This window comes from Pleurodeles waltl, chromosome 2_2 (genome assembly GCF_031143425.1).
Source record: "Pleurodeles waltl isolate 20211129_DDA chromosome 2_2, aPleWal1.hap1.20221129, whole genome shotgun sequence".
Classification (NCBI taxonomy): Eukaryota; Metazoa; Chordata; class Amphibia; order Caudata; family Salamandridae; genus Pleurodeles; species Pleurodeles waltl.
In genome coordinates, this window is record NC_090439.1 from 1,173,651,863 (window position 1) to 1,173,796,041 (window position 144,179).

At 48.1% G+C, this 144,179-nt stretch overlaps 1 protein-coding gene across 1 annotated transcript; it reads right to left on the minus strand.

Moving 5' to 3' along the window:
- Positions 1 to 27,439: 27,439 nt before the first annotated feature.
- Positions 27,440 to 78,979, minus strand: LOC138275054 (C-type lectin domain family 2 member L-like). Its single transcript, XM_069219066.1, has 5 exons — positions 78,397 to 78,979; positions 46,893 to 46,970; positions 36,665 to 36,855; positions 34,757 to 34,860; positions 27,440 to 28,364 (listed from the first exon to the last, which is right to left on the minus strand). The coding sequence occupies exons 1-5, from the start codon at positions 78,917 to 78,919 to the stop codon at positions 28,253 to 28,255; spliced, it is 1,008 nt and encodes a 335-aa protein (XP_069075167.1). The 5' UTR covers positions 78,920 to 78,979; the 3' UTR covers positions 27,440 to 28,252.
- Between the last annotated feature and the right edge of the window lie 65,200 nt (positions 78,980 to 144,179).

Genomic DNA, 144,179 nt, shown 5'->3' on the forward strand with positions numbered 1-144,179 from the left:
GTCTGTACTTTTTCTTTTGATAAAGTAAAAGTACATTTATTACTCACACACACTACTCAATACTATGCAACAATCTACAAATATACACAAAGTGATGGAATCACTCTGGGAAAACATTCTGTAATCTCTCATGTCTCCTCAAGGGAGAATATAATCCAACAACCCACATGGGAAAACAACCCCGCAACATTTGAACATTTGACATTGGACAGTAAGGTGAAATGAATACACCTACATTTGCAATTAAATACCTCTAACTTGCCAAAAGGTTGCTGTCAGTGTCGTAGTTTGGACTCTTGCTCTGAGCAAGACTGCTGGTCTCAGGATGACAATACTTTCGTTTGTAGGTGACTAAGGGGGTCATTCTGACCCTGGCGGTCATGGACCGCCAGGGCCAACGACCGCGGAAGCACCACCAACAGGCTGGCGGTGCTTCCGGGGGCATTACCGCCGTGGTCAGAAAAGGGAAGCCGCTGCCCCAGGGAATCCTCCACGGCGGCGTTGCAAGCAGCGCCGCCATGGGGATTCCGACCCCCTTCCCGCCAGCCTGGTTCTGGCGGTTTTCACCGCCAGAACCTGGCTGGCGGGAACGGGTGTTGTGGGGCCCCTGGGGGCCCCTGCACTGCCCATGCCACTGGCATGGGCAGTGCAGGGGCCCCCTAACAGGGCCCCACATAGATTTTCGCAGACACTGAAAATCGCGACGGGTGCAACTGCACCCGTCGCACCCCTTCCACTCTGCCGGCTCCATTCGGAGCCGGCATCCTCGTGGAAGGGGGTTTCCCGCTGGGCGGGCGGGCGGCCTTCTGGTGGTCGCCCGCCAGCCCAGCGGGACACTCAGAATGACCGCCGTGGTCTTTTGACCGCAGTACGGTCTTCTGGCGGTTCCTGCCAGGCCGGCGGCATCTGCCGCCGGCGGGGGTCAGAATGACCCCCTAAGTCTCTTCCTACAACTAGTTGTAACTGTTGTCCAATCCTTACCAGCTCACTAGCAGTACCTCAACAGAAACACAATAGTAAAAGGTGATTTGTAGCAGTTGCTTGCGCATGGACTCAAAGTAAGATATCTCAGGGTTGTCGTGGTTAAACGGAAATTACCCTTTTCTCACAGATATATTATGTCTCATACAAACAAAGGCAATAACACAGATGCAGTAAAGTTATAATAGTTTTTATTTAACATAACTGCAATTTGCGATAAATTGCATGAACTGCAATGATTAGGATAATGAATACAGTATACCAAGCAACAGTATTGTGAAGAAGACAGTCATGGTTATAAAGACCCCGACCATTTTTGCAATATATGAAAGAAATATTTTATATATATGTATGAGATGGAATATGCCCTAATACCCAAATAAGAATAGGCCTAACCTCCTACCTAAAGGAGAGCTGGGTTTGCTAAACCTAATCTGCCAAAGCCGTGTCCATGAGAGGAGCCCCCAACCCTCGTTACCTTGGAATGAGGTCTCTATCTCAGACTCCGTAGGGACACGAAGACTGGGTCAGCGTCAAGACGACTGCAGCATTGGTATCAGCGATGGTGGCAATGCCCTCTGGTCGGAATCCCTCTGATTATCTGTCTAAAGTGTGATGTATTTATACAGATCTACAAGGTCCCCTGACGTAGGTGTAATTCAAAACAATAGATAACAGGCATGCTTGGGATGGCAATTAATATCAACAATCCCTCGAAAGTATAGAGAGGGAAAATCCCTAAGTGTGAACACCTACTGTTTGTTTGTCTTTCGTGCTTGATCTTGACGCCTTGGCGCAGTGACACTGATAATAAAACTCATAACAAGTGGCCTAACTATTTAAAAAAAGGCCGCCATTTTAAAGGAAATAAATAATTAAATGGACTAAGACAGAGCAAGCTAAGTCGGTTAAAAGTCACTAGGTGACGGGGGCACGAGTTTACAAGCCTACGGCTAACGTTAAAACAAACTGGGATTCACTACATCAGTGTCATTATTCAAATTAACATCATCAGGAAACATATAGAACCATATTCATGCAATTTAACCATTAGGATTACTTTGAAATTACTTTTGGATTACTCCTAACTGACCATTGAATAACAGTATAATAACCTAGATAGTATTAGCCTACCTCTCTGGTAGGCACAGTCCAACAAACTAAAACAAAAGCTCACATATGCTTGGATTCTAACAATATGTAGGGCCCTTGGGGGGGTTGTCATTAATTTTTCCCACCCTACCTAGGGTGGGGACACAAAACGATGTTGGTGGGGAGGCTGTGCTGCTCCTGCAGCTCCCCCTGTCTCTGGGTGTGAATCTGGTGGTGGCCCCATCTACCTGGGACCACCACAAGCCTGATTAGGGGACCATTCCTGGCTCCAGCCCCGCAAAGCATGCTGGGGCGGCTGCATATTAAATGAGCGGCTCTCCCACTGCACCGGGGAGAGTTGCGTTGCTGCCCAAGCTGATGCTGATCCGTGGGTGGTGCCGGTCCCACCCAGGCACCCCTTCACCAGGTAAAGTTTCCCTCGTTGGAGGGTGGCGCAGGGAGCCCACCCCTGGCCGCCCCCGCCGGCTCCCCGCACAGCCAGCTCCTCCATGTGCTGCCGCTGGAGCCGGCCTTCTCTGTGCTGTCTGCCCGCTCCAGCTGGCAGATGCGCGAAGGCTCGCGTCTGGATGGGCCGCTTGGGGGAGTGCAACGGCACGCCCCCCTTCCTCCCGGCAGCTTTGTGGTGCTGTGATGAGGTCCAGGGCCCCTCCTTGTCTCTAAGGGGAGCGCAACAGCGCTCCCTGATGCCACTTTCCTCTTGGGGACCCGGCTTAGGGTCTGGGGCCCCTCTGGGAATCTTCACAGGGGGCACAGCGGTGCCCCCGACTTGACTTCTGCTGGGCCCACCTTCAAGGGGAGCGCAAAGGTGCTCCCCGGCTTCTGCTTCGCGGCAGGCTCCTCCACAGCCGGCGGCCCTCTGGTGGGGGTGCGCAACGGCGCCCCCCTCGCTCCTCAGGCTTCACATGGCCCCGGGATGGGGTCTGGGACCCCTTCTTCGTCCAGAGGGGGAGTGCGACGGCACACCCCTCGTTCCTCTTCCTCCTGGGGCAGCCCCCAGGCCCTGGCCCACCCCGGGGGCACAGTCTCGAGCAGCTGTGGAGTCCCACACTGTTCGTAGCTGTTTTTCAAAAGTTCAAAGGTCACCATCCTTTTTCATCGGATATCTCGGGCCCCCCAGTGCCGATTTTCTTCATTCTTGTGTCGTTTCGCTCCTGGTGACAGGCCCTTGCTCCCAGGAGCACTCTCCTTACGCCTCCTGGCCTCGAAGGGTCCCAGATCATAGGGAGCCAGTCCCACTGACTCCCTGCGCCAACCTTCCTCTGGGTTCCCTCTTTTCCTTCTAGGCAGTGTGCTCTCCTTGCGCTAGCCCAGTCCTTCCCCCAACTAGTCCTCTGGGGGGCTAAGGGGACCAGCTTGCCTGGCCCTGGCCCTGGCATTCGCTTCACTGGCAGGGAATCCTTCAGGAGCAAAGTCCCTGCCCCAAGGGCAGTCAGGAGGTTCTTCCTTCCAGTTATCCATGAGGCCCGTCTGCAGTCCCAGTGTCCAGCAGTGAAGCACAGACAAGAGAGAGAGCTCTCCCCTCTGCAGGACCTTTTAAGTGGGGGCAGAAGTTTCCAGCAGGTCTGCACCTCTGGCCTATCCAGATATGCCACATCACTTCCTTGCCCCGTCCCCTCCTTCTTGCACAGTCTTCTGGGATAGCTCAAAATGGCATCCTCCAGGACCTAGTTGCCACATGTGCTTTGAAAGTCTCAGCCCCTCCTCACTGACATTCCTCGCAGGGCCTCTCCAGCCTGCTCCAGGTGATGATTGATGCAAGGCCCTGCTCACGCAACTGGACAGAGCAGTAATTGGCCCTAATCCTGAGCTGTGTCACAGAAAGATGACATCCATGGATGACCCATAAGTTGTACAACTATGCTCTTGTAACCTACTGCATCATTCTTTTCTTACAGGTTACAGTGTACTTTGGTGTGACTCTGGTCTCAGTGGACCCCAGAGAACTGGAGTGGCACCGTAGGCCCTCCTTTCCCATTGACCTTTAATGGAGTATCCCCACAATGCAAATCCCTTAAGCACACTGACCTTGGCATTGAACTCAGTGTCCCTACAGTGAAAAGACAGTAAGCACAGTGATTCTCCCTCACATGTGTACACCCCTCTCATGAGACCTACTCCAGGTCACCACCCACTCTGCATAGTTCCTACTGCACCAGGATTACCTAAGCGCAGTTCTTGGGCTGCACACACCAGGAATCCTCCTCCCACAGCCCTCACATGGGTGCACATCCAGGCGCACCCATGATCACATGTAACCTGCCCGGGGTCTCCCGCCCTTGCTGCGCCACAGCAGCCTTTCCTTAGCACGGGGGCACCAGCGGTAAACATGCGCAGTCACCTCATAGGAGGCTTCCTCTGAGTAAAAAGCCAAAAAACGGCTGGTCAAAAATCGAAAAATCGAACCGTCCTCTAACAGAAGCCCTAGCAGCTGCTATTCACACAGTACACAGGATTACTGTCTGGCGTGGGGAGGCAAGGACTTACCTCCACCAAATTTGGACAGATGGACCACTGGACTGTCGGGGTCACTTGGATCCAGCTCCTGTGTTCCAGGGATCACACTCAGCAAGATAAGAAGGAACCCAGAGGACCGGTGAAGCAGAAGTTTGGTCTCTGCGTTAGCGGGGGAATATTCCGTCGACCCACGGGAGATTTCTTCTTGGCTTCCAGTGCAGGGTGCCAGACAGCCCCCAGAGCATGCACCACCAGTAAACAATTGAGAAAGCCTGCAGGATTAGCCAACAGGCTGGCGGTACTTACCGCCACATTATGACATTGGAGGGTTGGCTGCAGCCAACCCGCCAATTTACCATTCATACCGCCATGGCAGTAGGGATAAGAATCTCCAGCCCGGCGGCTGCTATCATACCGCTGGCAGCATTTTGAACCTGCCTACCGCCACGGTTTTTGTTACGTTCGCAACGCCACAAAAACCGTGGCGGAAGGCTCTACCAGTGACAGGGAATTCCTTACCTGTCACTGGTAAGAGGCTCACCCACCCCCCCCAAACACTCCCCAGACACCCCTAATCCCCCTCTCCATCCACGCTCCCCCCTTCCGATCCCCAAATCCCCACATTCACGCACACTCGCAGACACGCACCACACATACACACACTCATTCACACAGGCATACACCCATGCATACAACACTACACACACACTCGCATTCATGCACACACTCACACATTCATGCACACAACCCCACACACACACAACACCCCACACCCCTCTCCCCTGTGGGAAGCCCAACTTACCTGCATCCAGGGGGTCTTCAGACAGGGAATGGGAAGGGGCGCTGCTACCGCCAGCAGAGCCCGCCAGCAGAACACCGCTAGGCCATATTATTTGTCATAATACGGCTGGCGGTGGTTTACTGGTGTGGCGCTGCTGGTGGTAGCAGCGCCACCTGAACACCATCCGCCAGTATGGCCACAGCTGGATTTCCACCCTTCTTGGGGCGGAAATTCGGCTGTGGTCATAATTTGGCGGACGGATGTTAGCCGCAGCGATGGTCTTTTGGCGACGTCGCCGCGGCGGTAGGTAGCATTTACCACCAATGTTGTAATAAGGGCCTAAGGCCATATTTATACTTGTTTAGCACCAATGCAAAAGCGGCGCAAACTTACAAAATACAATTGCATTTTGTAAGTTTGCGCTGCTTTTGTGTAAAAAAAAATACGCAAATGTGGCGCTAAAAAAAGTATAAATATGGGCCTAAGTGTCTCATCACTGTGAGGACAGTTCCACAGTCTGCTGAGCGAACAGCCCCTGCTAGTTCAGAAGTGAAGGATTTTGGGACAGTCATAGGGGATATGGGACGTATCACACGTGGGGGCAAGACATCTCCAACAGGAGGAGCCATGCAAGAGGCCAGCAGACATCTTCTTCTGTGGTGTCCAGCACCAGTCCTGTATGGTTGTGAAGATTCACAGTTTCATTCTAGCTTCTCTTTCCCCCTTTGCTACACCCATCACTGCAGACTTCCAGTCCTGTATGGCTTTGAAGATTCACAGTTTCATCCTAACTTCTCAGGCCCCCTTTTCTACTTCCATCACTACAGACTTCCAGTCCTGCATTGTGTGGTCCTTCCATGATCTTTCCTGCCTCTTACTGTGGAGGTGGATAGCAGGGGGTCTGATTCTAAGTGTTGAAACAACATTTAATAGAAGCTGACACCACTCCCTTGAATGAGCCCCAGTTTTTTAGGTAACGCAGAATCGGAGAGTCCATAATGTCCTGGAGCCTCTCCCCCAGGCTATTGTTTAAAGAGTGAAGACATTTCTGACTTCTGTCTTAAACTGAAGCCTAGAAAGACAGGGTTCCAGGATAGTCCCACAGCACATGCTTTCCTTCATAGACTCTTCTATGGAGAAGCATATTCCATTAATATATATGATGTTTTCTACATTTTCCTAAAACACTTCTTTACCAATATAGTAATTATTATGAGAGATGCTGGTGTTGCCTGACCCAGGGGTTCCAACCTTCCCCCTTCCCTGCAGAAGCCTTGACTGTTTGGCCTCTCTACCCACTGAAAGTAAAAACTCAAAGAGGAGGTACTTGGCAATTCAGTGAGCTTGAAGTTGTACTCGGTTCCAGGTCTTATAAGGATAACTGCAATAACTCTCTGAAGTGGACCTGATTGTCTTTGACTCACTGACCCCAGAGAGCTGGTCTGAAAATAGCAACTGTGCACTCATGCATGGTTTGGACCTGGTTTGAAAAGGGCCACATGCCCATTATTAATTTATGGACAAGAACAGTTTCACAAATAATTTAACAATCTGACACAGTGCGGAGGACTAGAGGGATGTCTTGGGCCTAGGAGGGCTCCACTGCCCGATTTAGTCCCCTCAACCACTATTTGGTACAGACATAGCAGACACCTTGTGTCTTCCATGATGGAGGCCACTCTGGACGCTAATCCCATGTTTGTTGTATGCCAAATTAAAAAACAACAAGGTGATGGATTGTTGGGAAGTACCCTCTTTCTTGGTATGGTTACCGCCACTTTCTGCCTGATGTTAGTGTTCTTGACTGTGTCTACTTGGATCCTTCTAATTAGGATCCCAATAGTTATGCTCTCTCCCTCCAAATTGGTCACTGGATACTGTTAACACAGTATTCCACTCACAATTGGCATTCTGGTGCCCCTTTATGAGTCCCTTGTGTATTGTACCCAAGGCATTGGGGGTCCAGGGGATCGCTATGGGCTGCAGCATATATTTTTCCACCCATAGGGAGCCCATGCAAAGGCTTCTGCAGGACTGCCATTGCAGCCGGCGTGGAAACGTGCATGCAACCTTTCACTGCCATCTACACTGCGCCAGGTCGGTCACTTATAAGTCACCCCTATGGCAGGCCCTCCAGTCCTGAGGGCAGCATGCAAAGTACCTGTGTGTGTGGGCACCCCTGCGCTAGCAGAGGTGCCTCCATGACCTCAGGACCCTTTTCCCAGACTTCCTGAGTGCAGGGATGCCATTTTATGCATGTACTGGACATAGGTCTCTACCTATGTCCAGCTACATAATGGTAACTCCGAAAATAGGCATGTTTGGTATCAAACATGTAGGAATCATACCCCCATGCTTTTGCAAGCATTGGTTGTATGATTCCATGCACTCTGGGAGGTCCTTAGAGGACCCCCATTACTGCCATTACAGCTTTCCGAGGTTTTCAAGGTAGCCCCAGGTGCTGCCACCTCACAGCAAAAACAACAAGTGATGGACGGAATGCTGAACATTGTCAAACATTCACCCCCAGTACAGTGATCTGGGCCTAAATCCATCGTTTTTTTGCTGCCCATGCCATTCCAGTTTGGACCCAGCCATATGCAAATCAGTCTTGACCCTGTTCCCCATGGGAACAGTCCAGCCCGAACTGCTAGGTCAGGTCTTCCCTGGACTGAAAACAAGCATCCTGGGACCGGTTTCGGGGTTTCACCCCTCATCAGCCAGGCTAGCTTGAATCCAGTGGCATGGGAAGCACGGACAGGTGTCTGCCCTCCTGTTGCTTGAAAAGCTCAAGCCCAGGAAGGCAGAACAGACTTTATTGTCGTGCTACATGGGCCTCTTTTGCATCTTCTTTGTCCCCATGCTGTGGGACTCCTGTGTGTGCTGCCTGGTCTTCTGTGGGCTCTCTGAGTTGCTGAGAGCCCCCTCTGACTTCCCCTCATGGGTAGAGTCCACTTGGTCCTTCCTGGTCCCGGGCAGAGGCATTTTCCACTCAACCGCGAGCCTTGCGTGTGCCAAGGCTTGTTGGTGGACTCCAGTAACACAAACCTAACTGCAATGTTCCATCCGGCATGGGATATCATTTGCACCAACAAGGAACCCGTCTCCGTCCTCTTGGCTGCATTACTGACTTCTTCTTCACCGGTGGTTCTTCTTTTGCACCTTCATCCGGGTTAGCAGGGGCCCCTGGAGTCTTCTGTACTTCTTGGGCTTGGTCCCCTTCTTCCACAGGTCCAGGAATCCACTGTTGGTGTTTTGCAGTCTCTTCTGGTTCTTGCATAATCCTTCTTTTCATTTCTTTGTGTTTTCTACGAAAGTTACGGTGATTTACTCCTGTTTTCCTGGGCTCTGGGGTGGGTTCTAGTACTTACCTTTGGGGTTTTTTACTACTCCCAGCGACCCTCTACACCAGTGGTCTCCAAACTTTTTAATGCCGCTCACCATAGTAGAAAAATAAAAATCATTGGGCCCCCCATCAGAATTTTTTACAATTATTTTTTAAAGATGGCAATGATTAAATATGTCTAGACCTAGTTAAACATTGCAGTTAAGTACTGTTAGCATTTTAAAAATACAATAACATGCTTCTGCTTAAAAGAAAGGCCTGTAATCTGTGTAATGCTTGTTTTGCCAGAGTCTGGCGCTCCCCCTGGGGTTACTTGAGGCCCCCCAGTAGAGTCTACACACTACACTTGCCTAAGTAAGAAACTGACATTCGCATTACACTTTCTTAGTATATGGTTTCTGATCCCCCAAGGCCCATTTCTACTTATTGTGATTTTCACTAATTGCACTGTTTTCTAACTGTTTTTATGCCTATTTCTGCATACTAGTGTATATAATTTGTGTATTAGTTACCTCCTAAGGGAGTATATGCTCTATGGTATTTTTGATAGTTGTGTCACCAAAATAACACTGAGTATTTCCTTCATGTGTGAGTACTATGTGACTACAGTGGTATTGCATGAGCTTTGCATGTTTCCTAGGTACGCCTTGGCTGCTCATCCACAGCTACCTCTAAAGAGCCTGGCTTCTGCTTACATTTCACTAATAAGTGATAACTGGCCCTGGTATAAGGTGTAAGTACCACAGCTAACCACAACAAACCAGGCCAGCCTCCTAAATGGATGGAATACTTGAATTAATCTCAGCCACTGGCAGTCTCTTGGGGCTGCATACCAATCTATAGTTTCTTTTTTTGTTGCTCACCATGCCACCTCAGTTTGGACCCAGCCTATGTAAATCATTCCTAATGTTGCTCCTTATTAGAACACTTCAGCCTGAACTTGCGGTTCATTTCCTACCTGAACCAGAACACAAGCTACTTAGGACAGGTTTGTCCCTAGCTATAGGTTGGTTGGTTCCCGTAGCACAGTGAGTCAGGGACCCACATATGATTCCACCTGTTCAGCAGGTCAGGTCATTTCCTTCTCACCAAAACCAATAATGAAGAATGAGTAGTCCCAGTCACGCATGACGCAATGCCACAGGGAAATCAAAAGTCATGGTAAATCTTTGTCCAGTGTGACGTCTTCTGACAAACTCTTGTCAAAGTCAGCCAAAGTCTTTTCTGTCAGGGAACCATCCTCACAGAAGCCCAGGAAGATCCATCAGAATTGGTTCTCACAATGGGTTGAGGCACACAAATTCTTTCCCACACCGGGGATACCAGAAGCTGCTGCATGCTCAGGTAAGCAACAAACCACCCCAAATGCCTGCTGAGGTGCACATCTGTGCAGGGGGCTCGGGAAAGCCTCTCAAGGGCTAAGGTGTCATCCATAGAGATCATGGTGCTGACTGTGTTGTGTGTGTGGTGGAAGCAGCTGCGGGGATAGGCTGCCTCCTCAGATTTAAGCAGTTTTAAGTCAGACATCTAAATGGGCCTCCTCCAGGTCCTATGTCACATTCCTTATCCATGAAGCGGAACGAACCCATGAATGTGATAAGATGTTTCTGAGAGCTCTTCCAAGGGATCAGCGAGCTCAAGGACAGATGAATTCACCCTCACATTGATGGTACAGTCCACCGGGTGGTTCAACCTTTCAGCAGCAACCATTCAACACAGAACAAGAGGAAGGATGAATTAAGAATCTATTGCAACAGTGCATCATGGAAGTGGTCAAAGGGCCATATTATGGGTCCATGGGCTCCCTCGCTGTATCATAGTTAAAGGCAGGTGAGAAGTTTCAAGCAATCCGCCTCCCTTTTACCCTAGGTGCAAACCAGCATCAATTTCACAGGGAGCAGTGCTCCATCCCAGGTGATTGCAGCGAGGGAATGCACTCACCTGCAGTAGAATGCATTTGGAGAGGAAGCTTCCTGGTACCCTTCAACCCTTCCCAAAAGGGCATCTGTGGTGGGCAATGAAGGTGGGAATAGGGCAACTGCCTTTGTGCCACCTTATTTGTGTCCCACAATCAGTGCACATCCTGATGGCTTCTTTACTCTTGCCCCTGTTTCTGTAATGTGGAATGGATGCAAAACCCAAATGTTCCATCATGATTGCACCAGTGCAAGATGCTCAACGGTCCTCTGAATATTACAAAAGAGATTGCACCAGAGTCTGAGGCCCCTTCTCAGAAACCAAAGCATTACTATTGCCTTCCAAGGGTACTCTGTATGATATGTCCCCAGATCTTGTCCTAACCTTTGTGGTGGTGAACCCAGGCAGCACCACCTCATGCAACATACAGGACATGGCATGCACTCAGGGTTCACTCACACTGCTGATCAGGATATATATATATCTGTGGTGTGACACAGCGTTCACTAGGGGTTCACTTACCCATGATCAGTATATATATCTGTGGGGTGACACAGGGTGAGCTCAGAGCTTACACACCCTCCTGATGTGGATACAGACCCGTGGCTTTGTCATAAGAAGCTCAGGAGGTCCACTCACCCTTCTGGTTGTGACACATACATGCGTCTGGTCACGACATGCATTCGACACACTCATTCTCCTGACTATGACAGATCCCTCCTGGGGGTTGTAACACAATGAAAGGAGTCCAGGGCAGGGTGGAGGGATACTCTTCACCTCCGTGTCTTTAGTGGGATCTAAACCTCCTGTCACCATGGTCGGGGGCAGTGTACATTCTATTACAAGACCGGAGGGTCGATGATCACACGTTCAAAGCCCAGCAACACTACAGCGAGACACATGTGCAATTGGTTTAAAATAAAATCACAAATGTAGATTTGTGAGGCCAACCCGCTGCTTTCAAAATGTCCTCAAGGCGACCCGAGGACACAAAAGCTTCAGGAAAGATAAAAGTATCTGTCCCAACATCACTCATCATCCATCTCACGCATCCGGACAAGGTGGAAGAAGGAACGGGCGGAAAAGGATTTTAACCCAAAGTAAGAGAGCATGCCGTCCCCCCAGGCCCAGGGTCGACCCACTGAGAAGCGCCCCTTTCACTCAGAGGATAACAGGTCAGGGTCAAACAGCTCTGACCTGCAAATCACGCCTTCTCTTCTGGACAACTCAGCCTCCTGTCCTTCCCTGATTGGTGTGGTGAGTACCATTAAATCAGATAATAGCACTGTTTAACATTTATAGTGCTTACAAACAGCAAGAGATGTGGTGTGAGGCGCTTTATAACAAAGAGCATAGACAAAGCCAACAATTCAGGCTGAGTGTGTGTATGTGATTGGTTGAGAGGATGAGGATGGTTAGATTTTTGTGTGACAACTGATGACAGCAAACATATTATTGGATAAGAGTGAGGATGGATAAACTAGTGATATTGTTAATTGACTGACGTGTGGGAGTGAATATGAATATATCAAGCCTTACGAATCTGAGGATGAATGAGTGAAGGACAGAATAAGGGCACTTGATGGATGGATGGAGGGAGGGATGGATGGACAGATGAATGGAAGGATGGGTGGGAGTACTAGTCTATAAAAAATGAGTGAGGATGTATGTTTACGTTTGATATTTTTTATGAGCGGGGTAAAAGTTAGGATAAGAGAAAGGATGAATGACTAGATATGAATGAGAGGGCAGAGAAATGAATATATGAGGGTGTAAATGAATGAATGAATGGTTAAAAAAGTGATTATATCCGTGTACGAAAGTCTGATGAATAATGGGCGAATGGACTAGCAAATGAGTGAGTATGTGTTGGACTTGTCCCTTTTTGCAGGATCATCCCCAATCTTTTTGCCTCCTTCCTCCTGTTTGTTCTGACCTATTTTTGTTGGCTATAGGACTCAGGGCACTTTACCACTGCTAACCAGCGCTAAAGTGCATATGCTCCCTGTGTAAATTGTATTGTTGATTGGCTTGTCCATGATTGGCCTACTTTGTTTAACAACAGCATTCTCACTGTTTTCTAAGACTCTTATTCTTTTAAAAATGTATATCTTGACTTGTGTATGTTGGATTTTTTTCGTTTTGGTCTTGTTTGATTTAGATAAATATTACCTATGTTTCTAAACTGGTGTAGTGTTTTCAATATATCACTGTGTGTGTTGGTAGAAATACTTTACACATTGCTTCTGAAGTTAAGCCTGCCTGCTCGTGCCAAGCTACCAAGGGGGTGAGGGGGATTAACTAATGGTGATTCTCCATTAACCTGACTAGAGTGAGGGTCCTTGCTTGGACAGGGGGTAACCTGACAGCCAACCAAAGACCCCATTTCTAACATTGGTGTTCAGCGGTGAGGATTGGGCTTGTATTTGTACTTGACACACAGTGATTAAGGGCCAGATGTAGCAAAGGTTTTTACCCATTCTGTTTCTATGGGAAAAAGTGTCTGTACATATGGCCCTAAGTGTACACTACTGTTTTCAGTGCAGACCATATTATATTGATGTCTATAATGACCCATATTATACCAGTACCAGTGCAAACATCACACCAGGGCTAGGTACCATGGTACCAAGAGTGCCTGCAATATGTCAAGAATGTCCACCATTTTAAATGTTTAGATGCAGGACTCTGGGATCCTTTCCGTAGAATCAGATGTGTGCTATCACTCATAAATCTGTATTTCGAGCAACACTCACAGTACCACTAATTAACGACTATCTACACAGGAGGGCAGAGAGTGTTCCTCTTACAGTCACAGAAAATTTATAACCCAAAACCTTCTCAAACTTGACATTATTCCCCTCAGTCTATAACTGTGCAGGACAGAAGCTGATTTCAGGGGAGTGGGTAAAGGTGTCATTGTCCAGCTCATATTCTGTGTTTATTCCACTTTGCATTTCACAATATTCTATCATGACTTATTCATTGACGTCACATGTCTTTTCATTGTATGCAATGCTTAGCGTTTTAAGATACATTATATATTAGCACCATCTGAAGTGTCCATCCCCCATTCGCTCCTGATTATCTGTGCTTTTGAAAGGTCTGTTTCATGATATGACTCATCACCCCAAAAACAGTACACAGTGCATGGTAATTTCTGTTTAGAATATGTTCATTAATATTTGATAAGAAAATGCAGTTAACATACAAAACCTTTACTGAATAGTGAGATGAATGACTGGATAATATAAATAGCACCTAGATGCCTTCGGGCATTTGTTTACGTTCTGTAAATTTCCTTTCAGATATAATGTGAAAAGTCTCCAGTATTTATAAAAATGAAAACAAATTGAAGAAAATAAGATTTGTTTTTTAATTGGGCTACTTAATAAAAATTTAAAGGAGTATATTATATACAAACTATTAATGCTAATACATGAAAATCATACATCATTAGATAAGCAAAATAAACAATAACCTAGTGATCTCCAAAAACTATAATGTTTAAGATAGGAGCTCAGGGGACACAATGCTAGTAGTCTGCCACCTTGTTATGTAAAGGTAATCCAAGCCCGCCATTGATGAAAGGATAATATTTTGGCATCTCTCCAATTAGAGGCTATGGATTGAAATTAGAAAGTCAAATAGACTGTAAACAAAAAGTGTTGTTAGCGAAAAATTGCTTATAGACTTTAGACTTTAGATGCAATATGACCAAAACTAGTAACAAATTTTAAACATAATTCAATTTCAGAGACTACAGTGTTCCGTAAGGCATTAGGAAAATACTTTAATATATAGTTAGATAATAATTCATATCCACCATAATCAGAATCAGATAAGTTATACTTTTTTGAATATCTGTGAAAGATACAAAATTCTAGCACCCATCCAGGATTTTTAATATGTAACATAAAGAAATAATTTGATTAAATGATTTGATCATAAAATAGCTCTCTTAGAATATTTTAATACCTGTATGATATAGAGTGCTATAATGTAAAAGAGCTTTTCATACTTTGTTGGGATGAAGATTTCTGGAATATAGTTTTGTTGTTAGAGATAGTTAGTAATGGAGGAATTGATAATGGATATGCAGCCTTTTGTTCACTAGTGTACCATGTAGGAATAGTGTTTTGTGAGTTAGAATCAAATCAAAGACGATGAAGTCAGCATGATAATCCTAAAGATCTGGAAAATCTCATCAACCACAAATTTTAGAACACTTGAGGTTGGGATCGCTGATTCTGGGAGCTTTGTGATTCCATACAAAAGGGGATATAGAGCGAAAAATCATGGAAAGCAAATTTAAAACCAGAGCTACAATAACCATTTTTATAGACTGAACTCCACCCGGCCAGCCTAAATGAAGAGGAGGAATTTCTCAGATTTGGTTCTAATTGTAGTAAGAACATCGTCACTGCTGAGTTTCTGTGTGAGTTAGGTAGTATTAGCAAAAAATATACATAAATAATTAAGTTTGTTTTAACACCTAATAATGCTGTATGGATGAATCATAGTAAGTGTACAGTAAACATTTAAAGGGGAAAATGATATTTTAGTTAAGTTGAAAGTATATCATGAACTCAATGAATTGTTGTTAATTATAGTCACTATGGGCAGGTGTGTTTTGATGGCAAGAACAAGCATTACTATTATTGAATGACAATATCTGCTGTGTATCAATACCCTGATCTATTGTTATAATAACTCTCTGTGGTTGGCAGGGTTCAAAGACGACACGAAGCTCTAGGTTAGCTTTCAGAAGTGATTTATTGAATACATTTTTGGAGTGAATAATGTGTCTTTTCCATTTTCTTGTACTGTTTTCTTTTATAGCTTCTTTGTCCTTTTCCTGGTTTTTCACCTCTTCTGTGGTCTTTTCTTCTCTTTTAGGGCTCCCAGAAAGCACATGTGTGGGGAAGAACAAGAGAAGTGTCGGTAAGTTTCTTTTCTCTTTTCTACAGCTTCTTTTCCTTCCTTCTCTGTTGTATCGTATGTCTCTCTCTCTCTCTCTCTCTCTGATGCGGTGACAAACGTTTAATCTCTATTTCTCTCTTTCGGTTGTTTCTTTACTTTATAGTGTGCTGTGTCTTTTTTCCACTGCTATGACCTTCTGCTATACTGTCTTTTCCTTAACTCGCCTCATCTCTCTTGTCTCTTTCTTGGACCTCTCTTTTTTTATTTATTCCTTCTACAAACAGCTCATTCTCCCTCCTTTCCTTGCTAAGCTGTGGCCTAGATCATTTCCAATGAGAACCTTCCTCCAAGTGATACAATTACTGGGGTGCTTTGTCCTATAGCCTTATCGTATTCCTGCATGTTCTTTTGTTGCAGGTAAGCCTTTCCAATGGACCTTAGTCCCCTCACCTTTATTTATTACTTTTATTATTAGCACAACCACCCACTCCCCTCCTTGCTCTTTCTTCCCGACCCTCTGGTGCCCATCAGTGGGGTGTTAAAACGCACCTGAGTGTGCCACACTTCTCCAGAAGCGTGGCTGGGGTTACTCCTTTCGCCTCCCGGGTCGCCACAAGGTTCGTTCCACCGCCTGCCTCCTCTTCATCTTCTTGCTTCGTTCGTGGTCGTGACCGCTCTCCGTCAGCGCTGTTCTCCTCCGCCTCCCGGTTGCGCGCCTCTCGTATCCAGGACGCTGGCTTTTCACCTCCTCGGGGTCCCGCGCTTCCTCTTCCTGGTCCCACTGTCACAGTCATCCGGCTCAGCTGATTAGTTCCTGCCCCAGGAAGTTTCAGAGCACCTGGGGCAGTGTCAGCACTAGTTGGTTTTGTGAACGGGCTGCCTCGGGTCGGCCCGTCACATACACTCCACCTAGTGAGCGGCTGATAGAGATGCTCCGAAGTTTGATAGTGTGATAAAAAGTCAGCATTTGCCATGAGGGAACCCGGGGAATGTCGTATCTGAAAGGAATAAGGCTGAAGTGAGAGGAACCATCGGAGAACACTGGGTTGGCATCCTTATGTTGGGCAAGCCAGGTAAGGGGACCATGATCAGTCACTAAGGTGAAAGTTCAGCCCGCTAAAAAATAGCACAGGGATTCCACCGCACATTTGATAGCCAAACATTCCTTCTCTAATGTGGGGTAATGTAGTTCCCGTGGATGTAGTTTCCGACTAATGTATACGACGGGGTGCAGGGTCCCATCGTCTTGTTCTTGTGAAAGCACGGCCCGAGACCTACATCTGAGGCATCGGCTTGCACGATAAAGGATTTCTGGAAATCCAGACAACACAACAGTGGTCCAGAGGTCAAAGCGGTCTTTAGCGTTTCAAAGCTCTGTCGTTCTATATCTGAGAGAGAGGGGTAAAGTGTTTGGACGTGATTTCCGTAAGAGGTCCAGCTATGGTGGAAAATTGGGGTATAAATCGTCTATAGTATCCTACGAGTCCCAGGAAAGCTTGTACATCTTTCTTTGTGCGGGGAAGGGTGATCTTGGTGATGGCCTGTATCTTCTCAACCTGGGGTCTAACCTGCCCTTCTCCAAGTATGTATCCCAAATATTTAATCATAGTGTGTCCCAACCCGCATTTCTCAGGATTAGCTGTGAAGTTGGCTTCTCTTAGGGCCTGTAGGATGGTATTTAAGTGTTTTAAGTGGTCTTCCCAGGTCATGCTGAATACTACGATATCATCGATATATGCTGCTGCATATTGATGGTAAGGTCGCAATATCCTGTCTATAAGTCTCTGAAAGGTGGCTGGGGCCCCATGCAGACCAAACGGAAGGACTGTGAAGTGATAAAGACTGGATGGAGTAGCAAATGCGGTCTTTTCTTCATCTTCCGGTCGTAATGGTATTTGCCAGTACCCTTTCATTAGGTCTAATGTGGACATATAACGAGGCTGACCCAGCCTATCGAGTAGCTCGTCTATGCGGGGCATGGGATATGTGTCAAACAGTGATAGGGCGTTGACGTGTCTGAAGTTAAAACAAAAGCGAGTGCTTCCATCTGGTTTTGGTACTAGTACCACAGGTGAACATCATGGACTAGTGAATGGTTCAATGATGCCTGCTTCTAGCATAGTTTGCACTTCTTGTTCTATAATTTTCTTTTTCGCCTCTGGAATACGATAGGGCCGCTGTCTAGCTATACTGTCGGATTTAATACGAATAGCATGCTGTACTAATGAAGTTCGTCCCGGATACTTTGAGAACACGTCTCAGTTGTTATTGACCAATTTACTGAGTTGCAGAAGATGGGGGTCTGGAAGCGTGGGGTTTATTTGAGGGACAGGGTCATCATGTGGTGGGCCAGCGGGGAGGGACGGAAGGGGAATCTCATTGTTTGTCTCCTGTACGATATACATGAAAGGCTGTTCATTTGTAGGTTCCTGCCATTTTTTTAACAGAATGATGTGATCTTTTTGTTCCCTTCCCGAACCCTGGGGCATGGCTAGTCTATAGGTGGTGGGATTGATCTGTTCTAGGATCTCATAGGGGCCCTGCCACTGGGTTAATAGTTTATTGTCGCAGCTGGATAAGAGTACTAAGGTTTTGTCCCCTACCTTCAGACTTCGATATGCACTTTTAGCATCGTACAACTGTTTTTGTTTGTTTTGTGCCTCTCTTAATGTAGTGTGGGCCTCTTCCCATACCATGTGGAGGTTTTCTCTTAGTTCTCGGGTACATGTTAAGAGGTCTTTAACTTCTTCTTCTGATTCTTCCCATTGTTTGGCCAACATTTCTAAAAGGGTACAGGGCTGTCTCCTGACTAACAGCTCAAAGGGGCTATGTCCTGTGAATGTCTGAACATGGGTGCGTATGGTATAGAGCACTAGGGGTAGTTTATTTTCCCAATCTTTTCCCGCTTCGGAAATACTCTTTCGTAGTAGTGATTTAATGGTCTTATCATATCTTTCCACTAGACCGCCTGTCTTGTAAACTGAAGTCCTTATTTGTTTAACCCCTAGGGAACGACATACTTCTGCCATAAGTCTTGACATAAATGGCGTCCCTTGATCTGTGAGAATTTATTTAGGAAACCCCACTCGGAAAAAAAATTCTATCATTGCCTGGGCAAGGGTTTGTGTGTGCATACTGGGAATTGGGATGGCTTCAAGATAACGAGTCGCGTACTCAACTAACACAAGGATATAATGACGTCCTCTTACTGAAGGAGTCAGGGGCCCTACAATGTCCATCCCTATTCTAGTAAAAGGGGTTTGTATAATGGGAAGAGGTTGGAGGGGAGCTGGACGGTGCGGAGAGGGATTCAGGAGTTGACATTTTGGACATTCAGAACAATGCTTCCGAATATCTCCAAACACGCCAGGCCAATAAAACTGCCGCAATACTGCTTCATCTGTTTTCTCTCTCCCCATATGTCCTTCCCCATTGCCACCATGGGCTAATTGTAGGACCTGCTGTCTATGGATTTGTGGTACCACTAACTGTAATACTCTTTCCTCTAAGGCAGAGGTGTTTCTATACAATAAATTGTTTTTTACCAGGAATTTGGGACTTACCACATGTTCATCCCGGTGTAAGGCTTGGTGCCATGCATGTTTCAGTGTGGGATCTTCGTGTTGACATTGTCCAAAGTCTCCCGTGATGGTGCAGATGATGGTTGGGTTTTTTTTGGGGCATCCATTTCCGGGATCCTGAGATTGATGGTACCTTTGCCGTTGCTCTCGCTTTCTACTGAGTTTGACCCGTGGTGTTTTATTCTCTTCCTCGCTGTCCCCAAAAGGGACCTTCTCCCACCATGCATTATTGACCTGTTCTTGTCCTGCTCTTTCCAGGAGAGAGGTAAGGTCCCCATAATCCGTACAGAGGATGAGATCTTCTCTCAGATTTGGAATCACCCCCACTATTATTGTCTCGTCCTCTCCTTTCCAATTAAGGCGTACCGTAGCCACGGGATAGGGTTGTTGATCTCCATGTACACATGCTATCAACACCTGACTCTGCTGGTTCCCTTTTCCAGGTAGGACCAAATTCTGTCAGATCACGCTTTGACTGCACCCAGAATCTACGAGAGCTGCCCTTTCTATCTGATTGAGTAGGACTGTTAGAGTATAGGTTGGTCTCTTACCTCCGGACCATAGTACTCGTCCTTTCATCAGCCCTATTTCCATCAGCTCTTCCAGAACTTTTTTTAATAGATAGTGACGAGCAAAATGCCCCGATTCTGAACAATGATAACATTGGGGCCCTGTAGTTGGATAACTTGAAACTGCAGACGTCATAGGGAGAGACCGATCAGGTCCATGCATGGTCTTAGGTCGATGGGTTATACTCTTGGCGGGGGATAGTCGGGCAGGAGGGAGATGTCTACCAGGAACATTACGAAAATCAGGTGTCCGGTGGTAGGCACAGGTTAGGTCTACGGCAGTCTGGTTAGTTAACCCTGGGTGTTGTCTAACCCAGTTCCGTGTGCTGGGTGGTAGAGCGTCCAGATATTGTTCAAGGATAATGGTATCGAACATTTCCTCCCTAGTAGTTTCTGTGGGGTGTAACCATTTCCCCTCAGCATGGTGCACCCAGTAATATAAGGTGCGGGGGGTTTCTTGGTGTTGCCACTTTGTCTATCGAAACTTTGTTCTATAGTTCTCGCTATCCAATCTGATGCGTTCCAGGATAGCCTTTTTCACTTCAGTATAAGGAATGGTTCCTCCTGGGTTAATTGCCTGATAGGCGGCTTGTTACTGTCCAGTAAGTAACGGGGCTATATATTGTCCCCACTTCAGGCCAGTTAGCAGTACTGGCTACCCTTTTCGAAATTAGTAAAAAAGGAATCTGCATCCTCCTGTTCTTGATATCTTTGAAGCACACTGCTAGGTACGTTAGGATGGACTTTTGTGTGGGTAATGGTATCAGTAGTTTTCCCAGGGCTGTTTCATGAACCAACTGGTTGTTGGCTATTATGGTTGCTTGGCTTTTTAGTGCCGTTTGTAAGGCCTCTCATTCCTCCTTAGCCTCTTTAAGCTGTTGCTCCCAAACTATTTGTAGGGGGCGTTGCCCTTCGGCTAACTGGGCAATCATGTCCGCCAAGGTGGGTTTCTTCTCCATGTCGTCAGTGGTCCTTCTTAAATCCCACTTATGGTTGGCCGGGTTCAAGGACGACACAAAGCTCTAGGTTGGCTTTCAGAAGTGATTTATTGAATACATTTATGGAGTGAATAATGTGTCTTTTCCGTTTTCTTGTACTGTTTTCTTTTATAGCTTCTTTGTCCTTTTTCCTGGTTTTTCACCTCTTCTGTGGTCTTTTCTTCTCTTTCAGGGCTCCCAGGAAGCAAATGTGTGGGGAAGAACAAGAGAAGTTTCGGTACGTTTCTTTTCTCTTTATGCCCCTTTTCCTTTTCTTCCTTTATGCCTTCTTTTCCTTCCTTCTCTGTTGTATCCTATGTCTGTCTCTCTCTCTCTGATCCGGTGGCAAACGTTTAATCACTGTTTCTCTCTTTCTGTTGTATCTTCGCTTTATAGTGTGCTGTGTCTTTTTTCCACTGCTATGACCTTCTGCTAAACAGTCTTTTCCTTAACTCTCGTAATCTCTCCTGTCTCTTTCTTGGACCTCTCTCTTTTTATTGATTCCTTCTGCATACAGCTCCTTCTCCTTCCTTTCCTTGTTAAGCTGTGGCCTAGATCATTTCCAATGAGAACATTCCTCAAATTGATACAATTATTGGGGTGCTTTGTCCTATAGGCTTATCGTATTCCTGCATGTTCTTTTGTTGCAGGTAAGCCTTTCCAATGGACCTTAGACCCTTCTCCTTTATTTATTACTTTTATTATTAGCAAAACCACCTACTCCCCCACTTGCTCTTTCTTCCCTACTCCTCCCGTCTTCCCGACCCTCTGATGCCCATCAGCGGGGTGTTGAAATGCACCTGAGTGTGCTACGTTTCTCCAGAAGCGTGGCTGGGGTTCCTCCCTTCGCCTCCCGGGTCTCTGTGAGGTTCGTTCCACCGCCTGCCTCCTCTTCGTCTTCCTGCTTCGTTCGTGGTCGTGACTGCTCTTCGTCAGCACCGTTCTCCTTCGCCTCCCGGTTGGGCGCCTCTCGTATCCAGGACGCCGGCTTTTCACCTCCACAGTTTCTCTTACCTGAGAAAAGATTCTTTGACCCTCAGTTTAAATGTGAAGAACATCCCAGTGACCTGAGAGAAAGAGGATGTGGCTTCTTCGCCATTTCTATAGGAGAATAAATACCTAGATAGTAAAATATGAATTCCAGAATATGTATCCTGGAAAACTGCTTAATATCTATTTATAGCTTTCTCTTACAATTCCATCATTCGATTGGACAGCAAACATAAAGTAATCATTAACAAGTACTGGAAAAGCCAACAGGTCACGCCTAAGCGAGCTCTAATAGTTGTTTTATTTTTCAAGCAGTGATGGGGTCAGCGCATCATCCTGTGATTCTGGGCAAACGACGTAATCTCCCTGCATCTCAAAAAATGAATGTGAACTTGTGTAATGTAACCGGTGCTCATGTAAAGCACTCCAGTACCTTTGGATAAGGTCGATATTGTAGCAGTTGCAGCAGAAGTTGTGGAAATAGCAGGCGTGTACATAGGAGCAGTCGGGCAGATGGGAAAGAGAGAAAGAAAGAAAGGAAGAGAGAAAGAAATAAGGAAAAATGGTAGAACATATTAAGAAAGACGAAAACAAGATGGGAGAAATGTAGCAAAGAATGTCATAAGCATGAAAAAGAGAAATAGAAGCAAAAGAGCAATTACAGAAAGAAAGAAAAACGGAAAAAGGGAGTGAAAGAGCGGAATAAAATCAGTGAAAAAAGAACCAAAGGGATATTTTTCTTCCCCTCTAGTGTAGATCAGTTACTTGCTATTACACAACGAGTTCAATTATTAATTTAAGTTATAATATTTAATGTCTATTTCTTTAAACCACACATTTACATAGAATATGTTTGTAAGACCCTGCTGGAAAAAGTGCATTCTTAAATAAAATATATGCCATTTCACCAAAAACTACAATTAATGAACTGGAAAGCAAAGAAATGCCTGGAACCCCATTGAAATGCAGGACTTTGGCAATAACAACACCAAAGTTATGGCAAAATGGCAATTGAGATTCTTTGTAAACAAATGCTTGGGTTGCTGCCGGGTGGAGAGAAGGCAGCACCCCCCCCCCCCAGTATGAGTGGGTTAACAATGGATCAATGGGTGACCTGTGATGGCAGTAATATGAATATTTAATTAGGAAAACAGCCTCCTGTTCCCTATGAGTGCATGTCTGTGTGAGGGGGCAGCTCCGCATTAATTCTTAATGTCCCCCACTGGTGCTCTTTGCTTCGCGTGCCAGAAGGCGTAGGGTCTCCCATGACCACCTCAATGCGCCACACTGGTCGTCATTCAGGGAGGAGGAAAAGAAAGGACATCCCAATAATGTAGCAGCGTTACATTGCGTTGTCTCCCCTGATTAATGTGCAAATCGGTGACATCTCAAACTATTGTCACAATGTGCGCCGGTCACCCTTTTCATATTTGTTTTTTGGTATTTAGGAGAAGGCAAAAAAGTGCTCTGATTTTTGACCTTTCACAAATGTAAATCTGTCAGAAATATTGTTGTAACCGAACATTATCTTCATACGTATTTTAACCATTTTGTCCCAACAGGGATGATGCTGGCTTAACATACTCAGGCAAATCACTTAATCTCCCCTTGTCTAAAAAACATGAATGTGAACTTGTGTAATGTAACTCATGACTAGCACTCCAATGTCTGCAGGTGGGACAAGTTTACGCTGTATAAAACATCCCAAAAAAAGAAATAACACCCCAATCACAGTGCGAGCAGCGGATTGATACTAATTAATATGAATCACTCTGTACTTGGTCCATGCTCCACTGAAAGAAAAGTGACACCTGTGAATTAGAAGGCAGCAGTCCCAATGAATGGTAAGAAATGGACGGACCAAAGAAGAGAGATAATGATGCCAACAAATGGTACGTAATGGGCGGCAGCAAAGAATAGTGATAATCATGCCAATAGAAGGTAAGTAATGAGCAGGAGCAAAGAAGATTGATCATTAGGCTGATAAATGCTATGTAATGGCCAGGAGCAAAGAAGAGTGATAATGAGCAGGGCAGGGCAAGATGAAAGAAGAGTGATAATGATGCCAATGAATGATAAGTAATGGGCGGGAGAAAAGAAAGAGTGATAATGATGCCAATGGATGGTAAGTAATGGGCAGGAGCAATGAAGAGTGATAATGATGCCAATGATAATGAATGACACTCTAGCCCCTCTCCAGCTGATATCGGCCAAATGCGTACCTAAGAAAGCCAGCTGGTTCACCACCGAACTTCAAGAATCAAGCATACCTGCAGACCGTTAGAGAAATCCAGTGAAGTCATCACCTCTTTCATAGTCTCAACCGCAGCCCACCGATGAAAAATCAAAAACGCAAGGAAGGATGCACTCCGGGAGCGCAACAACTCCTCTGCCCACAACTTGAGGGAACTCTTCTCAGTCATCGAGTTCACAGATCCCCTCTCCAAAGCCACCAGTATCTCCCCATCACAGGACCTTTGCGATAAACTTGCCTCCTTTTTCCACCACAAGATACAGGACATCTACGACAGCTTCCTCCTGTAAAATCCTGGCACCGGAACCTGCGACCGACCCACCCACCCAGACCCTCTATGGCTGGTCCACACTCACCACAGAGGAAACAGTCAACACCATGAACAGCACCCACTCTGGAGCCCCCTCGGACCTCTGCCCTCACCACATATACATCAGAGCCAGCTCCTCCATCGCCCCCGAGCTCCGTAACACAATCAACTGCTCTATCAGCATGGGCACCTTCCCTGAGGACTGGAAACACGCCGAAATAGGCTGTCTCCTGAATAAACCTTCGGCCGACCCATAAGAACTAAAGAGTTTATGGCCCATCTTGCTGCTACCCTACCCTGCCAAAGTACTAGAGAAAGCAATCAACGCACAACTACAGAATTTCATCTAGGCCAACAACTCCCTGGACAGCTCCCATTCCGGCTTCTGCAGCAATCACAGCATGGAGACAGCACTCCTGGCAGCCACCGACGACATCCGATTACTCCTAGACCATGGCCACACCTCAGCACTCATACTCCTCAACCTCTCAGCAGCTTTTGTCACGGTCTCCCACAGCACTTTCCACACCAGACTCCACAACATATGATTCCACGGAAGAGCCCTGGAATGGATCCACTCTTTCCTGTCAGGGAGGACGCAGAGGGTCAGACTCACACCCTATACTTTCAGACCCACAGGAGTCAACTGCGGAGTCCCCTTAGGAACCTCACTGAGTCCATCACTGTTCAACGTATACATGGCCCCTCTTGCTGCCATTGCCAGAAGCCATGGTATGAACATCGTGGCATATGCCGATGACACACAACTCATCATTTCCATCACCGAAGACCCAGACACAGCCAAAAGGAACTTTCACTCAGGAATGGAAGCCATTGCCACCTGGATGAGAGAAAGCTGCCTCAAGCTCAACTCCTACAACACCCCCCTGCACCGACTGAGCACGCCTGCAACTTAGGAATCATCCTCGACTCCTCCCTATCCATGACCTGCCAGGTAAACTCTGTTGCCACCTCCCACTGGCACACACTCCGCAAACTTCGGGAGATCTTCAGATGGATCCCAGCAGGGCAGTCACCCATGCCTTAGTCACGAGCAAGCTCGACTACGGCAACGCCCTCTACGCCGGCACCTCAACTAGGAACATCAAAAAACTTCAACTCATCCAGAATGCCGTCCCCAGACTCATTCTGGACCCCCCTCGCCGAGAACATATCTCCCAACACCAGAGGACCCTCCATTGGCTACCGGTCGAGAAGCAAATCACCTTCAAGCTTCTCAACCACATGTACAAGGCCATACCTGAACCACTGCATCTCCTTCTACACCCCCACCAGATGCCTTCACTCTGCCCAGATGGCCCTGGCCATCATCCCGCGCACCCGCAAAACCACCGCCTGAGAATGATCTTTCACCTATACTGCAGCAAACAGCTGGAACAACCTCCCCCTGCACCTCGGACAAAGCCCATCGCTCACAATATTCAGGAAGAACCTCAAGACGTGGCTCTTTGGATGAGGCCCCTCCCCCACTGCCAGCACCCTGAGACCCTCAGGGATGAGTAGCCACGCTTAAAAAATATTGATTAATTGATTGAATGAATGATAAGTAATGGGTGGGAGCAATGAAGAGTGATACTAATTGAAATAAATCACTCTGACTTGGTCACTGACTGGAGGCTCAAACTTAAAACCACATAAGAAAAACATCTCATTTAGACGAAATCAAGGTCAGACTGGGTCAAAAAATAGGACCAGTTACCACAGTAAACGTGGTCCCAACTAGCAAAGCAGATAGCTGAAAAAGTGGTAATATCAGGAAAAACAGTTGCCTAATTGCCAAGAAACTGGTGCCTGATTGCTCTTCAGGTCAGTCTCACCCACAATGAGATGAAATGAAAACAGTGTATTGTGGTCAGAAATCCCACATCTGGAGATGTCTTGTTCATGTGGGTGTGTGGAAGAATACTGTTTGCTACGGTGCGGGAGCTTCTTGTGAGCATCCTGCGTCTGGCTGGCATGGCTGCGCCCCCTCAGGAGGGGTTTAACCGCAAGCTCCATGACTGCCCGTAGACAGACAGACTGTCCCATAGACTGACTCAATGACCCCCAGGGGTGTAGGAGACAATAACTGTCTGGGGGCAACAGCGACAGCCTTGGGGACTTTCCAGTTGATCCTATACAAATTGCCAGTTGTTTGCGAAATGCAGGCTCCGATAAATGTACACAATCATATAGCTTGGAGGTGAAATAGGGAGAAAGGAAGGCGTGTTGTCACATTTGGAAAGTTTATTTTATTGTTATTTACATTCACAAAGTATTTAGACCAAATGTGAAAAAAACATGTTGATTAACCTACGTCTTCATGCAGCAGGGAAATAAAGGCAGGAGGGGAAAAGAAAGAACAAACCCTTTGTGCCCCACACCCACCATGCCCCCCACCTCATGCAAACTAAAACCGCACTGGAGAGATCAAAAGCGATCAGGTGCGACAATTGTGAACTGTGCTCTGAAACCTTAGTTCTAATAACACATCTGCTCCTCTGTGCGATCTCCGGCAGCTCAGCTCCACATCACTCAAAACTGCAGCATTTACATTGAGGAAGCTCTTGGTGTTACAGGCTATTTAATGCATAGGATTCTGTGATCCCTGCGCAAACGACTCCTTAGTTTAACTTGAAAATCTAATGTCCCACTCCGTCTGACCCAAGACCTCCATCCTGAGCGTTCCCACATCTTCAACGCCGTCTGTTCAGCCCCCATCCCGCCCCCTCTCATGTTTCCCTTTTCAGCTCATGATGACCGCCAGACTCTTCAGCCCCCATCCCGCCCCCTCTCATGTTTCCCTTTTCAGCTCATGATGACCGCCAGACTCTTCAGCCCCCATCCCACCCCCCCTCATGTTTCCCTTTTCAGCTCATGATGACCGCCAGACTCTTCAGCCCCCATCCCGCCCCCTCTCATGTTTCCCTTTTCAGCTCATGATGACCGCCAGACTCTTCAGCCCCCATCCCGCCCCCTCTCATGTTTCCCTTTTCAGCTCATGATGACCGCCAGACTCTTCAGCCCCCATCCCACTCCCTCTCATGTTTCCCTTTTCAGCTCATGATGACCGCCAGACTCTTCAGCCCCCATCCTGCCCCCCTCATGTTTCCCTTTTCAGCTCATGATGACCGCCAGACTCTTCAGCCCCCATCCCGCCCCCTCTCATGTTTCCCTTTTCAGCTCATGATGACCGCCAGACTCTTCAGCCCCCATCCCGCCCCCTCTCGTGTTTCCCTTTTCAGCTCATGATGACCGCCAGACCTTGTGACTCACATCTCTAGTGGCTTCCGTCACACGGTCGCCCACTAACGAGCCGCCATCTCATGGTGTCGGGAAAAACGTGCTGGAAACCTTTGTAAACAGCTCTTTCCAGCTCGTTTTAGGAAGCTTTGAACAGCCCCTTGAATGAAAAGAACCAGGCATTGTTCTAGAGGAGGGTGTTGGGGCACCGGGCAGGGGCAAAAGTGTCTCCTATGGTTTCTCGGCACAAGGCCACGCCGTCTCCAAGGCCTCATTCCCTTTCACACTATAACTGCGTTGTTTCGGTCGGCAGGTCTGTCTGTCTTAAGAAGACATGAAAGCACACAGTGACGTGCAGAGGAAGGGGGGCTGATAAGTAGGGTGACTGTATGTCCCGGAGTTGCCGGGACAGTCCCAGTTTTTCACCAGCAGATTTCGGGAAATTTAGCTCATGTCCCGGTTTTTATAGTGGGTCGACTGAAAATGGTGGGGGGTGCATTTGTATTTGTTTCAAAGCCAAGACAGAATCTGTTACTGGCTTTAAATATAGTGAGGGGAGGTTAATAAAAGTGGTGACCGATGATCTGATGTAATTCTGACACCTAAGGACAGACATATCAAAGGGTTTTACCCATTCGGTGTCTATGGGCAAATGTGTTCGTCCATATGGCCCGTCGTGCATAAACAGTTCCTCTGCAGCCTCCACGGTACAGCACAGGTTATTCAGATGTGTGGCCTCTTTCTACAGATGTTGCAGCGCCACCTAGTGCACAAGCAGTTCCTCTGCAGCCTCCACGGTGCACAACAAGATGGTCAGACAGAGGGTCTGCTGGTACAAATGTAGGGTCTTAGCAGATGACATCCAGACACCCGCAGGGATCCTCCTCCGATGTAGACGCAGTCCCCGACGTCTGTTATTGTACATCTGGGAAGAGAGAGAGAGAGAGACAGGTCCAGAGTTAGACAGTGTGAGACAGAAAAATAACTCACTGCAGCTGGTGTGAGACATGAAACGATAAACAAATGAGAGACACTGGGGGTGAGGTCAGTGGTGGAAATGCGTGAGAAGGTATTTGTAGGGAGTGACTCCATGCACAGGGAGAGTGAGAGGAGGCACAAGCGGTTATGTATGGGCAATGAGGCCATGCACACGGTGTTATGTGTAGGGAGAGAAGTCATACAAAGGGACTGATTTATAGGGAGTGAGTCCAGGTAGCGGATGCTATGTATGGAAAGTGAGGCAATGCACAAGGAGTTATCCATAGAGAGTGAGTTCATGCACAGGGAGTGGAATCATGCTTAGGGTGTTACTTATGAGTATCAGAGTTAGGAATGAAATGTGATCTAGAGGACATGAATCCATCAGAGCTCATGTCCTGGAACTGGGCTCACTGCTGGTCTACAGCCATGTGCAAGAGAGTGACTCATTTATAACCCAAGAGCTGTGATGACAAATCTATGCAGGGCAAGAGATAACATAACCTGTACTTTTAAAGTTACGTTAACCCTGTGGCATCGTGGCCTTTACTAACTGATGTTTATTTCTATGCAACTCATGAGACTCATTTTATTGACCTCAGAATGATGAAAGGCTGAATGGACCAGCCCAGATTCCGACTGTGCCTTTGAGGTTGTAACACAGATCCTGAGGGGTTGCATCAGTCCATTGAGTCACAGGATCCACTAGATTAAATGGAAATATAACTCAGTCAGGAGAGCATTTGCTCTTGTATCAAGAACAGAGTTCTAAATCATGCTTAGGGAGAGCTATCAGTGCTGGAAATGCAATTACATACAGAGCGTCGGGATAGAAAAGTCCCTCGCATGGTGATGGACGTCTACCCGTGTGCTGAGTGCCCCAGCCGCATAGATGTCTGGATCCCTGGTGCAGTTCTTGTCAAGGGTGAACACCACTCATGTGTGTGCGCCATGGCATAGGCCTGTCTCATGGATTGCAGTCTTGTTGGAACAGGATGAGCTGAAACAACAAGTGAAGTGCCCCGCTCCCATGGGGGCAGAGCACCTTTGTGGACTATCAAGTCAAATTTCCCCTTGAGAATTCAACATTCCACACTCATATGTCGCTGAGACCGCTCACTATCAAAATCATGCAGCGCTCTATTTATCACACAATGGAAGCAAGATTAGCACAACATAAGCATCAGATTGTAAAGAGCTTCAATATCAAATATGCCAAAACACATCCACTGTTTTAATAGATAAATGAGGATATAGCATTAATCATCTGGTTGTCAGCTGACGACTTCTAGAACTAGTCTTGGCAGTAATTAAAAACATAAACAAGTGCAGCGCAAACAATAACAAAAACATATTGAAAAACAAATGATTAAAAATATACAACATACATTTTGTATGTAATCTGATGAACTTTGGGATGCAATAGATGATTATGCTGCCCTTGGCTCCATAGATTGTAGGTTTCTGAGTTCAGTACACTAAAGTACAGAAGCGTAGTATCCCTTCCCAAGACGCCTTCACTCGGCTGCCTCAATACTTCCGTTTACGCCCCCTTGGCATCAGGGCTTCCTGTCGTATCTCCCACATTTACAATTCATTTACAATTCATTTACAATTCATTGCCTGTTTCACTGCAATCAGCTCTTAATGTGGAAAGCTGATTTATACTCTTGGGGTTCCTCACTCTCTGATCCAGCACCAAGAGCCCCTGAGGTGTGAGGTTGTCCAAGAAATCTCAGACACCAATGCACACATGCCTGCTGGGACATCCCACACACTGGCCATCGTGGCAGAGCTGTACCCCAACTCTTGAGCAGCTCCTATCGCAGGTTGACTTCAGATCCTTGGAAACGCCACAACCCACGGACCACAAATAGAAATATATCCAGTTAGTGCCCTGCCTGTGGAGCCAACTAGGATGCCACTTTGGTACATACAGGAATCCCCTATGTGACACTATTTGATGCTCTGAGGCATCCTTAGGTTGGTATAACACATTTTTACAATATAACACCATCCCAACTACATGCATACCACTACTATCTCAGCTGCATGATGGATGGGCGAGAATCTTGCAAAATGAATATAAATGATTGCGATTGGAAAGAAATACTTGAAGATCCCGATGTGGGGGGAGGAGGGTCATGGAATCCCAAATTAAATTTTGCTCATTTAAAACAATTCATGATTGGTGCAGGACCCCACAAAAAATGTGTGCAGGAGGCCTCCTCCACCACTCCAAATGTTGGAGGTGTGACCAGGTGGTTTGTGACATAGTACATACCCTACATGCCTGTCCACACAAGGCCTATGGAATAGTATAGGGAACACGTCATCGAGACTCTTGAGATCCCAGTAACATTATCACAAAACCTGATCATGTGACGGACATGATTGACCTCCCTTCTATGCAATCCATGATCTCTCCAGCACTCACTACAGCCAGGAATTGCACCCTATGCCACTGGCGATCACCTCACCTACCACCCATGACAAGTGGACAGGTCAAATGTACAAAACTGCCTCGCAAGAAAGACCCTCATATACAAAGTACAGGATAGAACAAATGTCTATTTACAGATCTGGATAGCCATTTCTAGACAGTAGTACTTGAGATGCATCGATAGGGTGGCACCCCGCGAGACTGGCCAGTAGTGCACCTCAGAACCCCTTAAACTGCCCCCCACCACCTATTACAATCCACCTCCCCCCATTGACTTTCACCTGATGTGGTTGCGCACACCACATAGAAAGTGCATACAAATCCAATGCTGCCCACAGTTCCTTATCGCCTCCACTGGGGCCACGCCCACCTTTACACTGATTATTTATGAGTATTTTTCACATTTTGTTTCTTTCTTTTGTTCTATTTCTCTGGCCTTGTTCTTATTTGTTTTGTAAGAATGATGCTCATGAAAGTCTCAAAATGCTAATGTTTCAATCTTCCTTTATCATATATCAGTTATCCTATATTACTATGACCATGTCACAATGTCATGTACCTCTCGGATGTCAGTTTATTCATCAGTTCAGAGGATGTTGTCCATCATTGCTTTGCCTTGCTGCTTCTGGTTCTTCCTGAATTGTTGTCATACCAGTCTACTGTATTGAAAACACTCCCTAGATTGTCTTATTGAACACGGACCAATCTTGTGTTGTTCTGCAAAGCTTTATAACATTTCTGACAACAATGGCCAAGGACACTGTGTATGTCCCCAGTGCATCATGAAAGTATGCATAAAATCATAGAAACTCAAATGCATGTGTGGGAAGAGGGGGTCTTCTTGTCTAAGTATGCTTCTGTCCATGTATCGGAGTGGGTGGCTGCTCTATGCAAACCCCTGTCCGTATACTCACACAGATGGGGACATGTTGTTGCTGATGTAAGAAACCCCAGTGTCTGAACACACATGGGTGGGGAGGTGATGCTGCAGCTGTAAGCAGACCCTGACGCCTGTACTCATATGGGGTCAGCTGTAAGCAGACCCTGACGCCTGTACTCATATGGGGTCAGCTGTAAGCAGACCCGGTGCTTCTACCCACATGGGTGAGGAGGTGGTGCTGATGATGTCATCAGACCCCGGTGCCTGTACCCTTGTGGGTTGCAGCTGTAAGCAGACCCTGGTGCCTGTGGTCCATGAGTTCCAGGTGTAAGAAGACCCCGGTGCCTGTACCCACATGGCTTGAAGCTCTAGGCAGACGAGGGTCCTTGTGATCCATGAGTTGCAGCTGTAAGTCAACCCCAGTGCCTGTACCCACATGGGCGTGGAGGTGGTGCTGCTGATGTAGCTCTGACATGCATTGAAGGTCAGATTAACAGATATAAAATTTTCAGCTTTTCTGCAAGATCAGATTGAGTCCTGCCTACCTCCTTTGATGTGTATTGTTCAACCTCTCAGTGCCTTGGAGAATAGGATCCACCCTCATGCTACACGGAGCCAATCAGCGGGCTCAGATGGCTGCATCCCTGCCATCCTATCTGCCTCCTCCCTGGTCCCTGGCCTGTGGACTCTGCACCCTTGGGGAGCCTTCTGTGCACTTGTGAGCTAGCAGCACTGCTGCTCCGGTTCTGTGCTTTGCCTGGCCACCGCCAGGGCTGCTCCAGGAATGGGCCTCAGCCTTGGTGCCTCTCGCACTCCAGACACTCAGTTCTATCAGACAAACCTCTATGTCTCCTACTTCCAGAGTTTGTTGTCTGTGCCTCGTGCCTGCTGCAGACTTCATCTCTGTGGAGACAGAGGTTACTGCAGAATGCCACTCTCCTGCCTGGACATGCCAGCCTTCCTCCCTCCCTGCCACCCTAGATCTGGCCAGGCCAAGCACTGCAGCTGACTTCATGATGATCTCTAACCATGTCTGACACCTTCTGCCAGTGCTGAACCATGTCTGAAATGACTGAGGAAAGAGCCTCAGTGATGGAGGACAGCACCTGAGTAATGGAGGAGAGAACTTGGTGGATAGGTAATAACGTCTTGAGGGGTATGGTGGACAGAGAGGGCCTTAGTGATGGAGGAGAGAACCTCGGTGATGGAGGGTAGAGCCCCGGTGATGGAGGAGAGCGCCTCAGTGATGAAGGGGAGAGTCTCGGTGATGGAGGAAGAAAGAGCCTCAGAGAGGGAGGATGGAACCTGAGCAATAGGTAAGAGACAGAGGGACAGATTTAATGAAAGTGGTGCTACACCCAGTGCAGCGTCACTTTCCTTGCACCCCTTAGTGCTCCCCTACCGCCACCATGTGTGTGTCGTATTTAAACCACCATGGTAGGGGACATCAGATTTTCTGATGCTATTGACGTACTGTTCAGGGTTAGCGCCAACATTTTGGTGCTATCCCAGAACAGTACATAGGGCTCCACTATAAACAATGGTGTGCCCCATTTTAACGCCTGCTTTAAGAAGGCGTTAAAAATGCTGACAAAAAATGATGCAAAGAAATCTTCTAGATTTCCCTGGCCCATGTTTTTGGCCCCCCTAACGGGGAACCCTCCGTCCCCTTTGCATGCATTATGCCTGACACACTTTGTAAATCTGGAGCTGCCCATCTAACGACACATAAGGGTAAATAAATTATGCTAATGTGTCGTTAGATGGCGCTAGGCTCTCTTAAATCTGGGCCTGAGTACCTTAGGGTAGGGTGGACAGAGAGCACCCGAGTGATGGACGGGAGCGCCTAAGTGATGGAGGAGAGAGATCCAGTGATGGAGGACAGAGCCTGAGTTATGCAGGATAGCACTTCAGTGATGGAGGAGAAAGACCCAGTGATGGAGGAGATCACTTCAGTGATGGAGGAGAGGGCTCCAGTGATGGAGAAGAGAGCCTCAGTGATGGAGGAGAGAGCCTCAGTGATGGAGGAGATCACTTTAGTGATGGAGGAGAGAGCCCCAGTGATGGAGGAGATCACTTCAGTGATGGAGAAGAGAGCCCCAGTGATGGCAGAGAGAGCCCCAGTGATGGCAGAGAGAGCCCCAGTGATGGAGGTGAGAGCCCCAAAGATGGAGGAGATCCCTTTAGTGATGGAGGAGAGAGCCCCAATGATGGAGGAGATCACTTCAGTGATGGAGGACAGAGCCTCAGTGATGGAGGGGAGAGTCCCAGTGATGGAGAAGAGAGCCCCAGTGATGGAGGAGAGAGCCCCAGTGATGGAGGAGACAGCGTCAGTGATGGAGGAGAGAGCCTCAGTGATGGCGGAGATCACTTCAGTGATGGAGAAGAGGGCCCCAGTGATGAAGGAGAGAGCCCCAGTGATGGAGGAGGAGAGAGCCTCAATGATGGAGGAGAGAACCTCAGTGAAGAGATAGGACAGGATTCCAGGCAGACAGAAGAATCTGATTCGAAGCGAAGTATCAGCCTTTGGAGAGTGATCAAGACTTTTCTAAAGTAGAGTAATATATTGTCATTAATGCTAAGGCACAGACCCAGTGGCTTTGCTCAGCGCTTGATAAAGTGTCACACGAAGTGTCACTCATAAGAGATGCAGATGTCACACCTCAGCACACAAAAACCTTGGCACCCCTGCCGTCTCCCTCTGTGAATCATGAGATCTGCGCACTGTGCAGTCCTGTCTCATGTCTATGATATAAATAATTCACATTTTACCTTGTGCCGGGTCACTTGTGAATCATGTCCACGGTGCCTGGTCCACGGTGGCTGGCTGCAGCTTCCACAGGGAGCTCTGGAGCCTGTCCTGTGGCGCTGATTACAATAAATAACACCTCTTATGAGTATATGGGGAATAACATGTGCATTTTGGTGTTCATTACATACTCACATACATTTACATCATAGCTTCTAGCCAGTCTGGATGCAAACACACAACATTACTCTCATTAATAAATCTTACAGGCTGCTGCTGCAGATGGTCCCATTCGCCCAGTGGAATCCATCCTCCCTCTTCCTCAGACCGACCCACATGTGGTGATCACAAGAAACTTTCAGCAAGAAATTCTGCACCAGAAAAGAACAATTCATCTGTGTATGTTCTACAATTATCAAACAATATCAGATACAATAATGAATCAGTGTTTGTGGCAAACACCTCCTCGCTTACACAGTCTTTTGCAATCACAATGATCAATGTTAGTGCAATGGTGATCAAATATACTGTGATAGAAAGTTACAATCAGCAGGTCTAGTGTGCGCAGCCCTGAAAGCAGTGGTAATTGTTACCAGGGAGAGGAGCCAACAGATCTGACATTATTACCGGGGAACTTCACAGAAATTAAAATGGCCAGACCTCCATCGCCGTCCCTGGGACAGCTGGCACAGCCGGGTTACAAAAAGAGAGAACCCCATTAATGTAAAAGTCTTTCAGGGCCCACGTCTCTGGCAGGCAAATCAGAGCTTCAAGCGGATCCCAGCAATCTTTCAGGATCATTATTTTAAAAACATTTTCAGAACAAAGGACCTCATTATGAACATGGTGGTCCAAACCGCCATGCCGGCGGCGGCGAAAATTACTGCCACCGGCATGGCGGTCTGGACCACCATATAAATAACAAGGGAAAACCGCCGCAGGCAGCCCTCCGCCACCGCCAGGCATCCACCGACAGGCAGTCTGACGATGGTGGACTTCTCTATCCGACAGACAGAGAACCCTTGTTCCGCCAGCCTTTCCCTGGCGGTTTACCTGCCAGGGAAAGGCTGGCGGAAGGGGTGCTCCGGGGTCCCCCTGGCAACCCCTGCACTGCCCATGCCCTTGCCATGGGCAGTGCAGGGGTGCCCGTGCACAGCCCCGTCGCGCAAGTCCACTGCCCGATTTACGGGCAGTGATCTGTGCGACGGGTGCTGCTGCACCCGCCACACTGCGTCATTGACAGCTCCATGTGGAGCTGTCGGCAATGTCCTGGCCCAGCATTCCACTGGGCTGGCTTGCGAAAACACTGTTTCCATCCGCCGGCCCAGTGGAATGTTTTTTATACGGTCGGCAGGATCTCAAGGGGCTGGCGGTCTATGTTAAGACCGACAGCATGAACACGGTGGGGAATCCGGCCGTGTTCATAATGACCCCCAAAGTGTTATAGATGGAGAACTCACACTTTCACCTGATTTCACTACCTGAGCTGGGGCTTAAGGAAGGGTCAAGACGATGGAGGTGGACATGGAACAATTCTGTGGGGACGACTATGGGCATTAATCAATTTCTTGCAGGTTTCTGAGAGCAGAAAATCGACTGCTCAGTGGAAACAGAGGAGGTTGCTGTGGAGTGACTGATTGGAGTTACCCTGCCGCTCAACAACTGCCACTCTGAGCAACCGATGTGAAGGTTTATAAAAATGTCCCTCAGGAAGCGCTCTAATTCAACCAAGAGAGTCTATTAAATATCTCGAAGCTGAAAGTAAGTCTCCCACCAGCCAGGGATTCCTAAAAGTAACAACAACAAAATCCTTTGGTGATAATTTGGTTTGCGGCCATCCCTGGAACTCTCCTGGCTGACAGAATCTCTCTTGAGAGGTCAGCTCCCCATCCTGAGTTAATTCAAAACCAATGCATGACCTTGTTTCAAATCCACCCCTGTTTTCCTCCTCCTCTGTTCTAGTTTGGTCATTCTGAGTTCTTCCGTGTACCAGCTTGCCTGCATACGCATTCTAACAATTGGCTGTGACCCCCCATTGACAGGGGAGTTGGAGGGTGAGGAGCCGGAGGTTAGGAGGCAGCCATTAAAATGACAGTGCATAGGCTGCCAAAAGCATTCATGTACATCTCTGACTGCTGGTTCTAAATGTTTTACTTGATTGTTTCATGTCCTCACCAGTTCCTCCTGGGTGTCAAAGAGTGCGAGGGACCCGTTGTGTGAGGAGCAGTTGCTCTGGCTGATGTCCCAGTCCCCTTCCATATTATACATCATCGAGAAGTAATAACACTTGTTTCTACTGTAGAGCCAATCCATGGGGCAGGGCTCTGTGAGAGAAGGCACTGGAGCGTCCTGTGATAAACAGTGTCCTAAAAGCAGAAAATGTGAAATAGTCATTATTAACACAACACATGGGTTTGTAAAGGGCACATTCACCCCTTGAGGCACCTTGGTGCTGACAACCTAACACATTAGTACTCATTTTATCATCCTCAGAAGGATGAGAGGTTGACTCTAACCTGTGGTCATGGAGTCAAGAACAGGTATTTTCAGAGGAGGCCAGACCCGGCCTTACTCTTAGAACTGCCCGGCACATGTCATCAAGACATCACTTTCACGTTCTGTGACCTTTTGGTAGTTCAAGTACCCCACTCACTTTGCATGTTTTTATATATGCACCTAGGTAGAGGGAACCCAGGTACAAGGCAACAGAGCTTTGCCCAATGTATGAAGTCTATTTTATTGAAATGTAATGGGCAGAACCTCTTTACTTTAGGATAATCGGAAAACACCAAGACAAACCTATCAAACAGAATGATGGATAAGGAATACTTTGGAGTTAGAGATGGGTAACTGTGAATAACGGGGGTGTTTTTCACTAGTGGGTTTAGAGTGTCATGAGAGGGAAGCTTGGGGTTTCTATAATGTCTCTCACAACATGGAGGTAAACATTATCCTTTTAATTCACAGTTATTCAATACTGTGACTTCACAGTGCTGGTGAGTGGTACAGGACCCACATCCCCTGTTTTCTCCCCACCCCAGGCCTGGAGACACCCAGGGAAGTGGTTGGTGAAAAGGCAGATGGTGACCCACAACTTGCAAGAGGCAGGCATAGACCCATGGGAAGCTGTGAGTGTTCGACCAATCATGTACATCCCTGGGTTGTCCTGCATCCTCTGGGCCTGGAAGTGAAGAAGGGGAGCAGAGGAAGCAGAGCATTGTGGGTCAGGTGATGGTGTTACCGCCTGCTTTCTCAAGCTGGTCTGATCTCTGCCAGGAGTGACACTGTTTTGTGACAGAGCCGATGCCCAGTGCTGTGAATTTGGGCAGGGGCTGGAAAAAAAGTGGCAGCGAGGTTATGATGGCAGGATAAAAGATATATTTAAATATAATGGAAGAGTCGGGACGAGCATCTGGCCAAGAAATGTCTGAGGGGGAGAGAACAAACTATTTCCAGGAAAGGAGGGAAGAGTCCTGATGAAGGCAGGTGAGGATGGCACAGCAGGACAGTAGGTATGTTTTATATGTCTACTGGGGAGCGATGAGTGAAAGGATCTTGTGAAATGGGAAATCTGCCTTTCAATCTGCATATAAAGTTAAACTTAACAACAATACCCCAAAAAATGATCTGATGGAAATCCTGAGAAACAAGCGGGTTTTCAGTATTTCTCAGATTAGCACTCTATATGTGGGTACAAACCTGAGAAAGAATCTGGGCAGCTGATGTGATTCCCAGGTGCCCTTGTTGTGACTGGGATAACCACATAAAGCTGTCTGCAGTTCATGGACTTTGTTTTCTTCCATGGCAGCTGGAAGAGGAGTTTGTGGAATTTCAACACAATTAACTTCACAGGAGTGGCTTGCGGTGCTTAGTAGAGGTGGCGCGCAGGTTTCGGGGGGGTAATTAATAAAAAAAACACTTATCTCCATCGTTCCCACCACCACCGCACCGCTCCTCTGCTGCAGGCGGGAAGCACAGGCTCTCAGCCTGCCCTGGTGCCAATCTTGTCTCTTCTCAGAGCAACGTTAGGATTTGGCTGGGAGCACCCAGCCAGGGCACTCCCAGGCAGACTGAGAGGCTGTGTATGCTTTCTCCAGCCCTGCAACACTGTGCCGGGATGGAGAGGGCACAGTGCGAATGTGTGTTTGGCTGGCCCGAGACGGCTGGCCAAACATATATGTGCGATGAGGGGAAGTGCTATGCACTCCCACTCCGTGCTCGTCACAGCTTGTTGCCCATCCCTTTTACTACAAAATGATAACAAACATAGTTTATTGTTATTTTGTAATGAAAGGTATGCAGCTGCTGCTGCTGCTGCTGCTGCTGATGAGGGGGCGACGTTCCTCCGCCCTAGCCGAACAAAAGAATGTATTAATACTTCAATAATCATTAGCAGTGGGTGTGGGGACGGCTGGGGATCCTGGGGAGGGCACCAAGAGTATGGAACGTTGGTGGGAGGCCCAGTGTTGAACCAATCAATCAATCAGTGTATTTGTAGAGTGCAATACCACCCATGAAGATCTCAAGGCGCTGAGGGGGATGGGGGAAGGGGTGCTGCTACTGCTCAATTAGCCAGGTTTTGAGCCACTTCCTGAAAGTCAGCAGGTCTTCGGTCTGTCGTAGGGGCAAGGGAAGGGTGTTCCAGGTCTTGGCAGCGAGGTGGGAGAAGGATCTGCCTCCAGTAGTCGCTCTTCGGATGTGGGGGATGGTGGCGAGGGTGAGGTCGGCTGATCAGCGTTGGTGGGACGGGGTGTAGAAGGTGAGACATCTGTTGAGGTAGGCTGGACCGGTGTTGTGGAGCGCCTTGTGTGCTTGGGTGAGGAGCTTGAAGGTTATCCTTTTGTTGACGGGGAGCCAGTGTAGGTCTCTCAGAAGGGGACTGATGTGGATGTGGCAGTGGGCATCGAGGATGAGGCGTGCAGAGGCGTTTTGTATGCGTTGCAGTCGTTTGAGGAGTTTGGCCGGGACTCCTACGTAGAGGGCATTTCCGTAGTCAAGTTTGCTGCTGACAAGGGCTTGGGTGACTGTTCTTCTTTATCAGTGGGGATCCATCTGTAGATCTTGCGGAACATGCGGAGGGTGTTGAAGCAGGATGAGGAGACGGCGCTGACTTGCTTGGTCATGGAGAGTGTTAAATCGAGGATGATGCCCAGGTTGCGTGCGTGGTTGGTGGGTGTTGGGGCTGCTCCCAGAGCGGTCGGCCACCAGGAGTTGTCCCAGGCTGAGGGGTTGGCGCCGAGGATGAGGACCTCTGTTTTATCTGAGTTCAACTTCAGTTTGCTGTTCCTCACCCATTCGGCGATGGCCTTCATTCCTTTGTGGAGGTTGGATTTGGCGGTGAGGAGGTCCTTGGTGAAGGAGAGGATCAGTTGGGTGTCGTCGGCGTAGGAGATGATGTTGAGGTTTTGTAGCTGGGTGATGCGGGCGAGTGGGGCCATGTAGATGTTGAAAAGTGTAGGGCTGAGGGACGAACCTTGGAGAACGCCGAAGTTGATTTTGGAGGCTTTGGAGTGGAAAGGGGGGAGGCAGATGCTCTGGGTTCTGCCGGAGAGGAAGGAGGTGGTACACTCCAGGTCTTTGTCCCAGATCCCTGCGTTGTGGTGGCATGTGCATAGGATGCGGTGGCAGACGTGTCGAAGGCGGCTGGGAGGTCCAGGAGGATGAGGGCCGTGGTTTCGCCGTTGTCAAGCAGGGCCCTGATGTCGTCGGGGGCGGCGATGAGGGCGGTTTCAGTACTGTGGTTGCTGCAGACCCTGACTGGGATGGGTCCAGGATGTTGTTTTCTTCGAGGTAGTGGGTCAGTTGTCTGTTGACGATCTTCTCGATGACCGTGGCCGGGAATGGGAGCAGGGAGATGGGACTGAAGTTCTTGAGGTCTCTCGGGTCTGCCATGTGTTTCTTGAGTAGGGGTTTGATCTCAGCATGCTTCCAGCTCTCGGGGTAGGTCGCAGTCTCGAAGGAGATATGAATGACTTTGCGGAGGTGGGGTGCGATGGTGGCGCTTGCTTTGTTAAAGATGTAGTACGGGCATGGATCTGATGGAGATCCAGAGTGGATAGTGCCCATGGTTTTGATTGCGTCGTCTTCGTTCACGTTGGCCCAGACGAGCAGGGGGTCGTAGTTTAAGGTGGGTGGAGAGTCTGAGGAGTCAGTGATTGGCGGGCTGGTCTGGCTGTTGAAGCTGTCATGGATGTCTGTGATCTTGTGGTGGAAGAAGGTGGCGAGGGAGTTGCACAGGTCTTGTGAAGGTGGGATGTCGTTTGTGCTGGAACTGGGGATGGAGAGTTCATTCACCATGTTGAAGAGCTCCTTGCTGTTGTGTGCTTTGTTGTCCAGGCGGTCTTTGAAGGAGGTTTTCTTGGCAGATCTGATGAGGTGATGGTGATTGCGGATGGGGTTCTTGAAGGCGGCATGGTTGTCCGGTGTCTGTTTGAGGAGCTACTTTCTCTCCAGTTGCCGGCAGATTTGCTTGGAGGCTCGAAGGTCGGATGTGAACCAGCTGGCTCTCTTGTTGGCACCTCTGTTGGAAGGTTTATTGAGCGGGGCAAGAGTGTTGGTGCAGTTGTCGATCCATCGTCAGAGGTTGCATGCTGCGAGGTCAGGATTGGTGGGTTCGGTGGGTGGTTTTCGGGCGAGGATGGTGTTCAGCTGGTCTTGCCTGATTTTGCTCCAGTTGCGGGGGGAATCTGTTGGGTGCGGTGGTGCGTGGTGGGTTTCTGGAAGGTGAAGTGGATGCAGCGGTGGTCGGTCCATGGGAGTTCGGTGGTGTGGCTGAAGGTGACGGGGCTAGCGGAGAAGACGGGGTCCAGCGTGTGGCCAGCGGAGTGTGTTGGAGTAGTGATGAGTTGTCTGAGTCCGAGGGTAACGAGGTTGTCGATTAGGGTGGTGGAGTTGGGGTTGTTGTTATTCTCCAGGTGAAATTTCAGGTCGCCGAGGAGGACGTAGTAGGCGGAGGCTAGGGCGTGCCTGCTGACGAGGTCGGCGATGGAGTCGCAGAACTGAGGCCGTGGTCTGGGGGGTCTGTAATGAGGGTTCCTCTGAGGATGTTGTTAGGGTTGATATGGATCTGGAAGTGCAGATGTTCGGCGGTGCTGAGGGTGTCGTTGGTACAGGTCGTGACCCTGATGGTGTTCTTGTGGACGGGTGCGATTCCACCTCCGACTCCGCTGGGGTGATCCCTGCGGGGGTTCTTGTAGCCATCCGGAATGGCTATGGCGAAGTATCGGGCCGAGGAGGCATTCATTCAGGTCTCCGTTAGGAAGGCGACATCCAGGGTGGAGGTGTTGAGCAGGTCCCAGAGTTCGACGGCGTGTTTGTGTACGGAGCGGGTGTTAAGTAGGATGCATCGGAGGTAGTTGTGGTCAAGCTCGGCAGGAGGTTTAGCGATTTGGAGGCTGGTGAGGCTCCAGTTCCGGCAGGTGAAGGGTCCCTGGGTGTGCTTAGGGGAGGCCAGGAAGCAGGCGTGTGCTCGTCCGGTGTTGAGTGCACGGAGGGTGCTGGCAGTGTAATGGCGTTGCTGGCTGTGGTGGTCTCAGGGACCAGGAGTCCTGGCGCTGGGCGCAGTCTGGCGCAGATGTGTTTGCCTTAGGCGTGCCTTCGGCAGCTGCCATCTAAGGGGAGGTGGGAGGGAGGGGCAGTATGGAGGAGGGAGGGGGCAGCGAATGGGAGTGCGGGCGGGCGGGTCTGTAGGGACGCAGCGGCGGGAAAAAAGGAAATTGAAGTGGAGGGAGGGGGGCGGGCCGCAGGGACGCAGTGGCGGGGAGACCAGGGCAGAGAAAATAGGGAATCTGGAGCAGCGCCAACACTTGCACGCAGTGCAGGGGAGCGACCTGCTTGAAGCAGGGTCAAGGGTCGCTCCCTTCACCACGCAACGGCTGCCATATAAGGGGAGGTCGGAGGGGGGGCAGCAGGGAGGTGGGAGGGGGCAGAGAAAGGGTGAGCAGGGGGCTGGGCCGCAGGGACCCAGCAGCGGAAAAAAGGAAATTAAAGTGGAGGGAGGGGGGCGGAGCCGCAGGGACGCAGTGGCCGGGAAAAAGGAATTTGAAGTGTAGGGAGGGGGGCAGGGACGCAGGGACGCAGCGGCAGGGAAAAAGGAATTCGAAGTGGAGGGAGGAGGGGCGGGGCCACAGGGATGCAGCGACGGGGAGACCAGGGCAGAGAAAATAGGGAACCTGGAGCAGCGGCAATACCGGCATGCGGTGCAGAGTAGCAGGGAGGAGGGAGGGGACAGCGAATGGGCAAGAAAAAAGGAAATTGAAGTGGAGGGAGGGGGGCAGAGCCCCAGGGACGCAGCAGCGGGGAAAAAGGAATTTGAAGTGGAGGGAGGGGGGCGGGGCCACAGGGATGCAGCGGCAGGGGAAGGGGAATTTGAAGTGGAGGACGGGGACTTGGAGTGGACATAATGGAACTTGTAATACGGCAGAATATCCATCACATTTGTGACAGAGAAGCCCATCCGCCAAGGTCGTAATAAGGCCCTTTGTTATTAAGGAACTGGTGATTGGAGGCATTGTTAGTAAGGAGCTGGTGGCTGAAGCCTTTGGGCCTGATTCAGAGTTTGGCGACTGTGTTAGTCCGTCACAAACGTGACACATATCCCTATCCGCCATGTTACAAGTTCCATAGGTTATAACAGAATTGTAACCTGGCGAAGGGGATATCTGTCATGTTTATGATGGAGTAGCCCCCTCTGTCAAACTCTAAATCAGGCCCTTTGTTAGTAAGATGCTGAGCGATTAGAGACTTGGGGCCTGATTCAAAGCTTGTCAGAGATGTTACTCCATCACAACGGTGATGGATATCCCGTCCGCAGAAATATAAAACCCATTATATCCAATAAGATTTATATTTCAGTGGACTGGATATTTGTTACCATTGTGACTGAGTAACCCATCTGCAAAACTTTAAATCAGTCCCTTTGTTAGTAAGAAGCTGGTGATTAGAGACTTTGGGCCTGATTTAGAGTTTGGCTAATGGGGTTACTCTATCACAAATGTGACGGATATCTTGTCCACTGTATTACGATCCCAATATATACTATGGGAATCATAATATGGAGACTTAGGGCCTGATTTAGATATTGGCGGGCATGTAAATCAAACGGTGATGGATATCCCATCCGCTGAAATCTAAATCCCATAGGATATAATGGGATTTAGATTTTGCAGCCCGGATATCCCTTTGTTACTGAGGAGCTGGTGACAGAGACTTTGGGTCTGATTTAGATGCTGCTCCAGGGGGCAGATGGGATTGAATGGACAGCGTTTCGTGGCGATTGCACTTTCTGCTGTACGCACCGAGGGACCTACTCATGAGAATGTCGTGCAGCCCAGCGCAGCAAGTCACCTTGGTGCGCTGCTCTGCGTGACAGGGAAAGGGCAGGCGTGTGTCACAGAGTTGGGAAAGGGTGGGGTGAATGAGCAGAGACTGAAACTTGCATCTGCAACTGTGCAGGTTTGAGGTTTCAGTTTAAAGTGACTGCAGGGGAAAGAAGCAGCAGGAGTCCAAACAAGACCTGCAGAGACAGCAAGGTAAGTGAAAAATGCTATAAAATACTGTGAATGTGTGAGAGTCTGTGCGTGAGACAGTGTGTATATGTCAGCATGTCTGTGTGTCTACGTGCGTATAACTGAAAATTACTGTGTGTAAAAGTGAGTGAGTCAAGTCTGAGTGAGTCTTAGTGAGTCAGAGAATGGGTGAGATAGAGTGAATCTGTGTGTGTGAGGGAGACTGATTGAGTCAGACTGAGTGAGAATGATTATGTCTGAATGAGTTTGAGTCATAATGAGTGGGAATGAGTCAGAGAGGGGATGAGGGAGTCAGAGTGGGTATTAATGAGTATGACTGAGCAATTCAGTGAAGACGAGTGACATTGAGTCTGAATTACTGAGGCTGATTATGAATGAGTAAGACTGAGTCACAGTGAGATTGCGAGTCAAAATGAGTGAGACTGAGTGGGACTAAGTGTGAATGAGGTAGACTGAGTATGAGTGAGTTACAGTGAGACTGAATCAGAATTAATAAGACTGAGTGAATCAGGGACGATGAGTGAGTTATGAGGAGAATCAGAGAAATTAAGTGAGCGTGAGTGAGACTGAGTGGGAATGAGTGAATCAGAGTGTGAAAGAGTGAAAGTGAGTATCAGTGAGACTGAGTGAGTCAGAGTGACATTGTGTGAGCCAGAATGAGTGAGAGTGAGTGGGACCGAGTGAAAATGAGTGGCACTGATTGCATATGAGTGAGATACAGTGAAACTGAGTGAACCAGAGTAGGTTTGACTGAGTGAATCAGGGAGAATGAGCAGGTTATGGGGAGACTCAGAGAAACTAGAGGAGAATGAGTGAGAATGAGTGAGCCAGAGTGAGACTGAGTGAAAGTGAGTGAAACTAAGTGAGACTAAGTAAGTCAGGGTGAGATTAGGTCACTCAGAATGACTTAGAATGAGTGGGATTGAGTGGGTCTGAGTGATGACTAAGTCAGAGTGAGAATAAGTGAGAGGTTAAGATTGACTGCACCCCCTAAACCCTTCAAGTAAGTGTGCAAGTCTTGTTCACTGGAATTCAAATCAAGCATTACGCCCCAACACCTTTAATGGCCACCAGCCACCACTGTCACACCCATATATAGACAGAGGAGCAAAGGCCCCACTCTCTCAAGGAAAGAAAAGATCCCAGTATAAAATGGGACCACACCTCACCCAGAGGCACATGCTGAGTACCCTGTTTGGATCCCAGTATAAAAGGAGGCCACACATCATCCAGAGGCACACGCTGAGTATCTTGGGTGGATTCCAGTGTAAAAGGAGACCACATCCCACCCAGAGGAACATATTGAGTATCCTGGGTGGATCCCAGGATAAAAGGAGGCCACACCTCACCTCAAGGCACATGCTGAGTGTCCTAGGTGGATCCCAGTCTAAAAGGAGACCACACCTCACTCAGAGGCACGTGCTGAGTATCTTGGGTGGATTCCAGTATAAAAGGAGACCATATCCCACCCAGAGGAACACATTGAGTATCCTGGGTGGATCCCAGTATAAAAGGAGGCCACTCCCCACCCAGAGGCACATGCTAAGTATTTTGGGTGGATCCTAGTATAAAAGGAGACCACATCCCACCGAGAGGCACATGCTGAGTATCCTGGTTGGATTCCAGTATAAAAGGAGACCACACCCCACCCAGAAGCACATTCTGAGAATCTTGGTGGATTCCAGTAGAAAAGGAGACCATATCCCACCCAGATGAACATGTTGAGTATATAGGGTGGAGCCCAGAATAAAAGGAGGTCACACCTCACCCAGAAGCACATGCTCACTATTGATTGTTCCAACAGCACTTGCAAAGGAGAGATGAGTGTTCTGCTGTTTTTGTTGTGCTTCCTGTTATAGAGTGATTGCTCGCACCTGGAACATCCAGAAGGACTACAATGAGTTCAGCTGGTGATGATTGGGAGCGAGAAAGCACAGTTTAAGAAATGTTGTATTTGGATGGAAATCCTTGAAAGGAAAAGTATTTCCCTAACAACTGTACAATCGGAAGTTAAATAATCATCAAGCCCCAAGGGGAATCAAGAACCTTAGAGTCAGGCCAAGAACTGAATAAAACAAGATATCAAATTCAAGGAGATTTCCTGATACAAGATATAACAATAATCCTTGTGTACTCCTCAAGACCACTGGGCCAGCAAGACACCGGTTAATGGCCTTAAGGCTGCTGTCCTGGTATTTGGACCTGTAACCTGCACCCAGGCGCTTCTGCTGCAACAGAACCTCCATCTAACATAAAGCATTAATGGAGTGGGCTTTGATGAGTGTGGAGTATTGGTGCAGGTGGGCGCCCCCTACAGGCAGTGCACACACAGGGGCTGTCTGGAGACATGAGAGCAATCAACCCCTGCTGCTGGAGGAGGGAAGGAGGCAAGACACTCCTGCACCCAAGCACACCTCACCTGGCTTTCTGTACATGTGTGACATCACCACACATCTCTGGCACTGGCTCTATGTGTTTGTGTGACAACATCTGACACCTCTGGCACTAACTCTATGTGTTTGTGTGACAATACCTGACACCTCTGATACTGGCTGCAGATGTGTGTAACACTTCTGACACTGGTTCTAGGTGTGTATGTGTGACATCACACATCTCTGGCACCTGCTCTATGTGTTTGTATGACAACATCTGACATCTCTGGCACTGGCTCTATGTGATGTATGTGACAACATCTGACACATCTGATACTGGCTCTAGATGTGTGACAATACCTGACACCTCTGGTACTGGCTCTAGATATGTGTGACACTTCTGGCACTGGTTCTAGGTGTTTGTGTGACATCACCTTCCACCCCTGGCGCCTTCTCTAAGAGCAATCTCTGCCCTCATGCACTTTATCAGAGTGGGAGACTTACCAGTCAGTGCAGCCAAGGCCACCACCAGCAGGAGTACAAGTGCACAGAGAGCACAGAGCACTCGTGAGGATGACATCACTGTAAGAGAGGAGACAGGACAGGGAGTCAGAGAAGCTTCTGGTCACATGGCGTGGAGAAAGGTACTGTACAGGTGGGGGCAGGTGCAAGGAATGTCAGGGTATCTGCCACTCAGACAGCCTGTGAGGAATCCAGCCTATGGCATAGAACTGCTGTGTCTGGCATCACAAGTGAAGTCATAAACCTCTAGCCTTCTAGGCACTAGATAACTGAGTATCAAATTGTCTTCAGTAACAAAAGTAACAAGAACTGGAACTCTACAAGACGGGGCAGGTACATGGCCTGGGATTATCCCTCGAAGAGCCTGTAATGAACCCAGCCTTTACATCCTAGAGCCTGAAATCACAGATGGGCTCAGAACTCGGAGTTTCTTGGCGCTCGAGAGTTGGGCCCTTAGTGTCACACTTGATAGGGGACGTACATAATAGGGCAGGGTTGAGGTTTAGAGGTTCTACTCTTTAAACAGAGAGCCTGTGAGGAATCCAGCCTGGGAACCCAAGTGTCTGATGTGACATCACAGATGGACTCATAATTGTCTGGGCCTCTTGGCACTAAAATACTGGGCACCAAGTTGTCCTTTGTATCACAAGGCACATGGACGTGAATCTACAAGGCGCATGGCTTAGATGGCTGTGTCCTACTGGGAGAGTCTGGAAGGGATCCAGCCTGGTACCTTCAGTGTCTGTCATCACAGGTAGACTTGAAACTCCTTGTGCTTCTTGGTGCTAAGGAGAAGGACCGCGACACAAGGTCTACCAGCTGAAGCGTTAGTGTGGGCTTTACAGATGCAGGAATCACTAATGTATCACTAATGCATCCTAAGAAAGTAAATCCGTGTTATGCTGCAAGGTCCTTAACAAGAGGGGATTCTTGTTTTTGTAAATGTGTTTCATTTAGATTTTTTTTACTGAATTAAAAAGCAAGACTTCCTGTGCAGTGTCTGTCAGCACATGGGATGACCCCTCAGCAGGACAACAGATGCAGGTGGGGCACATGCAGCAGACATGACAGCGCATTCCCTCTTCCCACTCCCCAGTCTGGTTAGCAAATGAAAGTGAATGTGTACATCATTTGTGTTACTTGTTTTTGTTCCACACTTTATTCTCTTTTGCAGGTCAATCAGTTAACCAGTTTTAAGCCAATTGTAGAAAGCTTTTAGGTTCACCTATGGTGACACGGACGTTGCAAGTGATTGGTCAGAGCTTGGCCAGTGGATGAAGCTTGTTGTCCAATATGTGACGTCATTATATTTTTAATCATAAAGTCTGTCGGTGATGGACCAAGGGTTCGGTTCACTGGGAGGGCCATACTTCCGGTTGTCTCGGAGGTCTTAGGGTCACCCCGACTCCTTCCTGTATGTCATTATTTACAAGTTTTAGCGCTATTGATATGTCACAGACACGGCTCCAATATGTAGTGGAAGGCGCTATGGAGAACCCACTCCTGCTGAAGCAATGCTTAGGAGGGAAACACACGTGTAGAGGCTCTGCTGTACATGAGACAAAACCTACTCTGCTGCCCTACAAGCACTGGCAAAGACAATGCCGGCAGCCAACAAGCACTGCTGGTGAAGCAAAGTCATCATTTGTTTACTGTAATAATACGGCAACTTGCAACATTCTTTACCACTACTTCTGCACAGCTCATTCTACACTTAGATTTACTGAAGCAAGTGATTTATGTATTTGCGACTTAGCTAATATATACATCTTAACCCCTTCGCTGCCAGGCCGTTTCCCCCTCCTGTGCCGAGCCTTTTTTTGGCTATTTGATGCGAACTGCACAGCACATGGCGAACTGCGCTTAGGCCCTCATAACTTTTTGTTCACATAAGCTACCCACGCCAAATTTACGTCCTTTTTTTCCAACATCCTAGGGATTCTAGAGGTACCCAGACTTTGTGGGTTCCCCAGAAGGAGGCCAAGAAATTAGCCAAAATACAGTGAAAATTTAGTTTTTTTCACAAAAATGGGAATAAGGGGCTGCAGAAGAAGGCTTGTGTTTTTTTCACTGAAAATGGCATCAACAAAGGGTTTGTGGTGCTAAAATTACCAGCTTCCCAGCTTTCAGGAACAGGCAGACTTGAATCAGAAAACTCAATTTTTCAACACAATTTTGGCATTTTACTGGGACATACCCCATTTTTACGATTTATTGTGCTTTCAGCCTCCTTCCAGTCAGTGACAGAAATGGGCATGAAACCAATGCTGGATCCCAGAAAACCACAACATTTCTGAAAAGTAGACAAGATTCTGAATTCAGCAAGGGGTAATTTGTGTAGATCCTACAAGGGTTTCCTACAGAAAATAACAACTGAAAAAGAAAAATATTGAAATTGAGGAGAAAAAAACATCATTTTTTCTCTACATTTTACTCTGTAACTTTTTCTTGCAATGTCAGATTTTCTAAAGCAAAATACCGTTACGTCTGCTGGACTCCTCTGGTTGCGGGGATCTATAGGGCTTGTAGGTTCATCAAGAACCCTAGGTACCCAGAGCCAATAAATGAGCTGCACCCTGCAGTGGGTTTTCATTCCATACCGGGTGTACAGCAATTAATTTGCTGAAATATAAAGAGTGAATAATAGCTATCAAGAAAACCTTTGTATTTCCAGAAAGGGCACAAGATAAGCTGTTGAGGAGCAGTGGTTATTTGCACATCTCTGATTTCCGGGGTTACCATAATAGCATGTGAATTACAGGGCATTTCTCAAATAGATGTCTTTTTTACACACTCTCTTATATTTGGAAGGAAAAAATGTAGAGAAAGACAAGGGGCAATAACACTTGTTTTGCTAATCTATTTTCCCCTAAGTCTCCCGATAAAAATGATACCTCACTTGTGTGGGTAGGCCTAGCGCCCGCGTCAGGAAACGCACCAAAACGCAACGTGGACACATCACGTTTTTTTAAAGAAAACAGGTGTTTTTTGCAAAGTGCCTACCTGTAGATTTTGGCCTCTAGCTCAGCCGGCACCTAGGGAAACCTACCAAACCTGTGCATTTTTGAAAACTAGAGACCTAGGAGAATCCAAGATGGGGTGACTTGTGGGGCTCTGACCAGGTTCTGTTACCCAGAATCCTTTGCAAACCTCAAACTTTGGCTAAAAAAACAAATTTTCCTCAAATTTTGGTGACAGAAAGTTCTGGAATCAGAGAGGAGCCACAAATTTCCTTCCACCCAGCGTTCCCCCAAGTCTCCCGATAAAAATGATACCTCACTTGTGTGGTTATTTGCACATCTCTGAATTCCGGGGTGACCATACTAGCATGTGAATTACAGGGAATTTCTCAAATAGATGTCTTTTTTACACACTCTCTTATATTTGGAAGGAAAAAATGTAGAGAAAGACAAGTGGCAATAACACTTGTTTTGCTAATATATGTTCCCCCAAGTCTCCCGATAAAAATGATACCTCACTTGTGTGGGTAGGCCTAGCGCCCGCGACAGGAAACGCACCAAAACGCAACGTGGACACATCACGTTTTTTTAAAGAAAACATGTGTTTTTTGCAAAGTGCCTACCTGTAGATTTTGGCCTCTAGCTCATCCGGCACCTAGGGAAACCTACCAAACCTGTGCATTTTTGAAAACTAGAGACCTAGGGGAATCCAAGATGGGGTGACTTATGGGGCTCTGACCAGGTTCTGTTACCCAGAATCCTTTGCAAACCTCAAACTTTAGCTAAAAAACACATTTTCCTAAAATTTTGGTGACAGAAGGTTCTGGAATCAGAGAGGAGCCACAAATTTCCTTCCACCCAGCGTTCCCCTAAGTCTCCCGATAAAAATGATACCTCACTTGTGTGGTTATTTGCACATCTCTGAATTCCGGGGTGACCATACTAGCATGTGAATTACAGGGAAATTCTCAAATAGATGTCTTTTTTACACACTCTCTTATATTTGGAAGGAACAAATGTAGAGAGAGACAAGTGGCAATAACACTTGTTTTGCTAATCTATGTTCCCCCATGTCTCCCGATAAAAATGATACCTCACTTGTGTGGGTAGGCCTAGCGCCCGCAACAGGTAATGGCCCAAAACACAACGTGGACACATCACATTTTTTCATAGAAAACAGTGCCTACCTGTGGATTTTGGCCTCTAGCTCAGCCGGCACCTGGGGAAACCTAGCAAACCAGCGCATTTTTGAAAACTAGAAACCCAGGGGAATCCAAGATGGGGTGACTTGTGGGGCTCTGACCAGGTTCTGTTACACAGAATCCTTTGCAAACCTCAAAATTTGGCTAAAAAAACACGTTTTGGCCTCTAGCTCAGCCGGCCCCAGGGGGGGCAGAAATGCCTATAAGGTCGCTCCCCTTGCTTGATGGCGCAAATAAAAGATCCCTGGTGCCTAGTGCCTAGTGGTTTCTGCACCCCTTGGGGGCTGATTGACCTTCAATCGGCCAATCTGCCCCAAAGGGGGGCAGAAATGGTCTAAATACAATTTGGCCCCCAGGGGAGTGACCCTTGCCTAATGGGTCGCTCCCCATCTCTAAAAAAACAAACAAACAAAAATAAATCTCAAACAAAAATTTGCCCTGGCTCCTAGAGGTTTCTGCCCCCCCTGGGGGCAGATCGGCCTAATCCCAATAGGCCGATCGGCCCCCAGGGGGGGCAGAAATGGCCTAAAATAAATCCCCCCCCCCCCCGGGGAGCGACCCTTGCCTACAAGGTCGCTCCCCTTGCGTTACGGTGCAAAAAAAAGATCCCTGGTGCCTAGTGGTTTCTGCCCCCCTTGGGGTCAGATTGACCTAAAATCCGCCGATCTGCCCCCAAAGCGGGCAGAAATGGCCTAAATACAATTTGCACCTCCAGGGGAGCGACCCTTGCCTAAGGGGACGCTCCCCATCTGTAAAACACAACAACAACAACAATCCGTGGTGCCTAGTAGTTTCTGCCCCCCGTGGGGGCAGATCGGCCCAATAAAATATGGCCTAAAATAAATTTGCCCCCCAGGGGAACGACCCTTGCCTAAGGGGTCGCTCCCCTTACGTGAAAAACAAACAAACAAACAAAAACTCCCTGGTGTCTAGTGGTTTCTGCCCCCCTTGGGGGCAGATTGGCCTCATAAAAATAGGCCAATCTGCCCCCAAGGGGGTCAGAAATGGCGTAAAGATAATTTGCCCCCTAGGGGAGCGACCCTTGCCTAAGGGGTCGCTCCCCACCTCAAAAAACAAAACCTATGCTTGGAACTTTCACCTGGTTCTACTTTCAGTTCTATATTTGCTGACACCAGCTGCTTCCAAATGTTCTGTCCATGACCTTAGCTGAGCATTAAGGAGTTACCCCTCATGGGAACGGACTTTTATCTTCTTTTGAACATGCTGTCTTTGATAAGGTGGTACTTGCATTTGCCGGATTAAATACCCTTGCTTATATTTATACGTGCTGTCGTCCGGTGACCACTGATTTATGCCTAACTCACTTCATCTGAAATTATAACTTTACCAATGTGTAAATAAACCTTCATGGATTGCAAAGTCACTCTTCTTCGTTATCACTGTGGGGCTCACTCTTCTTCACCTTCATGTGAATATTGCTGAGTTTAAGATTCTAGCCTTAGTTTGGGAGAAAGGTCCAGTGGACATAGCGGGGACTGGAGTTTGCCCAGTTTATTGTGGGATGTGTGGTGCTGCCTTATGTATCTTGCTGGTGCTTATGGAAGGAAATGTGTTTGTTGCAAGCGATGAAGTTGTTATCAGTCTTGTTGACGTCTAAGATCCTAGGATAAATATTGAGTATATTCATTTGTAACTTGTCTGTTGAGGTTTGTAGTGTAGGACCGTGAAGCGCACACAGTGCGCATGGGGCAGCACATGAGATAGGGATTTATTAACTTCTATGGAGAAGGTGTATTAATTGATTTTAGTATTACGTATTTGGTTGGTCCTTCTGCGCAGAGGAACCAACCACACTAGTTAGGTGATTTCCCAATAGTGGAGTTTTCACTTTGTAAGCACCAGGAGGGTGTTATTCCATGATTACCCTAGAATGATTGTGTACATCAAATTTTCTTTTAGTATAAAAGACAAGAAATTTTGTTTGTTTTATAATTGTTCATGTGAATTTGATCATGGAGTAGTGAAAGTCAATGTGCTGTGAGTTGCATCATAGCTGCCGGTCCGGTATTGGTTGGTCGGTGTATATACCATGCGGGAATCGGTCGTTACGTCAGAGACTTCCATGCTGTGTGTGGAGAGTTTAATGGTGACGCACTGAGATTGAGAGTTAGGGCATCATTTACAACATTTTAACACAGAGCAGTGCTGCAAGCCTCCTTGCAGCACTGCCCTGCATCAAAACAAAAGGACAAGAATGCATAGCAGCTCAAGATACAGCACATTCCTGTTGTTTTCCCCTGCGCTGGCACACAAATTACTGCCATACCCCAATACAGGCTCCGTTGCACCACGGTGCAAGGGTACCTGCATTGCGGGGATGATCAAAATCAATCATGAGAGGCGTTTTTCTCTTGCAAAATGCAGCACGCATCTAAAGGGGAAAAAACAGGGAGAAATAAAGATATTTATCCCAGTTGCATCACTGTTACGCCACCCCTGGTGTAGCAGAGACTTTTGACACATTCCCAGGTTTACAAAACATTCTAATTTTGGGAGTACATCTGTAGGGAAGTACCATCTTGCCTGGCATGTTACCCCCATATTTCCCTGTATATATGTTGTTTTAGTCTATGTGTCACTGGAACCCTGCCAGGCAGGGCCCCAGTGCTCATAAGTATGTGCCCTGTATGTGTTCCCTGTGTGATGCCTAATTGTCTCACTGAGGCTCTGCTAACCAGAACCTCAGTGGTTATGCTCTCTCTGCTTTCCAAATTTGTCACTAACAGGCTAGTGACTACATTTACCAATTCACATTGGCATACTGGTACACCAATATAATTCCCTAGTATATGGTACTGAGGTACCCAGGGTACTGGGGTTCCAGGAGATCCCTATGGGCTGCAGCATTTCTTTTGCCACCCATAGGGAGCTCTGACAATTCTTACACAGGCCTGCCAGTGCAGCCTGAGTGAAATAACGTCCACGTTATTTCACAGCCATTTACCACTGCACTTAAGTAACTTATAAGTCACCTATATGTCTAACCTTTACCTGGTAAAGGTTGGGTGCTAAGTTACTTAGTGTGTGGGCACCCTGGCACTAGCCAAGGTGCCCCCACATCGTTCAGGGCAAATTCCCCGGACTTTGTGAGTGTCACTACCTATGTACAGCGTCACAATGGTAACTCCGAACATGGCCATGTAACATGTCTAAGATCATGGAATTGTCCCCCCAATGCCATTCTGGCATTGGGGGGACAATTCCATGATCAACCGGGTCTCTAGCACAGGACCCGGGTACTGCCAAACTGCCTTTCCGGGGTCTCCACTGCAGCTGCTGCTGCTGACAACCCCTCAGACAAGTTTCTGCCCTCCTGGGGTCCAGGCAGCCCTGGCCCAGGAAGGCAGAACAAAGGATTTCCTCTGAGAGAGGGTGTGACACCCTCTCCCTTTGGAAATAGGTGTGATGGCTTGGGAGGAGTAGCCTCCCCCAGCCTCTGGAAATGCTTTGATGGGCACAGATGCTGCCCATCTCTGCATATGCCAGTCTACACCGGTTTAGGGCTCCCCCAGCCCTGGTCTGGCGCGAAACTGGACAAAGGAAAGGGGAGTGACCACTCCCCTGACCTGCACCTCCCAGGGGAGGTGCCCAGAGCTCCTCCAGTATGCCCCAGACCTCTGCCATCTTGGAAACAGAGGTGTTGCTGGCACACTGGACTGCTCTGAGTGGCCAGTGCCAGCAGGTGACGTCAGAGACTCCTTCTGATAGGCTCTTACCTTTCTTACTAGCCTATCCTCCTTCCTAGGTAGCCAAACATCCTTTTCTGGCTATTTAGGGTCTCTGCTTTGGGGAATTCTTCAGATACCGAATGCAAGAGCTCACCAGAGTTCTTCTGCATCTCCCTCTTCACCTTCTGCCAAAGGATCGACTCTTCTACACTAATAAGGGATAACTGGCTCAGGACGCCTGCAAAACTGCAACAAAGTAGGAAAGACGACTACTGCAACCTTGTATCGCTTCATCCTGCCAGCTTTCTCGCCTGTTTCCTGGTGGTGCATGCTCTGGGGGTAGCCTGCCTCCTTCTTGCACCAGGAGCTCTGAAGAAATCTCTGGTGGGTCGACGTAATCTTCCCCCTGCAACCGCAGGCAACAAAAGACTGCATCACCGGTCCTCTGGGTCCCCTCTTAGCATGACGAGCATGGTCCCTGGAACTCAGCAACTCTGTCCAAGTGACTCTCACAGTCCAGTGATTCTTCAGTCCAAGTTTGGTGGAGGTAAGTCCTTGCCTCCCCACGCTAGACTGCATTGCTGGGTACTGCGTGATTTGCAGCTGCTCCGGCTCCTGTGCACTCTTCCAGGATTTCCTTTGTGCACAGCCAAGCCTGGGTCCCCGCCACTCTAACCTGCAGTGCACAACCTTCTAAGTTGTCCTCCGGCGTCGTGGGACTCCCTTTTCTGACATCGGGTGGACTCCTCTTCTAAGTGCCTGATCCGGTACTTCTGCGGGTGCTGCCTGCTTCTGTGAGGGCACCCTGACATGCTGGGCGCCCTCTTTGTCTCCTCATCCAAGTGGCGACATCCTGGTCCCTCCTGGGCCACAGCAGCATCCAAAAACCCTAACCGTGACCCTTGCAGCTAGCAAGGCTTGTTTGCGGTCTTTCTGCGTGGGAATACGTCTGCAAGCTTCTTCACGACGTGGGAAATCCATCCTCCAAAGAGGAAGTTTATAGCCCTCTTCGTTCTTGCAGAATCCACAGCTTCTACCATCTGGTGGCAGCTTCTTTGCACCCTCTGTTGGCATTTCCTGGGCATCTTCCCTCTCTCGACTCTGTTGCGACTCATGGACTTGGTCCCCTTGTCTTACAGGTACTCAGGTCCGGAAATCCACTGTTGTTGCATTGCTGGTGTTGGTTTTCCTTGCAGAATCCCCCTATCACGACTTCTGTGCTCTCTGGGGGTTGTAGGTGCACTTTACACCTACCTTTCAGGGTCTTGGGGTGGGCTATTTTTCTAACCCTCACTGTTTTCTTACAGTCCCAGCGACCCTCTACAAGCTCACATAGGTTTGGGGTCCATTCGTGGTTCGCATTCCACTTTTGGAGTATATGGTTTGTGTTGCCCCTATACCTATGTGCTCCTATTGCAATCTATTGTAACTTTACACTGCTTGCATTACTTCCTTTTGCTATTACTGCATATTTTTGGTATTGTGTACATATATCTTGTGTATATTTGGCATCCTCATACTGAGGGTACTCACTGAGATACTTTTGGCATATTGTCATAAAAATAAAGTACCTTTATTTTTAATATATCTGTGTATTGTGTTTTCTTATGATATTGTGCATATGACACCAGTGGTATAGTAGGAGCTTTGCATGTCTCCTAGTTCAGCCTAAGCTGCTCTGCTATAGCTACCTTCTATCAGCCTAAGCTGCTAGAAACACCTCTTCTACACTAATAAGGCATAACTGGACCTGGCACAAGGTATAAGTACCTCTGGTACCCACTACAAGCTAGGCCAGCCTCCGGCGTCGTGGGACTCCCTTTTGTGACTTCGCGTGGACTCCGGTTCACTCTTCTTCCAAGTGCCTGTTCAGGTACTTCTGCAGGTGCTGCCTGCTTCTGTGAGGGCTCCCTACGTTGCTGGGCGCCCCCTCTGTCTCCTCATCCATGTGGCGACATCCTGGTGCCTCCTGGGCCATAGCAGCATCCAAAAACCCTAACCACGACCCTTGCAGCTGGCAAGGCTTGTTTGCGGTCTTTCTGCGTGGGAACACCTCTGCAAGCTTCTTCGCAACGTGGGACATCCATCCTCCAAAAGAGAAGTTCCTAGTCCTCTTCTTTCTTGCAGAACTCCAAGCCAGGCCAGCCTCCTACATCTTGTACCTTTTTCACCCCACATTTGGCATAGTGGTACCCCCATGTAAGTCCCTAGTATATGGTACCTAGGTACCCAGGGAATTGGGCTACCAGGGGATCCCAATGGACTGCAGCATGTATCATGCTACCCATAGGGAGCCTATGCAAAATGTTCTGCAGGCCTGCCATTGCAGCCTGCGTTAAAGGGTGTACCCTTTCACTACCAGGTCACTGCACCAGGTCACTGTAAGTGACCCCAAGGGAAGGCCCTCCTAGCCCACAGGGCAGGGTGCAAGTACTTATGTGTGAGGGCACCCCTACACTAGCAGTGGTGCCCCCACAAACTCCAGCTCTATTTTCCTGGGCTTTGTGAGTGCGGGGATGCCATTTTATGCGTTTACTGGACATAGGTCACCACTTATATCCAGCTACATAATGGTAACTCCGAACCGAGGCATGTTTGGTATCAAACATGTCGGAATCATACCCCAACACTTTTGCAAGTATTGGTTGTATGATTCATGCACTCTGGCGGCTCCTTAGAGGACCTCCAGCATTGCTACCACCAGTCTTCCAGGTTTTTCTGGGCAGCCCCAAGTGCTGCCACCCCTCAGACAGGTTTCTTCCCTCCTGCTGCTTGATCTGGTCATGTCCACAAAGGCAGAACAAGGGATTTCCTTTGGAAGAGGGGTGTTACACCCTCTCCCTTTGGAAATAGGTGTGACTGGCTTGAGAGGGGTAGCCTCTCCAAGCCACTGGTTTCGCTTTGAAGGGCACATTTGGTGCCCTCCATGCATAAACCAGTCCACACCATTTCAGGGACCCCAGTCCCTGCTCTGGCGTGAAACTGTACAATGGAAAGTGGAGTGACCACTCACCTGTCCATCACCACCCCAGGGCTGGTGCTCAGAGCTCCTCCAAAGGGTCCCTGGGTTCTGCCATCTTGATTCCAAGATTGACAGGGAACTCTGGGAGCATTTGAGTGACCAGTCCCCCCTTTAGGGCTACTTAGGGTCTCTCTCTTGGGTGGGTCCTCAGATTCCAGCAGGACTCCTCTGCAACCTTCACTTCGACTTCTGGCCACCGGAACAGCATCTGGATTCTCCAGGAACCGACAAGCTGCAGATCCGTGAAGGAGACTCATCTGCAACATTGTATCCAGGGTTCCTGCCAGCTTTGCAACATTTCCCTGGCTGTGCATCCTCAGAAGACAGCAACTCTTCAGCCTGCACCAGAAGGAAGAAGGAATCTCCCTTGGAGTAAAGGAGTGGCTCTCCTGCACCAGCAGGCACCTACAGCAATGAAGACCCACAGTACCCACATGAACCGCGTCTCTTCCAGCTGCTAAGGTTTGTTTGCATGTCCTCCAATGGATCTTCAGGCAACGTGCAACTCCAGCCCCCAGCACTCCTTTCTGCAAATCCCATCCTCCTGCGTGGTTCTCCTTTGGCATGGGATTCCTGTTCTGAAGTGCTGTGTGGGCTCCTTCCTGCACCTTCTGTGTCCTCATCCTGTGGTACTCCAGTGGGCGCTGCCTCTGCTCCTGTGGACTCTCTGCAATGCTGAGGGCCCCCTGTGACTCTCCCTCCTGGGTTGAATCCTCCTGGGCCCTAATGGTGTCTGGCAGCACTTCTTCTCCAGTAACCGCGAGTTTGCCTTTGCCAAGGCTTGTTGGTGGAAATCCTTCACCGACTCCCATCTGGAATCTTCCTTTCAGCGTGGGACATCTGCATCTATCAGGAACTCTCCTCCGGCTTCTGAGCTGTAGTGCTGACCTGTTTTTTTTCACCGTCAACCAACTCCTGCATCTTCAGTGCGGTGGGTAGGGGCTCCTGCCCCCACTGGACTCTGTTGTGCCTTCTGGACTTGGTCCCCTCTCTTCACAGGTCTTTTCCTCCAGGAATCCATAGCTGGTTTCCTGCAGTCTTGTCTGGGGGTCTCCTTTTCTTCCTTTTCTTCTTTGTGGGTGGTTTGGGGAGCATCCTCTGATTTACTCCTTCCTTCCTGGTCGCTGGGGGGTGTTGAGGTACTTACCTCTGTGGTTTTCTGGTACCCCCAGCTCCCCTCTTTACTATCCACTTACTTGGGTGGGAGTTCCGTATTCGCATTCCATTTTTTTAGTATATGGTTTTGGGCTCCCCCTAGGGTCATTATTGCCTATTGTGTTTTACATAGTTTTACTCTATTTTAAACTGTTTTCTAACCATTTCTTATGCCTTTCTCTAATTGTGAGTGTATATATGTTGTGTTTACTTACCTTCTAAGGTAGTATTGCCTCTATAGTATTTTTGGTATTGTGGTACTGTAATAAAGTACCTTCATTTTTGTAACAGAATGTTTTCTTTCATGTGAGTAAGTGCTGTGCTGTGTGTCACAACAGTGAGACTGCATTAGCTTTGCATGTCTCCTAGATAAGCCGTGGCTGCTCATCCACAGCTACCTCTAGAGAGCCTGGCTTCACTACATTAATAGGGGGTACCTGGACTTAGTATCAAGTGTAAGTACCTCAGGTACCCACCACACACCAGGACAGCTTTCTAAACCCCCCATGGTACATTCTTTCCATGGTGCTACCCACATACACTGAGACACAATGGTTCATCTCTTTTGCACATATTGGTTCTTCCCCATGTTTCATGTAAATGCAGCAAAGTTATGTCACAGGTGCCCCCCCAACAGCTAAATGCAAGAAGCAAGGAGAACTCCAATGCTCACAAGTCACACACGGAGATGAGGTGGTCTCTTTAATTGTATGCAGCTCATCTTTGTGGATATTCTTTTTTTGATAGGCTCTGTCACATATTGGTGTTAGTTTGTCTCCTTTGCTCATTGGTGAGGGTAAATCCCACTAAGAAGAAGGGCTTGGCCAAATTGTTTCTAAGGGAATTGATCACTTATTTTGGGAACCCAGTTTCTCTGGAAATGGATAATGGAAGTCACTTTAAGAATGAAGGAAGGAAATTGCTGTGTGCAGCCTTGCAGGTGATCAGAAGTCCATTGCAGTTTCAGACCTGAAGCTTTGGGTATTGTGGAGCAGATAAGCTGGACGCTGAAATCCCACCTTACTAAGGTCTGTGCATCTACATCTCTAAAGTGGCCTGATGCCCTTGCATTGATGTTGATGAGTCTGAGAAGTACTCCAGATCAGAGGACAGGAGTGATGCCCATGAAATTCTGCGAAGGCCTGGCTGATGTGGTGCGTTCTGTCTTTCAGTGGGTTGAGTTGGTGACTCCCCTTTCAAAGTGAGAATAGTGCCAAGACTTATTTTCTGGTGCCTGTATTCTGGTGAAAAAGCATATGAGAAATTTATGGATCCCAGACGGCTTGGTCCCCACTATGACATTTTGGTCACTATCTCTGTTGTTAAATGTGGAGGCCTTCAGAGATTGATTCATGCCTCTCACCCCAGATACAAGCTGGTGAAGAATTGGTGACAACAACCTGTGATTTGCAGAGTTAAACTCTAGTGCAACCTGAGTGCTTAGAGCTTGAAGAAGGGTGTGTGTGAGTGCCTCAAAACCAAACCATAAGAAGTGCAGAGCCTGTGCCAAATGAGGTAGGAGAAGCTGCAGTGAACTAAGTTGAAAGAACTGTAAGCACAGACTCTGAGCCTGAAGAAGTGACAGTGGCAAATTCATTCAAAGGGAGGGACCAGAAAAGAGAAGGGCAAAAGATTGAGAGATATTGTGTTTGAAGAACACATTCCAGAAACTATCAATGAAGGAACAGAGACATGTGAGCAAAGTGACAGTGACAGTGAACAGCCAATATTCAGCAGATCAAAGAGAACAAGGGTACGTAGTCGAAGGTGCTCAGCTCGTGAATGGACAAATTTGCTGACAGTGAAGCTGACTTGAGAGTGCACGAGACTGATGACTGATAGAGTGTTTTCAAGAAACCTCCATAATCAAAGCTGCCACCTTTTGTCTTCAAATTGTGACTGAAGTCTAAGACTAAAGTCAACTGACATTTCTGCAGGAGAGAACTTTACATTATTCTTTGTGCCGACCTTTACGGGTCAGGCTCCAGTAAATGAGTAGAGATGTCATTTTTAAAAGCTGATTGACATAGGTATGGAGATTGACTCTGAAGCAGCTGTATTTGATATTCATCAATGACAAGTCAACAGTTTTTCAGAATTGTGCACAAATATGAAGGCACGTGTAGACTGCTTGTTTATGTTATTTTTGTGTCTTGCGTTTTTTCCTTTTTGATTAATGAGAAACCTTTTTGATCATTTCACTAAACCAGCGTGGGGCAATAGTGGTCATACTAGCAATAGTTTCCATTATCCTGATGGCATGCTCCTAAGTGTGAGTTCTCCTTTCCTATTCAAGGTAAATCTAAGCCTAATCTTAGTAACACTGACTTTTTCAAATACTTTTCCTGCAAGCTGTTGCATGGTTATTCACAACTACTAGATGGTAAAGGGTGTCATGTGTGTACTTATTTGACAGTGTCTGTTGCTAGTGGTATGAACTCCCACCACTTTCCACTAATGAACAGCGTAATTAAGGTTATCTGTTTTCACATTTTGACACATCCATATATGAGGTACCTATGTTTAGATGGATGAATCCTGTATCCTGCAGTTAGAGCTATATATGAAATGGGATGCTTTTTGGTTGGTGATACGCCGCTGTCTTACAGCAAAGGCAATTTTGCTTGTAAGATGAACAGGGTTGAAAAGGATTTTATGGAAGAATTGGAAGGGAGAAGGGAAAAAATTGCAAAGAAGTTCGCGAATAGTAAAGCTACTAGTTGGGAAAAGGACAAATAGTAATTAAAGGATGCAGGAAAACATCCTAAATTGAGTCTGGAAATGGAAAAGGAAGGTACGTATGTTTTATTAGAACAAAGTAAAGGGTTAAGGCATCCAGTAGAGCTAGGATTGAGTATGTCTGTACAAGGAGTAGAGGATAAAATGCATATATTCTGGCTGGAAGAGACACTGCGGTCACTGGAATTTATTATATATGTGGGACCGATTTTTATTTTGAGTTCCCTTCTAATTGGATGGGTAGTTGGTATATAGGGTTAGTGTTTCCAAAAGTATATTATTTAGGAGAACTATAAGGCAAGATTATAGCTACTCATGGAAGATTTGTTTGCAGTGCATCACAATTGGTGGGTGATATTTTTGATGCCTTGATTCATTCAGTCGGTGTGACTTTGAATGATGTGAAAATTATAAAGTGGTCTGCTTCATTTAACAGGCTGGTACTGATAGAGCCGGTGCATTAGGTGCCAATAACTCACAATTTATAGCAATAAGAGCCATGGTTCTTCAAAATAGATTAGCTTTTGATATTTTGCTTAGAAAAAGGGCAGAGTTTTTAAAATGCTACAGGTGCAACAATGCTCTGTGCCACATAAGAGCAAGGAGATGAACAAATATGTGAAGAATATAACAAGACTTGAAAGAGTTGCGATAGATGCTTGGGAAGCAATTGGTGAAAAACTTTCTGCTGAATACAAAAGGCTTAGTAGACTTGGTAGTGGATTTGTAGATGCTATATTGAAATCTTTTTTGATTTTAGTAGTTTGTGGGATGTGTTTATTCTTGATGATAAAGGAATTCAAGTTGATGAAAAGGAGAAAGGAATACAATGATACTTAGATTTCTCCTCATATACTTACTTTCTAGAGCAAGTACATTTCTCTTTTTCTTGTTTGGAACCTTCTTCTTTCGATGCTATATTTGCTGATACAAGCTGCTTTAAAATGTTCTGACTTACCCTCAGCTTCAGTGTAGCATTAGAGAGTTTCCCTTTATGGGAACTAAATTTTATCTCACATTGCATATGTTGTCTATAATAACGTGGTACTTGCTTTTGCCAAATTAAATTGCCCGGATTATGTTCCTATGTACTATATTCTAGTGACTACTGATTTATACTTAACTGGATTGATTTTAAATTGTAACTTTACTAACGTGTTAATAAACCTTCATGGTTTTCAAAATTACGCCTCTCTATCATCTTTTTGGGGCAAACTCTGCTTCCCTGTCATTTATATATTGCTCAATTTAGGATTTAGCCTCTGTTTCAGACACTCCCAGTGGTCATAGTGGAGAGTGATACACCAGATGCAACCACCACTCTTATCCTTACGACTGGCTAAGGGAGACCATTTGGCTTGCTGTGCATTTTAGGGACTGATTTATACCCTTCCACTCACACTCCCTGCACCCCTGCCTCCTCCATCCTCATTTATTAATTACTCCCTTTAAACCCTTCCACACAGCAACCATGTGCATCACCACATTACACAGCCAACTCAGGTCCCACTGGCTTTGAGAGACAGCAGTGTGCACTCATCAATATTATTCTAATAATTGGTTGAAAGTACTTCCAGGCACTAGAAATTAGTAGACTGATAAAATTACAGAGGACAAGGGCCTCAAACACAATTGTATTTTAGCTCCTTTGTTATTTTCCCTTTCTCTTTATTTTTTCCAATTTTTCTAAGTCAAGGAATTAAAGATCCACCTATATTGAAATCAAGGGAGGTTTTAACCGTGTTGTAAACGGGTGATCTCGTACTAATGTTGCTCACCCCCATTGATTTATAGAAGCAATTCAATATTAAGCCTCTTTCCACTTGCACATAATCTAGCAGTGCTTTAAAGTGCTCTGCCAGACTATCAACCATTCCTTCAAAACTGCCACCTTCACATCTGACTAGAAACACGCACAGATCAACCCGGTCCTAAAGAAACCCTCCGCCGACCCAAGGGAGATGAAAAACTACAGACCCATTGTAGGAAAGTACCATCTTGCCTGGCATGTTACCCCCATTTTTCACTGTATATATGTTGTTTTAGTTGTATGTGTCACTGGGACCCTGGTAACCCAGGGCCCCAGTGCTCATAAGTGTGCCTGAATGTGTTACCTGTGTAGTGACTAACTGTCTCACTGAGGCTCTGCTAATCAGAACCTCAGTGGTTATGCTCTCTCATTTCTTTCCAAATTGTCACTAACAGGCTAGTGACCATTTTTACCAATTTACATTGGCTTACTGGAACACCCTTATAATTCCCTAGTATATGGTACTGAGGTACCCAGGGTATTGGGGTTCCAGGAGATCCCTATGGGCTGCAGCATTTCTTTTGCAACCCATAGGGAGCTCTGACAATTCTTACACAGGCCTACCACTGCAGCCTGAGTGAAATAACGTCCACGTTATTTCACAGCCATTTTACACTGCACTTAAGTAACTTATAAGTCACCTATATGTCTAACCTTTACCTGGTAAAGGTTAGGTGCAAAGTTACTTAGTGTGAGGGCACCCTGGCACTAGCCAAGGTGCCCCCACATTGTTCAGAGCCAATTCCCTGAACTTTGTGAGTGCGGGGACACCATTACACGCGTGCACTACATATAGGTCACTACCTATATGTAGCTTCACAATGGTAACTCCGAATATGGCCATGTAACATGTCTATGATCATGGAATTGCCCCCTCTATGCCATTTTGGCATAGTTGGCACAATCCCATGATCCCAGTGGTCTGTAGCACAGACCCTGGTACTGCCAAACTGCCCTTCCTGGGGTTTCACTGCAGCTGCTGCTGCTGCCAACCCCTCAGACAGGCATCTGCCCTCCTGGGGTCCAGCCAGGCCTGGCCCAGGATGGCAGAACAAAGGACTTCCTCTGAGAGAGGGTGTTACACCCTCTCCCTTTGGAAAATGGTGTGAAGGCAGGGGAGGAGTAGCCTCCCCCAGCCTCTGGAAATGCTTTCTTGGGCACAGATGTGCCCAATTCTGCATAAGCCAGTCTACACCGGTTCAGGGACCCCTTAGCCCCTGCTCTGGCGCGAAACTGGACAAAGGAAAGGGGAGTGACCACTCCCCTGACCTGCACCTCCCCTGGGAGGTGTCCAGAGCTCCTCCAGTGTGCTCCAGACCTCTGCCATCTTGGAAACAGAGGTGCTGCTGGCACACTGGACTGCTCTGAGTGGCCAATGCCACCAGGTGACGTCAGAGACTCCTGCTGATAGGCTCCTTCAGGTGTTAGTAGCCTATCCTCTCTCCTAGGTAGCCAAACCCTCTTTTCTGGCTATTTAGGGTCTCTGTCTCTGGGGAAACTTTAGATAACGAATGCATGAGCTCAGCCGAGTTCCTCTGCATCTCTCTCTTCACCTTCTGATAAGGAAACGACCGCTGACCTTCGCTGGAAGCCTGCAAACCTGCAACATAGTAGCAAAGACGACTACTGCAACTCTGTAACGCTGATCTTGCCGCCTTCTCGACTGTTTTCCTGCTTGTGCATGCTGTGGGGGTAGCCTGCCTCCTCTCTGGACCAGAAGCTCCGAAGAAATCTCCCGTGGGTCGACGGAATCTTCCCCCTGCAACCGCAGGCACCAAAAAGCTGCATTACCGGTCCCTTGGGTCTCCTCTCAGCACGACGAGCGAGGTCCCTCGAATCCAGCGACTCTGTCCAAGTGACCCCCACAGTCCAGTGACTCTTCAGCCCAAGTTTGGTGGAGGTAAGTCCTTGCCTCACCTCGCTGGGCTGCATTGCTGGGAACCGCGACTTTGCAGCTACTCCGGCCCCTGTGCACTTCCGGCGGAAATCCTTCGTGCACAGCCAAGCCTGGGTCCACGGCACTCTAACCTGCATTGCACGACTTTCTAAGTTGGTCTCTGGCGACGTGGGACTCCTTTGTGCAACTTCGGCGAGCACCATTTCACGCATCCTCGTAGTGCCTGTTTCTGGCACTTCTCCGGGTGCTACCTGCTTCAGTGAGGGCTCTTTGTCTTGATCGACGTCCCCTCTCTCTTCAGGTCCAATTTGCGACCTCCTGGTCCCTCCTGGGCCCCGGCAGCGTCCAAAAACGCCAAACGCACGATTTGCGACTAGCAAGGCTTGTTGGCGTCCTTCCGGCGGGAAAACACTTCTGCACGACTCTCCAAGGCGAGTGGGATCCGTCCACCAAAGGGGAAGTCTCTAGCCCTTTTCGTTCCTGCAGAAACCTCAGCTTCTTCTGTCCAGTCGAAGCTTCTTTGCACCCGCAGCTGGCATTTCCTGGGCATCTGCCCATCTCCGACTTGCTTGTGACTTTTGGACTTGGTCCCCTTGTTCCACAGGTATCCTAGATTGGAAATCCACAGTTGTTGCATTGCTGGTTTGTGTCTTTCCTGCATTATTCCTCTAACACGACTACTTTGTCCTTAGGGGAACTTTAGTGCACTTTGCACTCACTTTTCAGGGTCTTGGGGAGGGTTATTTTTCTACCTCTCACTATTTTCTAATAGTCCCAGCGACCCTCTACAAGGTCACATAGGTTTAGGGTCCATTCGTGGTTCGCATTCCACTTTTGGAGTATATGGTTTGTGTTGCCCCTATCCCTATGTTTCCCCATTGCATCCTATTGTAACTATACATTGTTTGCACTGTTTTCTAAGACTATACTGCATATTTTTGCTATTGTGTATATATATCTTGTGTATATTTCCTATCCTCTCACTGAGGGTACACTCTAAGATACTTTGGCATATTGTCATAAAAATAAAGTACCTTTATTTTTAGTATAACTGTGTATTGTGTTTTCTTATGATATTGTGCATATGACACTAAGTGGTACTGTAGTAGCTTCACACGTCTCCTAGTTCAGCCTAAGCTGCTCTGCTAAGCTACCATTATCTATCAGCCTAAGCTGCTAGACACCCTATACACTAATAAAGGATAACTGGGCCTGGTGCAAGGTGCAAGTACCCCTTGGTACTCACTACAAGCCAGTCCAGCCTCCTACACCCATCTCTCTGCTCCCCTTCCCAGCCAAGGTAACAGAAGAGGTCATCAACATGTAACTAACAGAGTTCCTTGAGTCAAACCACATCCTAGATCCCTCACAGTCTGGTTTCAGGAGCAACCACAGCTCCTCGCAGCCACAAACGACATCTGTGCCATACTAGACTACCATGACACTGCCGCCCTCATCCTCCTTGACCTCTCCGCTGCATTTGACACAGTCTCTCACTCCACCTTTTGCACCAGACTCCACAACGCCGGCATCTACAGCAAAGCACTGGAATGGGTTTGTTCCTTCCGGAAGAACCCAGAGTGTCCCACCGTACACTTCAGCACTCAAAGAAACCTGCTGTAAAGTACCCCAGGGATCCTAGCTAAGCCCGACCCTCTTCATCATCTTCATGGCCCCCGCTCACCAAAATCATCAGACAGCATGGACTAACCATAGTCTCGATACCCAACTGATCCTCTCCCTTACCGATGACCCATCCACAGCCAATAGAAACTTCCACAACGGAGTGCAGTCGCCGCCTGGATGGAAGTCAGCTGCCTCAGGCTCAAATCAGACAAGACAGAGATCCTCGTACTCAGCTCCATGCCTTCCACCTGGGATGACTCCTGGTGTCCAGCTGCCATAGGAAACGCCTTCACCCCCACCGATTACGCATGCAACCTGGGCATCATCCTGGACATCACGCTTTCAATGACCTGTCAAGTCAACGCCGTCTCATCAGCCTGCGTCCACACAATGTGTCCCCTTCGGAAGAGCTTCAAGTGGATCCCCATAGAGACTAGAAGGACCGTCACCCACGCTCTGGTCAGCAGCAAATTGGACTACAGCAACGCACTCTATGCCTGCATCACAAAGAAGCTACAAGCAAGGCTAGAGAGAACCCAGAACAGCCACACTCATCCTGAACATCCCCCACCACATCCACATCTCCGCAAACCTCAGAGACCTCCACTGGCTCCTGATCGAGAAACACATTACCTTTAAAATACTGACTCACAGCTACAAGGCACTTCACAACATCGAACCAGACTACCTCAACCACCGCCTGACCTTCTACACCCTCCCAGGCAACTCCGATATTCCCATCTCACCACCATCCCCAGAATCAGGAAAAGTACAGCCAGTGGCAGATCCTTCTCGTACCTCGCAGCCCGGACTTGGAATACTCTCCCACCCAACCTCAGACAGGATGCATCACTGAAGCAATCCAGGAAGGAGATCAAGACCTGGCTATTGGAGTGACCAGCATGCCCAGAACAGCACCTTGAGACCCCACGGGTGATAAGCTGCACTCTACAAGTATTGATTGATTGATTGATTGATCCAGTTCGATTGAAATGATGGTATAACGTTTCTAGCTTAATGACAGATTATTTGTTATTTTTTTCAATTGATTAGGAGTCCAGATAATACATCGAAAAAATCATTTGGTAGGAACTTTCAAGGTAGAATAAAGAGATTTACACATTTGGGACTGTTTACAATTATAGTATAGAACATATGACCCTAAATAGTCATGAGATGTTATCTTGCTTGACTAGCAGTGGTTTAAAGTGCTGCTCAAGAAAGAAATCTAAAATCAGAAGCTTTCGCCATGATTTGCAACATTGTTTTCAGATAAAAAGACTCCAGTTGAGCTGTAGGTCTGTACAATGTGACAAGATGCATTTTTATTTTAAGGCCATTTTATGTCCTCTTGACTTAAGAGTTTTTATGAAATTTAGGGTTAATGAGAATTAGTTTGGTGAAAATGTGTGGATTAAGAAGGATGAGTTAACTTCTCATCCATGTTGTCAGTGTTGTGAAACTGTGAAACAGGATCTGAATCATTCTTATGTTTTTGTTTGGGTCCTTTATATCTGCAACAAACATGCATTTAGCCTGCGATTTTAGGGCACTTTGTGGTAACACATGAAGAAGCACTTTAATTACTGTTAAATCCTCCTACAGAGAATGTATGTTACTGTCTGGAGGCAGTTTGGATTGTTTCTTGCAGTACATTGATTCATTTGTGTATTATTTAGTATATTGAATGCTTTAATTATGTATGCACTGTCTACATCTATGCGTTTTTGTAACTGATTTTTTATGTATTTTAAAAGGAATGTATTTGTATGTTTTTGCTTGTTATGCTTTTGATGTGCATTTCATGGGTGCACTTTAAGGATTAAATAAACAAATAGTGGAAATAGTGAAATGGGTCTGACCATTTCATGCACAAACTAGGGGAGTTTCTGAGTCATGAGAGCGTTACCACGTTTGCAAGGGGGTGTGGCTACGTCCAAGTAGGCAACATCTTGGACCATGAGCATCTGCCATATTACAGATGTAGTCACATGGAAATGGGACACAAGGAGGCAGTGCACAATCAGCACATCCTTGAAGAAAGCTCTTTTGGAGGCTAACCTGGGGTCTCAGGGACTCCAGCTATTCACCCACAGACAGGTATAGTCACACGTTGCTGTTAGCGTAGGACCAATACCATCTTTCTGGAAAAAGATAACCCCTTTGTGAATGATTTGGAAGGGCCCTGAGCTAGTAAATGAATAACAGTTTGTCTGAATTCCCCTCTATTTTTGGCACAGAGTGGGTGTTGATATTAGTAAAGCATGGACCTAGCTAAGAAAGAATGGGACATTGTACAGTACTTGATATAAGGTCAGACACCTATAGGGAGGTTTTTACACATTTCATTTCAGACTCAGGGTGAGTACATGATTTGTCCAGGATCACACTATATTAAATGAAGCACAGAGTCCAGGGTCTGAAGCCATCAGCTTTAGCTACTAGGCCAAATGTATTTTCTGATATTGTACCTATTGACTGTAAAAACACTTAGGACAACTTAGACGGCATTCATATTCTTTTGATGTGTTTCATGTTGTACTTGTTGCTTGAAGTTTATATTGCAAAGTGGAAAAATACCAGAGTTGATTTTTTTTTACTTGTGTTGCACAAAAGTACCAGCTAGATGGGTAAAATACTGGTCAGGCAGCCGCCTCACACCTCCTCAAAGAGTTTTCACAGAGTCCTCATCATTGAAAGCTTCTCTCTGCCACTCTGTCTATCACTGCTGCACTCTCCCGGATGTCATCCTCCATGGGGCAGAGAGCTGCCATTCAAATCTCCTCCTCTCTGGGTGAAGCCTCCAGGGATGCCTTGGGTCCAGTCCATGATATCAGGCTCTGCTGCCTGTCACGGGCCCCTCCCACAGTTCTTCTTCTCTCTTTTCCAGGCTCTTCCTACACAGAACCTGTTCAGCAGGAAGATCCTTTTCTGACTCCAGGGCCCAGACTTACTAACATTTTGCGTAGTGGTTGTGTCTCTTTTTTGCGCAGCCTGGATGCATAATGTTAGATGGTATTTACTAAGCCACACAAGGACCAACTTCGTTGCCGAACAAGGCGTCTTAAAAAAATTATAATTCGACCCTGCCCCTGAAGCTGCGTTGCATTACACTGTGCCTGGGAGGCGTTCCGTGGGAGGAGCATGGGCGTTCATATGCATCCATCCATGGATTTTGGCGCATTACTGGATTTATTAAAGCTAGTAAACCTGGGAATGCATCAGAATGCTATGCCTTCCCCGGTGTGGTGCACCAAGGAGAAATATCTTTATTTCTCTTTCTTCTTTACTTTTTTATATGTGATGTATTTTGCATCATGAATAAAAAGAGGAAATTGTCTTACAAAACTGTTTTTTGTGCAGGAAGGTACCCGCTTCTGCACAAAAACAATCCTGCCCGTAACACAGGCATCGTTGCACTGTAGTGCAAGGGTGTCTGCCTTGGTGCTAAGAAGCCATAAGTGCACCAGCGCAGGTAGATAGCTGAACAGCACCATTTCATAGCAGATATGGCGCATGTTAGCCTTCTCCTATTCATGCAATGGAGTGCAGTAACTTGCTTGCGGCCCTGTTTTGTGTGAACTTTTGATAATTATGCCACCAGATCTTTTCCCTATCTCACTTTATCTTAGTGAAACCCCAGCCCTGAGTCTCTGCTCTCCCCCCTGCCTTCTCTGACCCAGCGGAATCTCCTCCTCCACCTTATTCGCTGGTATCAGTCCTCTGTTCTCCTGGCAAAGGGTCTCTGGTCATTACTGGAAGATGTCACAAATACCTGCATATAAGATGCAGGACCTGGTGCCAGGTGTAGCCGAATATAATGAATCTGTGTAGCATAGGCTGGTACTGCCGTCTAATTCTAACAAAACTCTATTTTGTTTATCCTCTTGAATCCCCAGTTCTGTGTTCTCTCTCTCTCCCTTCTATAGATCCTGGTCCCAGCAGTAGTCACTCTCCCACCATACATCTTGGTACAGTCCAGGCCCTGAGTCCTCTCACCTCTTCCCATAGGTCACTCTCTCTGCAGTTCTCTGTAGGAGCCACTCCCCCTCTGCACAAGTTGGTGAACCTCACGTCCTAAGAGTACCTCCCATGGCAGGCAGGTCGCTTCCTCCTCACCACTCTCTGGTAAGTGCTGCCATTGTTTTGGGCTTGTCTGGGCTTGTTTGGGGTTGTCTGGGCTTGTTTGGGCTCTTGGCTTCTCCTCTCCCAGAAGGTTTGCGCCGCTGCTTGCCCGCGGCCCCGCCCCCTCCCTCCTTCTCGGAGCTCTTCCCGCTCCTGACTCCTGCTGCCCCCCCGCACTCCCATTGGAGGTTTCCCTCCCTCCTCCCAGCTGCCACTCCCTCCCACCTCCCCTCTTATGCCGGCCGCAGCGCAGACGTGCCGCTGGCGCACCAAAGGCATGCCTGTCTGCACCCGTCCGTGCCAAGACCGCGCCCAGCGCCAGACCCCCTGGCCAACACGTCTCCCGCGCCACCGAACACCTTTACACTGCCAACGAACTCCATGCCTTTAATCCAGGACGCTCCTCCATCTGCTTCCAGTCCACACCGACGCGCACCAAAGGACCCTTCTCCTGCAAAGCCAGCAATTTCACCTGCAACCTAACCTCCAAACGACAAATCAAAACAGACAACCGCCTAAGATGCATCCTACTTAACCCCCGCTCCGTCCACAAACATGCAATTGAACTCTGGGACCTCCTGACTACATACTCACCAGACATCGCATTCCTCACTGAAACCTGGATGAATTCGGCCTTGGAACCAGATGTAGCCATAGCCATACCAGAAAACTACAAGATCACCAGAAGAGACCGAATCAACAGACCAGGAGGAGGAATCGCCATAGTCCACAAAAACACCATAAGAGTCTCCACCAACTCCCATGACACCATCAACTCCGCCGAGCACCTCCACTTCAAAAATCCACATCAACGCCAACAACACACTCAGAGGAACACTGGTCTACAGACCCCCTGGACCCAGGCCGCAGTTCTGCGACGACATCGCCGACGCCATCAGCTCCCAAGCCCTCGCCTCAACAGACTACATCCTCCTCTGTGACCTAAACTTCCACCTAGAAAATAACAATGATATCAACACCATCAACCTAATCGACAACCTCGACAACTTCGGCTTCAAGCAACTCGTCACTTCACCCACCCACTCCGCAGGCCACACACTCAACCCCATCTTCTCAGACAGCAACCTCGTCTCTTTCAGCCACATCACCGAACTCAGCTGGACAGACCACCGCTGCATCCACTTCTCCTACCAGAAACCAGTCACTCACCACCACCGCACACAACCCCCCCAACGCGACTGGAGCAAAATATAAACGGATCAACTGATCTCCACTCTCACCCGGGCCCCACCCCTGGGACCCCGGATCCCAACACAGCCACCACCAACCTGCATCGCTGGATAGAAGATTGCGCCAACACCCTTGCACCGCTCAAAAAAAAAGAAAACACACCTCCCACAGAATCAAGGCCAGCTGGTTCACCCCTGAACTACAGGAAACCAAACTGCTATGTCGCAGAATCGAAAAAACCTGGCACCTTGGCCCTACCAACTCCAACCAAATCGCTTTCAAGGATGCCCTATGCAAACATCACCAACTGAACCGCACCATTAAAAGGACCCACTTCAAAAACCGCATCGACGCCAATGCTCACAACAGTAAAGAGGTCTTCGGCATCATCAATGAGCTCTCCACCCCCAGGACCTGCTCCAATTAACCCCCGCCATCACAGGAGTTCTGCAACTCACTGGCAACCCACTTCCGTCGAAAGATAGAAGAAATCCACAATAGCTTCAAACCCCAGACCCGCCAGCTGACTTCAAACGCCCAAGAACCCAACGCTCCAAGCAACACCCACCTCCTCCACACCTGGACCCCCGTCAACATAGAGGACACCGCCACCACCATGGCCTCCATCCACTCCGGATCACCATTGGACCCCTGCCTACACCATATCTTCGATAAGGCAAACATCATCATCGCCCCCCACCTCTGCAAAACCATCAACAGCTCCTTCGAGTCAGCCACCTTCCCAGAAAGATGGAAGCACGCAGAAATCAACGCCCTGCTGAAGAAACCAAAGGCAGACCCAGACGACCCCAAAAACTACCGGCCAATCTCCCTCCTCCCCTTCCCAGCCAAGGTCATCGAAAAGATCGTAAACAGCCAACTATCCCGGTTCCTGGAAGACAGCAAGGTACTCAACACCTCCAAATCCGGATTCCGCAGAAACCACAGCACCAAGACTGCACTCATTGCTGCCACAGACGACATTAGGAATATGCTCGACGAAGGAGAAACAGCAGCACTCATCCTCCTGGACCTCTCTGCAGCTTTCGACACGGTATGTCATCACACTCTCCGGACTACGCCTCCACAACGCTGGAATCCGCGACAAGGCACTCGACTGGATCTCGTCATTTCTCTCAGGCAGAACCCAGAGAGTCCGCCTCCCACCATTCCTGTCAGAAGCCGCCAGAATCATCTGTGGCGTTCCCCAAGGATCCTCGCTGAGCCCCACACTCTTCAACGTTTACATGGCCCCCCTCGCCAACATCGCGTGAACCGACCACATCAACATAGTTTCCTACGCAGACGACACTCAGCTCATCCTCTCCCTCATGAAAGACCCTACAACTGCAAAGAACAACCTCCACAACGGACTTCACGTCATTGCCAGCTCGATGGAATCAAGCCACCTCAAGTTAAACACAGACAAGACAGAAATCCTCATCTTTGGCACCAACCCCTCAGCTTGGAATGACTCCTGGTCGCCCACCTCCCTAGGAACCGCGCCCTCACCCACCACCCACGCACGCACGCAACCTAAGCTTCATCTTTGACTCCACACTCAGTATGAGTCAGCAGGTCAATGCCATCTCCTCTTCCTGCTACAACAATCTCTGCATGCTCCTCAAAATCTTCAAGTGGATTCCCGTCGAAACCAAGAAAACTGTCACCCACGCCCTGGTCAGCAGCCGATTGGACTATGGAAACACCCTATATGCAGGAATAACAACCAAACTCCTAACAAAGCTGCAAAGAATACAGAACGCATCCGCCCGCCTCATTCTGGACATCCCACGCCACGACCACATTTCCCCCCACCTCAGAGACCTTCACTGGCTACCAGTATCAAAGAGGATCACCTTCAAACTCCTCATCCACACACACAAGGCCCTCCACGACACAGGCCCAGCCTACCTCAATGACAGGCTCACCTTACACACCCCCACCCGCAATGTTCGCTCCGCCAGCCTCGCCCTCGCCTCCATCCCCCGCATCCGCCGCACCACCGCCGGAGTAAGATCCTTCTCTCACGTAGCCGCCAAGACGTGGAACTCCCTATCGCTCCACCTTCGCCAGACCCAAGACCTCTTGACATTCAGGAAACGCCTCAAGACATGGCTCTACGACCAGTAGCTCCCCCCCCCCAGCACCTTGAGACACTAACGGGTGATTAGTGCACTCTATAAATCCTTGATTGATTGATTCATTGATTGGGTCACTGTCCCTGCAGTTCCCTGCAGGACCTCCAGCCCCCTCTGTAAATGTTAATGGAACTCTGGTCCATTAACCCCCCTCCCTCATAGGTCACTCTACCTATTGGTTCTTCAAAGGGCTGCTCCTCTCTAGTTATATCTTGTGCACCCCAATATTTATTTCTTGGTGCATCTGCATTATAAATCCCCGGCACCCCACTAGTCACCCTCTCTCCTGCACTCTACTTGAGCCCTCTGTCTTTCTCTCATTCCTTCTGATTCTGACCCTGGCCTGCTTTCAGTTGATGAAATCCTGGTGCTCTTACAGTTCCTTGTGTCTAAAATCAGGAGATGAACACATGGTGCAGATACACATACCACTAGGGGAAGAAGTTGAACTCTTGGTGCATGTGTGCTGCCTTACCTCTGGGGCAGTAGATGAACACCTGATGTAGTTATGCTGCTTCACCTCTAGGGGGCAGTAGATGACCACTTCCCTACGTCTGGGGAAGTAGATCAACTCCTGGCGTAGTTATGCTGCCTTAACTCTAGGGAGCAGTAAACAAACACATTGGTACTACTGAGGGAAGTAAATCAACTCCTGGTGAAGTTATACATCCTTGCCTCTGGGGGCAGTAGATCAACCCTTGGTGTTTTTATACTTCTTTGCCTCTGGGGGCAGTATATAAACTCTTGGTGTTGTTACACTTCCTTGCCTCGGGGGCAGGAGATCTACTCCTGGTTTTGTTACACTTCCTTGTCTCTGGGATAATGAGAAGCAGTTTTACTTACACTTTCTTACCTCTGGGGTCAGGAGATGAGCACCTGTTGAAGTTATACTTCCTTGTCTCTGGGGGCAAGATCGGCATGTGAGGGACGTGGTGTATTATGTGCTGTGGTTGTGTGACCTCACCATGTTATACATGAACAATACTGTCTTGGGATCAGTCAGGCTTGTTTGTAAAACCTTAGTATACCCTGCATAGACGTCAGTCAGGCTTAAATGGGGGAAGAAGTGCAAAGCATTTACAAGTATTGAAATAACTGTATGAGAAAGTCACACAACACAAAATAATCTAATGCCAATGTATAAAGATAGTTCTTATTTTTATGAATTTTGAGACTCCAAAATGAACAAAATCCAACAGCACCCTGGGAGTGTGCACTGTCTGCAAACAGTATGTGTTCCATGGGTGCTGGCAGGGGCTCCCCTGTGGCCCCCAGCACTGGCTTTCTGCCTGCTTCTTCATGGGGGGACCCCACCAGAAAAAAAGCTGCAGAAAGAAGAGTCGTGATCAGCATGGCGGCCCTGAACTCAGCCCCACCATGGCTCAGCAAGACTCTGACTGCCACCACCCCATCGGGAGCCATGCTCCTGGCAGTGGTCCCCTGGCAGTCAAGCCTCCCGGGTCGTAATGTGCCGGTCAGACCGTCTGGTGTGCGGCAGTCCGAGCGCCACTGTGAGTCTGGCGGTCTAAGTATGGCCAAACTTGTAATGAGGCCTTAAGTCTTTGTGGGAAGACTTCTGCCACAGGGGTGGATGTCCCTCAGAGTCCTGTCCACCAGAACAAAGGAACAGCCCCCCATGTGTGTACACAGTTTGGTCACAGGCAGCTTCTCCTTTGAAACTTGCTTTTTGGGCTCAAACCCATCTAACTTTCCCGCCAGGAAGACATGCACACTTCTTCCCACAGCAGTCCCTTGTTGTTCCTTCCTTGGAGTCAGTCACACTTCCTTCCAGGAGGGCAGTCGGGTGTCTTGCAGACAGCAGCTGTAAATGGCCACTTGAAACGTGGGAAACAGAGCAACATTCAGAAGTTAGGTTTGCTGAGTTGTCAGTGTGTAACCGTGCACTTGCCAATGGAGCGGCTGGCCTTGATTTGTTGGTCTCCGCTGCTACTTACAATCTTTGGCAGTGCGGGCAGCCTTTGCAACGATGTGCCACCACTGCGGGGCTATATGTTCATATGTGGAGTTGTGCCATTGTAATAAATTGGGTTTCCACAGCCACCAATGATTTGAAATACAAGGGCAGTCCCTTCTGACCCCCCTACCCTCTGGGTCTCAGCATCATGGACATGCTATCGTTACTGTTCCATCGATGGGAGGTTGCCACTCATGAATGAGTATGCATTATTATAACCTTATCTATTTACGTGGATTGCATTCACAGTGACAATTGATGTTTTCACCTAGAAATCTAACTTCTTAAGGGAGTTTAACTCATTTTTTTCTCCCTATATATCTTTAATTATATATAATTGTCCCTCTATTCACCTCACCAGTGGGAGCATAGTGAAGGATTTGGTATATTTTCTTATTTTGCCTACATAAATGCCCTGTTGCATACTATTTTAATCACTCTTACTATACCTTGTGTGACTACAGAGGACATCGTCCCCTCCGAGCCCAGGGAGCCAATTGCCTTTATTAATAGGGAAAGGACTAGACTCCTAGATGTATATGATTCTCTGAATATGTGTTACATCTGTGCATGTATTTGTGCCCACTTCTTTTACGTGTGTAGATTGGATAGATTTGCAGTGTCACATGTTTTTTGCACCAAGACGTGTTTGTTAGGAGCACTGAAAGCACCTCTTGCTTTAATTTTTTAGATCAGCATTTCCATTAATGTCTATCTATTTTCATTGTGCTTAATAATTCTAGGTACAAGTGTATGCAGTTCCAGGTAGGACTCACCTGGGTGTCTTTGTTCCTATTTTTTTGGGTAATTTGTGCAATCCATTGGGATCCTTGGGCCTGACGAATGCCCAAGATCAGTTAGGCTACCATAGGGGTAGAAACATGTTGGCTAGGTGATGGTTGAGTCATTTCTCTAATTGGCCATCCCAACATGTTTTTTAGATATAACTGTTGTCCTAAAAAATGAAAGGTGAGAAGCCTGGGTACCACAAGGTATTTATTTGTTTCTTCTGGATCCCACCATTTGTCCAGCACAACTTTATGTAGGAACTCCCTCTTTCCTTTCCATCCTACAGGAGGTGGAGTCCGCCCCGGTGGCATTGTCCTGATGGGGTCGGGAGAGGTTGCTGAGGATGACGCATGACATGATGAGTGGGTGAGGCTTCTTCAGCCACATGGATTGCCTTTCTGATGTGACCTGATGGGACTACTAGAGCTAATACACAGTAGTGTCACACACACCTCTAAGTAGGGGATGTTGTTTGTAGCTCGGATGCGACCGTACCCTTTAGTGTTTTGTAAATCACCCAAGGAGGATGTACGGTGGGGTTTGTACCTCTCCCTCTCCAGTTTGTGTTTCATCTCCTATTAGCCTTGCTCGCAGTACTGCCAGGACGTGGAAGTCACATGTTCTGCTTTTAAATACACCGCACCCTGCACGAGGGGTGACTTGGATAAATTAAAAAGGGAGGCTTGGGATTTGCCATTACTTGAAAAAGCAAAGTCGCGTTAGCAATTCGTAGTCTGCTCTGCCAGCCTGCAGTGGCGGCTGGGAGTCGTGGTTTACTTTGTCACACTTGTGGTGGTACAATAAATGCTGCTGTCCACGAGGGGCACCTCAACTTACAGGTCTTAGGTACCCCTGGTACCATATGCTAAGGATTTATAAGTAAGTTAACTTATGCCATTTCTGAATAAGCCAATCAGGCAGCCATGTTTTAAAGGTTAGAGCACTGGCACCGAGGCCTGGTTGGCAGGACAGCCCACCCTCAGAGTCAAAACCCCAGTAGCATCAGTACCAAGCTTAAGTGATGATGAGGCATTTCCTTACAATGTACATCTGGTGCAGTTCCACTTCCTGAGCTCTAGTGGGCAGGAGATGTCCACATTGTGTAGTTGGACTTCTTGCCTCTGAGGGTGGGTTAAGAACACTTGGTGTAATTACTCCTTCTTACCTGTAGGTGTCAGCAGTGTACCCATGCATCTCCTGGTCCCTGGAGAAGCCCCCCGGGATGCTTCTGGTCCTGGGGTCAGTAGGGGGCTCTGCTGCTCTGTCTCAGGGGCCGGAGCCCCCTTTTGTTTCTCTTCCCTGGCCTCTGGTCCGACCCATTCCTGGTTCCGCAGCTGAACACTGGTCCCTCCCTGGCCCGGCTCTAGGTCTAGTCTTTCACTGCCAGAGTCTGCATGAAGCCCCCGCCCAGGGTCCTCAAACCCCGCCCCATGGGTCACTCTCCCCCCAGGTCCCAGCAGGACCTCCTCCCCTCTCTGCCACTCTGACCCAGCCCCATCCACAGCTCCTGGCCTCGGTCCTGGGCTGTGCTGACCCCGGGTCTCTGGGAGGGACAGGGGGGTGTCAGAGGATAAATAATCTGTAGAGGGGGGTCTACTGCCAGCATCAGAGTACCCCGAGTCTGGGCTGGGGGAGCGGCTCCCACAGAGCCCTCCACTGCCGGGGGGTGGGGGGAGGCGCAGCCCCATCTCCAGGTCCACATCACCCACTGGAAACAACACAGCCCCCAACTTCCTCTGACACCCCGACCCCTCCATCCCCTGATACTCCGGTCCCTCTATCCCCTGACACTTCCCCTCCATCCCTTGACACTCCGCCCCCTCCATCCTCTGACACTCCGGACCCTCCAGTCCCTGGCACTCCGGCCCCTCCATCCTCTGACACTCCGGCCCCTCTATCCTGTGACACTCCGGCCCCTCTATCCTCTGACACTCCGGCCCCTCTATCCTCTGACACTCCGGCCCCTCCATCCTGTGACACTCCGGCCCCTCCGTCCTCTCTGCCTCTCCCCGCAGCCAGACTCCGCTCTGTAAAGAGGTGAGAGCAGGGCTGAGTATAAATACCTGCCCTCAGCCACGGCGTCCGTTGTCGGGACTCCAGCGCTGTGCACCCTGGAAGGAAGCTGCTGCCAGTGTCCAGGAGGGGGCAGATACAGCCCCGCAGCCTCGCCCCCCCCCCCCACGCCCCCAGCAGTCTAGAGCCCTCAGGTGCGGGGAAGGATCGCACCTGTCCCTGTCATCACCCGACGTTTCCTCCATTGGTAACTAACAACGAAGTGAGAGCTGCGGGGGGTGAGGAGAGCTGTGTGACCCCAACTGGACACCTGGGGAGGGGAGAGTGCACACAGACACTCCCGCCCCAGCAGTCTGGAGCCCTCAGGTGCGAGGACGGGCCTCACCTGTCCCTGCCATCACCTGGCTGGTGCCTCTTGGAGTCTGGTATCTACAAAAAAACACTAAGAGCTGCGGGGGGTGAAGAGAGCTGTGTGACCCCAGCTGGAGCCCGGCTGTCAATCACACACCCTGTGGAGGGGAGTGAACCCCCCAAGCACGGGGAGCCCATGGGGGTGCTGCTGCAGCTTCCAGAGGGCACTGGGGCCTCACTGCTCCTTACAGACCCCCCGTGCTTTCTATAGGTTACTGAGTGCATCTTATAGGATGGAGCTGGCTGTCCCTGGACGAATGGTGCATTCATAGGAGGGTTATTGCCCAATGAGGGACGCTGCATGGCCTGCATAGGTTACTGCATGTATCCTATAGGGTGAAGGGTGCTACCGCTCAGTGGACGGAGCATCTATAAGGTTTTCCGTTCTCCTTATAGATGCTGCACCCTTTCCATAGGTTGCTGAGTGCTTCCTATGGGGTGAAGCTTGTTCCGCCTGGGTGAAGGTCGCGACTACAGGGTGTGCTTTATAAGGAGCGTGTTATAGGGTACCCGGATCCTAACACAGGGTGAAAGGGGCCTCATAGGGTGTCCATTGCTCCATACGGAGTGCTGCGAGCTTTCCACATATCACTTGGCGCTTCCTATAGGGTGAAGCTGCGTTAGTCTGGATGAACTCCACAACTACAGGGTGCGCCCTATTACCAGCGGTCGAACACAAAGCGTGGGTGAACTGTAGTGATGCTGCGCCCCTCTGTGGGTGGACTGGTGATGCTGCACCTCTCTGGGTGGACTGTGATGATGCTGCGCCTCTCTGGGTGGTGGTGATACTGAACCTCTCTGGGTGGACTGTGGTGATGCTGCGTTTCTCTGGGTGGACTGTGGTGAAGCTGCGCCTCCCTGGGTGGACTGTGGCGATGCTGCGCCTCTCTGGGTGGACTGTGGTGATGCTGCGCCTCTCTGGGTGGACTGTGGTGATGCTGCGCCTCTTTGAGTGGACTGTGGTGATGCTGTGCCTCTTTGGGTGGGCTGTGGTGATGCTGTGCCTCTTTGGGTGGACTGTGATGATGCTGCTCCTCTCTGTGTGGACTGTGGTGATGCTGCACCTCTTTGGGTGGACTGGTGATGCTGCGCCTCACTGGGTGGACTGTGGTGATGCTGTGCCTCTCTGGGAGGAGTGTGGTGATGCTGTGCCTCTCTGAGTGGACTGTGGTGATGCTGCGTCTCTCTGGGTGGACTGGTGATACTGCGCCTCTCTTGGTGGACTGTGGTGATGCTGTGCCTCTCTGGGTGGACTGTGGTGATGCTGCGCCTTTCTGGATGGACTGTGGTGATGCTGCATCTCTCTGGGTAGACTGGTGATGGTGCCTCTCTCTGGGTGGACTGTGGTGATGCTGCGCCTCTCTGGGTGGACTGTAGTGATGCTGTGCCTCTCTGGGTGGACTGTGGTGAAGGTTCCTCTCTCTGGGTGGACTGTGGTGATGCTGCCCCTCTCTGGGTGGACTAGTGATGCTGCACCTCTCTGGGTGGACTGTGGTGATGCTGCGCCTCTCTGGGTGGTGGTGATGCTGCATCTCTCTGGGGGGATTGTGGTGATGCTGCTTTTCTCTTGGTGGACTGTGGTGAAGCTGCGCCTCCCTAGGTGGACTGTGGCGATGCTGCACCTCTCTGGGTGGGCTGTGGTGATGCTGTGCCTCTTTGGGTGGACTGTGGTGATGCTGCTCCTCTCTGTGTGGACTGTGGTGATGCTGCGCCTCTTTGGGTGGACTGGTGATGCTGCGCCTCACTGGGTGGACTGTGGTGATGCTGTGCCTCTCTGGGAGGACTGTGGTGATGCTGCGCCTCTCTGGGTGGACAGTGGTGATGCTGCGTCTCTCTGGGTGGACTGGTGATACTGCGCCTCTCTTGGTGGACTGTGGTGATGCTGTGCCTCTCTGGGTGGACTGTGGTGATGCTGCGCCTTTCTGGGTGGACAGTGGTGATGCTGCGTCTCTCTGGTGGACTGGTGATACTGCGCCTCTCTTGGTGGACTGTGGTGATGCTGTGCCTCTCTGGGTGGACTGTGGTGATGCTGCATCTCTCTGGGTAGACTGGTGATGGTGCCTCTCTCTGGGTGGACTGTGGTGATGCTGCGCCTCTCTGGGTGGACTGTGGTGATGCTGTGCCTCTCTGGGTGGACTGTGGTGAAGGTTCCTCTCTCTGGGTGGACTGTGGTGATGCTGCACCTCTCTGGAAGGATTGGTGATGCTGCGCCACTCTGGGTGGACTGTGGTGATGTTGTACCTCTCTTAGGGCGGACTGTGGTGATGCTGAGTCTCTCTGAGTGGACTGTGCTGAAAGTGCCTCTCTGGGTGGACTGATGATGCTGAGCCTCTCTGGGTGGACTGTGGTGATGCTGCGCCTCTCTGGGTGGACTGGTGATGCTGAGCCTCTCTGGGTGGACTGTGGTGATGCTGCGCATCTCTTTGTGGACTGTGCTGAAGGTGTCTCTCTGGGTGGACTGATGATGCTGAACCTCTCTGGGTGGACTGTGGTGATGCTGCACCGCTCTGGATGGACTGTGGTGATGCTGCGCCTTTCTGGATGGACTGTGGTGATGCTGCATCTCTCTGGGTAGACTGGTGATGGTGCCTATCTCTGGGTGGACTGGTGATGCAGCACCTCTCTGGGTGGACTGGTGATGCTGCGCTTCTCTGGGTGGACTGTGGTGATGCTGCTCCTCTCTGGGGGGACTGTGGTGAAGGTGCCTCTCTCTGGGTGGACTGGTGATGCTGCGCTTCTCTGGGTTGACTGTTGTGATACTGCGCCTCTCTGGGTGGACTGTGGTGATGCTGCGCCTCTCTGGGTGGTCTGTGGTGATTCTGCGCCTCTCTGGGTGGACTGTGGTGATGCTGCGCCTCTCTGGGTGGTCTGTGGTGATTCTGCTCCTCTCTGGGTGGACTGTGGTGATGCGCGCAGTGGCGTGGGGCTGGGAGGGCGGCTATAAACACAATATTCTGTAAGTGTTTTCGGTCTCTCAGCTTTAGACAGCTACATGTAAAATAAGAAGCCGCTCACATGGAAGACACGTGAGTCAGGTTGGTCAGTGGTGAATGCACCGGTACATTAGGCATCCCCTGGTAGTTAGTGCACTGCAGAGGTCTGTGTGTGACTGGAGGGCACTGAAGTGAATCCTGGTTGGTGACCTGTGTATGTTAAGTGCTACGAGGTCCCAGCCTGTGACAACCAACGCTGTGAATAGGTAAGTCACTATTTGTAAACACGCATTACACATGGTAGAGGTTAGGCTGCTAGAAAACGCACACAAAGGGTTATGGTAACAAAGTGCTTCCAAAATCCCAATTTATTTTATCTGTCCTTTAAAAGCAAACTCTTCACAGCTCAGCTGGTCTCTCCCTTGCAATAGCACTTAAACACAATACATCTGTGTCACCAGGGAGCTTCAAGGGATTCCGTTCATTAAAGCCAATACCTGCTCCGAGCATCCTTCACAGTTGCAGATTGACCAGGTGTCCACATTTACATTTCTTTCAGGCAGCAGCTCCCTGGCAGGAAGGCTTGTGTGGCTGTCTGCCTCTCCCTGGGTGTCACATCTCTGGAGATCCCTGTAGGAAAGTACCATCTTGCCTGGCATGTTACCCCCATTTTTCACTGTATATATGTTGTTTTAGTTGTATGTGTCACTGGGACCCTGCCACACAGGGCCCCAGTGCTCATAAGTGTGCCTGACTGTGTTACCTGTGTAGTGACTAACTGTCTCACTGAGGCTCTGCTATCCAGAACCTCAGTGGTTATGCTCTCTCATTTCTTTCAAATTGTCACTAACAGGCTAGTGACCAATTTTACCAATTCACATTGGCTTTCTGGAATACCCTTATAATTCCCTAGTATATGGTACTGAGGTACCCAGGGTATTGGGGTTCCAGGAGATCCCTATGGGCTGCAGCATTTCTTTTGCCACCCAAAGGGAGCTCTGACAATTCTTACACAGGCCTGCCACTGCAGCCTGAGTGAAATAATGCACACATTATTTCACAGCCATTTTTCAGTGCACTTAAGTAACTTATAAGTCACCTATATGTCTAAACTTTATCTGGTAAAGGTTAGGTGGCAAGTTACTTAGTGTGAGGGCACCCTGGCACTAGCCAAGGTGCCCCCACATTGTTCAGGGCAAATTCCCCTGACTTTGTGAGTGCGGGGACACCATTACACGCGTGCACTACACATAGGTCACTACCTATGTGTAGCTTCACAATGGTAACTCCGAATATGGCCATGTAACATGTCTATGATCATGGAATTGCCCCCTCTATGCCATCCTGGCATAGTTGGCACAATCCCATGATCCCTGTGGTCTGTAGCACAGACCCTGGTACTGCCAAACTGCCTTTTCAGGGGTTTCACTGCAGCTGCTGCCAACCCCCCAGACAGGTTTCTGCCCTCCTGGGGTCCAGCCAGGCCTGGCCCAGGATGGCAGAACAAAGGACTTCCTCAGAGAGGGGGTGTTACACCCTCTCCCTTTGGAAAATGGTGTGAAGGCAGGGGAGGAGTAGCCTCCCCCAGCCTCTGGAAATGCTTTCTTGGGCACAAATGTGCCCAATTCTGCATAAGCCAGTCTACACCAGTTCAGGGACACCTCAGCCCTGCTTAGGCGCGAAAGTGGACAAAGGAAAGGGGAGTGACCACTCCCCTGACCTGCACCTCCCCTGGGAGGTGCCCAGAGCTCCTCCAGTGTGCTCCAGACCTCTGCCATCTTGGAAACAGAGGTGCTGCTGGCACACTGGACTGCTCTGAGTGGACAGGCCAAGCAGGTGACGTCAGAGACTCCTTCTGATAGGCTCCTTCAGGTGTTGCTAGCCTATCCTCTCTCCTAAGTAGCCAAACCCTCTTTTCTGGCTATTTAGGGTCTCTGTCTTTGGGGATTCCTCAGATAACGAATGCAAGAGCTCATCAGAGTTCCTCTGCATCTCTCTCTTCACCTTCTGCCATGGAATCGACTGCTGACCGCGCTGGAAGCCTGCAAAACTGCAACAAAGTAGCAAAGACGACTACTGCGACCTTGTAACGCTGATCCTGCCGCCTTCTCGACTGTTTTCCTGGTGGTGCATCCTGTGGGGGTAGTCTGCCTCCTCTCTGCATCAGAAGCTGCGAAGAAATCTCCCGTGGGTTGACGGAATCTTCCCCCTGCAACCGCAGGCACCAAAAAGCTGTGTCACCGGTCCCTTGGGTCTGCTCTCACGACGACGAGCGAGGTCCCTCGAATCCAGCAACTGTGTCCAAGTGACCCCCACAGTCCAGTGACTCTTCAGTCCAAGTTTGGTGGAGGTAAGTCCTTGCCACTGTAGGAGGCTGGACTGGCTTGTAGTGAGTACCAAGGGGTACTTGCACCTTGCACCAGGCCCAGTTATCCCTTATTAGTGTAGAGGGTGTCTAGCAGCTTAGGCTGATAGATAATGGTAGCTTAGCAGAGCAGCTTAGGCTGAACTAGGAGACGTGTGAAGCTACTACAGTACCACCTAGTGTCATATGCACAATATCATAAGAAAACACAATACACAGTTATACTAAAAATAAAGGTACTTTATTTTTTTGACAATATGCCAAAGTATCTTAGAGTGTACCCTCAGTGAGAGGATAGGAAATATACACAAGATATATATACACAATAGCAAAAATATGCAGTATAGTCTTAGAAAACAGTGCAAACAATGTATAGTTACAATAGGATGCAATGGGGAAACATAGGGATAGGGGCAACACAAACCATATACTCCAGAAGTGGAATGCGAACCACGAATGGACCCCAAACCTATGTGACCTTGTAGAGGGTCGCTGGGACTATTAGAAAATAGTGAGAGTTAGCAAAATAACCCTCCCCAAGACCCTGAAAAGTGAGTGCAAAGTGCACCAAAGTTCCCCTAAGGACAAAATAGTCGTGTTAGAGGGAGAATGCAAGGAAAACACAAATCAGCAATGCAACAACGATGGATTCCTGTCTGAGGGTACCTGTGGAACAAGGGGACCAAGTCCAAAAGTCACAAGCAGCTCGGAGATGGGCAGATGCCCAAGAAATGCCAGCGGTTGGTGCAAAGAAGCTCTTACTAGGCTGAAGAACTGTGAATACTGCAGGAACGACAAGGGCTAGAGACTTCCCCTTTGGAGGATGGATCCCACACGCCTTGGAGAGTCGGGCAGAAGTGTTTTCCCGCCGGATGGACGCCAACAAGCCTTGCTACACGCAAATCGTGCGTTTGGCGTTTTTGGACACTGCTGGGGCCCAGGAGGGACCAGGAGGTCGCAAATTGGACCTGCAGAGAGAGGGGACGTCGAGCAAGACAAAGAGCCCTCACTGAAGCAGGTAGCACCCGGAGAAGTGCCAGAAACAGGCACTACGAGGATGCGTGAAACGGTGCTCGCCAAAGTTGCACAAAGGAGTCCCACGTCGCCGGAGACCAACTTAGAAAGTCGTGCAATGCAGGTTAGAGTGCCGTGGACCAAGGCTTAGCTGTACACGAAGGATTTCCGCCGGAAGTGCACAGGGGCCGGAGTAGCTTGCAAAGTCGCGGTTCCCAGCAATGCAGCCCAGCGAGGTGAGGCAAGGACTTACCTCCACCAAACTTGGGCTGAAGAGTCACTGGACTGTGGGGGTCACTTGGACGGTGTCGCTGGATTCGAGGGACCTCGCTCGTCGTGCTGAGAGGAGACCCAAGGGACCGGTAATGCAGCTTTTTGGTGCCTGCGGTTGCAGGGGGACGATTCCGTCGACCCACGGGAGATTTCTTTGGAGCTTCTGGTGCAGAGAGGAGGCAGACTACCCCCACAGCATGCACAAGCAGGAAAACAGTCGAGAAGGCAGCAGGATCAGCGTTACAGAGTTGCAGTAGTCGTCTTTGCTACTATGTTGCAGGTTTGCAGGCTTCCAGCGCGGTCAGCGGTCGATTCCTTATCAGAAGGTGAAGAGGGAGATGCAGAGGAACTCGGCTGAGCTCATGCATTCGGTATCTAAAGTTTCCCCAGAGACAGAGACCCTAAATAGCCAGAAAAGAGGGTTTGGCTACCTAGGAGAGAGGAAAGGCTACTAACACCTGAAGGAGCCTATCACAAGGAGTCTCTGACGTCACCTGGTGGCACTGGCCACTCAGAGCAGTCCAGTGTGCCAGCAGCACCTCTGTTTCCAAGATGGCAGAGGTCTGGAGCACACTGGAGGAGCTCTGGACACCTCCCAGGGGAGGTGCAGGTCAGGGGAGTGGTCACTCCCCTTTCCTTTGTCCAGTTTCGCGCCAGAGCAGGGGCTAAGGGGTCCCTGAACCGGTGTAGACTGGCTTATGCAGAATTGGGCACATCTGTGCCCAACAAAGCATTTCCAGAGGCTGGGGGAGGCTACTCCTCCCCTGCCTTCACACCATTTTCCAAAGGGAGAGGGTGTCACACCCTCTCTCAGAGGAAGTTCTTTGTTCTGCCATCCTGGGCCAGGCCTGGCTGGACCCCAGGAGGGCAGCTGCCTGTCTGAGGGGTTGGCAGCAGCAGCAGCTGCAGAGAAACCCCAGGAAGGGCAGTCTGGCAGTACCAGGGTCTGTGCTACAGACCACTGGGATCATGGAATTGTACCAACAATGCCAGGATGGCATAGAGGGGGCAATTCCATGATCATAGACATGTTACATGGCCATATTCGGAGTTACCATGGTGAAGCTATATATAGGTAGTGACCTATATGTAGTGCACGCGTGTAATGGTGTCCCCGCACTCACAAAGTTCAGTGAATTGGCTCTGAACAATGTGGGGGCACCTTGGCTAGTGCCAGGGTGCCCTCACACTAAGTAACTTTGCCCCTAACCTTTACCAGGTAAAGGTTAGACATATAGGTGACTTATAAGTTACTTAAGTGCAGTGTAAAATGGCTGTGAAATAACGTGGACGTTATTTCACTCAGGCTGCAGTGGCAGGCCTGTGTAAGAATTGTCAGAGCTCCCTATGGGTGGCAAAAGAAATGCTGCAGCCCATAGGGATCTCCTGGAACCCCAATACCCTGGGTACCTCAGTACCATATACTAGGGAATTATAAGGGTGTTCCAGTAAGCCAATGTAAATTGGTAAAAATGGTTACTAGCCTGTCAGTGACAATTTGGAAAGAAATGAGAGAGCATAACCACTGAGGTTCTGATTAGCAGAGCCTCAGTGAGACAGTTAGTCACTACACAGGTAACACATTCAGGCACACTTATGAGCACTGGGGCCCTGGGTTACCAGGGTCCCAGTGACACATACAACTAAAACAACATATATACAGTGAAAAAATGGGGGTAACATGCCAGGCAAGATGGTACTTTCCTACACAACCCCCCCCCCAAACGAAGGACAATAAGACTAGCCATTACTGGATGAGTCTTCATTGTCTAAGTGGAAATATCTGGAGAGTCCATCTGCATTGGAGTGGCTACTCCCAGGTCTATGTTCCACTGTATAGTCCATTCCCTGTAGGGATATGGACCACCTCAACAATTTAGGATTTTCACCTTTCATTTGTTTTAGCCAAAGTAGAGGTTTGTGGTCTGTCTGAACAATGAAGTGAGTGCCAAACAGGTATGGCCTCAACTTCTTCAGAGCCCAGACCACAGCAAAGGCCTCCCTCTCAATGGCAGACCAACGCTTTTCTCTAGGGGTCAACCTTCTACTAATAAAAGCAACAGGTTGATCCTGGCCCTCAGAATTAAGTTGTGATAGGACTGCCCCTACTCCTAATTCAGATGCATCAGTTTGGACATAGAATTTTTTAGAGTAACAAGGGCTTTTCAGGACAGGTGCAGAGCACATGGCCTGCTTCAGCTCCTCAAAAGCTTTCTGACAGTTTGCTGTCCATAATACCTTTTTAGGCATTTTCTTGGATGTGAGGTCATTAAGAGGGGCTGCAATGGAGCCATAGTTCTTAATGAACCTCCTGTAATACCCAGTGAGGCCTAGGAAGGCTCTCACCTGAGTCTGAGTGGTAGGGGGAACCCAATCAATAATAGTTTGGATTTTCCCCTGAAGTGGTGCAATCTGTTCCCCACCAACAAGGTGTCCCAGATAAACCACCTTACCCTGCCCTATCTGGCACTTTGAAGCCTTGATAGTGAGGCCTGCCTTTTGCAGGGCCTCCAAAACTTTCCAAAGGTGGACCAGGTGATCATCCCAGCTGGAGCTAAAGACAGCTATATCATCCAAATATGCTGCACTGAAAGCTTCCAGCCCTTGCAGGACTGTGTTCACCAACCTCTGAAAAGTGGCAGGTGCATTTTTCAGACCAAAAGGCATTACAGTAAACTGGTAATGTCCTCCAATGGTAGAAAATGCAGTCTTAGATTTAGCATCTTCTGACAATTTGATCTGCCAATACCCTGCAGTCAAATCAAAAGTGCTTAGATACTTGGCAGATGCCAGTGTATCTATGAGCTCATCTGCCCTGGGTATAGGGTGAGCATCAGTTTTGGTTACCAAGTTGAGACCTCTATAGTCGACACAAAACCTCATTTCCTTCTTTCCATCTTTAGAATTGGGTTTTGGTACCAGTACCACAGGAGAAGCCCATGGACTGTCAGAGTGCTCAACCACTCCTAGTTCCAACATCTTCTGAACTTCTTGCTTTATGCAGTCCCTGACATGGTCAGGCTGCCTATAGATCTTACTTTTGACAGGTAAACTGTCTCCAGTATCTATAGTGTGCTCACACCAAGAAGTGGTGCCTGGCACAATGGAGAAGAGTTCTGAAAATTGTCCTAGGAGATTTATGCAATTATCTTTCTGCTCAGCAGTAAGACAATCAGCCAAAACTACACCTTCCACAAGAGCATCTTGTTCTGTGGAAGAGAAGAGATCAGGTAGAGGATCACTGTCTTCTTCCTGTCCCTCATCTGTTGCCATGAGCAGGGTGAGATCAGCCCTGTCATAGTAGGGTTTCAGGCGGTTGACATGGAGCACCCTAAGGGGACTCCTGGCAGTGCCTAAGTCAACCAAGTAGGTGACTTCACCCTTCTTTTCAACAATTGTGTGGGGTCCACTCCATTTATCTTGGAGTGCTCTTGGGGCCACAGGCTCCAAGACCCACACTTTCTGCCCTGGTTGGTACTTAACCAAAACAGCCTTCTGATCATGCCATTGCTTCTGGAGCTCTTGGCTGGCCTGAAGGTTTTTACTGGCCTTTTTCATGTACTCAGCCATCCTTGATCTGAGGCCAAGTACATATTCCACAATATCCTGCTTAGGAGCTTTTAAAGGTTGTTCCCAACCCTCCTTTGCAAGTGTGAGTGGACCCCTAACAGGGTGTCCAAAAAGAAGTTCAAAGGGGCTGAAGCCCACTCCTTTCTGGGGTACCTCCCTGTAGGCAAAAAGGAGGCATGGTAGAAGGATATCCCATCTCCTGCGGAGTTTTTCAGGGAGTCCCATAATCATGCCTTTGAGAGTTTTATTAAATCTCTCCACCAGTCCATTTGTTTGTGGATGATAGGGTGTTGTGAACTTGTAAGTTACACCACACTCCTTCCACATGGCCTTTAAGTATGCAGACATGAAATTGCTTCCTCTGTCTGATACTACTTCCTTTGGGAAGCCCACCCTGGAAAATATTCCCAGGAGGGCCTTTGCCACTGCAGGAGCTGTAGTGGTCCTTAAAGGAATAGCTTCAGGATATCTTGTGGCATGGTCCACTACCACCAAGATAAACCTATTGCCTGAAGCAGTAGGAGGGTCAAGGGGGCCAACTATGTCAACCCCTACCCTTTCAAAGGGAACCCCAACCACAGGCAGTGGGATAAGGGGTGCCTTTGGAGTGCCACCTGTCTTGCCACTGGCTTGACAGGTTTCACAGGACTTACAAAATTCCTTTGTGTCCTCAGACATCCTAGGCCAATGAAACAATGGTACCAATCTGTCCCAAGTTTTCATTTGACCCAGGTGCCCAGCTAAGGGAATGTCATGTGCCAGTGTTAGGAGGAACTTTCTGTACTCCTGAGGAATCACTAATCTCCTGGCAGCTCCAGGTTTAGGATCCCTATGCTCAGTGTACAAGAGGTTGTCCTCCCAGTAAACTCTGTGTGAGTCACTGACATCCCCATTAGCCTGTTTGACAGCTTGCTGTCTGAGACCCTCTAATGTGGGACAGGTTTGCTGTGCCACACTCAGCTCCTCTCTGGCAGGCCCCCCTTCACCCAAAAGCTCAGCAGTGTCTGCTTCCAGCTCCTCTGGTGTAGGTTCTGCACAGGGAGGGAATTCTTCTTCCTCAGAAGTAGAATCCACTGTAGAGGGAGGGATAGTAGGAAGTGGTTTGCTTCTACTAGCCCTAGCTTTAGGGAGCACTTGGTCCATTGTTCCAGGATCCAAGCTTCCCTGTCCTTTTTGCTTTTTGGCCTGAGCCCTTGTCAAAGCAAAAATATGCCCTGGGATGCCCAGCATTGCTGCATGGGCCTCCAACTCCACATCTGACCAAGCTGATGTCTCCAAATCGTTCCCTAATAGACAGTCTACAGGTAAATCTGAAGCTACCACAACTTTCTTTGGACCAGATACCCCCCCCCAGTTGAGATTTACAACAGCCATGGGGTGGCTTTGTGTTATGTTGTGAGCATCGGTTACTTGGTACTGGTGTCCAAGTATGTGTTGTTCAGGGTGCACCAGTTTCTCAATCACCATTGTGACACTGGCACCTGTGTCCCTGTAGGCCTGGACCTCAACACCATTTATTAGGGTTAGTTGCTTGTACTTCTCCAAGTTATGGGGGCAAGCAACCAAAGTGGCTAAGTCAATAGCCCCTTCAGAGACTAAAGTAGCCTCTGTGGTCTCCCTAATTAGACCAACCCCAACTAAATTACCAAAAGTGAGCCCAGCTACTCCCTTGGATTGGCTATTAGTAGGTTTGCTCCCACCACCACTGCTATTAGTAGGGACACTAGGTGTAGCAGTAGGGGTTGTAGTGGTAGGAGCTGTGGTGCCTTTCTTTGGACAACTGGGATCTGTTGTCCAATGGCCTTTTATCTTACATAAATAGCACCATGGTTTCTTTTCCTTGTTCTGATTAAAGGAGGATTTGGGCCCACCACCCCCACCAGAGTGTTTTTGTGGGCCTGATGAAGACTCATTTTTAGATTTGTCCCCACCCTTGTCAGAAGACTTACCATCCTTCTTTTTGTTGCCATCTTTGTCACCCCCTGTATGAACTTTTCTGTTCACTCTTGTTCTGACCCATTTGTCTGCCTTCTTTCCCAATTCTTGGGGAGAGGTCAGATCAGAGTCCACCAAGTACTGGTGCAACAAATCAGACACACAATTATTAAGAATATGCTCTCTCAGGATCAAGTTATACAGGCTGTCATAATCAGTAACTTTACTGCCATGTAACCACCCCTCCAAGGCCTTCACTGCCTGGTCAATGAAATCAACCCAGTCTTGTGAAGACTCCTTTTTGGTATCTCTGAACTTTATCCTGTACTGTTCAGTGGTTAAGCCATAACCATCCAGGAGTGCATTCTTAAGAACTTGGAAATTATTAGCATCATTTTCTTTTACAGTAAGGAGCCTATCCCTACCTTTTCCAGTGAATGATAGCCATAGGATAGCAACCCACTGCTTTTGAGGGACATCCTGTACAGCACAGGCCCTCTCAAGTGCAGCAAACCACTTGTTAATGTCATCCCCCTCCTTGTAAGGGGGAACTATCTTGTGCAGATTCCTGGAATCATGCTCTTTTGCAGGATGACTATGGGGAATACTGCTGCTGCCACCATGGGTATCTAAACCCATTTTCTGTCTTTCCCTCTCTATTTCTAAAGACTGTCTATCCAAATCCAGCTGTTGCTTCTTGAGCTTCAGTCTGGTTTGCTCCACTCTCAATCTATTGAGCTCCCTTTCTAACAATCTGTCATCAGGGTGGGTGGGAGGGACATTTCTAGATACAGAGGTATGATGGGAATGAACAGAAGGAGACCTGTCCCTTACCAAGGGCACCCTAACAGCTTGGCTACCAGCATAATGTGAGAGCACATCATCAGTATGATGTGATTCAACCTCTGTACCAACTATGCTAGACTGTCTAGTAATGGGCAGGCTGAGAAGTTTCTTTCCTGAACCTTTTCCTGGGGGAGTCCCTGGATCAGATTGAGAACCATTAGCTACTTTTTCTACAGATTGGGCACTTATGGCCTTATCCTGTACTCTAAGCATATTAATTAACAGTTCTAAGGAAGGATTCTTCCCTACACTCAAACCTCTCTCTATGCAGAGACTCCTTGCTCCTTTCCAGCTAAGGTGATCATATGCAAGTTTGGACAGTTCAACTTTTTGGCCTGTGCCAGACATTTTTAGAGAGAGTTAAAGTGATAGACAAAGAGAAAAAAGTTTTCAGAACTTTTTGGAAAGACAGAAAAAACTTTTTAAACTTTTAAGAACTTTTTGAAAGTTTAGAAGTACTTTTCAGCACTTAGAAAAGAGTGAAAAGAGGAAATGCAAAACTTTTTGGCTATGTGTATATACACTGACCTTGTTTTGTATATTTTTCTCTTATGAAAAGTACAATGACAAGAGTGGTAAGTAGTCTCAAAGCACTTATCCCACTGCTGCACAACCAATTTAGGAGGCTGGACTGGCTTGTAGTGAGTACCAAGGGGTACTTGCACCTTGCACCAGGCCCAGTTATCCCTTATTAGTGTATAGGGTGTCTAGCAGCTTAGGCTGATAGATAATGGTAGCTTAGCAGAGCAGCTTAGGCTGAACTAGGAGACGTGTGAAGCTACTACAGTACCACCTAGTGTCATATGCACAATATCATAAGAAAACACAATACACAGTTATACTAAAAATAAAGGTACTTTATTTTTATGACAATATGCCAAAGTATCTTAGAGTGTACCCTCAGTGAGAGGATAGGAAATATACACAAGATATATATACACAATAGCAAAAATATGCAGTATAGTCTTAGAAAACAGTGCAAACAATGTATAGTTACAATAGGATGCAATGGGGAAACATAGGGATAGGGGCAACACAAACCATATACTCCAGAAGTGGAATGCGAACCACGAATGGACCCCAAACCTATGTGACCTTGTAGAGGGTCGCTGGGACTATTAGAAAATAGTGAGAGTTAGCAAAATAACCCTCCCCAAGACCCTGAAAAGTGAGTGCAAAGTGCACCAAAGTTCCCCTAAGGACAAAATAGTCGTGTTAGAGGGAGAATGCAAGGAAAACACAAATCAGCAATGCAACAATGATGGATTCCTGTCTGAGGGTACCTGTGGAACAAGGGGACCAAGTCCAAAAGTCACAAGCAGCTCGGAGATGGGCAGATGCCCAAGAAATGCCAGCGGTTGGTGCAAAGAAGCTCTTACTAGGCTGAAGAACTGTGAATACTGCAGGAACGACAAGGGCTAGAGACTTCCCCTTTAGAGGATGGATCCCCCACGCCTTGGAGAGTCGGGCAGAAGTATTTTCCCGCCGGATGGACGCCAACAAGCCTTGCTACACGCAAATCGTGCATTTGGCGTTTTTGGACGCTGCTGGGGCCCAGGAGGGACCAGGAGGTCGCAAATTGGACCTGCAGAGAGAGGGGACGTAGAGCAAGACAAAGAGCCCTCACTGAAGCAGGTAGCACCCGGAGAAGTGCCAGAAACAGGCACTACGAGGATGCATGAAACGGTGCTCGCCGAAGTTGCACAAAGGAGTCCCACGTCGCCGGAGACCAACTTAGAAAGTCGTGCAATGCAGGTTAGAGTGCCGTGGACCCAGGCTTGGCTGTGCACGAAGGATTTCCGCCGGAAGTGCACCGGGGCCGGAGTAGCTTGCAAAGTCGCGGTTCCCAGCAATGCAGCCCAGCGAGGTGAGGCAAGGACTTACCTCCACCAAACTTGGGCTGAAGAGTCACTGGACTGTGGGGGTCACTTGGACGGTGTCGCTGGATTCGAGGGACCTCGCTCGTCGTGCTGAGAGGAGACCCAAGGGACCGGTAATGCAGCTTTTTGGTGCCTGCGGTTGCAGGGGGACGATTCCGTCGACCCACGGGAGATTTCTTCGGAGCTTCTGGTGCAGAGAGGAGGCAGACTACCCCCACAGCATGCACAAGCAGGAAAACAGTCGAGAAGGCAGCAGGATCAGCGTTACAGAGTTGCAGTAGTCGTCTTTGCTACTATGTTGCAGGTTTGCAGGCTTCCAGCGCGGTCAGCGGTCGATTCCTTATCAGAAGGTGAAGAGGGAGATGCAGAGGAACTCGGCTGAGCTCATGCATTCGGTATCTAAAGTTTCCCCAGAGACAGAGACCCTAAATAGCCAGAAAAGAGGGTTTGGCTACCTAGGAGAGAGGAAAGGCTACTAACACCTGAAGGAGCCTATCACAAGGAGTCTCTGACGTCACCTGGTGGCACTGGCCACTCAGAGCAGTCCAGTGTGCCAGCAGCACCTCTGTTTCCAAGATGGCAGAGGTCTGGAGCACACTGGAGGAGCTCTGGACACCTCTCAGGGGAGGTGCAGGTCAGGGGAGTGGTCACTCCCCTTTCCTTTGTCCAGTTTCGCGCCAGAGCAGGGGCTAAGGGGTCCCTGAACCGGTGTAGACTGGCTTATGCAGAATTGGGCACATCTGTGCCCAACAAAGCATTTCCAGAGGCTGGGGGAGGCTACTCCTCCCCTGCCTTCACACCATTTTCCAAAGGGAGAGGGTGTCACACCCTCTCTCAGAGGAAGTTCTTTGTTCTGCCATCCTGGGCCAGGCCTGGCTGGACCCCAGGAGGGCAGCTGCCTGTCTGAGGGGTTGGCAGCAGCAGCAGCTGCAGAGAAACCCCAGGAAGGGCAGTCTGGCAGTACCAGGGTCTGTGCTACAGACCACTGGGATCATGGAATTGTACCAACAATGCCAGGATGGCATAGAGGGGGCAATTCCATGATCATAGACATGTTACATGGCCATATTCGGAGTTACCATGGTGAAGCTATATATAGGTAGTGACCTATATGTAGTGCACGCGTGTAATGGTGTCCCCGCACTCACAAAGTTCAGTGAATTGGCTCTTAACAATGTGGGGGCACCTTGGCTAGTGCCAGGGTGCCCTCACACTAAGTAACTTTGCACCTAACCTTTACCAGGTAAAGGTTAGACATATAGGTGACTTATAAGTTACTTAAGTGCAGTGTAAAATGGCTGTGAAATAACGTGGACGTTATTTCACTCAGGCTGCAGTGGCAAGCCTGTGTAAGAATTGTCAGAGCTCCCTATGGGTGGCAAAAGAAATTCTGCAGCCCATAGGGATCTCCTGGAACCCCAATACCCTGGGTACCTCAGTACCATATACTAGGGAATTATAAGGGTGTTCCAGTAAGCCAATGTAAATTGGTAAAAATGGTCACTAGCCTGTCAGTGACAATTTGGAAAGAAATGAGAGAGCATAACCACTGAGGTTCTGATTAGCAGAGCCTCAGTGAGACAGTTAGTCACTACACAGGTAACACATTCAGGCACACTTATGAGCACTGGGGCCCTGGGTTACCAGGGTCCCAGTGACACATACAACTAAAACAACATATATACAGTGAAAAAATGGGGGTAACATGCCAGGCAAGATGGTACTTTCCTACAGCCACCCCACGCCAGACTGCATTGCTGGGAACCGCAACTTTTGCAGCTACTCCGGCCTCTGTGCACTTCCGGCGGAAATCCTTTGTGCACAGCCAAGCCTGGGTCCACGGCACTCTAACCTGCATTGCACGACTTTCTAAGTTGGTCTCCGGCGACGTGGGACTCCTTTGTGCAACTTCGGGTGAGCACCGTTTCACTCCTCTTTGTAGTGCCTGTTCTGGCACTTCTGCGGGTGCTGCCTGCTCCTGAGAGGGCTCCTTGTCTTGCTCTACGCCCCCTCTGTCCCCAGACGTAATTGGCGACATCCTGGTCCATCCTGGGCTACAGCAGCATCCAAAAACACTAACCGCACGACTTACAGCTAGCAAGGCTTGTTGGCGTCCTTTCGGCGGGAAAACACTTCTGCACAACTCTTCACGGCGTGGGAGATTCATCCTCCAAAGGGGAAGTCTCTAGCCCTTGTCGTTCTTGCAGAATCCTCAGCTTCTTCTGTCCAGTAGAAGCTTCTTTGCACCCACAGCTGGCATTTCCTGGGCATCTGCCCATCTCCGACTTGCTTGTGACTTTTGGACTTGGTCCCCTTGTTCCACAGGTACCCTCGACTGGAAATCCATTGTTGTTGCATTGCTGGTTTGTGTCTTTCCTGCAGAATTCCTCTATCACGACTTCTGTGTCTTTGGGGGAACTTTAGTGCACTTTGCACTTACTTTTCAGGGTCTTGGGGTGGGGTATTTTTCTAACCCTTACTATTTTCTAAAAGTCCCAGCGACCCTCTACAAGGTCACATAGGTTTGGGGTCCATTCGTGGTTCGCATTCCACTTTTGGAGTATATGGTTTGTGTTGCCCCTATCCCTATGTTTCCCCATTGCATCCTATTGTAACTATACATTGTTTGCACTGTTTTCTAAGACTATACTGCATATTTTTGGTATTGTGTACATATATCTTGTGTATATTTGCTATCCTCATACTGAGGGTACTCACTGAGATACTTTTTTCATATTGTCATAAAAAAAAAAGTACCTTTATTTTTAGTATATCTGTGTATTGTGTTTTCTTATGATATTGTGCATATGGCATTTGTGGTACTGTAGTAGCTTCACACGTCTCCTAGTTCAGCCTAAGCTGCTCTGCTAAGCTACCATTATCTATGAGCCTAAGCTGCTAGACACCCTATACACTAATAAGGGATAACTGGGCCTGGTGCAAGGTGCAAGTACCCCTTGGTACTCACTACAAGCCAGTCCAGCCTCCTACAATCCCTGCCTTACCCTTCAGCTGAAGCATTTCAGCTCCTGGAGTTACCCGTCACAAAAAGCAGAGAAACTATTTTTCTTAAATTAAAAAAGTATGGGCACGTTGTGCCCCTCAGATCCCACCCACTTCGACCACTGCCCATAACTGATAATACGCGCTTTCCATAGGTTACTGGGTGCTTCCGATAGGACGAAGGCTGCTACCCTCACAGAACGCTGCAGCCATATGGTTTTCAGCACTCAAAATAGGTCCCCCGTGTTTTCCATAGGTTACTGGGTGCTTCCTATAGGGTGAAGCTTGTTCTTACAGGGTGAAGCGCGCACTCATTGGGTGGCCTCCTTATGGAATGCTGGGCCTTCCATAGGGTACCAGGATATTAACACAGGCCTGCATAGGGTGTTCCTTGCTCCATACAGGGTGCTATGTGCTTCCTATATACCACTTGTTCCTTCCTTTAGGGTGAAGGTTCTTCTCTCCAGGTGAACTCTACGACTATAGGATATGCCCTATAACTATTACAACATGCTTTCCATGAGTTAATGGGTGCAACCTATAGGGTGAACTCTACAACCATAGGGTATACCCCATAATTGATATGACATGCTCTCTATAGGTTACTGGGGGCATCCTATAGGGTGAAACTTATTTAGTCTCATAACTTATACTATGTGCTTTCCAAAGGTTGCTGCTTGCGTCCTTTAGGGTGAAGGTGGTTCTTTCTAGGTGAACTCTACAACCATAGGGTATGCCCTATAACTATTATTACATGCTTTCCCTAGGTTACGGGGTGCATCCTATAGGGTGAACTCCACAACCGTATGGTATGCCCCATAATTGATATGACATGCTCTCCATAAGTTACTGGGGGCATCCTATAGGATAACATTTATTTAATCTCATAACTGATACTATGTGCTTTCCATAGGTTACTGCTTGCGTCCTTTAGGGTGAAGGTTCTTTTTTCTAGGTGAACTCTACAACCATAGTGCATGCTCTATAATCCTTACGACATGCTTTCCATAAGTTACTGAGTGCATCCTTTAGGGTGAACTCTACAACCATAGGGTGTGCCCCATAGTCGATATAACATGCTCTCTATAGGTTACTGGCTGCTTCCTATAGGGTGAACTCTACAACCATAGGGTGTGCCCCATACTCGATATGACATGCTCTCTATAGGTTACTGGCTGCTTCCTACAGGGTGAAGCTTCTCCTGCCTGAAGCATGCGACCATCGGGTGTCCTTCATGAGGAACGTTGCTTGTTACTGGGGGCCTCAACATTTTGAACAGGTGCAGCGCCGAGCCTGGGATTGCCCAGCGCCTCGAGCAGTAACATTCAGAACCCTTTGAAAGAGTTTGGCAGGTGTCTGCCTGCCAGGAGTATAGTGACGCAGACTGTGTGCCTGGGCTGCTCCAAATAACAGTGACCTACTAGATGACGGCTACTTCTCAACACACAGAACACTAACGAATCAACACAACAGCAGGTCTCCAAGTGATGGAAGCAGGACTTTCAGGACCTTGACGTGGAATCACGTCAGTGAGAATGGTGTCCGAGCTCACACATTTATTAATTCAGCCTCCTATACATTCATCTGCCTGTAACCTACATGTCACTCATGCCTTCACTGCGCATGTTCTGTGAGAGATGAAAGCTTGTACTAGTCTGTCCCGCCGGATCTGTTCCGCAGGAAATGCAAGATTACACAATGGCCTTCTTGTGATAGAAGGAAGCTGACTTTGCTTCTACAACATTATCCCGAAGTAAAGCTTGCACTGCTGCTGCCCGATCTGTACCTGTCCTGTGATGGGAAAGACTTGCACTGATCCTCTCCTAGTTGCACCTGTCCTCTGAGGTTGAAAGCTTGCACTGTTTCTTATCAAGGTGTAGCTGTGCTATGAAGAGCGGCATTTCCAATGCTGTTGCCTGTTCCTATAAAAATACAGCAGCTATTTTGATGCACTTGCATTATATGCCCAGGACAGTCAGACGTTTTTGTTGGACTCAGTACAAAGACTAGTTGTTGAGACCTGACCCAACGACCCTGGTTTCAGTCACAGCTTCCCAGCTCATCCAAACTGTGTAACCTTGGGCAATATGTTACTTCCTTCTGCCTCCTTTTCCGTGATCATTACAATTGAGAGCCCCTTGAAGTAGTTCAGTTCAGGGTATGCATTGTACAGAAACCTCTCTGGTATATGGTACAATAGGCCATAATGTGGCCTCATCAATAAAATAACAACAATATAAGCTTTGTGAAGGTGGTACTAGACAACTGATGTGCCCATTGGGTCACTAATTAAAGGGGGAAAGAATGTGACAGTGCACAATACAGACACAGAGACAAGGTATCTGTAAGCTTACTTTATTAGTGGGAACAAAGACGACCACCCAAAGATGAGCACCTCACTGCACATGAACGCGTCCAACCGCCGCTCTCTGAATCCCAACCACATACCACCCTCAGCCTTTAAAGAAAAAGACATAGAATAACACCCCACATATCTTCCGCTTTAAAATAACAAACACTTTATGTAAAACGTGTCATACAGAAATCAGAATTTGTTTTACAGTAGTCAGAAATAAAAGTGAATATAAGTGCAGTGCACAAAAACATAAGAAAAGGTGTCAGAATCAATGCATAACATAGTCCTTAAAGTATGCAGGAATACAACGTTTCCTTCTTGGGCAACACTCATGTGTTTCACTCTTCACTGGAGCACCAACTTCAGAATCACACCCAATTCTCCATTTCACAATATCCAATTGCCCCTGAGATACAATCACTAGTCTTTCTTTATTCCAAAATCTATCATCGCTTGTGCGCACATCATTCGACCAAACGATCACAACTTGAATAGGAGAAGTAAACTTAGACTCCCCAGAAACCACATGACTAGGTTTTCTCACACGTACCCAACAGCCCTTCTGAAACTTGCCCTGCACTCCTCTTGTATCCCCATAAGTACCATCCATCTTGGTCTGAATACACCTCCTCACATCCTCAACTCCTTGCAGTGATTTGGGATCAATGTGATGAGAACCTTTCCACTCCCCCAAAGCTTGGCACCTGGCACATGCCCTCTCAACAAAATCTCTGTTATTAGAGGTGGTTCTCATTGCCCAAATCATGTCGTCAATCACCAAGTCGTCAAAGGTGAACTGCAAACGTCCTTTCAGAGTATGATTAAATCGTTTAACTAATCCATTGCTTTTAGGGTGATAAAGAGCATTTCTAATGTGTTGAACTACTACCTCATGTAGTCATTTTTCCATCTCGACTGAGACCAACTGCGTTCAATTATCAGCCAACAACTCACTTGGATAAACTTTCCTTCCAAATACATCCTGCAGAAATTGTATGATAACCTGTGTACTAAAGGTGCTCACAAACTTCACCTCAGGCCACTTACTTAAACAACCAATCAAGACTATGGCATACCTAGATGCCTCTCCTAGCATTCAAAGTGGATCTGAAATGTCGAATGCCAATTTATGCCATGGAGCCATACACACCTCAATAGGTGTGGCCAAGAATTGTTGCATCACTTGTGGTTTATCACTTATTTCACACACACTACAGTCCCTAACATAAGTCTCTACTGCCTTGTCAACACCAGTACACCATAATTCCGCTTCATGGCTTGGATCCCTATGTGTCTCTCATGAGCTAGTTTCAATTCATGCCCTTGTAATTCCAATGGCACAACCATTACACACGCCGTAGGAGACCATTTTCCGGAGTCAACTCCTGTGATACTTGGAAAAATGATTTAAACTCCGACCAAACCATCTTAGTATCAATCCAACTGGACACAATCCAGCTCTTCACCTGAGTCAAAACATTGTCCATTTCCAAATCTTCTCCATTCCACCTCACGTTAAACACCCTTGAAAACTCCTGATACACACCCAAGGCCCAAATCATGTCAATGTCCTCCACCCTGTCCTTCTCATACTCATCACCAGACAGAGGCAGATGTGACGAACAGCCGGCCACAGCATTTCTTTTGCCTGGAAAAGACTCAATTTCAAAATCGAATTCCTATAATCTGCACTGCTATTTGTCTATTCTGGGCGTGGCATTTCTGGCATTGTTTGTGGTAAACAAATTTACCAAAAGTTCATGGTCCATGTGGATGGTGAAATGCCCGCTCCACATGTATGTTTTAAAATGGTGTGCCTCTCCACCATAATGTCAAAGCTTCCTTCTCAATGGTAGAGTACGAAGCCTCTGCTCCATGAAGTGCCCTTGAGGCGAAAACTATTATTTCCTCTCTTCCATCCAGTCTTTTTTTGCATAAGCACAGTGCCTAAGCATGTATTGCTGGAATCCATTATTATCACACTTTCATTCCTAGTAACAAAGGGTTTCAGAGGGAACGCATTAACAATGTCCAAATAATCATTCTGGAAAGACAACTGAAATGCCTCATTCCACACATACCTTGCCACGTTCTTCATCGACCTCCGTGGTGGGGACATCTTGTTGGCAAAATAGTGCCCGCATTTAGAATACAATTCAACCAGACCCAGAAATTATCTCAGTTGGTCCTTGTCACTAGGTACGGGAATTTTTTCAATCACCTCCAAGATTTTTATTTTAGGTTGTACCTCTTGCTGAGAAATATGATGGCCCAAATAGTCCATGCCATCCTTACTGAATCCTAACTTGTCGATTCACAATGACAGACCATGATCATGAAGCTTTACCAGTACTCATCTCAATCTCTCATCATGTATCTTCACATCGTCTCCTTGCACCAACACACTGGTGGTCATTCTGACCCTAGCGGTAGTCTACCGCCAGGGCCAACGACCGCGGGAGCACCGCCGACAGGCTGGCGGTGTCTCCCATGGCATTCTGACCGCGGCGGTACAGCCGCGGTCAGATACGGGAAACTGGCGGTGTCCCGCCAGTTTCCCGCTGCCCAGGGGAATCCTCCATGGCGGCGCAGCAAGCTGCGCCGCCATGGGGATTCTGACCCCCTTCCCGCCAGCCTGGCTCTGGCGGTTTACACCGCCAGAACCTGGCTGGCGGGAACGGGTGTTGTGGGGCCCCTGGGGGCCCCTGCAGTGCCCATGCCAATGGCATGGGCACTGCAGGGGCCCCCTAACAGGGCCCCACATTGCTTTTTAGTGTCTGCTGAGCAGGCACTGAAAAGCGCGACGGTTGCCACTGCACCCGTCGCACACCTTCCACTCTGCCGGCTCCATTCGGAGCCGGCATCCTCATGGAAGGTGGTTTCCCGCTGGGCGGGCGGGCGGCCTTATGCCAGTCGCCCGCCAGCCCAGCGGGAAACTCAGAATAACCACGGCGGTCTTTTGACCGCGCAGCGGTATTCTGGAGGTTCCAGCCAGGCCGGCGGACTATCTTGAAAATACAACACATCCTCTTCATCCTTAAACATGAGCCTCATTACTCTTTGGGAAAACTGAGGATGCAGACGCCAGACCAAATGACATGCATTTGTGTTTATATGCACCCTCTGGTGTTACAAAGGAAGTAAGGTGTCTGCAATCTCCAGCTAACTGCACCTGATGGTAAGTGGTGGACATTTGAAGAGTCATAAATTTCATTCCATCTTTCAAAGTGCTCAACATTTCTGATATATTGAGCAACAGTTTACGATCCACCCTTATGTGGCATTTGAGATCACGGAGATCAATGCTTAACATAAAAGCTTCTCACCTATGTGCGCCAAGGCTACAGGTGAAAGATAATCAGAACACTCAATCGATATCTGACTTGCGCAGCTTGTCCAGTTCTTTGGCTAACCCCTCCCTGAGACACAGTACACAAAAAACTTTATGCACCACGGGAACAGCTTCATCACTCAACACTATTTTGCGATGAAACCCTTTCAGTTTTCCTAAAGAATTTGAGAAAACTTTAGGGAAAGATTCAACCCATGAATTCACAGAATACACATAAATATCACACACTGGTCTTTTCTCATACATTCTTTTTCTTGGAAATAACTTGATCAGGATGGTTGGAATCAAGAATAATGTCCAAATCTCCTTGATCATTCCATCCCAACCAATTCAATCTTTCCTTAGGCACATACATTTTACACAATGCACACTTGTCTTCAAATTCCAAAGTGGCCTCAAACTCCCCAACCAACTCAAGTTGGTTGCCTCCAAAGCAAATCATTTTACTGATGGCTTACCCAGAGGTAATGGTTGCAAACCTGGACCAGGACCAATAAGAGTAAACAGTGAACCTGAGTTGGCGATCAAACAAACTTCTATTCCATTCATTAGTACTTTACATTTAGGCAGTTTTCTCTTAAAGCTGTGGAATGTATTTACCCATTGCACATCACTCTCATTCGATTGTCCCTCAATGCGCTAAATTACCTCATCATTCACATCGTGGTTATATTGTTCATTAATGTTGGCTATGGATGTTTTCTGTACACCCTCAGCGTGGCACACTCTTGCGTAATGACCTTCGCAATTACATTCACAACACATGGAATGAATAGCTCTGCAATTCTTTGTTGATCCAATGTGGCTATGACTACCACAACTGAAACAAACTAAATTGTAAATATCTTTCCTTACATCCTGAGGATTGGCCATTTTGGGTTGAGATTTTCTGACAGTATCCTTGTAGGTATCCTTCCCTTATTGAACTTGTATCTCCTTACACTGCAAATCGTCCAACAATTTCAACAACTCTTTGAAATATTTGTTACCGTTTTCCATGATTCTGGCAGTGGTTAGAGAAAATTGTAAAACTGGATTGTTCATCAACAAAACTTTTCTTAGATTCTGCGATTATTGGTCCTATCATTTAGCTAATCTCGACTGAAGGGGCACATAATCATCTATAGATTCCCCAGGTATTGGAAATGGGGTTCCTAGTTGGCAGTGGTTTGCACCCTGTCCAAATAAGGACCCTCACTCTAGTCAGGGTAAGAGAGTCACACAGCTAAGATAACCCCTGCTCACTCCCTTGGTAGCTTGGCACGAGCAGTCTAGCTTATCTCAGAGGCAATGTGTAAAGTATTTGTACACACACACACACACACACACACACACAGTAAAGCAGTGAAAACACCACAAAGGTACTCCAGACCAGTTTAGAAACATAGCCAATATTTATCTAAGTAAAACAAGACCAAAATGACAAAAATCCAACATACACAGGTTAGCATACACATTTTTAAATATTAGGACCCTAATTATGACAATGGCGGTAAATACCGCCTACCACTGCGGCAACGGCCGCCAAAAGACCGTCGCCACGGCTAACGTCCGTCCGCCACAATATGACCACAGCTGGATTTCCGCCACAAGAAGGGCGGAAATGCAGCTGTGGCCATGCTGGCGAACAGTGTTAAGATGGCGCTGCTACCGTCAGCAGCGCCACCCCAGTAGACCGCCACCAGCCATATTATGAAAACATAATACGGCCTGGCGGTGTTCTGCTGACGGCCATTCCTGGCGGTAGCAGCGCCCCGTCAAGTCCCCTGCCCGAAGACCCCCTGGATCCAGGAAAGTCGGGTTTCCGACAGGAGAGGTGGGTGGGGGTTGTTGTGTGTGTGGGGGGGGTGTGTGTGTATGAATGTGTGAGTGTGCGCGTGAATGTGTGTGTAGTGTTGTTTCCGTGTGAGTGCATGTGTGCAAATGTGTGTATGAATTGAAATGTGAATGCGTGTCTGCTCGTCAGTGTGAATGTGTGTACAGATGTGTGCATGAACGAATGGATGCATGCATGTATGCCTGTGTGAGTTAGTGTGTGAATGCGTGGTGTGTGCCTGCGATTGTGCATGTAGGGGGATTTGAAGGGGGAGTGTGGATGGACAGGGGGGTGGGGGCTGTCTGTCGAGTATTGAGGGGGGGCCTCCTACCAGTGACAGGGAAGGAATTCCCTGTCACTGGTAGGGCCTACTACCATGGTTTTTGTGGCGTTGTGAACACAAAGAAAACCACAGTGGTAGGCAGAGTGAAAATGCCGCCAGCAGTACAGTAGCTGCCGCCAGGTTGGAGATTGTTATCTCCGGACCAGCAGCTGCTACCACCATGGCGGTCGGTGTGGTATATTGGCAGGTTGGCTTCAGCCAAACCGACAATGTAATAATGTGGCGGTATGTACCACATTTACACCAACCGCCAGGGTCATAATGACGCCCTAAATCTTAGTAAAAATCTTAGAAACATACTAGTTCTAACTGAGGCTATCACTGCATCTTGATGGAGTCTTTCTCAACAGTCCGATGCCACTTACAAGGGAGTGAAGGCCGGTAATGGAGTTGCACGGACCACAGGTACAGTGCCTTGGAGAAAACAATAAGGAAACAAAGACGTTGCTCGGAGTGGGGGAGGTGAGGTGTCGCTGGAGCCTGTGCGGTGTTGGTTCCTTACTGGTACCAGGAAGGTGAGGCGTCAATTCCTTACTGCTAGGCAGGGGAGGTGAGGTGTCTGTTCCTTAGAATTTCAGGGGAGGTGATGCAGCGCCGGTGGCGAGGCGTCAGTTCCTTATGACCTGGTGGGGTCGATGAATCCAGCAGCTCAAGATGTGAGGCATCGACTTCCAATCACACCACGGGGCACCAGGTGCTGTGGCGCAGTTGGAGTCGGGTGTCCTGGGTGTCAGGGACCCAGGCACTCGGAACTCACGCTGTGGTGGGACTTCAAAGCAATGTGGCAGTGTTGGGCCTATTTTGCAGGTCACGGTCGATGCACTCAGCGGGGACCAAGGCTCCGGGGGAGGTGGTGGCACGGAGTAGGACATTGGCACCGGTTCTGAAGTTTGCTCAGGAGTTGATGTGCTTAGTTTCTTCTTAGTTGCACCAGAGCTCACTCCCAAGGGCCCATGAACTGGATATGGCACCACTTGAAAGTCAGGACTCTCAGCATGAGAGCCCAGGCACTGTTAAGTGAAGTCTTTTATGTCCCTGAGACTGCTTAACAGAAGACAAGATCAGTTTGAGCAAACCCCACCCTTTCACTCTCAGGACAGAAGCAGCAAGCAGCAGGTCAGCACAACAAAGCAACAGGCAGAGACACATTCCCTTCTAAAGTTTCCAGCTTTTCTTCCTGGCAGAATGTCCTCAATCCAGAAGTGTTCTAACAATGTGGGGTCAGAGGTCTGGTACTTATACCCATTTCTGTATTTGAATTAGGCAAACTTCAAAGAGAAGGCTTTGTAGTTCACTAGACCCTCCCTTTCCCTACCCTGGCCCCGGACACACTCCAGGGGGGCAGAGATTGCTTTGTGTGAGGACAGGCACAGCCCTATTGAAGTGCAAATACCAGCTCCTCCCACCACTCTAACTAAGGAAGACCCTTTAGCCTGTTGATGGGAAACCAGGATATGGAGGCCACACCTCAGCTTCCTTAGTGTGTCTGTCTAGAGTGAATACACAAACAGCCTAACTGTCATCCTCCCACAGACGTGTATTCCACAGGCAGGCAGAGGCACAGAATGGTTAAGCGAGAAAATGCCCACTTTGTAAAAGTGGCATTTTCAAACTAACAATTCAAAAACCAACTTCACATAAAGATGTATTTTTAAATTGTAAGTTCAGAGACCCCTCACTCCATATCTGGAGATTGCATTTAAAGGATATTTCAAGGCAATCCCCATGTTACCCTTTGGGCGAGATAGTCCTTGCAAGGGTGAAAAACAAATTTGGCAGTACTTGACTATCAGGACATGTAAAACACACCAGTACATGTCCTACCTCGTAAATGTGCTGCACCCCAACCATGGGGCTGCCTTGGGCCTACTTTAGGAGTGACTTACATGTTGTAAAAGGAAAGGTTTTGGCCTTGCAAGTGGGTGCACTTGTCAGGTCGAAATGGCAGTTTAAAACTGCACACACAGACACTGCAATAGCAGGTCTAAAATATGTCTGCAGGGATTCTCATCCGGGTGGCACAATCAGTGCTACAGGCCCACTAGTATCATTTTATTTGCAGGCCCTGGGCACACCTGGTGCACTGTACTAGGGACGTACTAGTAAAACAAATATGTCAATCAGAGGGTGCAATAGCACTAGAGTTGAGGAATGGGAGGGGCCCACACCACCCTAAATAGAGACTTTATTACAATCAAACCAGGAGATGAGGGGGACAATTGTTTCTTGCATTAGGGCACATAGCACTATTTCTGTGACCCTGGACGAGACACATATAGTCAGCCATAATAGGGTCAGGCACTGCTCACCGCCATTGCCCCTTGAAAGGAGATCCACCTCAATAGGCCTGTCTAGAAACTGGCCGCTCTGTGCAGTGTGTATGCAGGATGAGAGGAAGCGCCCGCTTTAGCGCTCTTGGATCCCACTGTGACAATCATTATTGGTGCCTCCCCAAAGGCCTCCTTCTCCACAGATTCTCTCACAATTACTCCAACAATGCCCGTCATCTCTCTAGAGCCCCTCTCTCACATGCATTTCATTTTATAGCGCTACTTATACCAGTGTAGGGTATCAGAGCAGTTTACATCACACACACACATTCTGCAGAGACAGTGAGTCATGCATTTGTAAGTCAGTACATGGGAAATATTACATAAGGCAGAGGATTACAAGGCGAGAACTCAAATACCATCCATAATATATTTTGAGAGTGTTTGGTCTGGAGAAGCACAAACCAAAGATGTAAAACATACCACAGTGGTTGAGGTTGACTTTACTAATTAGGATGAATTTCTACCCAAATGAACCCATTTTAGCAACATTAGGATAAGGAAAGACTGGAGAAAACAGATAAGGTTCTGACCTATACTATGAAGTTTGCATGCAACTCTTTGATGACAGTTCATAGGTCACTGTGTTGTATTAAGATTGTAACTTATGAACTGCAAGTAATATAAGAATCTCTGTGACAAAAGCAGTAGCCCACTGAGCCATGCACATAAAATACAGTTCTGTGATCTGCATGGTACACGTTCTTTGCAGCATTTCCTTGTGCACCACTTCAGATTTACTCAGGCTTTTGTCTACTGCTGGTATTGACACAGATATAGGGTCAGCCATCATTAGTTTTTGGGTGCCATACAACTGAAGGGTGTTGGAAAAAAAACTAAGACATTTTTAGCTGTTGGGGCCAATTGCCAATCACATAAGCTTCAATACTGTATTACATCTATAATTTTTTTAACAATTATGTCAAAATGCTTTAATGATAGACTTTCCCCTCTAAACCAAGGCTTTACATTTTTTATGCTTTTCTGGGTTTTAAAATAAACCTGGCTCAGACCCCTTTCAGAGGGCCACGAAGGAACGCAGGGGCTAGGGGGCCCAACCATGGAGGTTGAGGCATTTTACTCATGATATACCGGAGCCCGACCTACTATGGATCCTAACCACCTGGGACAAGTACTCCATCTGCGCTTGACTGTCAGTGGTAGCTGTGGACAAACAGGCAAAGGCTCCCTCAGAGGGGACACATGGGGGAGTGCGGATACAGTTTTATAAACATGACGCATAACTCACAGTGCATATAGTATTGCCAATAAACCAATGTGCAGTAAAATACTTGCTTTAATAAGAAAAAAGAAGAATGTTATGATGATTATAATTATTATTAGTATTATTATTATTAGAGCTTATAAAGTGCAACAGCTACCCACACAAGGATTCACAGCGCTTGGGGGCGCGTACAGTGCATCCAGAGCCTACTAACTCAAAACATCCAGGTCTTCAACTGTTTCTGAAAAGCAGTCAGTAAGGTACAGCTTCTCAATGTTTGTAGAAGGTGATTCCAGAGCTTAAGGCCCTGGTAGGCAAAGGACCGGCCTCCCATACGAGTCCATTTAACTCTTGGAACCCTGAATAAAGAGAGATCCCTGGAACGTAGAGCACGAGCCGTTTGATAGGGTCTCACCATTCGTGGAGATATAGGGGTCCAACTCCAGATATGGCTCTGTGCACACAGCACAGGCCTTCAAATTGGATCTGTTTCTCCACCTTAAGGCAGTGCAAGTCCTACAGAAGAGAGGAGGGCGATGCAATTTTTGGGAGTAGGATGAGCAGCCAGGTCGCCAAGTTTTGTTTCTTACTCTACATGGAATAATGACTTTCATTAGGAACAACGCCATCTCCTTGAGGTCAGGTCTCAAGCTTTTGTCAGGCAAATCGCTGCCCAACCCACTTCCTTGTAACATGGTCAAGGATATTCCCCTTTGAGTGGTGGCCACGTCCAGGGAATGCTCATGACTAGACTGTACTCAAGAGTTCCCGACACTTTGACTCTTTAGGAATATAGTCAAAACTATCTGTGGTGCTGCTGCACCTTCAGCAGCGAGTCTCCTGGGGCCCAACAGGTGCAGTTCAAGTCTTACCCACTCCTGCAGCACAGAAGCAATCAGCGTTGTGGCAAGTACCCTGACTGCAGGTGTAGGAGGCTGGCCTGGTTTGTAGTGGGTACCAAGGGGTACTTACACTCTGTACCAGGTCCAGGTATCCCTTATTAGTGTAGAAGAGGTGTTTCTAGCAGCTTAGGCTGATAGAAGGTAGCTACAGCTGAGCAGCTTAGGCTGAACTAGGAGACATGCAAAGCTCCTACTATACCACTGCTGTCATATGCACAATATCATAAGAAAACACAATACACAGATATAATAAAAATAAGGGTACTTTATTTTTATGACAATATGCCAAAAGTATCTCAGTGAGTACCCTCAGTATGAGGATAGCAAATATACACAAGATATATGTACACAATACCAAAAATATGCAGTAATAGCAAAAGGAAGTAATGCAAGCAATGTACAGTCACAATAGATTGCAATAGGAGCACATAGGTATAGGGGCAACACAAACCATATACTCCAAAAGTGGAATGCGAACCACGAATGGACCCCAAACCTATGTGAGCTTGTAGAGGGTCGCTGGGACCGTAAGAAAACAGTGAGGGTTAGAAAAATAGCCCACCCCAAGACCCTGAAAAGTAGGTGTAAAGTGCACCTATATTCCCCAGAGAGCACAGAAGTCGTGATAGGGGAATTCTGCAAGGAAGACCAACACCAGCAATGCAACAAAGGTGGATTTCCGGACGAGAGTACCTGTGGAACAAGGGGACCAAGTCCAAGAGTCGCGACAAAGTCGAGATTGGGCAGATGCCCAGGAAATGCCAGCTGAGGATGCAAAGAAGCTGCCACCGGATGGTAGAAGCTGTGGATTCTGCAAGAACGAAGAGGACTAGGAACTTCCCCTTTAGAGGATGGATGTCCCACGTCGTGAAGAAGCTTGCAGAGGTGTTCCCACGCAAAAAGACTGCAAACAAGCCTTGCTAGCTGCAAGGGTCGCGGTTAGGGTTTTTGGATGCTGCTGTGGCCCAGGAGGGACCAGGATGTCGCCAATTGCATGAGGAGACAGAGGGGGCGCCCAGCAAGATAGGGAGTTCTCACAGAAGCAGGCAGCACCCGCAGAAGTGCCAGAACAGGCACTACGAAGAAGAGTGAACTGGAGCTCACCCGAAGTCACAAAAGGAGATCCCACGACGACGGAGGACAACTCAGAAGGTTGTGCACTGCAGGTTAGAGTGTCGGGGACCCAGGCTTGGCTGTGCACAAAGGAAATCCTGGAAGAGTGCACAGGAGCCGGAGCAGCTGCAAATCACGCCGTACCCAGCAATGCAGTCTAGCGTGGGGAGGCAAGGACTTACCTCCACCAAACTTGGACTGAAGAGTCACTGGACTGTGAGAGTCACTTGGACAGAGTTGCTGAGTTCCAGGGACCACGCTTGTGCTGAGAGGGGACCCAGAGGACCGGTGATTGGGTCTTTTGTTGCCTGCGGTTGCAGGGGGAGGATTCCGTCGTCCCACGGGAGATTTCTTCAGAGCTTCTAGGGCAGAGAGGAGGCAGGCTACCCCCACAGCATGCACCACCAGGAAAACAGTCGAGAAGGCGGCAGGATCAGCGATACAAGGTTGCAGTAGTCGTCTTTGCTACTTTGTTGCAGTTTTGCAGGCTTCCTGAGCAGTCAGCGGTCGATTTCCTGGCAGAAGGTCAAGAGAGAGATGCAGAGGAATTCTGATGAGCTCTTGCATTCATTATCTAAAGAATTCCCCAAAGCAGAGACCCTAAATAGCCAGAAAAGGAGGTTTGGCTACCTAGGAAGGAGGATAGGCTAGCAACACAGGTTAGAGCCTATCAGGAGGAGTCTCTGACGTCACCTGCTGGCACTGGCCACTCAGAGCAGTCCAGTGTGCCAGCAGCACCTCTGTTTCCAAGATGGCAGAGGTCTGGAGCACACTGGAGGAGCTCTGGGCACCTCCTCTGGGAGTTGCAGGTCAGGGGAGTGGTCACTCCCCTTTCCTTTGTCCAGTTTCGCGCCAGAGCAGGGCTGGGGGATCCCTGAACCGGTGTAGACTGGCTTATGCAGAGATGGGCACCATCTGTGCCCATCAAAGCATTTCCAGAGGCTGGGGGAGGCTACTCCTCCCCAACCCTGACACCCTTTTACAAAGGGAGAGGGTGTAACACCCTCTCTCTGAGGAAGTCCTTTGTTCTGCCTTCCTGGGCCAAGCCTGGCTGGACCCCAGGAGTGCAGAAACCTGTCTGAGGGGTTGGCAGCAGCTGCAGTAAAACCCCAGGAAAGGCAGTTTGGCAGTACCCGGGTCTGTGCTAGAGACTCGGGGGATCATGGAATTGTCTCCCAAATGCCAGAATGGCATTGGGGTGACAATTCCATGATCTTAGACATGTTACATGGCCATGTTCGGAGTTACCATTGTGACGCTATACATAGGTAGTGACCTATGTATAGTGCACGCGTGTAATGGTGTCCCCGCACTCACAAAGTCCGGGGAATTTGCCCTGAACGATGTGGGGGCACCTTGGCTAGTGCCAGGGTGCCCACACACTAAGTAACTTAGCACCCAACCTTTATCAGGTAAAGGTTAGACATATAGGTGACTTATAAGTTACTTAAGTGCAGTGGTACATGGCTGTGAAATAACGTGGACGTTATTTCACTCTGGCTGCAATGGCAGGCCTGTGTAAGAATTGTCAGAGCTCCCTATGGGTGGCAAAAGCAATGCTGCAGCCCATAGGGATCTCCTGGAACCCCAATACCCTGGGTACCTCAGTACCATATACTAGTGAATTATAAGAGTGTTCCAGTATGCCAGTGTGAATTGGTGAAATTGGTCACTAGCCTGTTAGTGACAATTTGTAAAGAGAGAGCATAACCACTGAGGATCTGGTTAGCAGACCCTCAGTGAGACAGTTAGGCATCACACAGGGAACACATACATATAGGTCACAAACTTATGAGCACTGGGGTCCTGACTAGCAGGGTCCCAGTGACACATAACAAACATACTGACAACATAGGGTTTTCACTATGAGCACTGGGCCCTGGCTAGCAGGACCCCAGTGAGACAGTGAAAACACCCTGACATATACTCACAAACAGGCCAAAAGTGGGGGTAACAAGGCTAGAAAGAGGCTACTTTCTCACAGCAGGCACCTGGTGTAGGAGGCTGGCCTGGCTTGTAGTGGGTACCAAGGGGTACTTACACTCTGTACCAGGTCCAGTTATCCCTTATTAGTGTAGAAGAGGTGTTTCTAGCAGCTTAGACTGATAGAAGGTAGCGATAGCAGAGCAGCTTAGGCTGAACTAGGAGACCTGCAAAGCTCCTACTATACCACTGGTGTCATATGCACAATATCATAAGAAAACACAATACACAGATATACTAAAAATAAAGGTACTTTATTTTTATGACAATATGCCAAAAGTATCTCAGTGAGTACCCTCAGTATGAGAATGCCAAATATACACAAGATATATGTACACAATACCAAAAATATGCAGTAATAGCAAAAGGAAGTAATGCTAGCAATGTAAAGTTACAATAGATTGCAATAGGAGCACATAGGTATGGGGCAACACAAACCATATACTCCAAAAGTGGAATGCGAACCACAAATGGACCCCAAACCTATGTGAGCTTGTAGAGGGTCGCTGGGACTGTTAGAAAACAGTGAGGGTTAGAAAAATAGCCCACCCCAAGACCCTGGAAAGTAGGTGTAAAGTGCACCTATATTCCCCAGAGAGCACAGAAGTCGTGATAGTGGAATTCTGCAAGGAAGACCAACACCAGCAATGCAACAACAGTGGATTTCCGGACCTGAGTACCTGTGAAACAACGGGACAAAGTCCAAGAGTCGCGACAATGTTGAGAGAGGGCAGATGCCCAGGAAATGCTAGCTGAGGGTGCAAAGAAGCTGCCACCGGATGGTAGAAGCTGTGGATTCTGCAAGAACGAAGAGGGCTAGAAACTTCCCCTTTGGAGGATGGATGTCCCACGTCGTGGAGAAGCTTGCAGAGGTGTTCCCATGCAGAAGGACCACAAACAAGCCTTGCTAGCTGCAAGGGTCGCGGTTAGGATTTTTGGATGCTGCTGTGGCCCAGGAGGGACCAGGATGTCGCCACTTGGATGAGGAGACAGAGGGGGCACCCAGCAAGTCAGGGAGCCCTCACAGAAGGAGGCAGGACCCGCAGAAGTACCGAAACAGGCACTTAGAAGAGGAGTGAACCGGAGTCCACGCGAAGTCACAAAAGGGAGTCCCACGACGCCGGAGGACAACTCAGAAGGTTGTGCACTGCAGGTTAGAGTTTCGGGGACCCAGGCTTGGCTGTGCACAAAGGAAATCCTGGAAGAGTGCACAGGAGCCGGAGCAGCTGCAAAACATGCGGCACCCAGCAATGCAGTCTAGCGTGGGGAGGCAAGGACTTACCTCCACCAAACTTGGACTGAAGAGTCACTGGACTGTGGGAGTCACTTGGACAGAGTTGCTGAGTTCCAGGGACCACGCTTGTCATGCTGAGAGGGGACCCAGAGGACCGGTGATTGGATCTTTTGTTGCCTGCGGTTGTAGGGGGAGGATTCCGTCGACCCACGGGAAATTTCTTCATAGCTCCTGGTGCAAGAAGGAGGCAGGCTACCCCCAGAGCATGCACCACCAGGAAGCAGGCGAGAAAGCCGGCAGGATGAAGCGATACAAGGTTGCAGAAGTCATCTTGGCTACTTTGTTGCCGTTTTGCAGGTGTCCTGAGCAGTCAGCGGTCGATCCTTTGGCAGAAGGTGAACAGAGAAGTGCAGTGGAACTCTGCTGAGCTCGTGCATTCAGTATCTGAAGAATCCCCCAAAGCAGAGACCCTAAATAGCCAGAAAAGGAGGTTTGGCTACCTAGGAAGGAGGATAGGCTAGTAACACAGGTAAGAGCCTATCAGAAGGAGTCTCTGACGTCTCCTGCTGGCCCTGGCCACTCAGAGAAGTCCAGTGTGCCAGCACACCTCTGAATCCAAGATGGCAGAGGGCTGGGGCACACTGGAGGAGCTCTGGGCACCTCCCAGGGGAGGTGCAGGTCAGGGGAGTAGTCACTCCCCTTTCCTTTGTCCAGTTTCGCGCCAGAGCAGGGCTGGGGGATCCCTGAACCGGTGTAGACTGGGTTATTCAGAGATGGGCATCATCTGTGCCCATCAAAGCATTTCCAGAGGCTGGGGGAGGCTACTCCTCCCCAGTCCTGACACCTTTTTCCAAAGGGAGAGGGTGTAACACCCTCTCTCTGAGGAAGTCCTTTGTTCTGCCTTCCTGGGCCAGGCCTGGTTGGACCCCAGGAGGGCAGAAACCTGTCTGAGGGGTTGGCAACAGCAGCAGCTGCAGTGAAACCCCGGGAAAGGTAGTTTGGCAGTACCCGGGTCTGAGCTAGAGACTCGGGGGATCATGGAATTGTCTCCCCAATTCCTACATTCCTACAATTTCCTACACCTGCGAGTAGTGATCTTGTTTGAAGAAGTCAGACTTCTCACAGTACACGCAACATCTCTTGGCAGATGCGAGCTCTCTTCCCAAGTGGCGCTGCCAGCTTGACTGATCTGAGCCTGTGAAAATGCCGTAAGTAAATCATCCATTCATGAGGGGGGGGATCTAGTCCTTCAGCTCCTGATTGGAGCCCGTTGAGTGTGCAGTCTAATCTGTGACATCCTCCACAGTCCTTGGGGGTCAGTCAGGGGCAGCCTCAGTCTTTCCTCAAGCAATGGCTAAAAAGCTGCCTGGCACCGTTGGTACCAGGGCCCCCTCCTGGCATACAGGGTTTCCGAGGTACTTTACACTCCTCTATTGTAATTGTCTCCACTTCAACAGTTACTTGTCTTGGCACTTTAGCAGCAGTAAATTCAGTGGTGGCCCCTTCTGGCATATGGGGTCATTGCAAAGTGGTGTCATGGATTTGGCAAGCGCTGTGTGATGCTTAGCATGCAGGTAATCTACCTGTCCACAGCAGCCCTTCTCTGGTACACGGGGGTTGCCAAGTCAAGACTGCACACGGGTCAACCACCTGATCGGTGCACAGCCGTTCCCTCATCACTTCAATTAGGGAGCCTTCTCTGTAGGGTTCCCCACTGCACCTCACTCCCTCCAATGCCCTCCTCTTCCTCAGAGGGCACACTGATCTTGGCAAGCAGGCAGGCACTGGTGCTCGAGGTCCCAGGCATGTGATCTTAATTTTCCTGGGGTGATGTCCCCTCACCCAGCAGGATACTAGCAGGCCTTTACTCACAGTCCTGGTCACGGGAAGATGTCTCACACAGTCTATGTGGCTGCTTGGCAGATGACGAATTTTCAGGTCTCAACCTCTCCTACTTATAGCCCTTTTCCAAAAACTAAATATGATTTAGGGCCTGAGTAGTTTATGGTGGAGTTCTGCTTTGTTCATAGTCTACATTTTTCCTTTTCCTCTTCTCTCTTGAATGACTGTCACTGCAGAAAAGACTCTGAAGTTGCTAGATCCACAACACACTCCATGGGACTGACAAGAGGTTACATCTGGATATCAGCCACAGTGATGTGTACATCAAAAGGTTAATTCTGAGATGTGCCCAGGGCCCTTCCTTATGATCCATCACTGTTAAAAGAGCAACCTTTTGAAGTGTAAAGGGAGAGTCCCTTCCTTCCTTCCTCCAGTGTGTCAACCACCTGGCTCACAGGAATACAGCGATAAACAAACCTGTTTGGGGGGATTCCTCTGCGCCTCATGTCTTCACCAGTCAGGCCTGGATTTCCCAAAATGGTACCCTGGTCCTCTACATAATGTACCATTACAAGCACATTTGCATCCAGTGTACACTCACAGAACACTTATTGCCCAGCACTGTTTCCTGCATTGTGACATTACAGGCACCAATACATTCAACACATATTTAATATGCATTGTAGGAGGCTGGCCTGGCTTATAGTGGGTACCTGATGGTACTTACAGCTTGTGCCAGGTCCAGTTATCCCTTATTAGTAGATTAGAAGTGTTCTAGCAGCTTAGGCTGATAGAGGTAGCTATAGCAGAGCAGCCAAGGCTGAACTAGGACACATGCAAAGCTCCTACTATACCACTTATATCATATAGCACTATATTATAAGAATCACAATACTCAGTGTTACTAAAAATAAAGGTACTTTATTTTAGTGACAATGTGCCAAAAATATACTCCCTTAGGAGGTAAGTAACATACACAAAATATACACAGCAAACCAAATCAGTTAAGTAAAACAGTCTAACAATAGTGCAAACCCTGTAAAATACAATAGAATGCAAAAGGCTTAAGGGCAACACAAACCATATACTAACAAAGTGGAATGCGAACCACGAATGGACCCCTAGGATAGTGTAGTGTGTAGAGGGTCGCTGGGAGTGTAAGAAAACACTAAGGGTGTAAAAGATACCCCGACCCAAGACCCTGGAATGTAGGAGTAAAGTACTACTATTTCCCCAGAAACACTCTAAAGTCGTGATAATGGATTTTGCAAAGACCACAACAGACTGCAAAGCACTGAAGATGGATTTGTGGACCTGAGGACCTGCAAAGGAAGGGGACCAAGTCCAAGAGTCACAAAAGTGTCCGAGGGCAGGAGCTCACTAAATCCCAGATGAAGGTGCAGAATGGCTGCCTCCGGATGAAAGAAGCTGCAGGTTTTGCAACAACGGAAGGAGGTAAGAAGTTCTTCTTCGTGCAGAAGATGTCCCACGGCTTGCTGGAGGATGCAGAGTTGTTTCCTTGGCAAAGCACCACAAACAAGCCTTGATAGCTGCAAGAGTCACAGTTGGAGAAAAAGGGAGCTGCCCGGGCCCAGAAAGGACCAGGATGTCGCCACTTGGGAGAGGAGACAGAGGGGGCCCTCAGCAACATAGAAAGCCCATGCACAGGCAGGAAGCTCCCACAGAAGTCCTTGAACACAGGTTCAAGAAGACTGAACATGGCAGTCATCTCAACACTGCAAAAGGGGGTCCCACGACACCAGAGATCAAATCAGGGAGCTGAGCATCACAGGACAGAGTGCTGGGGACCTAGGCTCAGCTGTGCATGCAGGATTTCTTGGAAATGTGCACAGAAGCCCTTGTAGCTGCAGAACATGCAGTGCACAGGATTACTGTCTGGGGAGGGGAGGCTAGGACTTACCTCCTTCAAATTCAGACAGTTGGACCACTGGACAGTCTGGGTCACTTGGGTCTACCACCTGTGTTCCAGGGGCCACGCTCGTCAGAATGAGAGGGGACCCAGAGTACTGGTGAATCTGAAGTTTGGTGCCTGCTGAAGCAGGGGGAAGATTCCGTCGACCCACGGGAGATTTCTTCATGGCTTCCAGTACAGGGTGAAGGCAGGCAGCCCCCAGAGCATGCACCACCAGGAAACAGTCGAGAATGCCGGCAGGATTAGGCGCTACAATGCCGCTGGTAGTTTTCTTGCTACTTTGTTGCAGTTTTGCAAGCGTTCTGGAGCAGTCAGCGGTCGATCCTTGGCAGAAGTCAAAGAGAGAAGTGCAGAGGAACCCTATGAATTTTTGCAAGTCGTAATCTAAGGAAAAGCCCACTGGAGAGACCCTAAATAGCCCTCACAGGAGGATTGGCCACCTAGTCAGGTATGCACCTATCAGGAGGGGTCTCTGACGTCACCTGCTGGCACTGGCCACTCAGAGGCCTCCAAGTGCCCCCACACCTCTGAAAGCAAGATGGCAGAGGTCTGAGACACATTGGAGGAACTCTGGACACCACCCCTGGGGTGGTGATGGACAGGGAGTGGTCACTCCCCTTTCCTTTGTCCAGTTTCGCGCCAGAGCAGGGATTGGGGGTTCCCAAAACCGGTGTAGACTGTATTATGCAAGGAGGGCACCATCTGTGCCCTTCAAAGCATTTCCAGAAGCTGAGAGAGGCTACCCCTCCCCAGCCCTTAACACCTATTTCCAAAGGGAGAGGGTGCAACACCCTGCTCTCAGAGGAAATTATTTGTTCTGCCTTCCTGGGACTGGGCTGCCCAGACCCCAGGAAGGCAGAACCCTGTCTGTGGGGTGGCAGCAGCTGCAGCTGCAGAGAAAACCCCAGAGAGCTGGTTTGGCAGTACCCGGGGTCCATGCTGGAGTCCCCAGGATGCATGGAAATGGCTCCCCAATACCAGATTTGGAATGGGGGTGCAAGTCCATGATCTTAGACATGTTACATGGCCATATTCGGATTTACCATTGTGAAGCTACGTATAGGTATTGACCTATATGTAGTGCACACGTTTAATGGTGTCTCCGTACTCACAAAGTCCGGGGAAATGGCCCTGAACTCTGTGGGGCACCTTTGCTAGTGCCAGGGTGCCCTCACACTTAGTAACTTTGCACCTAACCTTCAGCAAGTGAAGGTTAGACATATAGGTGACTTATAAGTTACTTAAGTGGAGTGAAAATGGCTGTGAAATAACGTGTGCGTTAGTTAACTCAGGCTGCAGTGGCAGGCCTGTGTAAAGGTTTGTCTGAGGTCCCTATGGGTGGCAAAAGAAATGCTGCAGCCCATATGGATCTCCTGGAACCCCAATACCCAGGGTACCTAGGTACCATATACTAGAGAATTATAAAGGTGTTCCAGTGTGCCAATTGAAATTTGTAAAAGTGGTCACTAGCCTATAGTGACAAATTTAAAGGCAGAGAGAGCATAAGTACTGAGGTTCTGATTAGCAGAGCTTCAGTGACACAGTTAGGCACTACACAGGGAACACATACAGGCCACAAACTATGAGCACTGGGGTCCTGGCTAGCACGATCCCAGTGAGACAGGCAGAAACAAACTGACATACATAAAATTGGGGGTAACATGCCAAGGAAGATGGTACTTTCCTAGATGCATACATTCAACACATATTTAATATTTAATATGCATGCTTTGTGCAGTACTGTAGATTTTCTCAATTATACCAGGGTGGGCTATTTTCAAGCACCCATACTGTCAGCACACGCACACTCACCAAATGCGCACTCCACCCTTCGTACTGCTCTATCCCTGTACTGTACCCTTCCCAGGCACACATACAACCAGCACAGTCACGACTCCTGCCTTGCATAGCACTTTTGCATCCACCTGATGTAGGTCAAAGGTGAGTTAGGCACACGGCAGTGGAACTGTTAAAAAGGTGAGTGAGCCTGTAGGCCTCACTCCAGTGACACAGGGTAAGTCCTGCTCACTACTGCTAATCACTACATGGTATGCTGCCACCACCGTGCTTGCGCTGCTTAAATCCTGATGAAGATGGTAGACTACCATCAGTATGAGGATAGGGCTTTGGGTGCCCCTCCTGGTCCAGCAAGTCCACAATCCGCGAGACAGGCCTATGCCATAGCACACTTGCAACATCTGTGTTTACCTATGACAACAAAAATCAGCATTAGTGATCTAGACCAGTGGTTCCCAACCTTTTGGTTTCTGTGCGACCCCCACTTTAACATTAATGGAACCCAAGGACCCCCACAGAATCATCATGGGAATCCGTGGACCCCCGCCTGAGTCATTACTGGAAGCTGGGGACCTAATTTGTCAATATTTGTTAATATTTTTTAATTTTCTAGGCTCTCGCGGACCCCTTGAGAAGGCTTTGCGGACCCCCAGGGGTCCCCGGACCATAGGTTGGGAACCACTGATCTAGACAACTGTACAGTTGGGCACTCTGGGCAGGGCCACATGTTTTCAACCATGCAGAGGACCTTTACGTCTCAACACCCTGTTATGGGAAAGAAAACCCTACTATCTCTTAAGCCTGTTTTGAGAGAGGAAGCCCTGCTTTATCCTAGTTACCTCCAATATCCAATTTTTGACCTTTGGTTCCTTAGCTTTTAGGCACTCCAGTAGACCTTACTGTTCAAATTTCCAAATCCCAGCCCACTGCGGATGGTTTCTTGCTGATGTCACTGTTCTCCTAACTCCTCCAACCCCAGGGGACAGCCAAGCTGCAGTGGGGGCTGCCTTCTGACTAATGCTAGTCCCAGTGCTTAATTTGTGCTTGTTGTTTCTGGTGCTGAGCACCGGGTCGGGGCTTATTCTTCTGCTTCAAGCATTTACTGCGAGGAAAAGACACATATGGGGCAGACAGAGAGAGGGAAAAATGAAAAAGCGTCACAAAGGGAGAAAGCAGAAAGCTGCAAGAGTGAGCTGAAGGGGCAGGGACTGGCTTTATATGGATTGAAGAGGCCCGAGATGGCTTCAGGATTACGCCGCCTCAGTATTCCGTGTTCAAACATTTCATTGCTGCAGCAGCGTATATAAGAGGAGGGCTTTGGGCACTGGCACCTTTTTAATTACAGATTAAGCACTGCTAGTCCCTCACTATAGCTCCCAAACCTCCCTTCCCTCACAGCATCCTCCCTCCCACCATGCCACCAAGTCCCCCGGCTGCGGCTCCACACGCGAGGGTGAGGCAAGATCCAGGTCCGTGAGGCAGCACAGGGTGAGGCACTGAGGCAAGAAGAATAGGGAATCTCAGGGAGAAGGCTGGTGGGACACGAGCAATCCCCAGCCGCTGCAGAGGGATCCGGGCACTCACTGAACAAAGCTACGTGCAGCAGTGCGTCATGGAGGACGCGTAAAGGCGCGCGCTCACTTGCTCAACACTCAGGACAATGTTACACAGTACGTATTACCTGCTGACCCCGGAATGACCTTTTATATTAAAGATAACATACCTTAAAAGGAGATGCAACATATCTGTGATTTCTCTAACCTCTGTAGGCCCTCTTAAAATAAATGCTCATTTAAAAACAGCGGGTGTGCTGTGCGCGTGGATTTACACAAAAAGCCACACAAAGCAATTTCAGAACTTAGCAGGAAACATTCCTTCCTCCTCCCCCATTTCTCATTTACACTTAGATAAACGGTGTCTTTGTTTCCTTTTACAGATGGGAGCAGCCCATCAGTTTAGCATAGTAACACCTTCTGGACATAATTCTTACAAATAATGCCCAAATACAAAAATAAACCAAAGAAATGTGACCTGTTTAATGTATTTTTATGTTCCTTTCAGATGATCTATGGGAGTTCATTCTAGAGTCATGACCAAGAATTGTCGGTCCACTTTGTTTTGCTTTCCTCCCCTGGGGAGTCTAGGGAGGTGGCTCAGTCAGATGGAGTTTGTGTCTAGGCACTAAGACCGGCTGAAGCACATTGTTTTAAAGGTAACTCTAGCTACACAGAGTTAATGAAGGCTCCGGTTGTGTTATGATGGCTGGTAAACTGAAGGTTATGCACAGTATGATATGCAGGTAAGACAGGGAGGACAGTGTATGGTATGCAGGTAAGACAGGTAGGACAGTGTATGGTATGCAGGTAAGACAGGTAGGACAGTGTATGGTATGCAGGTAAGACAGTATCCATTGTGTTACCATAGCCGTGGCACGCATGGTCCAGTGCTCACCTCCAAGGTGCCCTCTTCTTCTGAGATTAAGAGTAGGGTTTTTTGAGGAGCCTCATTTGATATAATGTAGCTTTGCCAACTACCCCTCTTTAGATCTGTCTTTGGTTTGGTCCTTGGTTTTGATGGGGACAATGTCTCAGAGGAGTGTGGGAGGGTTCATTTTTTTGAGCAGGTTAGATGGACCTAGGATGATTTCGAGATGCTTTTGGGACTTCCTTTGAGGCCATTTGTAGACTGTTCCTTGTCTCCTTTGACTCACAAAAAGATTTACTTCTTGTCAATGTAGGACTTGAACTGGAGGCTGTAGGATCTGAGGTAACTTAAGAGGTTTGATGTAAAGGTCCAGGGGTGGGAGGTCACAGGCAGGATCCATTGGATCACTGCTGGTGCCTGGTCTTGGGGGGGAAGGATCTGAACCATTTAAGGTTCAAGGCTGAGGTGTGTGATATAGATGTGTTGGGCTGTAAGGGTGTGGTTCGTTGTATGCAAAGAGCTAAAGTTTGATTAAGTAATTGAACACTGAGGGCCCCTGGTGCTAATTCAAGCATCTCATCTCTGACATTAACTAGAGCTGTGACAGTCCCGTGTTTGGGGCAGAACTAGATGGGTTTAGTCTTAAAATGTTGTTTCTTTTTTAGTGGGATTGGAAGTAGTCAGTGACTGCTTTCTGTTATACTTTTTAGAATCAAGGTAGTCCTGGGATAGGGCAATATTTATTACTACGGGTTTCTTTTTTGATGCAGAGCTTTTTATAAGGAATGTGAATGAGGCTGTTACTGGGGGGCTATGGTCTCTGTGGATACCACTATAATGGTGGAGGAGAATGAATTTGGAATTTAGATTTCACAAGTGTTTCTATGAATCTGCAACAGTCACAAACTCTTATCATCAGTCACATTTTGTTATGGCCATCACAATTTCCCACACGCAATATGGTCACTTATTGGGAGTATCAGCCTGACACTAAACATGTCCCAGGGACATTAAGGTAAGTTCAGGTAGGTAATTTTTTTGTGGCATAGGGGGGCCTGATTTGTGCCCCCCTACATGCCACTATGCCCAATGGCCATGCCCAGGGGACATAAGTCCCCTGGGCTTGGCCATTGGGCAAGGGGGCATGACTCCTGTCTTTGCTAAGACAGGAGTCATGTTGATGGGGGATGGGCGTCGAAAAAAAATGGCGCAAATCGGGTTAAGTCGATTTTTTTGACTCAACCTGACTTGCCCCATTTCTAGACGCCCATACGCCATTTTCCCCTACGCCGGCGCTGCCTGGTGTACGTGTTTTTTTTTCACGCACACCAGGCAGCGCCGGTCGGCTAACGCCATTCTATAAATACGGCGCCCGCATGGCGCTTCAGAATGGCGTTAGCCGGCGCTAATTTTTTTGACGCAAAACTGCGTGGGCACAGTTTTGCGTCAAAAAGAATAAATATGGGCCATAGTGTCTGTAAAGACCACTCTGTTGTTCATCAAGTCAGGCTCCACACTGGATCCTTGCCCTCCAGATATTATGGGTAAGCTTTCTACACTACATTTGGAGCAGATCAGCCACCTACTTAATCACTCACTGGCAGAAGGGGTAGTTCCAAATAGATGGAAAACTGCGTTAGTAACTCCATGGCGGAAAAAATTTGATGCAGACCCCCTCATGTCATTCAATTATAGACCAATATCCCTTCTACCCATCTTTTCTAAAGTGTTGGAAAGACATGTGAACCTGCAGCTTGCAAGGGATGTAGAACAAAATGTTTTACTCTATCCTTCCAAATCCGGATTTCGGGCAGGTTATTGTACAAAATCTGCACTTTTGGGGATCAAGGAATACTTGAGACATCATTTGGATGAAGGTGGGGCCGCTGCATTGCTTTTATTGGACCTCAGTACAGCTTTTGGCACTGAAACCATAACACGCTCCTTCAAAGACTTGAGGAAAGACTTGAGGACATGGGAATTCAGGACTCCACTTTAGCTTGTATTAGATGTTTTCTAGACAACCACTCCATTCAGGTTGACTCTAATCCACATAGGTCACAATTACACTCCCTCACCTCAGGTGTGCCTCAGGGCTCCATTCTGAGTCCTCTGCTTTTCAATTTATATGTGAGACCCTTGGCTGACATCGTGGATAACTGGGGTCTTACACTTTTCTCATATGCAGATGACACTCACATTGTATTATCTTTGTCATCTAAGGATACTCAGGGGCATATTTAGGAGGCCCTTGTGCTGCCTTAGCTTCATTTTTTTATGCTAAGGTGGCCTTTTCCCCACGTCATATTTACAAAGTGGCGCAATGCTTGCATTGTGCCTCTTTGTAACCCCTTGTGCCACATTATGGCTTTGCCAGGCCTAATGTATGCAAGGGGGCGTTCCCATGCTAGGAGGCTCTCAAAAATGCTGCAGTGAAATTTAACAGATTTCACTGCGTAATTTTTAGCGTAATTTTTAACACCTGCCCAGAGCAGGCATTGAAATGATGGTCCCATAGTAACCTATGGGCCTACTTCCACTTTCCTACTCTAGTGTCAAAATGTTTATGCTAGTGTAGCAAAGAGCCACAATAGCATCAAAAGGTTGATGCTATTGTGCTAATGACCCCTATGGTGCGCAGTATTATAAATACGGTGCAACCATATGGGCTGTTAGGTGCTTGTAGGAGGGTGCAGAAGGAGTAGCGAATCAGCTCTGATGCGTCACCTTTTCATAACTCTGGGCCTCAGAATCTTACAGCCTTGCTGTAGGAAAGTACCATCTTGCCTGGCATGTTACCCCCATATTTCACTGTATATATGTTGTTTTGTGTCACTGGGACCCTGCCAGCCAGGGCCCCAGTGCTCATAAGTGTTCCCTGTATGTGTTCCCTGTGTGATGACTAACTGTCTCACTGAGGCTCTGCTAACCAGAACCTCAGTGGTTATGCTCTCTCTGCTTTATAAATTGTCACTAACAGGCTAGTGACCAATTTCACCAATTCACATTGAAATACTGGAACACCCTTATAATTCCCTAGTATATGGTACTGAGGTACCCAGGGTATTGGGGTTCCAGGAGATCCCTATGGGCTGCAGCATTTCTTTTGCCACCCATAGGGAGATCTGACAATTCTTACACAGGCCTGCCAGTGCAGCCTGAGTGAAATAACGTCCACGTTATTTCACAGCCATTTACCACTGCACTTAAGTAACTTATAAGTCACCTATATGTCTAACCTTCACCTGGTGAAGGTTGGGTGCAAAGTTACTTAGTGTGTGGGCACCCTGGCACTAGCCAAGGTGCCCCCACATTGTTCAGGGCAAATTCCCCGGACTTTGTGAGTGCGGGGACACCATTACATGCGTACACTGTACATAGGTCACTACCTATGTACAGCGTCACAATGGTAACTCCGAACATGGCCATGTAACATGTCTAGGATCATGGAATTGTCACCCCAATGCCATTCTGGCATTGGGGACAATTCCATGATCCCCTGAGTCTCTAGCACAGACCCGGGTACTGCCAAGCTACCTTTCCCGGGGTTTCACTGCAGCTGCTGCTGCTGCCAACCCCTCAGACAGGTTTCTGCCCTCCTGGGGTACAGCCAGGCCTGGTCCAGGAAGGCAGAACAAAGGACTTCCTCAGAGAGAGGGTGTTCTCCCTTTGGAAAAAGGTGTCAGGGCTGGGGAGGAGTAGCCTCCCCCAGCCTCTGGAAATGCTTTCATGGGCACAAATGGTGCCCATCTCTGCATAAGCCAGTCTACACCGGTTCAGGGATCCCCCAGCCCTGCTCTGGCACGAAACTGGACAAAGGAAAGGGGAGTGACCACTCCCCTGACCTGCACCTCCCAGGGGAGGTGCCCAGAGCTCCTCCAGCGTGCCCAGACCTCTTCCATCTTGCATTCAGAGGTGTGCTGGCACACTGGACTGCTCTGAGTGGCCAGTGCCAGCAGGGGACGTCAGAGACTCATTCTGATAGGCTCTTACCTGTGTTGCTAGCCTATCCTCCTTCCTAGGTAGCCAAACCTCCTTTTCTGGCTATTTAGGGTCTCTACTTTGGGGAATTCTTTAGATAACGAATGCAAGTGCTCATCCAAGTTCCTCTGCATCTCTTTCTTCACCTTCTGCCAAAGGATCGACCGCTGACTGCTCAGGACGCCTGCAAAACCGCAACAAAGTAGCAAAGACGACTACTGCAACCTTGTATCGCTTCTCCTGCCGCCTTCTCGACTGTTTCCTGGTGGTGCGTGCTCTGGGGGTAGCCTGCCTCCTCTCTGCACCAGGAGCTCTGAAGAAATCTCCCGTGGGACAACGGAATCCTCCCCCTGCAACCGCAGGCAACAAAAGACTGCATCACCGGCCCTCTGGGTCCCCTCTCAGCACAACGAGCGTGGTCCCTGGAACTCAGCAACTCTGTCCAAGTGACTCCCACAGTCCAGTGACTCTTCAGTCCAAGTTTGGTGGAGGTAAGTCCTTGCCTCCCCACGCTAGACTGCATTGCTGGGTACCGCGTGATTTGCAGCTGCTCCGGCTCCTGTGCACTCTTCCAGGATTTCCTTTGTGCACAGCCAAGCCTGGGTCCCTGACACTCTAACCTGCAGTGCACAACCTTCTGAGTTGTTCTCCAGCGTCGTGGGACTCCCTTTTGTGACTTCGTGTGGACTCCGGTTCACTCCTCTTCTAAGTGCCTGTTCTGGTACTTCAGCGGGTGCTACCTGCTTCTGTGAGGGCTCCCTGACTTGCTGGCCGCCCTCTCTGTCTCCTCATCCAAGTGGCAACATCCTGGTCCCTCCTGGGCCACAGCAGCATCCAAAAACCCTAACTGCAACCGTTGCAGCTAGCAAGGCTTGTTTGCTGTCTTTCTGCGTGGGAATACCTCTGCAAGCTTCTTCACGATGTGGGACATCCATCCTCTAAAGGGGAAGTTCCTACTTCTCTTCGTTCTTGAAGAATCCACAGCTTCTACCATCCGGTGGCAGCTTCTGTGCACCCTCAGCTGGCATTTCCTGGGCATCTGCCCTCTCTCGACATTGTCGCGACTCTTGGACTTGGTCCCCTTGTTCCACAGGTACTCAGGTCTGGAAATCCACTTTGGTTGCATTGCTGGTGTTGGTCTTCCTTGCAGAATTCCCCTATCACGACTTCTGTGCTCTCTGGGGAATATAGGTGCACTTTACACCTACTTTTCAGGGTCTTGGGGTGGGCTATTTTTCTAACCCTCACTGTTTTCTTACAGTCCCAGCTACCCTCTACAAGTTCACATAGGTTTGGGGTCCATTCGTGGTTCGCATTCCACTTTTGGAGTATATGGTTTGTGTTGCCCCTATACCTATGTGCTCCTATTGCAATCTACTGTAACTTTACATTGCTTGCATTACTTCCTTTTGCTATTACTGCTTATTTTTGGTATTGTGTACATATATCTTGTGTATATTTGGCATCCTCATACTGAGGGTACTCACTGAGATACTTTTGGCATATTGTCATAAAAATAAAGTACCTTTATTTTTAGTATATCTGTGTATTGTGTTTTCTTATGATATTGTGCATATGACACCAGTGGTATAGTAGGAGCTTTACATGTCTCCTAGTTCAGTCTAAGCTGCTTTTCCATAGCTACTTTCTATCAGTCTAAGCTGCTAGAAACACCTCTTCTACACTAAAAAGGGATAACTGGACCTGGCACAAGGTGTAAGAACCTCTGGTACCCACTACAAGCCAGGCCAGCCCCCTACACTTGCCTTCTTGTTTGGCTCAAGTGCCAACACGGATAGGTGCTAACTCCTTAAAGTTAAATGGTTATAAAACTGAGGTTTTGCTGGTAGGAACTTTTTCTATTAGTTTTAGTGCACAAGTGTGGCCTGATTCCATTAGCAGCCCTCCCATTCCTGCGGTGAAATACTTGGCTATCTGTCTGGACCAAGAAGGGACCATGAACCAACAGATCACAAAGGTAGCAGCCACTTGCTTTGGCTTATTGAAATAACTTAAGAAGATCCTCTATTGTCTTCCGATTGGTGCCCAGAGAACTGTAGTCCACGCATTAGTTACTTCTAGGCAGTACTATTTGAACGTTGTATACTTGGGGTTGGAAAATTCATTACTCGAACGCCTCCAAACTGTGCAAAATGCATCAGCCCGTCTCTTACTACGCCCCCTAAGTTTGTCAGTACCGCCAGCTTGGCTAAGCTCCCTTCATTGGTTTTCTATTGAGCAGTGGGTACAATTTAAAGCAGTGGTTCCCATCCTGTGGTCCGGGGACCCCTTGTGGTCTGCGGAGCCTCCGTAGGGGGTCCGTGGCTGCTGAGAAAATGAAATAATATTAACAGATTATGTCCCCAGCTTTCAGTAATGACTCAGTGGGGGGGTCCCTTGATTCTAATAATGACTCAGTGGGGGTCCCTTGGTTCCAATAATGATAAAGTGGGGGTCCCCGTGTTCCAATAATGATAAAGTGGGGGTCCACAGAAGTCGAAATGTTGGGAACCACTGACTGAAAGCAATGTGCTATATGCACAAATGCTTACATAGCACCGGAACCATTTGCTCGAGTTCTTTGGTTTTGTGATGTGCTCCTAATCGCTCGCTGAGGTCGCGCAATGAAATGTTGGCTAAAGTCCCCTGATTTAGGAAATCTCAGCAAGGAGGTGTAGGAAAGTACCATCTTGCCTGGCATGTTACCCCCATATTTCACTGTATATATGTTGTTTTAGTTGTATGTGTCACTGGGACCCTGCCAGCCAGGGCTCCAGTGCTCATAAGTGTGCCCTGTATGTGTTACCTGTGTTATGACTAACTGTCTCACTGAGGCTCTGCTATCCAGAACCTCAGTGGTTATGCTCTCTCATTTCTTTCCAAATTGTCACTAACAGGCTAGTGACCAATTTCACCAATTCACATTGGCATACTGGAACACCCTTATAATTCCCTAGTATATGGTACTGAGGTACCCAGGGTATTGGGGTTCCAGGAGATCCCTATGGGCTGCAGCATTTGTTGTGCCACCCATAGGGAGCTCTGACAATTCTTACACAGGCATGCCACTGCAGCCTGAGTGAAATAATGCCCACATTATTTCTCAGCCATCTTTCACTGCACTTAAGTAACTTATAAGTCACCTATATGTCTAACCTTTACCTGGTAAAGGTTGGGTGCTAAGTTACTTAGTGTGTGGGCACCCTGGCACTAGCCAAGGTGCTCCCACATTGTTCAGGGCAAATTCCCCGGACTTTGTGAGTGCGGGGACACCATTACACGCGTGCACTATACATAGGTCACTACCTATGTATAGCTTCACAATGGTAACTCAGAATATGGCCATGTAACATGTCTATGATCATGGAATTGTCCCCCCAATGCCATCCTGGCATTGGTGGCACAATCCCATGATCCCCCGGGTCTCTAGCACAGACCTGGGTACTGCCAAACTGCCTTTCCCGGGGTTTCACTGCAGCTGCTGCTGCTGCCAACCGCTCAGACAGATTTGTGCCCTCCTGGGGTCCAGCCAGGCTTAGCCCAGGAAGACAGAACAAAGGACTTCCTCAGAGAGAGGGTGTTACACCCTCTCCCTTTGGAAAAAGGTGTTAGGGCTTGGGAGGAGTAGCCTCCCCCAGCCTCTGGAAATGCTTTCATGGGCACAGATGGTGCCCATTTCTGCATAAGCCAGTCTACACCGGTTCAGGGATCCCCCAGCCCTGCTCTGGCGCGAAACTGGACAAAGGAAAGGGGAGTGACCACTCTCCTGACCTGCACCTCCTCTGGGAGGTGCCCAGAGCTCATCCAGTGTGCTCCAGACCTCTGCCATCTTGGAAACAGAGGTGCTGCTGGCACACTGGACTGCTCTGAGTGGCCAGTGCCAGCAGGTGACGTCAGAGACTCCTTCTGATAGGCTCCTTCAGGTGTTGCTAGCCTATCCTCTCTCCTAAGTAGCCAAACCCTCTTTTCTGGCTATTTAGGGTTTCTGCTTTTGGGAATTCCTTAGATAACGAATGCAAGAGCTCATCAGAGTTCCTCTGCATCTCTCTCTTCACCTTCTGCCAAGGAATCGCCTGCTGACCGCGCTGGAAGCCTGCAAAACTGCAACAAAGTAGCAAAGACGACTACTGCGACCTTGTAACGCTGATCCTGCCACCTTCTCGACTGTTTTCCTGGTGGTGCATGCTGTGGGGGTAGTCTGCCTCCTCTCTGCACTAGAAGCTCCGAAGAAATCTCCCGTGGGTCAACAGAATCTTCCCCCTGCAACCGCAGGCACCAAAGAACTGCATCACCGGTCCTCTGGGTCTCCTCTCAGCACAACGAGCGAGGTCCCTTGAACTCAGCAACTCTGTCCAAGTGACTCCCACAGTCCAGTGACTCTTCAGTCCAAGTTTGGTGGAGGTAAGTCCTTGCCTCCCCACGCTAGACTGCATTGCTGGGAACCGCGTGTTTTGCAGCTACTCCAGCTCCTGTGCACTCTTCCAGGATTTCCTTTGTGCACAGCCAACCCTGGTTCCCCGGCACTCTAACCTGCATTGCACAACCTCCTGAGTTGTCCTCCGGCGGCGTGGGACTCTCTTGTGCAACTTTGGGTGAGCACCAATTCACTCCACTTTGTAGTGCCTGTTCCAGCACTTCTCCAGGTGCTGCTTGCTTCTGAGTGGACTCCTTGTCTTGCTGGACGCCCCCTCTGTCTCCTCACACAATTGGCGACATCCTGGTCCCTCCTGGGCCACAGCAGCATCCAAAAACCCTAACTGCTAGCTTTGTAGCTAGCAAGGCTTGTTTGCGGTCTTTCTGCGGAAAAACACTTTTGCACAACTCTTCACGACGTGGGACATCCATCCTCCAAAGGGGAAGTTTCTAGCCCTTGTCGTTCTTGCAGAATCCTCAGCTTCTACCATCCAGTGGCAGCTTCTTTGCACCCACAGCTGGTATTTCCTGGGTATCTGCCCATTCCCGACTTGATCGTGACTTTTGAACTTGGTCCCCTTGTTCCACAGGTACTCTCGTCTGGAAATCCATCGTTTTTGCATTGCTGGTGTTGGTCTTTCCTGCAGAATTCCCCTATCACGACTTCTGTGCTCTTTGGGGAACTTAGGTGCACTTTGCACCCACTTTTCAGGGTCTTGGGGTGGGCTATTTTTCTAACCCTCACTGTTTCCTTACAGTCCCAGCGACCCTCTACAAGGTCACATAGGTTTGGGGTCCATTCGTGGTTCGCATTCCACTTCTAGAGTATATGGTTTGTGTTGCCCCTATCCCTATGTGCCCCCATTGCATTCTATTGTGACTATACATTGTTTGCACTGTTTTCTATTGCTATACTGCATATTTTTGGTATTGTGTACATATATCTCGTGTATATTTGCTATCCTGATACTGAGGGTACTCAATGAGATACTTTGGCATATTGTCATAAAAATAAAGTACCTTTATTTTTAGTATAACTGTGTATTGTGTTTTCTTATGATATTGTGCAAGTGACACTAGTGGTACTGTAGGAGCTTCACTCGTCTCCTAGTTCAGCCTAAGCTGCTCTGCTAAGCTACCTTTTCTATCAGCCTAAGCTGCTAGACACCCCTCTACACTAATAAGGGATACATGGGCCTGGTGCAAGGTGTAAGTACCTCTTGGTACCCACTACAAGCCAGTCCAGCCTCCTACAGCAACTCTGTCCAAGTGACTCCCACAGTCCAGTGACTCTTCAGTCCAAGTTTGGTGGAGGTAAGTCCTTGCCTCCCCACGCTAGACTGCATTGCTGGGAACCACGTGTTTTGCAGCTACTCCGGCTCCTGTGCATTCCTCCAGGATTTCCTTTGTGCACAGCCAAGCCTGGGTCCCCGGCACTCTAACCTGCATTGCACAACCGCCTGAGTTGTCCTCCAGCGGCGTGGGACTCTCTTGTGCAACTTCGGGTGAGCACCGATTCACTCCACTTCGTAGTGCCTGTTCCGGCACTTCTCCGGGTGCTGCTTGCTTCTGAGTGGACTCCTTGTCTTTCTGGACACCCCCTCTGTCTCCTCACACAATTGGCGACATCCTGGTCCCTCCTGGGCCACAGCAGCATCCAAAAACCCTAACTGTGAGCTTTGCAGCTAGCAAGGCTTGTTTGCAGTCTTTCTGCGGGAAAACACTTCTGCACGACTCTTCACGACGTGGGACATCCATCCTCCAAAGGGGAAGTTTCTAGCCCTTGTTGTTCTTGCAGAATCCTCAGCTTCTACCATCCGGTGGCAGCTTCTTTGCACCCACAGCCGGCATTTCCTGGGCATCTGCCCACTCCCGACTTGATCGTGACTTTTGGACTTGGTCCCCTTATTCCACAGGTACTCTCGCCTGGAAATCCATCATTGTTGCATTGCTGATGTTGGTCTTTCCTGCAGAATTCCCCTATCACGACTTCTGTGCTCTTTGGGGAACTTAGGTGCACATTGCACCCACTTTTCAGGGTCTTGGGGTGGGCTATTTTTCTAACCCTCACTGTTTCCTTACAGTCCCAGCGACCCTCTACAAAGTCACATAGGTTTGGGGTCCATTCGTGGTTCGCATTCCACTTCTAGAGTATATGGTTTGTGTTGCCCCTATCCCTATTTGCCCCCATTGCATTCTATTGTGACTATACATTGTTTGCACTGTTTTCTATTGCTATACTGCATATTTTTGGTATTGTGTACATATATCTTGTGTATATTTGCTATCCTCATACTGAGGGTACTCACTGAGATACTTTGGCATATTGTCATAAAAATAAAGTACCTTTATTTTTAGTATAACTGTGTATTGTGTTTTCTTATGATATTGTGCAAGTGACACTAGTGGTACTGTAGGAGCTTCATTCGTCTCCTAGTTCAGCCTAAGCTGCTCTGCTAAGCTACCTTTTCTATCAGCCTAAGCTGCCAGACACCCTATACACTAATAAGGGATACATGGGCCTGGTGCAAGGTGTAAGTACCTCTTGGTACCCACTACAAGCCAGTCCAGCCTCCTACAGGAGGCCGGTCCTTTTCGTATCTGGGGCCTATACTCTGGAATGATCTGCCAGTAACTTTAAGGGAATGTGACTCCATCTTTGCTTTCCAGAAACGTTTACACCCATGGCTGTTTCCCACCATCAGATCTCAAATAATCCTTTCTTATTGGCTGACTGCTGCTGTTCCGTGTTTTATGCAAGCCCTGGGAAGCCTTCTTGTTAGCTATGCGCTTCATGAAACACGTATTATAATAATAATAATAATAAGGAAGCGTGTGGGTGGATTGTAATTTTTTTTTAAATGTGTGGAAGCAAACTTTGAGGTAACAAAAGTATTTGTAACACTTTATGCCTATAAAAAAACGTAACAAATTAAAAAAAAAACACACACTATATCTTAGATATCTCATAAGGCATATAACGAATACTGAAATCCTATCCCTAAGCTTGAAAGCATAGAAACTAAAAATTAAAAAGAAGGACGAGAAGACACGCTGTGTTTCAGATTTTATTTATTGCATATTACAAAAAAACAATTGGAAATGAGGCACGCAGAAATGCACCAGTAAATGTTGGGCAATGTAAACAACATATACAGTAAATGTTGGGCAATGTAAACAACATATACAGTAAATGTTGGGCAATGTAAACAACATATACAGTAAATGTTGGGCAATGTAAACAACATATACAGTAAATGTTGGGCAATGTAAACAACATATACAGTAAATGTTGGACAATGTAAACAACATATACAGTAAATGTTGGGCAATGTAAACAACATATACAGTAAATGTTGGACAATGTAAACAACAAATACTTTGTGCTAAGAACAGAGACAGGCTGCCAGCATGCAAGCAGTCTGAAAGAGGATGGTAAACAAACACAGTGCATGGATTTTATGAAATACAAACCCAGCCAGTCTGCAGGCGGAGGAGTAAACAGTGTTCAGACCACGAGCAAAAGTATTATAAAAAACACACAGGCATTTAATAATGTATACAAAGCAGTTTCTATATGTCTTTTAGGATGTCAGGCAGATGGAGTGCAGGGCTGTTCCCAAATACAGTCCTCCTGCCCCCCAAAAAAGCACAGTTAGCTGAGGGAATTAAGCGCACAACAAAAAAAGCACTGGTAAATGCATTAGGTTTCGCCTATGTGATTAATAATAAGCTGTTTTTTGTTGTGAGTTGTAACCTGGTGAGCAGTTGTGCAATGCAAATAAGTTATTGAAACTCAGTTAAAGTGTTAAGACTTGTTTATTGAGAAAGGCAATGCTTTGTTGCAAACTGTGTTTATGGAATGATGAATTTGCCCTAATTCAAAATCTGATATTTAATTATAATAATCCGTGAGAAACCCCGCAGGACAGCAGATACTTTCCCTACCATACAAACATGTTCACATAAAGTTTAAATGTAGGAACTATACAAAGTTCATTCTTTAGCCATTATCAATCGTGCTTTTATCACTGTTATGTAATGTAAAATAATTCAGTGCAATTTATTCACTACAGTGATGTAACGGGAAGCGACTACAGCACAGATTCACGGGGAGGACGCATGCGCACTGCAGGATTCTTTTTATTATTCTCATATATAAGTCCAGTGAAAATCGCAAAGAAAATAAACATGCATGCCCCATTTACGAGTGCGCCTGCGCAGGAAAGTAGTGTTGTGGTGAACCTCATGCTCCTCCGAAACAAAAAGTATCGCATCTGCATTCTTTATACACAGAAAACAACATCTGCACTTGTAAGTGTATTCTAGAGGGAGCGTACGCAGATGCTACCGTAGCAACTGAGCATTACGCATAGATCAGTGTCCCTCCTCCAAGGCTGAGCAATCACTCTGTCCATGGTAGTAGTGGGTGACATTGAAAGAAGAGGGAATTAACGATCAGCTAGCGATGGAAAAACAAAGACAAGCTGAAACAAAGTATATTACATATGAAACACTGTAGCTTTCAGTCAGTATACGGAATGTAGACTAACTTAACATCTAGAAGTACAAGCTGTGTCGTACAGTGTGCAGCACTGAAAATAAGGGGCATCTCTAGTATTCATTTTGTCGGTCTCGGTAGGATGAAAGGCTCTGGCAGCCGGGAAGGATTCACACCTATGGTCCACCTGTAGGACACACAGATATCCGGAGCAGGAACATTAACCAACTGAGATATTTTTCCTTTTCATGCACCAAGGGATTCTATCTAGTGGGAAGAAGTGAATAATGTTAGCAGAGTGACTTTATCCCCCTTTCAAAGTGCCTGGACCCCTGTCAACAGCACTAATATCTGTCCTCTAGGCACACATTTTGGGGCAACTTCTGCGGTGGTGCAGCATTCAGGCATATAGTAAACCAGCTACTTATGTTCAGAGTACTTAAACCAGCTACTCAGGTTTATAGACACAACACTAAGACCTTACTAAAGTACTCCATAGAGGGGACACCAAAGACTTTGCATTAAGCACATTTCATCCTGTGATAATTATCTATAAAGTTAAAAAACTCAAAATTGGAAAGGACCACGCCTGTGTACTACGGGGCATGTCTAGGTGGTATATTCTCTGTGTTCAGAAGGGCTGCTCAGTGAGATGAATGTTCTCTGCCTACAAATGCGGCGACCTGAAGGTCACATGTTCCAATCCTAACGGAACATGTGCGGTATGAAACATTACATAAACCAAGGTATTAAAGGCATAGGAGGTAGTGCTTGTCTTGAACAGATAATACTTCTAAGCACATGCTTAAAGACACACGAATACAGTTTCTTCAACTAAATAGAGAATAGAAAGTGGGGTCCACAGAAACACACAGACCCTGCACACCGAGCCACTCTCAAATACACACACAGGACCCCACCACAAACTGCAGTTCTCAGGTGAGTACTGGTAACAATGACAGTGATGGTGCCTGGCTTTCCTAGACCTGCACTGTAGTACTGGCAGTGACTGAGTTACACAGGCTTGTACCGATGGTACCGGCAGTGATCGAGAGGTCACTACTACGAGTTGTACTGGTGGTAATTGGGACTGATGTTGACTAAGGTCCCAGGGCTTGCACTGTGGTACTGGGTGGCTGACGGTGACACCAGTGCACTGAGAGCTGGTGTTCATGTTAATGGCACCAATGGTGATTGAGTAACTATCTCTGCAGTACAGGACTGTGTCATTGATGTTGATAATGAATGAGTTACTTGCACTGTAGTACTGTGTGGCTGATGGTGACAAGGACACTGATGGTGACACTAGTGCACTGAGAGCTGGTGTTCATGGTAATGGCACCAATGGTGATTGAGTAACTATCTCTGCAGTACAGGACTGTGCCATTGATGCTGATAAAGAATGAGTTACTGTGGCTTGTGCTGGTGGTACTGGCACTGATGATAACTGAGTTACTAAGGGCCAGATGTAGGTACAAAGCAAATTGCGACTTGCAGTTTGCCATGCAGAAAGGTGTCTCAGACACCTTCTGCGACTCGCAATGGGGTCGCAAAGACCCACGTCGCAGTTTGCGACCCCATTGCGAGTCTGGGCACTCACGGGGATGGTGGCCTGCTGGAGACAGCAGACCACCATGTCCGTGACTACTTTTAAATAAAGCAGTTTTTTTTCCCATCTGCAGACCGTTTTCCTTAAAGGAAAACGGTCTGCAGATGGGAAAAAAACCCGAAACCTTTTGTTTCGGATTTTTTCAGAGTAGGCAGTGGTCCATAGGACCAATGTCTGCTCTGAAAAAATATTTTTGTGTACATTCACAAAGGGGAAGGGGTCCCATGGGGACCCCTTCCCGTTTGCGAATGAGTTACCATCCACTTCAAGTGGATGGTAACTGTGAGTTCATTTGCGACCGCTTTTGCGGTCGCAAATCAACTTGCATCGCGTTGCGAGTCGCAAATAGGAAGGGAACACCCCTCCTATTTGCGAGTCGGAAACGCATTTTGCGAGTCAGTTCCGACTCGCAAAATGCATTTCTGCATCGCGTAGAGGCTTTTGCGCCTCGCAAACAGCGTTTTTCGCCGTTTGTGAGGCGCAAAACCCTTGCTCCATCTGGCCCTAAGTCTTGTCCTGTGATGCAGTCCATGATGGTGAGTGCATTACTGAGCACTGTACTGCAGTAATGACCTGTTGGTGGCTGGGAAGTTAGACGTGCACTGCAGTACTGGTTCTAGGAGTGAGTGTCCAGGCTTGTACCGAAGGTACTGGCACTGATATTGAGAGATGCTATGACCTGCCCTGGTGGTGACTAGGATACTGAGGCTCACACCAAGGCACTAGTACTGGCAGTAACTACGTCACTGAGTCTTTGCATATAGTACTGGACACTGACATCACTTCTGACCCCACGGCATTGTTACCCTTGGGGACTAATGAACTGCTCTAAACTGCTCTCTGTGCTGTGTTTACCACATCACGCGATGCTCCAGTGACGTATGTTGTAGTGCTGCAAAGCCTCGTGTTTCAAGTCGCTAATAACAGCAGTGTTGTTTTCACTGAAGCTTGGACTGATGCTCAGAGTAACCGAGAGTGATTGTCGGTGGAAGTTACGGAACCGGTTTTACTTCACCAGGTGATTGCTCACCACTGACATCTCTAAACTTTACACGTTTGTATTTAGAGAGCTTGGTAAACACTGTTGTGCCTGTGCCTTTAAACTGAGCGGCATCTTAGTAAATTAAACCACACTGCTCGAGATTCGTTTTATTTAATGCTAAATACATTTCAATACCCTGCATAATTCATTTAAAATAAAACAACTACAACATGCCCATAATGAGGAGGGTCACAGGGGTGATTGCCTGATCAATGCTGAAAATGTGCTTTTTGTACCGATGCCGCTGTTGTTCGTTCTGCTCATCGGTAAAGATTTGACTTTTCCAAGCAGACCTGGCTCCGCTGAAATAAAGTGTGCACATTTGTGTCACTAGTGTTTGCACGCGCACCGCCACCAGGGCACTAGTGATGCATCGATGTGACGTCACGGGCAGAGCTCCCTGCCCAGTCTGCCTGTCTTCAGAGGGGGGTAGTAGGCAGCAAGGGGGGGGTCACTGAGCTGAGGCCAGGGGAGGATGGACGGGGCGAGTCCTGTAGCCCCAGAACCTATCTGACGGCCAGTGAGGGAGGGGGAGGTGGGCGGGGGCATTTCACACCTGTAATGTGAGATAATTAAGAATAAAAGTGCAGGAATAGGGGACCAGGAGGGGGATGTATGATGGAACCACGCATGCGCCAACCACGCACGCCTGAACAATGCGGTCTTTGTAAAGGCATGCCTAGTAAAGGCATGTGTGGAACAGCATGCATGGTTTTCGCTTGCCAACCCCCCACTCGCCCTATAAACACAACTACCCCGAACCCACCAACCACCCTAAAAATACATCTACCTCGACCCCCCGACCTGCCCTAAAAATACAACTAACCCAACCCCTCCACCCACCCCTAAAAACTCCCCCGATAAGACCCACCCACCCAGACCCCTAAAACATACCCCAACCTCCCCACCCGCCCTTAAAACAACTGACCCTACCTCTAAAAACAAAAATACCTGCCCCACCTGCCCTAAATACAAAATTGCCCCGCACCCCTAAAAACGACCCCAACCCTCTCCCACCCCCACTTACCTGACCGCGTCCTACCCTGCCTCTAAAAACAGAAATTACCCCAACCCCCACTCCCCCCATAAAACCCGACCCCCCACCCCTGCTAAACACAAAATTACCCCTACCCCCGCCCCTGCCCTAAAAACAAAACTACCCTCCAGCCCCACTTACCTGACCGCATCCTCTCCCGATGCTGACTCTCTTTTTCTCTGCCTTAACCATGCATGTGCGTTGTTCAGCAGAAGGCTCTACTTGCGTTAGCAACGTTGTTGTGGTTCTGGTGTCATTGTTCTGGGCATTTCCTACAAGCAGGTGCACAGAGCAGGCACACACCAGCAGCAGCCACATAGAACAGGCACACACCAGCAGCCACACAGTGTAGCCACAGACCAGCAGGGACACAGAGCAGGCACACACCAGCAGCCACACAGAGAAGGCACATACCAGCAGGCACAGAGAGCAGGCAGTGTAGCCACAGACCAGCAGAAAAGCAGAGCAGGAACACCAGCAGGCACACAGAGCAGGCACACACCAACAGGCCCACAGAGCAGGCACACACCATCAGGCACACAGGGCAGGCACACACTAGCCGCAACACAGTGTAGCCACAGACCTGCAAGCACACAGAGCACGATACACACCAGCAGGCAGACCGAGCAAGCACACACCAGCAGGCACACAAAGTAGGCACACACCAGCAGGCACAGAGTGTAGCCACAGACCAGCAGGCACACACCAGCAGGCACACAGAGAAGATACACACCAGCAGTCACACAGAACAGGCACACACCAGCAGGCACACAGAGGAAACACACACCAGCAGGCACACAGTGTTGTCACAGACCAGCAGGCACACAGAGCAGGCACACACCAGAAGGCACACATAGCAGGCACACACCAGCAGGCACACAGTGTAGCCACGGACCAGCAGACACACTGAGCAGGCACAAACTAGGTGGCACACACCAGCAGGCACACCGAGCAGACACACTCACCAGCAGCCACACAGAGCAGGCATGTACAAATAGGCACACAGAGTAGGCAGTGTAGCCACAGACAAGGAGGCATGCAGAGCAGACACGCACCAGTAAGCACACAGTGTGGTCAAAGACCAGTTGGATTAGAGAGCAGGCACACACCAGAAGTCACCCAGGGTAGCCACAGAGCAGCAGGCTTACAGTGTAGGTATACACCAGCAGGCGTAGAATGTAGCCACAGACCAGAAGGCACACAGATCAGGCACACTCCAGAAGGCACACACCAGCAGGCACACAGGTCAGGCACATAATATCAGACAAACAGAGCAGACAGGCAACCACCAGCAGGCAAACAGAGTAGACAGTGTATCCACTGTCCAGCAGGTATGCAAAGCTGGCACATGCCAGCAGGCACACACCAGCAGGCACACAGTGTGGCCACTATCCAGCAGGCTTGCAGAGCCGGTATTCAGGCCAGGCACATAGTGTAGTGAAGATCAGCAGGCATTCAGAGCATGCACACTCCAGCAGGCACGCTGTATAGACACAGAGCCGGACACTTATAGAGCTGCCACAATCAAGTAGGCACAGGGTTTAACTATAGACCAGCAGGCATACATAGCAGGCACACACCAGCAGACACAGAGTGTAACCACTGTCCAGCAGGCCTGCGTAGAAGGCACACACTGACAGGCACAAACCAGTAGCACACAGAGTAGCCACAGTCCAGCAGGCACACACCAGCAGGCACACAGTGTAGCCACAAACAAGCAGGCACACAGAGCAAACACACAACAGTAGGTGTACAGAGCAGGCATGCAGAGCAGGCACACAGTGTAGCCACAGAACTGCATGCATACTGCTCATGCACACTCCAGCAAGAACACTGTAAAGCCATAGTGCAGCAAAACTGGCACACTCTGGTAGGCACACAGGTTGGCTGAATACCAGCAGGCACACATTGGAGCCACAGACCAGCAGGCTTAAAGAGAAGACATACAGATCAGGCATACAGTATAACCACAGACCAGCAGGCATACAGAGCAGGCATGCATCAGTATGCACACATTGTAGTCACAGACCAGCTGGCATACAGAGCAGGCACACAGAGCGGGCGCCCACCAGAAGTCACCCAGGGTAGCCACAGGGCAGCAGGCGTACAGTGCAGGTACACACCAGCAGGTACAGAATGCAGCCACACACAAGCAGGCACACAGAGCAGGCACACAATAACAGCCATTAATAACCATTAATAAAAAAGACAAAATACCAAGGACCAAAATAACACAAAGTTAGTAAACATCAGTAAGTATAGCTTTACTTCATTTAACTCCACGTTGATGTACCATGGTGATATATATCTTCAAGGTACATAGATGTTGAATTAAGACTAGTCAACCTATATTTACCTGAAAGAGACAGGTGGTTATGCATAAGGTTCGCACTTCCTTTGTATGCACATATTATACTAGAGAGAACAATGTACAAAATTTCACGGAAAGTACTGCCGATGGTGCCAAACTGGCAGGCACCTAACCACATAGGGTGCAGTTGTGTTGGTTGAGTGAACAATCCAACACATGAAAGTCAAATATTGTTATGCCAAGGCACTCAACAGTAGTCATAAAGTTACATTCCTTATGGTATTGAAGCAATCATGGTTCAAACTGCACGTGAGTATATGTCAACAGTTTTTATTCATACAATGCAAATCCAGAGTTACAACAGCCAACACGTGTTTCGTCAACAAGACTTCCTCAAGGCACAAAACCAAGTCAATTGAGATGTCCAAGAAATGTTGGGAGGTAAATGGGTTGGTGAAGCAGCCTGAGTCTTAGGTTGATATAACAAACCTTAAGAGATATGTGCACACAGTCAGTGTCCACGGCCTTGATAATCTGTGGCATCCATACCGCATGTAGAGGACATATTTACCTATACGCACTTACCACCTCAGTATTTTGGCCATAATATTTTAGTTCACAATGTTTCTGTAGATAATATTTTCACATACAGCCAAAACCCTATGTTCATGACATTAAAAGCCATCACTCTCACAACCACCACATAAACAGAGCACTGCAGGGTACCTCAGTCTGTGCACATTTGCATGGCAAAGATTATTAACTTCAGCTATCCACTGTGTTGCCAGGGAGAAGATTGTCTATATTGGGCCTACACAAATGTATTGAAGTCCAGGATCTGAGATGATTTCTGAAGGGCCTGACTGATATATGCTCCAGGCTTCTCTGAGCATGTCCAGTTGGAAGGGTATTATCTCAATCCATGTTTTACTGTGAAAATAACACAGGTTTGGACTTATGCACATGCTTCTATTGTTGATGAGCAAGAAAGGGTACAAGGGCTGATATCACTTCAGGGTAACTTTTGCAAGCTGTCCTTTCAGCTTCTTACTGCAATCTTTGCTTCGGTCAGTGCATGAAGGACCTGTAAAGCTGCACGTCTGACGGATGCTCCTCCTGCCTTCAGTAACACCATCAGCTGCATGAAGAAACAGTTTTGTGTCAGCTTCCTCTGAAGAACAGGGATTCAGGGGCTATGCTGTGATTGCAGCCCCTGAGTACAAACATCTTACTCTTTCCGCTACAAACTTAGCATGGCATTTTGCAACTGCGGTTTTGGTTCCTAGCTGGCAAGAAAAATGGCCTTTGCTTAGAACAACTTGCAGGAATTTATACTGTTTCTTTGACACTGTTTTCGCCAGCTCCACTCTTCTCTGAGCTGGTTTACATCTTTTAGCTCACACACTGGTCTTCAGGATGTCTGCTTAAAAGGCATCTACTGTTCAGTGTGCAGTGGGTTACTAAAATGGGTTTGCACATAACCTTAGCATTTTTTAATGAATTTCTAGGGTGTCTTAAATGTAAATTAAAAGCTTACTGCCTTACCTATAAATAATGTCACGTTAACCTTTGTGTTTTTTTTAAGTGAATATCTGTTTCCTTTTCATACTCATGTAACTTAGCCTGTGAATGCAGCTTTTGTCTGTTCTCTGCAGTGGTTTCTGCATAACCTCCCACAGGAAGCCAACCACCTGGGCCTGATCTTCAGCCAGACACTACACCCAGACCTCCGTAGATGACTAGTCCCTCACATGCAGCCAACCCCCTTCTGTGCATGGGAGAGACACTTCTGAAAAACCCTAGGGGACTTGTATGTCAGAACAACACAGGTATTTATCACGCCTGCCTTAACAAAGCATCCCAAACCACAAATTCATTTCTAACACATATTCCTTTACCTTGCAATTCATTAGAATGCCTTGCCTTGGGCAAAGCACTGGACTTTGGTACAGTTTAATTTACTATTCCAACTCCAGTCTGCGCAGAGGTCAGGAAAGTGTTGAGATGATTTGCACTGTAATAATTCTTTTTAGAACATTGGAATGTTGTGAGGTCCCTTGGAGACAATGGAGTGCTCAGGGCTTTTACTGGCTGCTAACAACAGCTGTGAACAAAGGCCTAATGGAGCCTGAGTAGGCTCTCTGAGGACTTTGTTTTATTTATTAGAACATTCTGCCCTCTAGTGGCAGAATGTTCCAATAGCCTTATAGCCCTTCGTAGCTGAGCTATTCTGGCAAATAAAGAACACTCTTCCAAAAATACATAAAAATCTCCCTTTCCCCCCAGGGAGACCGATTGTCTTTGGCATTGCTGGACCAACGGAGAGATTATCGGAATTTGTAGATATTTTTCTACAGCCTTTTGTAATTAATCTGCTGTCATGTAGCAAGGATATGAAGCATGTTCTAAGTCTTTTAATTGATGTACAGTGGGAAGCAGGTATGATGATGGTGACCTTAGATGTAGTGTCATTGTATACCAGTATTGGCCATAAAGTCGGATTACGTGCACTACGTCAGATTTGAGGTAAAAGGTCTTCCAGTTCATGGAAACATACAGAGAGGAATTTTTTCATGTTTATGTTTAATAAAGAATGGTATAGGCAAAAACAGGGTGTAGACATTGGCTCCAGGTTCGCGGTCCAGGCTCTATACGATGGCAGACATATATTCTATATTGGGGCCGGTATATCGATGATTGTTTTATGATCTGGACTGGTGACACAGAACAGTTAGGGGAAATTTGTAGCTATCTGAACAACAATGAGGTTAATATAAAATTTACCTATCAGCATAGTCAGAAAAATATAGAATTTTTAGACGTAGAATTATATATTAGGAATGATTAAATACATAGTAGACTTTACAGAAAACCAACATCATGTAATTCTATTTTGCATGCATCAAATGCACATCCTAGGCATCAAACTCAGGCAATACCTTATGGAGAAAAGATAAGGGCCAGACGTAACTGTAGCAAGGAACAGGATTTTCAGAGCTGTATTTTGGATATGGAACAACGTTATACAGAGGGGCTATCGGCCAATGGATGTTGAGAAAGCTAAATTAAGAGCTATGAAAATATCAAGACAGGAGACATTGAAATCCTAGTCCACTAGCAAGAAACAAAAAAGATTTGGTGAGGCTAGTGACGGACCGTACA

What these genes read in the sequence shown, in the direction of transcription:
- LOC138275054 (XM_069219066.1), bottom strand. Translation starts at nt 78,919, where the DNA reads ATGGGGCTGCGCCTCCCCCCACCCCCCGGCAGTGGAGGGCTCTGTGGG. An exon ending in TACACTGCTGACACCTACAG is followed by an intron (nt 46,971 to 78,396) that starts GTAAGAAGGAGT and finishes CCTCTCTTACAG; the next exon opens with TGATGTCATCCTCACGAGTG. An exon ending in GGCCTTGGCTGCACTGACTG is followed by an intron (nt 36,856 to 46,892) that starts GTAAGTCTCCCA and finishes TTCTGCTTTTAG; the next exon opens with GACACTGTTTATCACAGGAC.